Source organism: Dasypus novemcinctus, chromosome 5 (assembly GCF_030445035.2).
Source record: "Dasypus novemcinctus isolate mDasNov1 chromosome 5, mDasNov1.1.hap2, whole genome shotgun sequence".
Lineage (NCBI taxonomy): Eukaryota > Metazoa > Chordata > Mammalia > Cingulata > Dasypodidae > Dasypus > Dasypus novemcinctus.
In genome coordinates this window covers 12,573,547-12,692,194 of record NC_080677.1, presented here as the reverse complement: position 1 = coordinate 12,692,194, position 118,648 = coordinate 12,573,547, and the positions used below count along the sequence as shown (strand labels likewise).

Sequence of the window (118,648 nt, the reverse complement as noted above, 5' to 3'; positions counted from 1 at the left end):
GTGAGTCAGGAGGTAATTCCAGAGATTACACTTATGCACACCTCAGCAGGAACTCATTGACAGCCACAGTAAATACTGCCTCAAATAGCAGGGCTCCTATGGGCTCTGGAGACATACAGACACTATAGGCATGGCAGACAGCTTAGGAGTTTGGTGCTCTGCCAATGGGTCCTACTTGGGAACTTGTGCTCCCCAGTGTGACAGTTGGACTCAAATGTAGTTTCCCTACACATGGCTCTATTGCCTCTTCTATTTGAACCTATAGTCAGTACTAGAGTTGATAGGTATATGTCCTAGAGACTTAAATCTTTGGGCTTTCCCTGTGCCACCTGGGGCCTGAATCTCAACAGAGATACAACATCTACTCTCCAGTTCATTGGTCTCACTCAGAACAACTAACAATATGATGACAGATAATGACCAACCCAAGGAACAAAGAGAGTCTGCAACTGCAAGCAAGATAGTCCTATCCATCTGCCCCATGGGAACTGAGCCCCCTCTAAGTTAGAGGGAGTGGGCATCACCATACCAGAATGCTCAGGATTGGTGAGTGAACAATGACCTACGGTAGAATTACAGTTAGTTTACTACTTATTGTGATTCTAGCAATGGAAAAACTTTTATTAATGTGAAGGTGGTGGTCACTGGAGGTCCTGAGGGGAGGGAGAAGGAAAAACAGGTGTAATATGGGGACATTTCTGGGACTTGAGAATTGTCCTGAATGACATTGCAATGATAGACACAGACCATTATATATCTTGTCATAATTTACAAAATTGTGTGGGAGAGCATAAACTACAATGTAAACTATAATCCATGCTTAGTGGCAATGATCCAAACTGTTAATCAATTGTAACAAATGTACAAAATTAATGAAGGCTGTTGTTAATGTGGGAAAATGTGGGAGTAGGGAGCAGGGCATATGGGAATCCTCTATATTTTTTTGTAACATTTATATAATCTAAGTATCTTTTTAAAAAATTAAATATATATATAAAAAAGATAGTAGAGTGGGGCATATTTTTAAAGTTAACATTTTGTGTGATCTATGTATCTTTTAAAAATAAATAAAATATGTATTTTAAAAAAGAGACAGTAATCTTGCCCTCTCTTTATAGGGTAGCTCTTAGATACATGAAAAAGTTTTACTTCACATCTTTCGGTATTTAGGTGTTAGGTGTGCATATATTTACAAGTTTGTATTTTCTTGATGTATTAATTCTCTTGTTATTATGAAATGTCCCCCTTTGTCTCTAGTAATTTGTCATAAAAGTCTCCATTTTTAAATTTTATATATAGCTACTCCAATTATCTACAGGTTACTGTTTGAATGTTACATCTTTTTCCATCATTTTATTTCCAACCTATTTGTATCTATGAACTAAGGTAGGTGTCATGTAGACAGTACATAGTTGGATCTTACAATTTCATCCAGTTTGTCAATCTTTAACTTTGGAGTGTTTAGGCAATTCACATTTAATGTACTTATTGGCATGCCTAGATTTATATATCCCACATTGCTGGTTATTTTCTCTCTCTCATTTGTTCTGCTGTTCTTGACTGTTATATGTGTAAGCTATTTTTTGGTGTAACATTTAAATTAATTTCTTTACTTCTAACTTAATTTAGTTATTCTTTAGGTGTTCTAATGGAAAGTATGGAAAAAATCCTATGACACTCTACTTCAGATCAATGTTAACAATTCTAGAAACGTAAAAACTTTGCTTCAATGTCCATTTCTTCTCCCTTTTCTTTATGCTATTGTCATATATATCATCTTTATATACTATAAATGTACCATGTAATGTTATAATTACTAATGTATACACTTTCATATATTTTAAAGAAGACAAGAATCAAGAAAAAGTATACCTATAGAGTCTTTTATATTAACCCATCTATAGCAGTTTGATATGGTTATGAATTCCAAAAATAGATATGGATTATGTTTGTAATCTGGTCTGTACCTGGGCATGCTTAAATTATGATTAGGTTTTTGATTGAGCCAGGTCATTAGGACATGGTGGGTGGGGACTCACAGATAAAGGCATGGCAAAGGACAGAGACGAGGGTTTTTGATGTTGGAGTTTGATGCTGAAGTCTTAAGCTGGAGTCCTGGGAAGTAAGCTCACAGAGGAAAGAGAAGCAAGCCTCAGGAAGAGAGGAACCCTGAGCCCAGGAAGAAGCAAGCCCTGGGAAGAGAGGAACCCTGAACCCAAAGAGAAGCAAAACCCTGGAAGGGAGGAACCCAGGAAGCCTGAACCCTCGCAGACTTCAGCAGTCATCTTGCTCCAACATGTGAAAATAGACTTTGGAGAGGGAAGTAACTCATGCTTTGTAGCCTGGTATCTGTAACCTCCTACCCCAAATAAATACCCTTTATGAACACCAACCAATTTCTGGTATTTTGCATCAACATCCCTTTGGCCAACTAACACACCATCTAATTATCATTTCTGTTTTTCTTCATTTCTCCCTGCATGGAATAAGTTCTTTTCAGTCGAAGTACTTGTTTTCCATTTTCTTGTAAGGCCTGAAACTTGTTTGTTCCCAAAGCAGTTAAGTTCTTATTCTCAGTCCTTGTTCCAGTGGGTGTGAAACTATTTGTAAATAGGACCATTGGAAAGTATTTTCAGTTAAGGTGTTGACTCATTTAAGAAGAGATTTTCTAAGTTCCTATTTGGATCAACACAAATGAATTGAGGTGGGCCTTAATCCTTATTCTGTGTCCTTTTTAAGCAGAATTAATTTGGCCAAAGTCTGCAGGACAAAGTCACAGGCAGAGATCTAGAACATTATTATGTGATGAAGGACTGCCATCCCAGAATAACTGACTCCTTTTGTGGACATCATGATTTTGGACTGCTAGTCTTTGGAAGTGTGAGGCAATAATTCTTGTTATTTAATCTAGCCACTGTGTGATATTTTTCACAGGAGCCTGGCAAATCAAAATATTGTATTTTTTAACAACACATTTTCTTAGTCTTTGTTTATCTTGGATTATCTTTATTTCACTTTCATTTTCTAAAAGTTTATTTCAAATTTAAAAAAATAAAATAGAAAAATGTAGATCATCAAGTTATGGAAACATTACTCCTAAAACGTTCTTTCCAGGCACTTTTATAACTCATGAATTCCAACTACTAACTCATTTGTTCCTCTCATCTTGAGAAAGATAAACAGATGAGCACAGATTAAAAGACACAGCCAAGGTCTCCTTATTAATGAAAAACATGAAGAGTAACAATGTTTAATCACATTCATATCTCAGAACCAAATTCTGGTTTTTTTTACCTTTAGCATCAATATGGAACCAACTTTGCTTTTGCTACATAAACCGTACAATACTGCTGTTAATTCATAAATTACATTAGTTATATTTTTCCCTTGTATGACCAAAATCACTTTCATTTTTGGTGGATATAGAATTCTTGGTTGACAGGGTTTTTCTTACAATGCTTTGAACATTTCATTCCACTGCTTTGTGCTTATTGATATTCTCTGTATGTCCTCTGTATGTGATGAGTAGTTTCCCTGGTTTCTCTCAAGATTTTGTCCTTGTATTTGATAATCAAAGTTTATGATGTCTGGATCTCTTTGTATTCATTCTACTTTGGTTTTCTGAGTTTCCTGGATATGTATGTTGGGAAACGTTTGGCCTTTTTTAGTCGAATATTGTTCTTCCCTTTTTCTTCCTCTCCCATGAGTTCTATTACATGCATGTTTGTATATTTAATGTTTTCTCACAGGTTCCTGAGTTTCTATTGATTTTTTAAATTTTGAGAAATTGTGAGCTTACAAAACTACCATGCATAACATGCAGATTTCCTATAAATCAACTAACTACCAACACCTTGCATTATTGTGGAATATTTGTTACAAATTATGAAATAACATCCTCAAATATTACTGCTAATGATGGCCCATAGCTTATATTTACTTCATTCCCCATAAATCACCCTACTAATAATACCATGTATTAGTATTATACCTTATAGTTCATGAGAGAATACTCTCATATTTGTACTTTTAACTACAGCCCATCATCTACCACATAGTTCACTGTCTTATATAGTCCTATGCCCTGTATACTCCATGCAAAGTGTACATTCTGGCTCTCAGTTTCATCACAGAGTTGTGCTCTCATTGCCTCAGTCAATTTTAGAATGTTTTCCTTAATCTTGTAGAAAAATGCCATATTCCCCTATTATTGACCTGTAGCATTGGTATAGTACCTTCTTCGCCATTGATGAAAGATTATGATATTGCTGTTAACTATATTCATGTCACATTAATTATATTTCCCATGTATCACTGTATTCTTAACACATGTCATAGTGATGTACATTTGTTCTAGTTCATGGAAGAACATTCTTATATTTGTACTATTAACCACAATCCTCATCCACAACTGAGTTCACTATGTTTACAGTGCCTAGATTATTCTCTTTCAATTGACATTCATATCCACAGACTATACCTTTCAGCCACAATCATATTTATGAATCAGCAATGTTAGTTATACTCACTATAATGTGTTACAATCAACTCTATCCATTTCCACATGTTTACAATCAACCTTCCCAGTCCCCATCTCAGTCCTTATCCTGGCTCCTGGTAACCTATACTCTAGATTTTAACATCATGTGTTTACTAAGGATATTTAGTTCATATTAGTGAGACTGTACAATAGTTGTTCTTTGGTGTCCAACTTACTTCACTGAAATAATTGTCCTCAACCTTCTTGCATGTTGTCATATTGTATGTATATATCGTATTTTCTTTATCTAGTCACCAGTTGATGGATACTTGGGCTTTTTCCATATTTTAGTAATTGTGAATAATGCTGCTATGAACATTGGTGTGCAAATGTCAGTTTGCATAGTCGTTTTCAGGTCTTCTGGATATATTCCTAGTAATGGGATTGTTGGATCACACAGCAGTTCTATATTCACCTTCTTGAGGTACTGTCAAACTGTCTTACATGAAGGCTGTACCATTCTACTTTCCCAACAGTGAGGAGTGTTCCCATTTCTCCACATCCTACCCAGCACTTACAGTTTTCTTTCCTTTTCTTTTTTAAAAAAGAAACCTTAGATTACATAAATGTTACATAAAAATATAGGAGATTGCCATATCCCCCTCCCTCCCCTCCCACACATTCCCACATTAACAACATCCTTCATTAATGTGGTACATTTGTTACAATTGATGAACACATATTGAAGCATTCCCACTAATTGTGGATTATAGTTTACATTATAGTTTGCACTCTCTCCCATACAGTGTTCTAAGTTATGACAAAATATATACTGGCCTGTATCCATCATGCAGAAAATTCCAGTGTTTAAAAAATACCCCTATATTACACCTATTTTTCCCTCTCCTCTCAGAACCTCCAGTGGCCACTGCCTCCACATCAATGATAAAAGTCTTTCCATTGCTAGAATAACAAGTCTATAGGAGATTAATAGCAAGTCTACTTTAGTCCATTGTTCATTCCCCAATCTTGAGGATTTGGAGATAGTGATGCCCACTCTGCCTCTAATTTAGTGGGAGCTTAGATCCCATGGGGCAGATGGATGGAACTATGTTGCTAGCAGTTGCAACCTCTCTTCCTTGGGATGGGCTTGTCCATCATCATCACCTTGTTAGTTGTCCTGGGTGAGTCCAATGAACTGAAGAGTAGGTGTTGCAACTCTGCTGAGATTCAGGACCCAAATGGCATATGGATAGACAAAAGATTGAAGTCTCTTGAACATACACTTATCATGTATAGTACTAATTATAGGTTCAAATAGAAGGGGCAAAGGAGCTAAGTGGAAACCACAAATTAGTCCAACTTTGTCATGCTGGGGAGCATAAATTCCAAAGTAAGGTCCACTGGCAGAATGCCAAATTCCTGAGCTATCTGCCTTGCCTATAGAGTCTGGATGTCTCTAGAGCCTTCAGAAGCCCTGCTATTAGAGGCAATATTTATTGTGGCAGTAGTGAGATCCTGCTGAGACATGCATGAGCATAACCTCCGGAATGACCTCCCAACATACTTGAAATCTCAGCCATAAAAATTCATTTCTATTTACCATCTTCCCCTTATGTTCAAGGTCTTTTTCCAGGTGCATTTCTTGTTGGTGCTTGGTAATAATCCTTCATTGCCAGGGAGGCTCATCCCTGGGTGTCATGGACCATGGCAGGGAGAATATAGTGCATTTATATGCTAAGTTCAGCTTAGAGAGAGGCCACATTTGAGCAACAAGAGACCCTCAGGAGGTAACTCTTAGGAAACATATAATACTAGACTAAGTTTCTATTTCAAAAGGAAAGATTCATAAGTACAATCAACAATATCAAGGGCCCAGTGCAATGGTCCATCCTCCTTCACTAGGAACTGCCCCTTTACTCATAGATTCTTGCTGTCCCATTAGAGAATATAGCAGAATTCCCCAGGATGGGAATCTGATATTTTTTTGGTTCTTGTGTGTATCTCCACCCACCGTGATAATGGCCCATGAACACCTGAACTCATTCTTATGCCTTAGAGGCATGCCCCAGATGAACACCCTCTCATGCAACCCTCCATCACTGACACCCCACTCTAATGATCCTCCCTGCCACATTTGTGACCCTTCTGTGATCCAAAATCTCTCCAAAGAGTGAGCCAAGAAAATAAACAAATATAGGAAAATGAAATAATGATAGTTTTAAAAATAACATAATACAAAAAAATTTCAAAATCATAAAAAATATTTTGGCATTATGTCTTTCATCTTTCTAAGATCTGTTGTCTTGTATGTACAGTGGCATCTTCTTCCATATAGTCCCCCAGTGTTGTTTTTTTTTTTTCATTTTATCTTCCAAGAAGTTTTAGGGTACAGAAAAGTCGCATAGAAAATACAGGGGATTCTCATATACCTCACGCCCTCCCTCCTTCCACCTATCCCCTTTTAATATCCTTTTACATGTGGATGGCACACTTGTTAACAATTGATTAACAAATATTGAAGCATTGCTACTAACTGTGGTCAGTGGTTTACAGTATGATTTACATTTTGGACCATGCATTTTATAAATTTTGATGAAATTTAAAGTGGTCTGTATCCATTATTGCAAGATCATGCAGAACAATTCTAAAGCCCTAAAAATGCCCTATGTTCCATCTATTCCATTCTTTCCTCCCCCACCCCTCGGGACCTACAGTAACCAGGAAGTTTCACTTTTTGAAGAATAAGATTCATAGTTACTTGTAATAATATCGAGGGCTTGATGTATTGGTCTGTTTTCTTTTATTAGGCACAGCCCATGTTCTTGAGAAACTCTTACTCCTCTATTTGAAAACATAGCACAACTCCCCAGGATGGGAGTTTAATACTTTCTTCATTATTATGTGCATCTCCACCCACTGATATAATACACCATGACAAGATGAAAACTTTCATATTCCATAGAAGCATGCCCCAGGTGCACCCTATGTATGACCCCTCCGACATTCAATACCCTACACCAATAATTCTCCCCAGCCATATTTTCCAAAAGAACATTCCAAACATTGTAGTTTTAACCACAGACCTGCAAATCCCCAGAGTTCACCTGTTCCTTCCCATGGCCTCCCCCCAGTTCCATGGATAGTCCAAATCAAGCCACCAACCTAAACTCTCACAGACCAGCACTGCTGAACCCCATATCATCACTGCACCACTGTCACGCCCATCCACTGCACAACCACATCCTTCCACCTTATTATAGATTTTGCCCAGATGGGCATTTACTCACAACCCTCTATTCCCTTTCTGTCTCCTGTAAACCTAACTTCCAGACTCTAGCTCTGTGAGTCTGCTCAATTTGCTTAATTTATATCAGCGAGGTCATGTAATATTTATTCATCAGTTCCTGTATTGCTTCAGTCAACATAAAGTCTTCAAGATTTATCCACATTATCCTGTGTGTTAATACTGCATTCCTTTTTATAGCTAAGTAATATTACATTGTATGCATATACCACAGATTATCCATACATCTGTTGATGGACACTTGGGTTGCTTCCAACTTTTGGCAATACTGAATAATACTGATATGAGCATTGGTGGACATACATCTGTTCATGTCCCTGCTTTCAATTCTTCTGGGTATATACCCAGGAGAGGGATCGCTGGATCATGTGGTAGTTCTACAGTTAGCTTCCTGAGGGACCACCATGTCCTCCACAATAGCTCCATCATTCTAAATTCCCACCAACAATGGATGAGTGTTCCCTTTCCTTCACATCTCTCTGACATTTGTAGTTCTCTGTCTAATGGGTGTTAAGATGCTTTTCTAGGATGCTAATTCAGGTCTCCAGGGAGATCTTCCCTCCTTTCAAAATCTACTGAATTGCATTTAGTTAGAAAATTCTAATTTTAGCTCCAAAAGGCTTTTTGTGCTACATTTAAACTTCCTTAAATGCTCTAGTGCTTATTACTATTCAAAATACATTGTGTCACTTACAACAACTCTGTTTTCTGCCTTATCTTCTTCTATCTGGACCAAAACTCCTTAGGGGGGCTGTTAGTTTCCTTTACTGGCTCACTGGATCTTGCAGACTGTCTCAGAGGTATTAGAAGACCAAGCACTGTCATCCTGTGATTTAGATCCAAAAAGCAGAGGCTTTCTATTTAATGAGGTGCCTGTATAATGCTTCCCTTTCCAACTTCAGAAGTCATCCCACTTGTTCAATGTCTCTTGGCCTTCCCAGGGTCAGGGAGATCAGGGTGACCCAGAAATAATTAGTTCAACCTTCCCCCAAGGGACTTCCTGAGACCACAAAGGTCCTCTTTCACCCAGATCCCCATTAAAGTCCTGTGGTTCAGGAGAAGAGCAGAGAGACTAGGATGGGAAAGGAAAATTATTTTCACTGGGAGTGGCTCCTCAGAGTCCACCATGAACTCTGAGACGTAACATGACTTTGAATGAAAGTTCAAGCAGTGGGCAGCTTAAGGAAACCCCAGAGCTTTCTGGTGATAGAAGTCATTCTCCTTCTTGGTTAGTGGTATTTTAGTAACCCAAGAGAAAATTGGAATCAATGAAAACTGAAAGAAAAGGGGATTGAGAATGTACAGACACATAAAACAAATGCTTGGAAACCAAAAATGCCTTTTAAAGTAAGCTTCAGAATGTGACAATCTGGCTCAATTGCACTGAGCTAGTCGAGCAGAGTAATGTTTACTGTAGCTAACTGCTATACCAGATAAATACACAAATCTCAGTGTCTCAAAGTCATAGTTATCTACTTCACACTTAGATAAAATCCAAATGGAGGTGGGGCATGGTCCACATAGTCATTCAGGTTCCAAGGCTGACAGCATCTGCCATCTCTAGCATTTGAAGCTCAAAGTCATTCTTGGAGTCAATGGCCAGTCATCATATGTGAGAAAAGATCAAGGATCTTGTGTGGGAGGTTTTCATGGGACAGTCCTGGAGATGATCCTCTTTAATCCCAGTTCCACTCTATTGGCCAGAATTCAGTCTCATGGCTTTAACTATCTAGAATATAGTCTGGTTCTTTGTCCAGCAAGAATAAGAATCAAGTTTCATGAGTATCTGGCACATTGTCCTAGAAAGCTATGCCCATGCAGTCATTTTGAATATGACCCACCAAGATTCCTGATCCCAAATGTATTTACTCCTTCGACAGTTAAAATTAATGTCTAATTACTCACATTTGGGTTATTAACAGAAAACATGTTTTACAAGTTTCTGCATGGTTTTCAACTTCACAGGAAGTCTTCCATTCTCAAGAAATATCATTATGAAATTTTTAAACATAAAATATTTTCAGCAATTAGGGAATTATTTATGAGGTATAATAAATGTTTAATATCATACAACGGGCCTCCAGATGTACTGAATCACAACAAAAAGAAGGAAAATAAGTCAATGAAGCAGTAATCAGAAAACACAGATTCTCCAATAAAATGAAGGCTCCTCCTAGTCTTAATGTGTCAGACGGGGATATAAGGCTTATGTCATGGCCAGTAGATCAGCAGCCTTGCAATCTTCTGACCCAAGATGGATGAAAGACAAAATTTCAGGGCCCTTTTATGGTAGATAACCCAGTGTGACCACAACTAAAGACTGCATTCCATTGAGGTACCCATCAAATCACCTTTTTCAATGCAATCTGATGGGTTATTCACATCCACATCTCTTAAATCTAGGATATGCGTTTAGACTTTATATTTATGCTATGCATGAAATTCGCTGGCTTTTCCTCACCTCTACAACTACTATCTTCATTCAAGTAACCATAATCTCATCTCTCTCCTGGACCATGAACTGGCCTGCTAACCAGTGCCAGGCATTCATTCTGGCCCTTCCACTCCATTGTCACTCCTGATTATATCTCTGCTCTTAGAGAGCAAATAAACCAAATGTGACCTACATGTGCCTGAATGGCTCCTTCTGACACCTAAGTCTCACCCCCCTATGCACTTCACCTCACTGGCCTTAACCTGTCCCTTACATACCCCATATGCTGGTACCCTTGCTTGGAACATTCCTTTCTCACTCTGCCTTCTTACCTTTCTCTGAACCTCATTTTCCAGAAAATCCTTCAAGCACCCTTTAATAGGGCATGCTCCCACCATATGCTCTCATTTCTAAGTGCATATCTCCTCTACAGCATACATCAATCATATTTCAATCATTACTAGATTAATGTCTGCCACTCTATAAAGAGCAGGCCCCATGAAAGCAATGTATCCCCACTGCCAAGCAGGTTCCTGGAATGAAATGTGTAATTAGTAAATATTCACTGAATAAATAAAATGGAAATGTAAATACACAGGAATAGTTCTTTATATTTTACAAAGTGCCTCTGTACACACACTGCCATTTAATGTTCCCAGCCTCACTTTGAAGTCAGTATTAGCTCCACCATTTTACAGATAAAAAAACAACAGCAAAAAATTACAAGCCATACTAAGAAACAGGAAGACACAGCCCAGTCTAAAGAACTAAAAAGCAAGAGGACACTCAGAATGTGGAACAACTAATCAATGATTTTAAAGCATATTCCTTAACTATATTGGTAAAAACACCCAGGACCAGGAAACAAGGTTCTGATCAAAACCTAACAAAACAACAGACCTCACTCTCAATTTGAGTCAAAATGGAAGGGACCTTATTCTGTGGTTCTGATCACTCCAGCATCAGTTAAAGTTAAAGAAGCTGCCAGCTGGCTGCACTCATCCTGAGTGATGCTAGCTGCCCAAGGAAGTGCCAGCTCACCAAGAGAACCTGATGGGTCATACAAGTGCCAGTCATTGGATGGCCTGAAATACCTCTTCAAGAAACAAAGCTAAATAGTGTCTGTCAAAGCCAGCTATTCCCTCTAACTCTAACCCAAATGCCTATTGCTAGGGGGAGGGCAAGCCAGGCACCCCATAAGAAACTTCGTCTGTTTTCATTTCCAGTAGTTTCTCCCTATACAATAACTAGAAGGGAAATGCCTCTTCTTATCCTCCTCTTAGCTGTTTTAAGCATAACCACCACCATGGAAACCTGGGATTGGCAATTTACACCAAACCCTGTTATCCATTACAATCACTCCCTAGAGCTAACTAACAGCATAGAGAACCAGCCATGCCTTAGAAGCTCTAAAACAGCAAACAGACTCTCTTGTTGCTGTGGTCCTGAAAATTGCAGCACAGGGAGGAAATGTCTTTTCCTTAAGGAAGAATGCCATCTCTATGTAAATCACTCTGAAATAGTCCTAAACAGCATGCACAACCTCCAACTTTGGGAAAATGCTGACTTTAGAGGCACCTGGCCTTTACTACTTGTGTGGCCTAGTATCCTTTTAGTGCAACAATATGTCCTCAAAATTCTAACTTAGTTTATTTCTTCAACATCTTGTTAGCCATATGGGGATTTCATCCAGCTTCACCGAGGATGCCAGATTCATCTTCCTCTAACCATGATAGAATAGCAAGAGGGTTTTACACCTTGTCAGGTAGGGCCTACTGCCCCTATCCAGCAGGAAGTAATTACAGAAGAATGACCATGAACCTTCAGCACCCCTTTAAGAATAAAGGTGTAAACCCTCTGAGGGGGGAAATGAAGAGGCTAGTAAATTAGGGAATCTATAGACAGATCTGGAACCTGGCAGGAAACCCTTATGGCCACAAGCATCCCACAAGATGGCTGCTGGAAGAAGCTGTAAGAACCTCCATTTGGAAAGAGATTTCCTCCAGAATAAAAGAGAAGTTCTGGATAGTGTCCAGGGGCCTTGTCATTGGGCCAATCTGGGGGATTGAAGGGTCAGGTAATCAATCAAAACAGCAAACAACTGGGATTCTTCCTCCTACATTATCAAAGGGGCAAAATAATTAATGGTTTTAAAAGCAAGCACAAAACCCAAACCAGCCCTATTCTTGCTTTTTTTTTCTCCCTGCCTGGATCAGCATGCAAGTAAACCTGGGGGTTTGTAATCTGTAATGAGGAATTATAGTCTATACATCAGCCCTCTTTATCTCTTTTCAGCCCCTTCCTATCTGGGAACCATAATCTGTTTTCTTCTCCCGTTTCTCTTCTCTCCATTCCTTTATAAGTTACTGGCCTAACTTAAAAAAAAAAAAAAGGCTGCTGAGAAAGTAAAAAAGGCAGCCTGCTCAATGGGAGAAAATACTTGAAAACCACATATCCAGTAAGGGTTTGATATCCATGTTATATAAAGGGATCATACAACTCAATGATAAAAGATAAGCAACCCAATTAAGAAATGGGCAAAAGACTTGCATAGCCATTTCTCTTAAGAGGAAATACAAATAGTTAAAAAACATATGATAAAAAAGTTCAACATAACTAGCTATTAGGGAAATGCAGATTAAAACTACAAGATAGCATTTCACACCTTATAGAATGGCCACTATTTAAAAAAAAAGAAAAAAACATTGTAGTTCACACTCTCCCCCAGTCCATCCAATGGGTTATGGCAGGATATATAATGTCCTGCATCTGTCCCTGCAATTTCATTCAGGACAACTCCAAGTCTGAAAATGCCCCATATCACACCTCTTCCTCTGTCTCCCTGCCCTCAGCAACTCCTGTGGCCACTGCCTCCATATCAATGATACAATTTCTTCCATTGCTAGAGTCACAACAGTTCTATAGTAGAATACCAGAAAGTCCACTCCAATCCATATTATATTCCTCCAACCTATGGACCCTGGGACGTGGTGATGTTCACTTCACCTCTAAATTGAGAGGGGACTAAGATCTCCCATGGATCTGATACTTCTGTTTGCAGTTGTAGATACTCTTGGTTCTCTGGTGTCCATGTGATATGGCAGTGCTCCAGGTGTATTCACCAAATGCAGTGAATGTGCCTTACTTTTTTTTTTTTAAAGATTTATTTATTTATTTCTCTCCCCTTCCCCCACCCTGGTTGTCTGTTCTCTGTGTCTATTTGCTGCACCTTCTTTGTCCGCTTCTGTTGTTGTCAGCGGCACAGGAATCTGTGTGTCTTTTGTTGCATTATCTTGTTGTGTCAGCTCTCTATGTGTGCAGCACCATTCCTGGGCAGGCCGCATTTTCTTTTGCGCTGGGTGGCTCTCCTTATGGGGCACATTCCTTGTGCGTGGGCTCCCCTACACAGGGGATACCCCTGTGTGGCATGGCACTCCTTGCGCACATCAGCACTGCACGTGGGCCAGCTCTACACGGGTCAAGGAGGCCCGGGGTTTGAACCGCTGGCCTCCCATGTGGTAGATGGACGCCCTAACCACTGGGCCAAGTCCACCACCCGAATGTGCCTTACTGATGAAAGGGGAGATTGATGTGTGAGTAGTGGGGTGGGGTGGGGAGTGGGGTATAAGGGAACCTCTTCAGTTTTTTAAACTAATGTTTTGTGTGATATATTTATCTTTTTAAAAAGAGACAATAATAATTTAACAAAAACCAGGAAACTATAAGTGCTGGAGAGGATGTGGAGAAACAGAAACACACCTTCACTGTTGCAGTGAATGTAGAATGATGCAGCCTCTGTGGAAGACAGTTTGGCACTACCCAAAGAAGCTGAATATAGAACTGCCATATGGTCCAGCAATCCTGTTACTAGGAATATATTCAGAAGAACTGGAAGCAAGGACAGGAACTGACATTTGCACACTGATGGTCATAGCAGTTGTTTCACGATTGTTAAAATATGGAACCAGTCCAAGTGTCCATCAACCAATGAAAGGATAAACACAACGTGGTATATACATACAATGGAATACTGTTCAACTGTAAGAAGAAATGAAATTGGGATGCATATAATAACATGGATGTACCTTGAAGACATTATGTAGAGTGAAATAATTAAGACACAGAAGGACAAATATTGATATCACTAATATGAACCAAATATGATGAGTAAACTCACAGAGATAAACTCTAGAGTATAGGATACTAGGAGATAGAATATAGGTTGAGAATGGGACCTAATGCTTGACATACGTAGAATTTTTAATAAGGTTAATTGTAAAAGTTTAGAAATGAATACAGTTGATGGTAACACATTATAGTGAGTATAACTAACACTGCTGGTTTAGAAATGTGATTGTGGCTGAAAGGTAGTCTGTGGACATAAATGTCAATTGAAAGGAAGCTACAGAATTATTGAGGGAATGTGTAACAGTGATTTTTGGTGGTAGGTGAAGATTGCTCTTAATAGTATGAATATAAGAATGTTCCTCTTGTACAAAGTGTTAAGAATATGCTAGCACATGGGAAAATTATAACTAATGTAACTTATGGTTGATAGTTAACAGTAATATTTTAACATTTTTGCAGCAAAGGCAAACAAGGTATTTCATCAATTTTATGGGATTGTTTCTTTTGGAGTAATGAAAACATTGTAAAATTGACTGAGGTGATGACAGCACAACTCTGTGATGAAAATAAGAGCTACCAACTGCAGCCTTTGAATGGATTGTTCATAGCATGGGACTATAACACAGGGAATCCAATGGTGGAAGAAGGACTTTGTGTAACAGAACAAGTATGAGAACATTTTCTCACTAACTATACCAAATCTATATCACTAATACAGGGAATTAATAATGGTGGGTTGGAAGAAAAAGAAACCAAATGTAAGATATGGGCTATAGTTACTAGTAATATTTTGACAGTGTGCTTTCACAGTTTGTAACAAATGTTTCACAACAATGCAGGGTGTTGGTGGAGGGGTGATGTTTGGAACTCCTGTATGAAGATATGCATGTTTGTTTTGTTACTTCACAACTTTTACTATACACTAATTGTTTATGTATGAGCATGTATGTATGTCACTAAAAGTTTATAAAGTCAAGTCCAAGACAGGATGGCTTCATTGTTGAAAAATATGAAATTTTAAAGAAAAGTTTGTACCAATTCTTCTAGAAATATTCCAAAAATAGAAGATAATTTTTCCTAAGTCTATGAGTCCAGCATTGTGCTCTTAAGAAAGCCAAGCAAAAGAATAAAAATTATAGACAATTACTCCTCATGAATATACATGTCAAAATTCTCAACAAAATACAAGCATACCAAATCCAGCAGAATTTTAAAGGGAGTATTCATCATAACCAATTGGGATGTAACTTAAAAATGCAAGGTATGTGTCAACATATACAAATAAATGACTGTAAACCTGCACATTAATAAACTGAGCAAAATAAAATAATCTAATTTGATGTAGAAAAAAGCATTTGATAAAAACACATCTCAAGAGAGAAACAGTCAACAAACTCGGAATGAAAGGAAAATTCTTCAGTCTGATTAAGAGGATTTCTTAAAAATCCACAGGTAGCATCATAAACAATGAGGAGAGCCTGAAAGATTGTCTTCTAAGAATAGGAATCAGAAAGGGATGCTCATTGTCACTTCTGGTAATCATGATTGCACTGGATATTCTTATCAGAGAAATTGGGTTATAAAAAGAAATAAAAGACATGTATCCAAAGGAATGTATAGATTCAATGCAATACCAACCAAATTTCAACATCCTTCTTCGCAGAAATGAAAAGCCAATCACCAAATTTTTGTGGCAAGAGTAGGGGACCCAAACAGCTAAAGTCATCTTAGAAGAGTGAATTTGGAGGACTCATACTTCTGATCTTTTAAAACCATAGTAATCAAAACTACCTGACAGAGCAGATGTTGTTCAAGTGGTTAAGCACCTGCTTCCCACATGGGAGGTCCCAGTTTTAGTCCCTGGTGCCTTCTAAAAAACAAAAACAAATAAGCAAAACAAATGGAAAAAACCAACTCAGGGGAGCTCATGTGGCTCAGTGGTTGAGTGCTGGTTTCCCACATATGAGGTCCCAGGTTCAATTGCCAGCACTGGTACCTAAAAAAAAAAGAAGAAGAAGAAAATGAAAGAAAAGAAAATAAGAGCATGGTACTGGCATAAGAACAGACATATAGACCAATGTAATCAAACTGAGAACTCCAAAACCAACCCTCACATTTATGGTCAACTGATTTTGACAAGGGAGCAAATAACCACTCAATTCGGAAGGAATCATGCTGGGAAATCTGGATCTCTATATGCAATAAAAGGAAAGGAGAACTCCTACATCACATGTTATACAAAAATTAACTGAAAGTGAATTAAAGACCTAAATATAAGAGCCAGAACCATCAAACTCCTAGAAGAAAACACTGGGAAGCATCTTCAGAATCTTGTGTTAGGCAGACTTTAAACCCAAAGTACAAGCAATAAAGGAAAAAATAAACGGGACTTCATCAAAATTAACACCTTTTGAGCGTCAAGGGATTTTTAAAAATATCAGTTTTATTGAAACATATTCATAAAGCGTATAATCCATCCAAAGTGTACAATCTACATTATCTATTATAATTAGAGTTGTGCGTTCATCACTTCAATCAATATTAGAGCATTTTCATTACTCCAATAATAATAAACAAAAAATAAAAAACTCTACCCCTTAATAATTACCTCAGTCTCTACCTTCCCCTGCTGTACATAACAGCATTTATGAACAGATGAATGGATAAATAAAATGATATATATCTATACACAAATATATATATATAATGGATTTTTTTTCCTGATACATACAACTATATGGATGATCTTTGAAGACATCATATTGAATAAAATAGCCAAACACAAAAGGACAAACATTGTATATGATCTCATTGATTTGAAACCATTAGAATAAGAAATGGTTAACTCTGTGAGTCAGAATATAAAACACAGGTTACCAAGGGACAGGATGGGGAAAAGGAATGGGAAGTTCAAGTTTAAATTGTACAGGGTTCCTATTTGGAATGATGGAAATATTTTAGTAATGGAATGTATATCTGAATGTACACTGAAATGTATATCTGAATGTGATTACAGGAGGAGTGTTAGATTATACATCTGATAGAATAAAACATTAATCCATGGAAGGACACTATACAAACAATGAAACCTAAGTTAAGCCATGGATTATCATTAATAGTACAATTATAAAAATATGCTATCATCAATTGTAAAAATAATTCCACACTACTGCAAAGCATTAATAATAGAGTGGTATATTGAATCTTGTATTTTATGCATGATTGTTTTGTAAATGCACAACTTCTCTAATAAAGAAGACAAAGGTATGCAAATTGGAAAGGAAGAAGTAAAAGGATCTCTATTCTGAGATTACATGACCTAAACAATCCACACACATACATATGCACATACTCTCATGAACACACACACCCCTTAACTATTAGAGCTAACAAATGAATGCAGTAAATTTGCAGGGTACAAGATTAACATGCATAAATCAGTTGTATTTCTCCATATCAATTATGAAGGAGCCAAAAAGAAAAAAATTTTAAATTTACAGCAACATAAAAAAGAATAAACTTCCTAGGAATAAGTTTATCCAAGTTATGCAAAACTTTTATACTGGGGAAGGAAGAAGCAAGATGGTCGCTGAGTAAACTTGCCTTGCAGTCTCTCTTGGGAAGAGACGGCTGGGCGCGGCTGGAGTTTCTCCGAGGCGGGGCTTTTTCGGGATTTTTGCAGGGCAGGAAGTGTCTGGACATCAATTTGGTGGAGAGGTAATGGAGAGGATTGGTCTATAAGATATAATTTGGGTTCTATTGCCTGGAGGTGAGACCCACACACGGGTTCCTCCCTCTTGGGGGTGGGTGGAGCCGCGGTGCCGCACAGCGGCTCAGCTTTTTGGTGGCTCTGCAGTGCTGGGGAGTTTGCGAGTCCTGGGCGGGCTGTTGGCAGGTTGATGTGACGGGTCACCTTTGCGGATTGATTTGGGGAGATAGACGGTGTTTTGTTGAGAAGCGGGGGAAATTTTTGATTGCGGACACAAATAATAGCGTTTCCACCTGAAGCCCCACCCTCACAAGCCCGGCTGCCGATCTGCAATTGAATTAGGCTATAGGCAATAAAGGGATGTAATTGGGAAGTTGTTTCAGGGTGCGGCGAGGGAGGGGGACACGTCTGGAAGCCGATTAGGGAATATTTTGCAAAGCTTGGGAATTCCGGTTTTGGAATCTGTTTTTGGGTCACTGGCCCGAGCTTCGGATCTGTGCCAGTAAAGTGGCTGCGGTGTAAAGGCGCCCTCAAGTGGCAGTGTTGTGGAAGCACAGGGCGGGAGCTGTCCAAAAGCTGAAGTGACGATATACCCACATTAATGAGCCCTACTAAGTAAGTGAATTGCAGGGTTCAGACATAAAATAGAGTTTGCAGATCTGACTTCCCCCATAGGGCTAGCACCCAGCTGTGGGGATCCCTGAGGGCTGTGTTACACTGCAGGGCTCCTAGGCTTCCTGTTGACCAGATTGGAGGTTGCCAGGTCTGAATCCCCTAAACTCTGGTGGCCCACACCCCAGAGAATCACACCTCTTGAGTCTTTAATATCTCAGACTTTCCACCCCTGAATCCATCACGCCCTGAGGTCCATCTGAGGTCCTTGAATGCCCTAGCCTTCAACGTTGGCATTTTTTCTTTATCGTTTCATTTTGTTTTGTTTTTATTTTCATTTTGTCTTATTTTTTACTTTTTTTAATGTCCTGATTGCTAACTTCGCATTATCCCCTAGTCTTTTCTCACAGCGTATCCCCCAAAGTCTTTTTTTAATTCAGTTATTTCGGGTTTTTTTTGTGGTTGTTGTTGTGTAGTTGGTGTTTTAATTGTGGTTCCCGTATATCTGTTTTTTTTTCTTTCCCCTACCTGTTCCCCACCCTTTGCCCACCCCCTTTTCCTTTCTTCCTTTCTTCTCTTCCCCCCCTTTTCTTTTATTTTTTAATTTTTTTTCTTTTTCTGTTTTCTCTCTCGTGTCCCTCATCTTCACTTATTTTATTTTAACTCAATTACACAATAGGTGCAACAGGAAACACCTCACATTTGCTGGGGTTTTCTCATCTTCCACTGCCTCATTTCTGTGTGAACTGATTTAGGCTACCTACACTATCCTCTTTCCCCTACATCTTGATATCCGCCATCATCTACTGTCTCTCCTATATTCCACCTCCCAACTCCCTTTCTTTGATCCACGAAGTGTCTAAGTCTTAATTTCTAATACCTTTGTTTTGTTTTCTGTCTGTTATCCACTCTTGAAACTATTACCTTTCTTTTCTTTTTCCCTCTCTCATGAAAACAATAGCTTTTTAGCTCATACCATATTCCTCCCATATTCAATCATCTACCTCATAATAGGTACTCTACCTACTGCTATAACTCTACACAATTTACATGAATCTAACCTCCATCCTCCCAGATCTCATATTCTTGCTTTGTTAACATATATCACCAATACTACTTTACACTTTTCCCTTGCTTACACAATTGCCTTTCCCCGGCACTAATACTTTCCTTTAAAGTGAACTTAACCAACAACAAGAAATTAGAATAAGAAGAACAAAGTGACAAAGAGAAGATATAACACTTACGCAAAAACAACAGCTAATTAATCTCCAAGAGTAGACAAAGAAGCTAAGGAACTGATTAAATCCATCAAGATTAAATAATGACCAGAAAGCAACAAAAATCTACAAACCAAACCAGTAATCAGGAAAACATGGCTGAATCCAATCAACAAACCAAAAATCAGGAAGGGGAGCAGAACTTTGCACAAGCAATGAAAGATCTCAAAACATTTATCACCAACAAATTTGATGAAGTAATGAAAGAGGTTAACAACATGAAGATATCACTTGGAGGGGGAAATTGCAGACATACGCAAAAAGATAACAGATATGATGGGAATGAACACCACAGTTCAAGAAATCAAAAATACACTTGTAGCAAATATCAGCAGACTAGAAGAGGCAGAGCAGAGAATTACTGATGTGGAAGACAGTATATCGGAAATCAAACAGATAGTAGAAGGGGTCGATAAAAAGATAGACAAAATCCAGCTAGGACTTAGGGACCTAAATGACAATGCAAAACGCTCAAACATACGTATTATAGGCATTCCAGAAGGAGAAGAGAAGGGAAAGGGGTCAGAAGGAGTGTTGCAGGAAATAATGGCTGAAAACTTCCCAAATCTACTGAAAGAGACAGACGTACATATCCAAGAAGCACAGCGCACTCCACTGGTCATAAACCCCAACAGGCCCACCCCAAGACATATACTTGTCAAATTATCCAAAGCTCAAGACAAAGAGAAAATCCTAAAAGCAGCAAGAGAAAAGAAAAACATCACATACAAGGGAAGCTCCATTAGATTAAGTGCTGATTTCTCATCTGAAACCATGGAGGCAAGAAGGCAGTGGTATGATATAGTCAAGGTACTAAAGGAAAAAAATTTCCAACCAAGAATACTCTATCCAGCTAAACTAGCATTCAAACATGATGGAGAGTTCAAAATATTCGCAGACAAACAGAAACCGAAAGAGTATACCAACAAGAAACCTCCCCTTCAAGAAATTCTAAAGGGAGTTCTGCAGGAAGAAAGGAAAAAACAGGACAGGCAAAGTTGGAGGAGAGTATAAGAGCAACAACAACAACAACAACAAAAAGACAAAAAGAGAAGGGAAAAAAATACAAACAAAATATGACAAACACAAATCCAATCAAAATATGGCTAACACAAATAATTCCTTGAAAGTAATAACACTGAATGTCAACGGATTAAACTCACCTATCAAAAGATTCAGACTGGGACATTGGATAAGGAAATATGACCCATCCGTATGCTGTCTACAAGAGACACATCTTAGACCCAGAGATGCATGGATATTGAAAGTGAATGGCTGGAAAACAATCATACAAGCAGTAGTAGCTATATTAATATCAGACAAAATAGACTTTAAATGTGAAACAATTGTGAGAGACAAAGAAGGATACTACATTTTAGTGAAAGGGAAAATCTGTCAAGAAGATCGGACAATCATAAATATTTATGCTCCTAACAAGGGTGCCTCTAAATACGTGAGGCAAACGCTGGAAAAACTAAGTGAAACAATAGATGCATCTACAATTATAGTGGGGGATTTTAATACACCATATCAACTCTGGACAGAACATCTCAAAAGAGAATCACTAAAGAAACAAAACATTTGAACAGTATATTAGAGGAACTGGATCTAATAGACATATATAGATCATTACACCCAAACACAGCAGGATATACATTTTTCTCAAACGCACATGGATCATTCTCCAAGATAGATCATATGCGAGGCCACAAAGAAAGGCTGAATGAATTCAGAAAGATTGAAATCATACAAAACAATATCTCTGACCACAGTGGAGTCAAGCTGGAAATTTGCAAGGGACAGAAGCCCAGGTTTCACACCACAATTTGGAAATTAAACAGCACACTCTTAGAAAAACAGTGGGTCAAAGAGGAAATCTCAAAAGAAATCAATGACTACCTTGAATCAAATGATAATGATAACACAACATACCAAAATTTACGGGATGCAGCAAAAGCAGTACTGAGAGGGAAATTTATAGCCATAAATTCATATATCAAAAAAGAAAGAGCAAAAATTGAAGAACTAACTGCACTTTTGAAGGAATTAGAAAAACAACAACAAAGTAACGCAACAGGAAGAAGAAGGAAGGAATTAACAAAGATAAGAGCAGAACTAAATGAAATAGAAAATAAGAAAGCACTTGAAAAGATAAACAACACCAAGAGCTGGTTTTTTGAGGAGAACAACAAAATTGACAAACCTTTAGCGAGACTAACAAAGAAAAAAAGAGAGAAGAAGCAAATACACAAATAAGAATGAGAAAGGCAATATCACCACTGACCCCACAGAAATAAAGACTATCATAAGAGGATACTTTGAAAAACTATATTCCAACAAAAATGACAATTTAGGGGAAATGGACAAATTCCTAGAAACACATAAGCAGCCCATATTGACAAAACAAGAAATTGATGATCTTAACAAACCAATCACAAGCAGAGAGATAGAATCAGTTATTAAAAACCTCCCAACTAAGAAGAGCCCAGGGCCAGATGGCTTCACAGGTGAATTTTACAAAACATTCTGAAAAGAACTAACACCAATCCTGCTGAAACTATTCCAAAAAATCAAAACAGAAAGAACATTGCTGAACTCCTTCTATGATGCCAACATTACCCTAGTACCAAAGGCAAACAAAGACACCACAAGAAAGGAAAATTACAGACCAATTTCTCTAATGAACCTAGTGCGGTCACCCCTCGGGCTGAAGTGTGGTTTGCTGGCCTGGCGGGGGAGCAGCCGCGGCAGGCCAAGCCGCTGCCCCCATAATAGGGTGGCTGGTCGGACTCACCGCCACCCCTGAAGGGAGCTCGGCATGGGTGCAGAGTGCCCTCGGGTCTCCCCTTCTCGGCAGCCATGCTTCCGCGGCTGCCCCTCCTCCCAGATGGCGCCACACGATGCCTGTGGGGCGGCACCCTTCTTCTTCTTTCTCCCTGTGCAGGCGCAGGGCGGAAAATTCCAGTCTGCCCTTTTCCCCTCCCCTGACAGCAGCAACAGCCAGGCGTGGGCCAAAAAATCCAGTCTGCCCTTTTCCCTCCCCCCGACAGCAGCAACAGCCGGGCGTGGGCGGGAAACTCAAGTCTGCCCTCCACCCCAGCAACAGCAGCCACCAATCACTAAACCCTGCCACTTCCCCCAGCAACAGCAACAGCCAATCCCTAATCACCACCCCTCCCTCGTCCAGTACCTCCCACTGACCTTTCGCCGGCAACCAATCAGAACAGGGCGTGGCTTTGAACAATCAGCCTTCCCCAGCCCCTATAAAACTGTTGCCTCTCCCTCAATAAAGTTGGACTTGCGTGTTTACCTTGTCTCCGCGGTAGTTCTTCTGCCGTGCGCCCTCCAGTCCTGAGAGCCCCCAACAAGGGCCTGGCCTCCCTTGTCCCCAGTTCGTCGCCTGCTTCTCCGGGCGACCCCTTCGTCGCTGGCTTTGCCGGGCGACCCCATCAGCCGAACCGTGCAACCCCTGTGAGACTGACCCCTCGTCTGCTGCTGGACCGACCCCTCGTCCCAAGTGGGACCGACACCTCGTCCCAAGCGGGACCGACCCCTCGTCCAAAGCTGGACTGACCCCTCGTCCGCAGCCAGACCCCACCTCTACTGACCGAGCAAGCCGCTGCAGTTGGCGCCCAACGTGGGGCCGAGCAACCCCACCACAGAGACGCTCCGAAGGTAAGGGCCCCTGGACCCTTCCCCCGCCCCAGCGTGGGGCCACTCCACCCGCCAGCAACTGGCGCCCAACGTGGGGCATGGCAACCCCACCACAGCCTCACTCCATAACCTGGCGGCTCCCCCCCCTCTCTTCTCACCGTGGGGCTTCTCTCGTGCAACATTGCTGCTACCTGAGCCTTGGCTACCTCATATGATCCACGGCGGTCTGGGAGAATCGCTGGATAGCTTTCTCCTTCCATGTCGGGGGCTTATACCGACCCGCTATGATTAAGAGGAGCCTTGGATTTCTCGGGAGCACGCGCTTGCACGTCTGAAGTAACCCTACCACAGCCCTATGCCCTCCTCTCTTCTCACCCCTATCTTTTCGCTCTGCATTGCTGCTCCTGAACCTTGGTGACCTCATATGATCCACGGCAGTCTGGGAGAATCGCTGGATGGCTTTCTCCTTCCATGTCAGGGGTTTATACCGACCCGCTATGATTAAGAGGCGCCAATAAAACTCTCAGGAGCGCGTGCCTGAGCACCTCCACCCCTGCCTTCACCTCTGCCTCCTCCCCTCTGTGCTTGCTCCCCTTTGCCTTGCTCCACTGCTCGTTGTTCCACCCTCCCCTCATCGGGGCCTTCTCTTGGCCCACGACCACCGTCAGAGTCCCATCGGCTCCGACCCCTCATCTCACCGCGCACCTCGGCTCCCATCGCCACGCTCTCAAGGTAAGGGCCCCTTTTCTTATCGGTTCCAAAAGGCCATTAGCAATGGGTAACATCCTATCTGCTAAGCAAGCCCCGCAAGTTTGGGCCCTCGCCGGTCTCCTAGACACTCACCGGTGTAAGATCTCTTTGAAACAGCTTCAAGTATATTGGGACCTTCTTCTCCCCTTTAATCCATGGCTTACCACGTGTCAGCTCTGGGACCCGGATACCTACATTCGCCTTATAGATAGGGTCACTTCTGCTGTGGAGCAGGAAGGTAAAAGATTCCCTCCTGGCTTATTACCGGCGCTTTTTACCCTCCGCTCCTGCCTTCAAGGCGCCCCTACCATCGATTCCTTCCGGCCGCACCACTGCCACTGCTGTGATTGTCAGGACGGCGACTTTAACAGGGACCCTGATTGGAATTCTGATACCGACTCCGATTTCGACTCTGAGTCGCTTGTTGAGCGCCTTAATAACGCGCTCGAAAATTGTCCCCCTAAACAGTGTAATCTAGCAGTGCCGAGCGCCGGTGAAGATGGTGAACTTCCGCCTTCTTCCTCACTCGAAAAGGGGAAGCATTCCCAAGATGGCGGACTTCCGCCTTCTTCCTCGCTTGAAAAGGGGAGGTCCCTTTACCCCTTCCTCCCCCCGGTGACTTCCTGCCTGAGTGGGCCAGAAGCTCCCTCCCCGTCATTTTACCCCTCCGCGCAGGGCGGCCCGTGGCCATCTTGTAGCCCACGGCCATTTTGTGGCCTGCCGCCATTTTGTAGTACCGCTGGGGACGGCCCGCAGCCATTTTGTAGCACCGCATGGGCAATGGCTCCTCTCGCGCCCTCCGCGCCAGCGGCCCCCCCCGGCTCCGCCTCCCCCGGGCGGCCCCCTCCATCCAATCCGTGGCAAGCTGCCGCATGCGCGGCCCCCTCTAGCCTATTTTTGGACCCGTATTCCTCCCCCGCCGGGGCACCTCCGCCTACCTCCCTGCCACCTCCTACCACCTGCTTTCCCCTTCCGCCCTACCTCCTCCCTCACTAATATTAAGCAGGGGCCAGAATAACCCTTTTCAAATTTTGTAGGCAAATCGTGCTGTTTTGTTTTGTTTCCATTCTAGTTCTGATTGGGCTTGCTCAACCAAGATAATAAAATTAGTACCAAGTTTTTATCAAGGTCTAAAGGAAGTTTCCAGTTTTGAATCAATAGTTTTCTCCAGAACTTCAAGTCTCAGTTTAATCTTACAGTAATAATCCAAAAATGTGTGTTAATAGTCTGTCTAAACTACAAAATGAAAACTTAACTACATTTATGCTGCTCAAGTTATTTTAACTGATTGCTGATAACTAATAAAAATGTTTCCAAGCACAAGCTTTCATATTACAGGCAACATGAAGTCCAGAAGAAATCTTGAAGGGTATAATCTATGATATGCTATATAAAAAAGGATTTAAAAGCAGCTATACCAAGAAAGTAAGAATTATGAGTCAACTGTAAATAAATTATATATTTCTGTTAATGTGTTGTAATTGTTCTGTGTTTGTCTGTCTGTCTGTTCAATGTCAACATATATTGTGATACCTCCGGATGGTAAATATAAATTACTAGAAATCTTTAAAAGAGCTCTATTCAAATGGCCAAAAATTAAATAAGTGCTTATATTAATACTTAAGTTTATTATATTAATACATAAGTTTAAATGTTAATAAGATATCTACAATTAAAAAAATTGTAAGTCTTAATTAACAAAATTAACTGTACGTCTTCATAAAAAGTTGTTCTTGCCTAGATTAAAATGAATAACTTATTTTTCTTCACAGGATAATATAAAGAATGTAAAACTTATATGAATATTAAAAAGGTTAAAAGTTTGTAAAAATGCTAACTGAAATGTAATAAGTTTTGCAAAAAGACGTATTTTGTCCTAAAGTAGGATGGCTAATTTTTCATAAACTCTTGAAACTTAATTTGCATGCGGCAAGTGTAAAAGGTATTGTGATAACTTTACGTAAGGGAATGTGTTCTGTAAAGATAAAATTTATCTTCAATAGTCTATATGGTTATAAATAATAATAAAAGGTTTAATAAAGCATTGTTTACATTAAGGTATTAAATGGCTAATTTCAAAAGGTCATTCTTAAATATATATATATAAAACTGAATTGATGATAATAATAATAAAAGGTAATTTTATAACAGGAAAGATTAACAGCAACCAAGCTCCCCTGCCAACTTGCTTTTAGGAAACGGTTTCTAATATTGCATGCTACTAAGTATTTAAAGAAAAGTTATTCTTAAGGAAACAGAAGATGATTTTGTCTTTGCAGCCATTGTCTATTTAGCAACACCCCTCGCTATCGGCCTAGCCACTGTTGCGCGGGACGATTGGAACCTTAAACAAAGACTCCTCCTCACTGTCATCTTCCTATCTATCGTTACTATATTTACGGCCCTCATTCTCCTTCGTTTATAAAGCAGTCTCCTACAAACCACAAAGCTTCTGTCTTAAACATACCATTCTCAGCCCTATCCTCTAAATGATCTTCTCACTTCCCCCACAGCCTTTAATACTTTATTTCTTCCTCATAACCTTTGCTTTCTTGATAATATTTTCCGCCATCTGTCTAGCCGCTACCGCCCCAGAAGATTGGAACCTCGGCCAACGAATTCTACTCTCCATCGCCTTTCTGTTTATTATCCTCTTTTATGCTTTACTCCTTATCTTCCTCCCATAATGACTTCACCAAGCCTCCTCTTGTCCAAAACCGTCACCCTTCTTTTCCTCACACTCCCCATTGCACTCACCAACCCCAGCCATCAGCCTTTTAATTGGACAGTAAGCCTCTGGCAGGAAAAAGTAATCCTCTCCTACAATGTCTTCGCTGCCAAGGAGAGATCAACTACCTGCAACGTGCTGTCATCCTGGACTTTTAACAGCACATGGACCTTATAGCCACCAAGATCAACGAGAATTGGACATTGGCCACCCTTGTTTGCAACGGCAAGATACCGCCCCCCAAATTGTACATTTATATCCCCGTCATACTCACCTCCCTCTTCAGCCCCGCTTCCCTCATTGCTTACTGCCTCTTGGGCCTCGGCTACTTGTTGCTGCTGCCATCCTGGCCCTTATTTGAAAAGAAGGGGGAAATGCGGTCACCCCTCGGGCTGAAGTGTGGTTTGCTGGCCTGGCGGGGGAGCAGCCGCGGCAGGCCAAGCCGCTGCCCCCATAATAGGGTGGCTGGTCGGACTCACCGCCACCCCTGAAGGGAGCTCGGCATGGGTGCAGAGTGCCCTCGGGTCTCCCCTTCTCGGCAGCCATGCTTCCGTGGCCGCCCCTCCTCCCAGATGGCGCCACATGATGCCTGTGGGGCGGCACCCTTCTTCTTCTTTCTCCCTGTGCAGGCGCAGGGCGGAAAATTCCAGTCTGCCCTTTTCCCCTCCCCTGACAGCAGCAACAGCCAGGCGTGGGCCAAAAAATCCAGTCTGCCCTTTTCCCTCCCCCCGACAGCAGCAACAGCCGGGCGTGGGCGGGAAACTCAAGTCTGCCCTCCACCCCAGCAACAGCAGCCACCAATCACTAAACCCTGCCACTTCCCCCAGCAACAGCAACAGCCAATCCCTAATCACCACCCCTCCCCCATCCAGTACCTCCCACTGACCTTTCGCCGGCAACCAATCAGAACAGGGCGTGGCTTTGAACAATCAGCCTTCCCCAGCCCCTATAAAACTGTTGCCTCTCCCTCAATAAAGTTGGACTTGCGTGTTTACCTTGTCTCCGCGGTAGTTCTTCTGCCGTGCGCCCTCCAGTCCTGAGAGCCCCCGACAAGGGCCTGGCCTCCCTTGTCCCCAGTTTGTTGCCTGCTTCTCCGGGCGACCCCTTCGTCGCCGGCTTTGCCGGGCGACCCCGTCAGCCGAACCGCGCAACCCCTGTGAGACCGACCCCTCGTCTGCTGCCGGACCGACCCCTCGTCCCAAGTGGGACTGACCCCTCGTCCCAAGCGGGACCGACCCCTCATCCAAAGCTGGACCGACCCCTTGTCCGCAGCCAGACCCCACCTCTACCGACCGAGCAAGCCGCCGCACCTAGACGCAAAAATACTTAACAAAATACTTGCTAATCATATTCAACAACACATTAAATGAATTATACACCACGACCAAGTGGGATTCATCCCAGGTATGCAAGGATGGTTCAACATAAGAAAATCAATCAACGTAATACACCATATAAACAGATTGAAGGAAAAAAAATCACAATTATATCTATAGATGCAGAAAAAGCATTTGACAAAATACAGCACCCTTTCTTGATAAAAACACTCCAAAAGATTGGAATACAAGGGAATTTTTTGAACATGATAAAGAGTATATATGAAAAACCTAAAGCCAACATTGTTTACAATGGAGAAATCCTAGAATCCTTCCCTCTAAACTCAGGAACAAGACAAGGATGCCCATTGTCTCCACTCCTATTTAACATTGTCTTAGAAGTACTTGCTTGAGCACTGAGACAAGAACCAGATATAAAAGGCATTCAAATTGGAAAGGAAGAAGTCAAAATTTCATTATTTGCAGATGACATGATCCTATACATAGAAAACCCTGAGAGATCTACAACAAAGCTTCTAGAACTCATAAATGAGTTCAGTAAAGTCACAGGTTATAAGATCAATGCGCAAAAATCAGTAGCATTTCTGTACACCAATAATGAGCAAGATCAGGAGGAAATCAAGAAACAAATACCATTCACAATAGTAAATAAAAAAATCAAATACTTAGGAATACATTTAACTAAAGAGGTAAAGAACTTATACACCAAGAACTATACAAGACTGTTCAAGGAAATAAAAAAAGACCTAAATAAATGGAAGAATATTCCTTGTTCATGGATAGGAAGACTGAATATTATTAAGATGTCTATCCTACCAAAACTGATCTACACATTCAATGCAATCCCAATAAAAATCAACACAGCCTTCTTTAAGGAACTAGAAAAACTAACTATGAAATTTATTTGGAAAGGAAAGAGACCCCGAATAGCCAAAGACATACTGAAAAAGAAAAACGAAATTGGAGGAATCACACTACCTGACTTCAAAACATACTACAAAGCTACGGTGGTGAAAACAGCATGGTATTGGCATAAGGAGAGACACACAGACCAATGGAATTGAATTGAAAGCTCTGATAGAGAACCTCACATATATAGTCACATAATATTCGATAAAGCCACCAAACCTTCTCAACTGGGAGAGAGTGGCCTATTCAATAAATGGTGTCTGGAGAACTGGATAGCCATATGTAGAAGAATGAAAGAGGATTACCATCTCACACCTTATACAAAGATCAACTCAAGATGGATCAAAGGCCTAAATATAAGAGCCAAGACCATAAAAACCTTAGAAAGCAGTGTAGGGAAACATCTACAGGACCTTGTAATAGGAAATGGATTCATGAATACCACACCAAAAGCACAAGCAGCAAAAGAACTAATAGATAAATGGGACTTCCTCAAAATTAAAGCCTTCTGCACCTCAAAGGAGTTTGTCAAGAAAGTAAAAAGGGAGCCCACACAGTGGGAGAAAATATTTGGCAACAATATATCTGATAAGAAACTTATAACTTGCATATATAAAAAACTCTTATATCTTGAAAATAAAAAGATAAACAACCCATTTAAAAAATGGGAAAAAGATTTAAACAGACACTTCTCCAAAGAAGAAATACAAATGGCTAAAAAGCACATGAAAAAATGCTCCAAATCTCTAGCTATCAGGGAAATGCAAATCAAAACCACAATGAGATACCATCTTACACCCATAAGATTGGCAGCTATGAAAAAAACAGAAGAATACAAATGCTGGAGAGGATGCGAAGAAAGGGGAACACTCATCCACTGCTGGTGGGAATGCAGAAGGATCCAACCATTCTGGAGGACAGTATGGCGGTTTCTCAAAAAACTAGCCATAGATTTGCCATATGACCCAGCAATACCACTGCTGGGTATATACCCAGCAGAACTGAAAACAAGGACACAAACCGATATATGTACACCAATGTTCATAGCAGCATTGTTCACTATCGCCAAAAGTTGGAATCAACCCAAATGCCCATCAACATATGAGTGGATCAATAAAATGTGGTATATACACACAATGGAATACTACTCAGCTGTAAGAACAAATACTACAAACACACGTGATAACATGGATGAATCTTGAGAACCTTATGTTGAGTGAAGCAACCCAGGCATTGAAGGACAAATACTACATGACCTCAATGATATGAAATAAGCAAGCTGCCTCAGAGAACAAGAAACTGAACGATAGGCTTACAGGAAATCGGGGGGTGGAAGAAGGATGTGAGCCGATGTCTGCAGGGGTGGAATTTATGATGAGCTGGTGGTAAGTATGAACACAAAGAAGAGATAAAATGGGGGCAAGAGGTTGCCTTTGGGAGGGGCTTTGCGGGTTTGAGGGTGGCTGGGGATGGGCGGATGGGTAATATTGCCCAAAAGTGGGGGGAGGGAGGGGTAGCATACAAACATAGGAGAGTGTCAGGTGTTGGTGGAGAGTAAAATGCCGAGAAAATCGTATCAAAATATAATTAAGAGGGTTACCTGTTTAGAATGCTCGGAGGGGATGGTCCGATGCAGGACGGGCTCCTGGGGAATGTCTGAATGCTCATTTTGCCAGAGTGGGTGGCACCATTGGGTAGAGACCCAAGTAGTGATAGTGGGGGTGGACCCACATCCTGGGGAGGACTAATGCCATCAAATAGAGGGAACTGTATCTCTCAAGAGAAAGAGTGGCTCCCAGGGCATTGGGGCAGTTGAGCAAGTTAGGTCCTGAACACTATTCCAACTATCTCTGGACGTGGCTCCTCGGGAAACGGAGGTTGGCTGTCACTGTGGGCACCAAGGTGGATGGGAAAATGGATGTTAAATGTGTGAAACCAAGGTAAATGGGGGATAAGAGAGGAGTTTCGCGAGAGTACACAAGGATGGATATAAAACATGTAATATTACACCATAACATATAGGAGACGATAGACTGATAATGTAAACCATAATGTAAAACATAGGATAACTAAAAAAATTAGAAAACTGTGTATCCTAAAGTATGCACCACAATGTAAGCACAGATGTCACCTTGTTTGAAAGCTATTGTCTTAGACTCTGTACATCACTTTAAGTAAATATGATGTGAATAGGGTGTAAGAGTATCGCTGTGGAAGGGAAAAGGTTTTGTGGTGGATGTGTGGGAGTGCTGTGTATTATATATATGAATTGCTGTGGTCTAGGGCTCTTGTTAAGAGAAGTTCAATAATTAGGGGGAAAAAAAAAGAAAAAGATAGGATGTAGAATTTTTTCCAAGTCAACACATAATTTATATCTAACCTTTAAACCCATCGCTATATGCCATTTTGCTCGTAAGGGATCCTGACATTATATTGGGCTTCAATTTTCAGGAAGTTCTGGGTCACAGAGTGGTTCAACAATGGCAATGGAGGAATACTGGTATAGGATACTATTGACAGGTGATATATGGCTGACAGGGAGCTATACAGGACATATGTCCAGGGTGCATGGTAATGTTTGCATATACTCATAGTGGCAACAATTAAAAACTACAGCTGGGGGGGTACTGGGTTCCTGGCTGGTGGTGCTCTGTCATGGTCCCTACGGGAGCAGTGACAGTCTCCCAGGTGCAGCGGCAAGGACCGGGAAGGAATGAGGGTCCAACAGTGAGCCCCTGACGCTAATGACTACGCTTGTGAGCTGATATGCCTGAAATAAGAACAAGGCCTAGAGCAGCATTGTGCCTGGGAATTTCCTCCTGACAGCCTTCATGTTACTCAAATGTGGCCAGTCTCGAAGCCAAACTCAGCATGTAAATGCAATGCCTTCCCCCCAGCGTGGGACATGACACCTGGGGATGAGCCTCCCTGGCACCAAGGGATCACTATCAACTACCAACTGATGATGCAACTGGAAAATGACCTTGAATGGAAGGTTCAATGCGGATCAGCAGAATATCCCTGTCTACATAAAATAACATGATTTTAAAATGCTGTTTGACCTAATGTAAGGGGGAAATGGAAAGGAGAAATGAGTTTATATGACTACGAGTCTCTAAAAGAGTCTGGAGGCTATCAGAAGGATTGCCCTTATGCACAACTGAGCAGAGTCTAAGAGACAGATAAGGTAGATACAACCACCAGGTATTGGTTCCTTTGAGGGCTAAAGAGACCCATGGGTGCTATGGTCATGGCAGATGGGGTTAACTGCCATGTCAGATGGCCCTTCTTTGGAGCTGGTGTTTATGCGTGATGAATCTGGACTCAGATGGGATCTCTCTTCATAAGACTTTCATGCTACTGTGCTGGAGTTGTAGTTGGTGTTGGGGTTTAAGATATATTTAGGGGATCTGAATCTCTGGACTGACAATGTGATAGCCAGGCCCTGAGCCTCAACAGACTCCAGCACCTACAATCTGATTTATTGGACTCACCTCACTCAGCTAAGATGGAGTTGAAGAAGGACAACCACCACACCATGGAGCCCAGAGTGCCTACAACTGAAAGCGGGAGGATTGCATCCAGTATCCATGTGGAATCTGAGCCTCCTCTTGACATAGAGGTGCAATGGACACAACCAATCCAATGTCCACATAGAAAAGGTGGTATTGGAGTGGGAAAAGTGGACATGGTGGCTAATGGGTATGGGGAATGGCAGGAAGAGACGAGATGTGGAGGCGTTTTGGGGCTTGGAGCTGCCATGGATGGTGCTTCAGGGGCAATCACCGGACATTGTAAATCCTCACAGGGCCCACTGGATAGAATGGGGGAGAGTATGGGCCATGATGTGGACCATTGACCATGAGGTGCAGAGGTGCCCAGAGATGTACTTACCAAATGCAATGGATGTGTCATGATGATGGGAATGAGTGTTGCTGGGGGGGGAGTGGTGGGGTGGGGGTGATGGGGTTGAATGGGTCCTCATATATATTTTTTTAATGTAATATTTTTACAAAATAAATTTTTAAAAAAAGTAAAAAAAAAACCAAAAAACAAAAAACTTTTATACTGATACCTATACAAAGCCCTGAAAGAAATTAAAGAGGACTTAAATGAATGGAAAAATGGAAATACATTTAATGGACTGGCATATTTAAGATGGTTAATGTGGCAATATTCCCCCCAATGATTGAGAGATACATTGTAATACCTATCAAAATCCCAGAGGCCATTTTTTTTTGTTTTTTCTTTCTTATTTAGTGCCATTTTTAAAAAAGAAATATAAAAACTGACTCTTAAAATCATATGGTATTAGGAGACCCTGAATAGTTAAAATGAAATTGTAAAAAAAAGAACAAAATTAGAGGAAAACCAATTTTCTATTTCAAAGCATACTACAAAACTACAGTAATAAAAATAGTGTGATAATGACATGAATGTAAGCATACAGACAAATGAAATAAAATTTATACTCCAGAAATAAACACAGGCACTTATGTCCCATTTATTTTCAACACGGCATCAAGATCTTTCACTCAGGAAAGAATGGTGACTTGACCACTAAACTGACAGGAAAACTGGAAACGGACATGCAAAGCATGAAGTTTGATCTTTAATCTTATAGTATTTACAAACAAGTTATTTAGAGAACTAAATGTGGTGGCAAACTATAACACTCTTACAAGAAAATATAGAGGTAAATCTTCATGACCCTGGATTTGGCAATTGAAGCTTAGATATGACATTAAAATCACTAGAAACAAAAGAAAAAAGAGATAAAATTCATAAAATTTAAAACATTTTATTCATCAAAGACCTTCCTAAGAAAATGGAAATGCAACCGACAGAATGGAGAAAATATCCCAAACCATATATCCGAGAAGAACCCAATATTCAGTCTACCTAAAAAAAACTCTTACAAATTAATAAAAATTGAAATAATCTAATTAAAAATTGACAAAGGATTGGTATATAAAGTTCTTCAAGGAATATATGCAAATGACCAAAAAGGACATGAAAAGATGCTCAACATCTTCAGTCAATATGGATATGCAAAGTAAAAAGCACAGTGAAAAACCACTTCACACCCACTAGGATGGTAATTTTTTAAGACCTAAAATGACTACTGGTAAAGATGTAGAGAAATGGTAACACTCATACACTCCTGGCTGGAATGTACAATGGTGCAACCACTGTGGAAAATATTAAGCAGTACTTCTATAAGTTTTACACAGAATTAGCAGATGATCCAGTATAATTAGGTGTGCTGATCTGTATTGTAGATATTTCCTTTATTATTTTTTTCATTTATAAATGATTTTTTGCCCCTAAATATTAATGCCCTTCTATACCTTTTCTCAAATGATGTTTTAGTATATTGTATATCTTTTAAATTCTTAAAGTAGGTGCTTACATCATTTAATTTATAGTTATTACTATACTTATTTCCCATGATATAAGCCCATATATTTATTCTGGGAATATTTAACTTTCTGACTATGGCAATTTTATATAATGTATTTGACTATTATTTTATAATGCAATTTAAAAATTTGTGCCAAGGGTTTTTAGAGTTTCTCACCTTAATTTTCAGGTTATAGATTATATTTCTATGTTGACAATTTTTTCTGGTTTTATTTCCTTTTAAATAGAGAATGTTGGCTATCATTTCAAATTTTTGAGGTTTACTTCTATCCTATTTTATGTATAATTCGTATGCGAGCTCCATGGGTTCTTTAATTCAGGATGAGCTATTTGTGTATATACATTTGGTGAATAGTTGTAAAACTCATTCTACTTTTGAGAAACAACTGGGAACTTTTATTGTTAAAACAAGTAAGCAATATAAACATAAAAGGTATTAAATAAGTTAAGTTGGACCAAATTGGAGTCCCTCATGCAAATTCCCATGTCAGCAAACCAAAGCTGATCTAAGTTCCTGTGTCTTGTAAGTGTGCCTCCCCCCAGAACCTAAAACCAAAGAGCAACCAATCATAACTTGCCAGCTCCTTTCTACTTCTGTAGATTAGTTCCTCTAAATCAAGGCCAATTCAAGTAAGGAAAACTTTCCTTACCAATCAATAAGATTATTTTCTTTACGACTACCTTGTTCTGTCTACATAAGCCTTGCTTTGGGTGGGATGTTGCCTAATTCATGAGTCAATAAAGATGTGAGATCCAAATAATTAATTTCCTGGGGATTCTCTGTTTCAGTTTTGGTGATGAAGGTCACTGCCAAGGACTCTGGAGATAAGACAGGAAAAAAAGCATCTGTTGAGCCCTTTGAGTTCTTTGTCCTCCCTACCATCTCCAAGATTCATGGGTGAGTCCCTCTCAGATCTGACCTCCATGCAGTTTGTTTTTGAGCTCTCTGATCTCACTAGTTCACAGTCCAATGGTTACTGGATAAATTGTATTGATGAGAAAACACAAATTTTGAGCCCAAATCCCTACCCTTATGAAGTCCACAGTTTCATTTTTGCTACTGCTGGTTTATCTGCTCCACACAGAAGGTAAGAAGGGAAATTATAAAGCTAGGATCCTCACACTCTTAAAATTTTGATTCTCCACCCCCTAGCACTCTGGGGTGTTCAAAAACTATGGGACGGAAGTTGTGCCTGTCTTAAAAAATAGCAAAATCTCACCAAAGACAACCTAGAATTTCAGTGTTCATTATCAGAAACATTCCAAAAAGAAAAAATTATTATTCTCAGAAATATGCTCCAGAAAGGGAGCTCCCAAACCAGATGAATGCAATGCCTATTTTAATTTGTATTCAGAGTATATTAAGAAATTGCAATTTTTTAATTTTTAATTTCATTTAAAAAAATTTTAAAAGGTACTTAGATTACATAAATGTTACATAAAAAATGTACAAGTTCAGTGCCTTGTCAGTGGGCCCTATTTTGGAATTTGTTCCCTGAGTATGATGGAGTTGGACTCAGATGTGACCTTTCTACACGTGTATCTTCTGTCACTTTTACTGAACCTGAGGTTGCCTCTGGGGTTAGTATATACTCAGGAGACTGGAATCTCTGGACTGGCCATGTGCCAGCTGGGACCTGCACCTCAGCAGAGTTGCAACTTCTACTCTCTGGTTCTCTGATCTTACCCAGGTCAGCTAACAGGGAGGTGAAGATGGCCAACTACCACCCCAGGGAACCGAGAGTGCCAACAACTACAAGCAGGAGAATTGCATCCACCAACCATGTGGGATTAAGCCCCCTTTCGATATAGAGGTGGAGTGGATATCACCATTCCAGAGTAAACAGGATGGAGGAATAAAATATGAATTAGAGTGGACTTACTGGTATTCTACTATAGAACTATTGACTAGTAATGGAAGAAATTGTAGCATGGATGTGGAGAAAGTGGCCACAGTAGTTGCTGAGAGCAGGGAGAGGGAAGAAGAGAGGTGATGTGTGGGCAACTTGGAGTTGTCCTAAATGATATTACAGGGACAGATGCTGGACATTATATATCCTGCCATAACCCACTGAATGGACTGGGGAAGAGTGTAAAGTGCAATGTAAACTATTATCCATGTGGTGCAGCAGTGCTCCAAAATGTATTCACCAAATGTAATGAATGCGCCACAATGATGAAAGAGGTTGTTGATGTGGGAGGAGTGAAGTGGGGTGGGGTGTGGGGTATATGGGAACCTCTTATATTTTTTAATGTAACATTTTTTTGTGATCTATGTATCTTCAAAAAGATAAAATTTTTTAAAATGTAGGGGATTCCTATATGCCCCACTCCCTACCCCTACCACAATTTCCCACAGGAACAACATTCTTCATTAGTGTGGTATATTTGTTACAATTAATGAACACACATTGGAGCACTGCCACTCAGTGTGGGTTATAGTTTACATTATAGTTTACCCTATCTCCCACACAATTTTGTAAGTTATGACTAGATATATATGGCCTGTATCTGTCATCGTGCTGTCATTTACGACAATTTCAATGACCTCCAAATTCCCCCATATTGCATCTATTTTTCCTTCTTCCTCCCCTCAGATCCTCCAGAGGCCACTGCCTCCTTATCAATGATAAAAGTTCTTCCATCACTAGAATAACAATAAATCTCTCATACAATAAGTATAAGTCTACTCTAGTCTATTGTTCATTCCCCAAATCTGAGGATTCAGGGATGGTGATGTCTACACTGCCTCTAATTGAGAGGGGGCTTAGATTCCATGGGGCAAATGGATGAGATATCTTGCTTGCACTTGTAGACTCCTTTCCTTGGGATGGTCACTGTGCATCATCATTTCCTTGTTGTCCTGCGTGAGTCCAGTGGACTGAAGAGTAGTTGTTGCAATTCTTTTGAGATCCAGGGCCTGACTGGCACATGGAAAGCCCAAAGATTTAAGTCTCTTAGACATAAGCCTATCAACTCTAGTACTACATATAGGTTCAAACAGAAAGGCAAAGAGCCATGCATGGTGTAGGGAAACCACAACTTGAGTCCAACTCTGTCACACTGGGGAGCATAAATTCCAAAGTAGGGCCCACTGGCAGGGTGCCCAACTCCTGAGCTGTCAGCCCTGCCTATAGTGTCCGGATGTCTCCAGAGCCCTCAGCAGTCCCACTACTTAAGGTAATATTTACTGTGGCAGTCAACAGGATCCTGAATAAGCATAACCTCTGGGATGACCTCCTGACTCACTTTGAAGTCTCTTAGCCATATAAACTCATTTGTCTTTCCCCTTTCCCCCTTTTGGTCAAAATGTTTTTCTAGTTGCATTGCTAGTTGGTGCTTGGTACTACTCCCTTAGTGTCAGGGAGGCTCATCCCCAGGAGACACATCTCATGCCAGGGGGAAGGTAATACATTTATGTGCTGAGTTTGGCTTAGTGAGAGGCCACATTTGAGCAATAAGGAGGCTCTTAGGAGGTAATTCTAGGCAATCTATAATACTAGGCTATTTCAATTTCAAAAGAAAAGGCTCATAATTAGTCATCAATATCAAGGGCCCATCAATGGTCCATCCTCCTTCACTAATCACTGCCCCTGTATGTGGGGATTCTTGCTGTCCCATTAGAGAATGTGGCATAATTCCCCAGGATAGGAATTCAATATTCAACAGATGAATGCATAAACAGTGTTATGTTCATATAATAAAATATGCAGCTATTAGAAGAAATGACGTAATAAAGCATATGAAAACATGGATGAACCTGAAAAACATTACGTTGAATGAAGCAAGCAAGACATAAAAGGACAAACACTATATGACTGCATTACTATGAACCAAATATATTGTGTAACATATTGTATGATTTAAAAAAAATTATAGGTATCAAACACTTAAGAAATGTATGTTTTTATTCAACTGTTTCTTTTTTAGCTTTTAAAATAATTTCAATTATTAAATGTACAAAATAAAAAATAATCACAAAAAATAGAGAAAATTGAGCAGTGTCTCAGGAATTTGAGACATAGCATGAAGTGAACAAACATACACCTTATGGGTGTCCCAGAAGAAGAGAAGGGAAAGGGCAGAAAGAATATTAGAGGAAATAATGGCTGAAAATTTCCCAACTCTTATGAAAGATATAATTATACATGTCCAAGAATCACAATGTACTCCAAACAGGAAACATTCAAATAGACCTACTCTGAAACACATCCTAATCAGAAAAGCAACAAGTGATTCATAACAAACCAGGAATCCTCAATAAGACTGACAGCTGATTTCTCATCAGAAACCATGGAGGCAAGAAGGCACTGGTAGGATTTATTTAATGTATGGAAAGGGAAAAACCCCAGCCCCAAATTCTTTATCTGGTAAAACTGTCCATCAGAAAGGAGAAAGAGTTTAAACTATTCACAGATAAACAGAAACTGAGAGAGTGTCAACACAAGGCCTACCTTACAAGAATAACTAAACATAGTTTTACAGGTTGAAATGAAAAGAGAGGAGTGACTGAGCAGTGTGAAGAAATGAAATTTCAGAGAATATGTATATAGATATACAGAAAAAGATATACAGAATATGTATATAGATATACAGATGTATATTCTTCCAAAATGTAGCACCAGTCCTCACATAGCCTTTTTCTTACTGGTACTTATGATGCATAACAGATGGGATGTGCTGTGCTGAACTGTGGGTTAGCTTGGCATATTAGCACGTAGAACCTGAGGGCTCTATTGTCCTCTCCATCTGGGCCCCATGGATGTCGGGGGCCCAGTCACACCTGTATGTCTTATCTAGGAGAGGGGTGTTTGGTCCATTGCTTACTGCCATCTCCTTCAGATCCCTGGTTGGAGACAATTGACAATCTCTCTGCCAGTGGCCACAATGGAAGAGTTCCTGCTGAATAGTTTGACTTCATAAGATATTCCTTTGGTTTTTTTTTTTTTTTTTTTTTTTTGAGGGGAAATGTAATAGTTTAATTTCCACCCTGACTATAGGTCACAGTCCTGCATTACTTCCTGAATAACTTGGGATAGAAGAAAATTATATCTAAAAGTGTTCCTGAATTGGAGACAATTTACAAACTACCCTGTATGTTAACATCTGCTTGAAAATTAAAGGGAAAGAGAGAAAACTTGTCATTCTGAATTTCTAACAATTAATCTAAATCACTTCATGAACAATTACAGCAAAACTCACCCCAACTATTAAGGGATGATCTTAGAGACACTGAACGCTAATTTTCAGGGCAAGTAAAGTTACACTTAAAAAGTTTTTTCCTAACCTAATTATCCATATCTAAATCTCTAATTTTTAAGTTTATATTACAAAAAAAATGAATTGCTTCACTGCACTTTCATAAAATAAAACACATCACTAATGTAATTTTAAAAGAAAAAAAAGAGAGGCACCTTGGAAGGAACTAAACGTATAAGCTTATGTGTGGATTTTCTTGGTTGTTTCACTTTTCAAAAGATGACCTCACTGGAAAGCATGATGTACAGCATTCCATTTCCCATCAGCTTGACACAACTCCCAGAAGGCCAGAGTCAGATGCTGAGAGCAGCAAAGCAAGGAGACATGCCACCTCGCACCTGCTTTGTGTCTGTTGTCCCCATGACGACTACTGCTCTCTAGGGATTTCTGACTGTGGCTCTCCTCCTACACTTTCTTCTTCTCCAGTCGCTGCTGCTTGTTTGTGGCCTTTGGAAGTTGGGTTTTAGTTGCTTTGTTTTCTTCAACAGGGCTGTTTTCAGTCCTGCTTTCATTTAAGCCTCAATTTCCAAAGATTCTGGTACCACTGCCACCCTCTTCCACTAAAGGACCACACTGCTTCAGCACTCGGCCACTGGACTCGAGGTTTTCCTTGACAATTATTCCAGGCTCAATATTGTAATTTTTCGCTTTCAGATTCTGGACTATTAAAATTGGATCATCCAGTCACATTACAAACTTTCTGGACAGCCTCTTTTACTTCATCTCTCAGGTCATCTACAAAATCCACTCCCTTTGTCTTGATTTCTTTCACTAATTCCTCTTGATGAAGCACCTGAAAACGAGTCTGGTGATGTGCAAGTGCTTGTGAGTTGTCACTGATCTTCAGAACACTGACATAATGTTCTCCATACCCATAGGCGATGTGTAACTCCCTCACATTGCTTTTATCTGTATACAAAACTGCCACAAAGGGGCATTGAGTAGATGGATCAGCACCTTCCACGGGTGATTTCTCACAAGGCTACAACTGCATTGTTGCCTGCAGAAGTGCCAGGCTTTGCCAAACTGGCCACATTTCTCAAAAGGAATGTCATCTTCTACAAAAGGTTCAAAATCTTCCCTCTGCTTTATCATATAATCCACCATTTCTTGTTGGTGCTTGGGATGATCTAATCAAAGGCCAATATTAGTCAAAGGCCAATCTAATGTCAGAAGTCATTTTTTTGAAAGGGTTACCTGACCTTGATTAAGCAGGCCTAATATTTGTTATCTAATAGATATGTGAAATACTAGAGTTGTAGACATCGGTAATTAGGCATCAATGACTTAAAAAAAAAAAGATTTATCCATCCCCCCATCCCTGACCTGCTGTTTTTGCTGTCTGTGTCCACTTGCTGTGTGATCTTCTGCATCTCTTTCTCATTTTTAGTCTTCTCTTCTCATCTTTCTCCTCTAGGATTCAGAGGGATGCGATCCAGGGGACCTCTGATGTTGAGAGAGTTCCCTGTCAATTGTGTCACCTCAATTCCTGGTCTCTGCTGTGCCTCATTTTATTTTATTTTATTTTTATTTATTTATTTCTCTCCCCTCCCGCCCCTCCTGCCCCGGTTGTCTGTTCTCTGTGTCTATGTGCTGTGTCTTCTTTGTCCGCTTCTGTTGTTGTCAGCGACACGAGAATCTGTGTTTCTTTTTCTTGCATCATCTTGTTGTGTCAGCTCTCCGTGTGTGTGGCACCATTCTTGGGCAAGCTGCACTTTCTTTCACGCTGGGCGGCTCTTCTTATGGGGCGCACTCCTTGTGCGTGGGGCTCCCCTACGTGGAGGACACCCCTGCGTGGCAGGGCACTCCTTGCGCCCATCAGCACTGTGCATGGGCCAGCTCCACACGGGTCAAGGAGGCCCAGGGTTTGAACCACAGACCTCCCATGTGGTAGATGGACGACCTAACCACTGGACCAAGTCCGCTTCCCTGCTGCGCCTCATTTTGACTCTCCCCTTCGTCTCGCTTTGTTGCATCATCTTGCTGCGTGACTTACTTGCATGGACACTGATTCACTGCTCGAGTATTTGGCTCGCCACACAGGCGCTCACATAGGCACTTGGCTCACCATGAAGGCACTTGTACAGGCACTCAGCTCACCACATGGGGACTGGCTCTTCTCTTCTTTTTCACCAGGAGGTCCCAGGGATCAAACCTGGGTCCTCTCATATGGTAGGCAGAGGCCTTATCACTTAAGTTACATCTGCTTCCCATATCAGTAATTTTTGATAGTTGGATTACAGCAATGGTCTCTGCAGCCATTAAGGAAGTCTCAAAAGGGTTGCAAATACAAATATTATAGGTAAGCATGTGGCATGTCATAAATGCTTGGCTGGGATGGGGGTAAGAATGATTAACCTGTACATAACTGTGAAGGCCTAGGGGGGCCAAAATACATTTGTGACTTGGTAGCGGAAGAGCAAAGTAGTAGGAATTAGCACGCTTGTTTGTTGAACAGGAGACAGGTTGTCTCATATCTGCCTTCCCCGATTTTGAGGAGTTTAGGGTTTGTATGGATTCAAACAGGGGAAGGTTGAGAGGTTACCACGACAACAGCAAGCATACTCAAGAGCGAGCCTAGGTTTCAAACAGCCATAAACAAATGTGAGCCAGGTCTAGCCAGTCTCCTTAACTTCAGGTTTTAGTTTTGGCTATTCCAGAATACAATGGGAAATAAGAAGAAAGAAACACCTATATAACGATTCAGTAATCATAACCACTTCTTACGTCTTAAGCCTCCATGACAGATAGAAAATCCATATTCATGAGCAGAATCCTCGTAAACAGGAAGACAAGACAGGCCGCCTTGAAACAAGAAAAGAACGAGGGAAGGCTTGTCAAATTTCATTTGTGTTGTAGCCTTCCCAAAGGGCTGGGATTTAGAGGAAAAGGAGCTTGGGCAGCAGCGGAACGAGCGAGCGACTAAAGGCCTCGGCAGGCTGTGACGTCATCAGCACGGCGCCGGAAGACGGCAGCTGAGAAAACCCTGAGAGATGAGCGAATAAAGGACGACGTCTGCTTGCTGAGAATGCTGGAGTAGTCCAGCCTGGAGGAGGACTTCAAAGCTGAACTGAGGAGAGAAAGGTCAGGTAGGAAGCTCCCGTCGGCAGCGGCCGCCCTCCCCCTCCCCGGGGTCCGAGGCCGCGCAGCCCGGGGCCCTCGCAGCGCAGACTTCAGGGAACCACCAAGTGAGCTCGATCCCTGCTCGTACAGGCCAGGACCCGAGTCCGCGGGTTCCACGGCGGAACAAGCCACGGAGGAGCCCCGGGAACCAGGCTGGGGTGGGGCGGGAGAGACCGCGCAGGAAGGCTGCGGCCGAGCGGCGCCCTCCCTCGGTGCAGTTACTGTCGTGGCGGCTTTCTGAGCGCGGAGTGGGCTTTCCCCGAGGGACTCAGCTTCCAGGATCGGTCCCGCCTGGCCTCCTGGGCAGGATAACCTAGCAGGGAAGAAACCTGAGGCAGACAGCCTCCCGGAGAAAAGAGCAGGGAGGGGAGTTAAACCAATCCAGTTGTAAGCCTGGAGCATCCTAGAAGTGAAAAGTGGAAGGAAAATGGGGCACTGAGTGAGGGAGAGAATTTAAAAGAATCGGAGCCGCTGGGAGAAAATTCTGCACAAAAACAAACAGCACATCTAGATGCCCAGAGAAGGAAGAGAGGAAAGGAACCTGGCAGTTATGGCCGGTTGTTCAGGAGTTTCAGGTTCTGGGTGATGAGCACTTACAAGGGGCAGGAACTTAGTTAAGCTTCAGTTTGCTGATGCAGGGCTAAATATGAGGGACTCCCCTGGTCTATTTAGTGTATTTAACAAATAAATTTTGTGATATGGCTCTCAGCCATTGAAAGTTTTGAACAAGTTTAAGGTGTTGGGCGCCATTTTCAATTACTGCCTAAGGTTTTGGGGTAATATTTGCAGGTTGTTTTCATGATGGGTCATAAGTGGTTATGATGGTGTCATTTTTTCCTTGATCATCATTTTTACATCATTCCAGAGATAAATAAAAAACTTGCTGGTTCGCAAGAGGCTGGGGACACATTTTCAAATATCTTGAGAGAAAACAGTGCACCAGGGAATCTGTAATGAGTACTGTGAGTGATAACATGCCAAAATGCTTTGGCTCCCCTGATTTAAACCACCTGAAATCAAAGTGATCAATTCAGGCCCTGAGGAAGGCATTAGCTGCTGAAGCCATGTGGCTTGTTTAATTATTTCATGCAATTTTGTCTCAGTTTCCCTAGTATTGCTTACCAGAGTACAATAGATGGTGTTGGCAATGTCCCAAATGCCCCTTTGTTCACCTAATGAGCAACCTAGTTCAGCAATACTAAACAATTTTGGCTAATGAATCTAATGCTTGTTGCTGTGCAGCGATAGCTTTAGCGGTATGTTCAGTAATTTCCTCTATTGTGATAGACAGATTTCTAGTCATGTTTTCATTTATATTAACATCAAGCCAAGGTAGCAACAATGTGCCAAAGAGAGAAATTCAAAACCATGAAATCCTCAGTAAAATCCATTTTATCCTGAGTATGTAGATGAGGGATGTAGCCCAGATTATAAACTCCTAAGGGGCCAGTGAGGAGACCAAATGCACATTGCCCACACATTTCCAGCTATGAAGGCAACTTAGTGCCCAGGCACATACCTTATGAAAACATCCACAGATAAAATATAGCCTGGCAGAACAATGTAACTCCAGCCAATGGGATGTTGTTTATAGAATACTATCATTTGTCTTTAGTCACCAAGGGTCTGTGGTGTGAGAGTACAAAAAAGGAGGTGGCCAAAATTTATTTGTGCTGTGAATCTATTGCAAAGCCAATGTCTTAAATCTAAAAGTGGATATGCCTTGTCAGGGTAACTTGTAGTTTGCGGAGGTGTCTGTACTATCAGGGTAAGGTCTCCATGCTCTTCTACGATATCTGCATTATGCTCTAGAGCAGTTCTGTCTATAGTGAGGTTACAGCTACAAGACATTTTAAAGTGAGGTAAAGAGGATCTTTGGTCTGACATTCACGGTTGATAAAAACCAATGTGCAGTTTGATCCAGAGACTGAAGCCTTTGGGACAAGAAAGATACTTGGAATGGGTAGAACAACGGGGTCCCCTGCATTATGCAGCGATGGGGTTTATGAAACCAAATCTACCATTTTGTGAGGTTACCTCCCTTTGAAATGTCCTAGGGGAACCAGACCATAGCATTGCCTTTCCAGGTAGTGCACAGAGAAAGCGTAAGAAGGTATAGAGGATTGTATGTATATAAGTACTAGTAAGGTAAAGTCTATATGAGGACCTAATCTACATTATGGAAGGAGTCGTTTTCCCTATGGTATTGTCTACCTCACTTCCTGGCTAGTTCGATTTTTAAGTCTCTAGAATTAGAACTAGTCCAGGACTTTGCTGGGCCCTTTTTTTGTTGAGAGATGTTAGGCCATGGTTCAATATCCTGTGATTTAGTTGCAGAATCAGAATGCTTGGTAAGGTGTCTTTTTTTTTTTTTTTTTTTTTGCCATAGTGAATTTTTTCTTTATTTTTAAGGATGCTTTAGATTACAAAAATTTTACATTGAAAATATAGGGGATTCCCATGTACCCCACCCCCTGTTCTCTCCCACACTTCCACCACTAACAACATCTTTTATTAATGTGTTATATTTGTTATAATTCATTAATACATATTGAAGCATTGCCACTAAGCATGTTCTTAGTTTAGCTTATGGTTTATATTTTGTACCACACAATTTTAGAGATTTTTTTTTCCTTTATTTTTAAAGACATTTTAGATTACGTAAATGCTACATCAGAAATATAGGGGTTTCCTATATACCTTAGCCCTCCATCCTCCACAATTTCCCCCAATAACAACTTTCATTAGGGTGGTACATTTGTTACAATTGATGAACACATATTGAAGCATTGGTAGTAACCATGGTGTATAGCGTTGTCGTTTATACTTTACACTGCACAATTTTATTGGATTTGTCAACATGTGCAATGGCCTGTGTCCATATCATACAGAACAATTCCAGTGTCCCCAAAATGTCATGTTATACCTTTTCTTCCCTCTCACTCCCCTTAGAACCTCTGGTGACCACTGCCTTTATATCAATGTTACAAGTTCCCTTACATTACTAGAATAATAATGTCTACTTTAGTCCATAGTTGCATTCGCCCCTTATTTTTGGTCATTCCTCTGTCTTGAGGATTTGGGGATGGTGATGTCCATTCTGCTTCTGATTGAGAGGTAGCTTATATGCCATGGAGCTGATGAATGGAACTGTCTTGCTTACAGTTGTAGATACTCTTTGATTTTTTGGCTTGGCTTTGTTCATCATCATCCTATTAATTGTCCTGGGTTAGTCTAATGAACTGGAGAGTAGTTGTGGGCTGCAACTTTGCTGAGATTCAGGGCTCAACCAGCATATGAACAGCCAGAAGACTTAAGTCTCTGGGACATATATTTAATGGGTGTAGTGCTAATTATAAGTTCAAATAAAAGAAGCAGAAGAACTAAGTGTAGGAAAATTAAAAATGAGTTTTAAGTTTTGTACACCGGGGAGGTAGGTTATAAGATATTCCAAGTTCAAGACCCCCAGTGGGATGCCAGTTTCCTGTGGTTGTCTGCCTTTCTAAAGTGTCTAGATGTCTCTGGAGCCATCAGGTGCCCCCCTGCTTGAGAACTCTTTATGGTGGCAGTCAGTGAGATCCGTCTGAGTTGCGCATATGTGTTACCTCTGGAATGACCTCTCAACTCACTTTGAAATCTCTTAGCTGTAAAAACTCATTTGTGTTTAATATTTCCCCCTTTTGATCAAGGTCTTTGTCCAAAAACATTACTACTTGGCGCTTGGTAATAATTGCTAGGATCCTTTTTTTTTTTTTTCAGTATATGTATATATTAAAAGTTACTTAGATTACATAAAATATTACATATTACACACACACAAATCAGGAATTCCCATATAGCCCACTCCCCACACCTCCCACCCTTCCCCACATTAACAACTTCTTTCATTAGTGTGATACATTCATTTCAAATGATGAACACCTTTGGAGCGTTGCCCCTAAGCATGGATTATAGTTTACATTGTAGTTTGCACTCTCTTCCACTCAATTCTGTAGGTTATGACAGGATATATAATAGCCTGTATCTGTCATTGCAGTGTCATTCAGGACAATTCCAAGTCCTGAAAATAGCCCCATATTACACTTCTTTTTCCCTCTTCCTGCCTTTTGCACCTCCAGTGACCACTGTTTCCACATCAATGATATAATTTCTTCCACTGGTATAATCACAGTAAGTCTATAGTAGAATACTAGTAAGTCTATCTACTCTAGTCCATATTTAATTCCCCAATTCTAAGGATTCTAGGATGGTGATGCCCACCACCACCTCTAATTGAGAGGGGGCCTTGATCCCATATGGCTGATGGATGGGATTCTCTTGCTTGCAGTTGTAAACTCTCGGTTCATTGGTATGGTAGTTGTCCATCCTCACCTCCTTGTAAGTTGTCCTGGATGAATCCAGGGAACTGGAAAGTAGGCGTTGCAACTCCCCTGAGGCTCAGGGCCCAGCGGGCACAAGGACAGCCCAAAGATTAAGACTCTTAGATATATAGGGTAGGATCCTTTTTAATGAGGTTCTAGGGCTGTCTTTCATTTCCAGTACACCCATTCTCCTGGTTCCACATTCTAATTAATGGAGTGTCTGTCAGGTGGGCCAGGAAAGTTGTCCTATACTGATAGACATAATCTTCAGTATAGTGTATGAAGTATTTGGAAATTGGGTCATGTCATGTTGTGACCATTAGTAATCAGCTGCCAGTTTTATTCTCGGAACATAGGTATGGCACTAACAATTTCATATGGCAAATGTGTTTCCCCAAGGGAGTGTTATGAATTATCTGGGTAAAAAATGTTGGGCCAGGGAAGGCCAGTATTTTCAGTTAATTTGTATTTTAACTCTATATACTAAACTGGTTTGGTAGTTGTTGAGTTCTCATGAAAATCTATGAGGGCATTTTTTTTTTTTTTTAATTCAGGCTCACTTATTTTGGTGTGTACCTCTCTCTTAATGATGGCAGCCATAGATAAAGTAAAATGGCAGAAAGGAGATTCCTGGTCCATTTTTAATTGGAGTACCAGAAGATGTGAGGAACTCTCTTTGTTTCTATAGCAGGCTGACATCATGGATTGTACCAAAAGCATATCTTTCTGTTGATATAGATGTTAACAGTCTCCTTTAGATAGTAAGCAGGCTCAGTTAAGAACATAGAGGTCGTCCTGTTGGGCAAAAGAAAATTGTGGAAGGCTGCTTCATTCAATCAGTTCATAGTGAGTGGTAACCTCATAACCAGATTGTAATTTACCATTGGAATTTCTATCATAAAAACCATTAATACATAGAATGACTTCTGGGTTGATTCAAGAAGTATGTATGCAGTCATTAATTGTGAAGTTACCAATTTACAGTCATGGGGTTCCTCCTCATTGGTTGAAGCAGAGTAGCAGCATGAAGAATATTGCGGCACATTGGGTGAAAATAGAAGAATCTTATAAGTTTTCTATTTTGTGGCGGTGAAATGTTGGGTCTGCTCACAGTTAAGTGGGCTGAGGCTTTAACACATTTGGCAGCTTTCAGCTTTTACACAATTTGATTAAGTACAGGCAACTGCATTAAGTTGTAGGTTAAAAGAGACAATAGGTTTGGAATTTCTGCTGTTCTTAATTTACCATTCCTAAGTCTTGTTTCTATAATCAGTGTTCCAATTGTTTCCTGTTATCATGAGGTCGGATTCTGATTAAACCTATGTGAATAATTACATTGTCATAAAAATATAATATTCAGTAAGAGTTCCTAAATTCTGGAGGGATCAAGAAGGGGAAAAAAGATGTATGTTTTATGAATAATAGAAAGCTTAAGGGAAAAGAGAAAGGGATTCCTTTTATCTAGAAAAGGAATATTTTGATTTGCATTTCCCTAATAGCTAGCAATTTGGAGCATAGTTTCAGATGCTTTCCATTTGTATTTCTTCTTTGGAGAAGTGTCTTTTCAAATCTCTTACCTTTTTTAAAATGGGCTGTTTGTCCTTTTATTTTTGAGATACGGGATTTCTTTATATATGCAGGATATTAGTCTCCTTTCAGATAGATGGCTACTGAATATTTTCTCCCATTGGGTAGGCTGTCTTTTCACTTTCTTGACAAACTCCTTTGAGGTGCAAAAGGCTTTAATTTTGAGGAGGTCCCATTTATCTATTTGTTCTTTTGCTGCTCGTGCTTTGGGTGTGAAGTTCATGAAGCCATTTCCTATTACAAGGTCCTGTGGATGTTTCCGTACATTGTTTTCCAAGGTCTTTATAGTCTTTGCTCTTATATTTAGATCTTTGATCCATCTTGAGTTAATTTTTGTATAAGGAGTGAGATGGTAATCCTCTTCCATTCTTTTGCATATGGATATCCAGTTCTCCAAGCACCATTTGTTGAAGAGGCCATTCTCTCCCAGTTGAGTGGGCCAACTCTTAGAGTTTTCTGGCTGCACTTCCTACATATTTGCCAGCAAGCTCTGAAACTGTAAATTATGGATCTTCTCAGAACTCAGTTCCAGCCATTCTTTTTTTTCTGCCTTTCTACCTAGGCATTATCTTCCATTCCTTTGCCCTCATATGTCATCTTTATGTTTATAGCACTAGTTTCTAGTCCAGATTTCACACCCAAGTTCAGATGTTCTCAGTTTTCTCATCAGTAACTTAGGTGGACTCATCACCTTTCGAATATCATGCTTTTCTTTAATAATCCAAACATGTTTGAATGAACTTGCCTATCACTTTGGAGGAATTTTTCATGCAAAATATTGGCATTTCCAAGAGAGATTGGTACCTCCAATATGAAATATATCTGGATAAGGTAAACAAAATGACCTTGAATGTTTTCCTTTAAATTCTCTCTTAAATAGCTCAGAGTCTGTAGGACCAGACCCCAGTTTATATGCTAGTATGACTCTTTACCCCTTGAACAGGTCTAGCTCAGCGTTGACCTCCTACATAAACACATTTGTGAAAAAAGAGATTATCACATGTGTCAAGTATATTGTAGGGTAACTAGGCTGAAAACACATAGGAGTATAAAATAAAACCATTAAAATGGAGTAACTGATTACCTAAAATATTTGCTCTGAAGTAATAAAGACTGCAAGTTTTATAATCGTTACCATAAGCAGTGCTTATCATGCTTTGGTGCCACAAAGTAGAAACATGTCTCTCGGTAGAAGGTGATTTATCATGAGTGCACAAGCAAGGAACTGGGGGAATCTTCCCTCAAACAGTTGAAAGTGAGAATGACAGCTAAGGTTTGTATAGGCAAAAAAGAAAAGGGGGTAGTTGAGAAGAAAAACAGGTTTAAAAAAAAGAGAGTGAAGTAAGTGATGCTTCCCCGAGTCTTGTGAGCAAAGTATGTTCAGTTCTCAGTCCTACATCATCTCAAGCACGTTAAACTTGACCTGGGTTTCAGCAGCTATTAAACCACAGTTTAGATAGTGCATATGCAAGGTCTTAATGACTCCTTTCTCAGCCGAGGATTTCAAGCTTTTTCTTCCCTCTGAGGAAAGCTACAGATTTCCTGGGTCGTAAGGTGCTCCTGATACCGTTCTGTCTGGTTTTGCTTTGAGATGTTATCTTACTCCTGTAAGCAAAACTGAGGTCTAGTTAATATCCTTCAGGAAACTTAGTACAAAGACTACAATTTTAAAATTAGACTAACTGAAAACCAGTTCAATTAGAGCATTGGTATTTTCAGAGCTGCTTAAGTGAAGAAATTTTTAGTAAATACATTTTCCAGCTCTCATAATTTCAGAAGAATGAATTAAAAATGAAAAAAAGATGAAATATTTGTTGGAAAACATGTCAGTACCTAAAATTATAAAGCATTGTTTGATTTTTCTAAAATAATTTATTCATCTATATTTCAATATGTACGAAGTCTTTTATAATTTAAATTTTAAGCATTATTTAAAGACCATTTATTAATAGGATAATCAATAATGAAACTAGATCATTTAATCTGGGACCTCTAATATTTTGAATCTTAGAGGGTTTTACAGTTCTTAGAACGTCAGCTAGATCTGACTTGAAGAAGCCTGTAGTTTTCCTTGATTGGTAGTAAAATAAACACACTCTAGAACAATGAAAATATTTTTCCTTGAATACGGTTTTTCAGGCCAAATGTTTCTACTTATATAGAGTCACACTGATGCCTACAGCCTGAGAGAGTATTGGTAGATTACAAGTTCTCCTGGAAATAATGATTAGTATGAATCTCCTTGCCATAGATGATCTTGAGTACTACTCAGCACATTCCAAAATCCATAAAATTGGGAGGCCTCTTGGAAAAGACAGGAAGGTTGATTTTGAGACTCTTAGAAGAAATTGAATGACAATCTGTTTCCTTAATTGCATCTCCATGATTTACCTAACTCAAGGTAAATGATTGTGTTAAAGATTGCATGCCTGGCTTAGACTTACTTTTTTTTTTCAATATTTTAAGATTTTATTTTTTACCCATTCAAGAAAATAAGAACTAAAGGTCTCAGTGAAACATTAAGGTCTGAATAAATTTTAAAAACAAAGTAATTAGGTCAAATGGCTTCCGGCAAGATGGTGGCTGAGTGAGCTTGCCTTGCCGTCTCTCCTGGGAAGAGGCAGCTGGGCACCGCTGGAGGTTCTCCGGGACCAGGCTTTTTCAGGATTTTTTCAGGGCAGGAAGTGTCTGGACATCGATTTGGTGGGAAGGTAACGGAAAGGACTGGTCTATAAGATATAAATTGGGACTTTTCAGGAGGGGGAGGCAAGATGGTGGCTGAGTGAACTTCCCGGTTACTAGCTCCTGGGGGGAATCGGCTGGGAGGCGTCGGAGACTCTTTGGGACCAGCTGTTTCGGGATTTTTCCTGGTCCGGAGGTGTCTGGACATCGATTTGGAGGGAAGGTAACAGAGAGGATCCATCTGTGAAATATACACGGAGATCCCAGCTACGTGTGGAGGACTCCCTCCTTGGGTAGGTGGAGCCGAGGCAGCTAGCACCGCGCGGAGCCCCGGCGGGCGGCGGCCAGGGTAGCCGAGTCCGGCCGAGCCCGGCTGAGCCGCGGCGGGCGGGGGGGCGGAGCCCGGCTGAGCTCAGCTGAGCCCAGCCGCGCCGCGCCGCGAGCGGGAGAGCTGAGCCGCGCTGCGCCGCGGCGGGCGGGAAAGCCGAGCCCGGCCGAGCCCAGCCGAGCCCAGCCAAGCCGCGGCGGGCGGGGGACCAGAACCCAGCTGAGCCCAGCCGAGCCTGGTGGCGGGGTTTCTGTTCTTTGGTTTTTTTAATTTTTTTTATTTTTTGTTGTTGTTGTTGTTCTTGTTGTTCTTTTTTTTTTTTTTCAATCCTCTCTTTCTTGTCCCCAATATTCTTCTTATGCTATTTTACCCTAACAATACAATAGGTCCTACAGGAAATACCTCACATTTGCTGGGTTTCCTCACCCTCCACTGCCTCATTTCTCTGTGAATAGATTTAGCCTATCTACACTATCCCCTTTCCCCTACAACTTGATATCCTCCACCATCTGCTATCTCTCCTATATTCCATCTCCCTTTCTTTGATCCACAAAGTGTCTAACTCTTAATTTCTAATACCTTTGTTTAGTTTTCCATCTGGTATTCGTCCCTGAAACAATTACCTTTCTTTTCTCTTTCCCTCTCTCACGAAAACAATAGCCTCTTAGTACGTACCACATTCCTCCCATATTCAGTCGTCTACCTCATTATAGGTACTTTCCTACTACTATAACTCTACACAATTTACATGATCTAACCTCCATCCTCCCAGAACTCATATTGTTGCTTTGTAAACATATATCACCAATACTACTTCACACTTTTTCCTTCCTTACACAATTGACTTTCCCCAGCACTAATACTTTCCTTTAAAGTGAGCTTAACTAGCAATAAGAAATTGGAATAAGAAGAACAAAGTGACAAAGAGAAGATATAACACTTACGCAAAAACAACAGCTAATTAATCTCCAAGACTAGACAAAGAAGCTAAGGAACTGATTAAACCCGTCAAGAAAAAATGTTGACAAGACAGCAACAAAAATCTACAAACCAAACCAGTAATCAGGAAAACATGGCTGAATCCAATCAACAAACTGAAAATCAGGAAGGGGGGCAGGACTTCGCACAAGCAATGAAAGATCTCAGAACATTTATCACCGACAAATTTGATGAAGTAATGAAAGAGGTTAACAGCGTGAAGACAACACTCGGAGGGGAAATTGCAGACATGCGCAAAAAAATAACAGATATGATGGAAATGAACACCACAATTCAAGAAATCAAAAATACACTTGCAGCAAATATCAGCAGACTAGAAGAGGCAGAGCAGAGAATTAGTGATGTGGAAGACAGTGCATTGGAAATCAAACAGATAGTAGAAGTGGTCAATAAAAAGGTAGAAAAAATCCAGATAGGACTTAGGGACCTGAATGATAACGCAAAACGCTCAAACATACGTATTATAGGCATTCCAGAAGGAGAAGAGAAGGGAAAGGGGTCAGAAGGAGTGTTGCAGGAAATAATGAATGAAAACTTCCCAAATCTACTGAAAGAGACAGATGTACATATCCAAGAAGCACAGCGCACTCCACTGGTCATAAACCCCAACAGGCCCACCCCAAGACATATACTTGTCAAATTATCCAATGCTCAAGACAAAGAAAAAATCCTAAAAGCAGCAAGAGAAAAGAAAACCATCACATACAAGGGAAACTCCATAAGATTAAGTGCTGATTTCTCATCTGAAACGATGGAGGCAAGAAGGCAGTGGTATGATATAGTCAAGGTACTAAAGGAAAAAAATCTCCAACCAAGAATACTCTATCCAGCTAAACTAGCATTCAAAAATGATGGAGAGTTCAAAATATTCACAGATAAACAGAAACTGAAAGAGTATATCAACAAGAAACCTCCCCTTCAAGAAATTCTTAAGGGAATTCTGCAGGAAGAAAGGAAAAAACAGGACAGTCAGAGATGGAGGAGAGTGTAAAAGCAACAAGAAAGACAAAAATAGAAGGGGAAAATAAAATAATACAAACAAAATATAACAAACACAAATCCAACCAAAATATGGCTACCATAAATAACTCTCTAAACGTAATAACACTGAATGTCAATGGATTAAACTCACCTATCAAAAGATTCAGACTGGGACACTGGATAAGGAAATACGACCCATCTATATGCTGCCTACAAGAGACACATCTTAGACCCAGAGACTCATGGAGGTTGAAAGCGAATGGCTGGAAAACAATCATACAAGCAGACAACAACCAAAAAAGGCAGGAGTAGCTATATTAATATCAGACAAAATAGACTTTAAATGTGAAACAATTGTGAGAGACAAAGAAGGATACTATATTTTAGTGAAAGGGACAATTTGTCAAGAAGATCGAACAATCATAAATATTTATGCTTCTAACGAGGGCGCCTCTAAATATGTGAGGCAAACACTGGAAAAACTAAGTGAAAGAATAGATGCATCTACAATTATAGTGGGGGATTTTAATACACCACTATCAATTCTGGACAGAACATCTCAAAAGAGAATCACTAAAGAAACAAAACATTTGAACAGTATATTAGAAGAGCTGGATCTAATAGACATATATAGATCATTACACCCAAACAGCAGGATATACATTTTTCTCAAACGCACATGGAACATTCTCCAAGATTGACCATATGCTAGGCCACAAAGAAAGGCTTAATGAATTCAGAAAGATCGAAATCATACAAAACAATATCTCTGACCACAGTGGAGTCAAGCTGGAAATTTGCAAGGGACAGAGACCCAGACTTCACACGACAATTTGGAAATTAAACAGCACACTCTTAGAAAAACAGTGGGTCAAAGAGGAAATCTCAAAAGAAATCAATGACTACCTTGAAACAAATGATAATGATAACACAACATACCAAAATTTATGGGATGCAGCAAAAGCGGTACTGAGAGGGAAATTTATAGCCATAAATTCATATATCAAAAAAGAAGAAAGAGCAGAAATTGAAGAATTAACTGCACATTTGAAGGAATTAGAAAAACAACAACAAAGTAACCCAACAGGAAGAAGAAGGAAGGAAATAACAAAGATAAGAGCAGAACTAAATGAAATAGAAAATAAGAAAGCACTTGAAAAAATAAACAAGACCAAGAGATGGTTTTTTGAGAAGATCAACAAAATTGACAAACCTTTAGTGAGACTAACAAAGAAAAAAAGAGAAAAGATGCAAATACACAAAATAAGAAATGAGAAAGGTGAAATCACCACTGACCCCACAGAAATAAAGACTATCATAAGAGGATACTTTGAAAAACTATATTCCAACAAAAATGACAATTTAGAGGAAATGGACAAATTCCTAGAAATACATAAGCAGCACATACTGACGAAAGAAGAAATTGATGATCTTAACAAACCAATCACAAGCAAAGAGATAGAATCAGTCATTAAAAATCTCCCAACTAAGAAGAGCCCAGGGCCAGACGGCTTCACAGGTGAATTCTACAAAACATTCCGGAAAGAACTAACACCAATCCTGTTGAAACTATTCCAAAAAATCGAAACAGAAGGAACACTGCCTAATTCCTTCTATGATGCCAACATTACCCTAGTACCAAAGCCAAACAAAGACACCACAAGAAAGGAAAATTACAGACCAATTTCTCTAATGAACCTAGACGCAAAAATACTTAACAAAATACTTGCTAATCGTATTCAACAACACATTAAACGAATTATACACCATGACCAAGTGGGATTTATTCCAGGTATGCAAGGATGGTTCAACATAAGAAAATCAATCAATGTAATGCACCATATAAACAGATTGAGAGAAAAAAACCACATGATTATATCTATAGATGCAGAAAAGGCATTTGACAAAATACAGCACCCCTTCCTGATAAAAACACTCCAAAAGATCGGAATACAAGGAAACTTTTTGAACATGATAAAGAGTATATATGAAAAACCTAAAGCCAACATTGTTTACAATGGCGAAATCCTGAAATCCTTCCCTCTAAAATCAGGAACAAGACAAGGATGCCCATTGTCTCCGCTCCTATTTAACATTGTCTTGGAAGTACTGGCTCGAGCACTGAGACAAGAACCAGATATAAAAGGCATTCAAATTGGAAGGGAAGAAGTCAAAATTTCATTATTTGCAGATGACATGATCCTATATATAGAAAACCCTGAGAGATCTACAACAAAGCTCCTAGAACTCATAAATGAGTTTAGCAAAGTCGCAGGTTATAAGATCAATGCGCAAAAATCAGTAGCATTTCTATACACCAATAATGAGCAAGATCAGGAGGAAATCAAGAAACAAATACCATTCACAATAGTAAATTAAAAAATCAAACACTTAGGAATAAATTTAACTAAAGAGGTAAAAAACTTATACATCGAGAACTATACAAGATTGTTCAAGGAAATCAAAGAAGACCTAAATAAATGGAAGAATATTCCCTGTTCATGGATAGGAAGACTGAATATTATTAAGATGTCTATCCTACCAAAACTGATCTACACATTCAATGCAATCCCAATAAAAATCAACACAGCCTTCTTTAAGGAACTAGAAAAACTAACTATGAAATTTATTTGGAATAAAAAGAGGCCCCGAATAGCCAAAGACATATTGAAAAAGAAAAACGAAATAGGAGGAATCACACTTCCTGACTTCAAAACATACTACAAAGCTACAGTAGTGAAAACAGCATGGTACTGGCATAAGGAGAGACACACAGACCAATGGAATCGAATTGAAAGTTCAGATATAGAACCTCATGTATATAGCCATATAATAGTCGATAAAGCCACCAAACCCTCTCAACTGGGAGAGAATGGCCTATTCAACAAATGGTGCCTGGAGAACTGGATAGCTATATGTAGAAGAATGAAAGAGGATTACCATCTCACACCTTATACAAAGATCAACTCAAGATGGATCAAAGACCTAAATATAAGAGCCAAGACCATAAAGACCTTAGAAAGCAGTGTAGGGAAACATCTACAGGACCTTGTAATAGGAAATGGCTTCATGAATATCACACCAAAAGCACGAGCAGCAAAAGAACAAATAGATAAATGGGACTACCTCAAAATTAAAGCCTTCTGCACCTCAAAGGAGTTTGTCAAGAAAGTAAAAAGGGAACCCACACAATGGGAGAAAATATTTGGCAACCATATATCTGATAAGAGACTTATAACTTGCATATATAAAGAACTCATATATCTCGAAAACAAAAAGATAAACAACCCATTTAAAAAATGGGAAAAAGATTTAAACAGACACTTCTCCAAAGAAGAAATACAAATGGCTAAAAAGCACATGAAAAAATGCTCAAAATCCCTAGCTATCAGGGAAATGCAAATCAAAACTACAATGAGATACCATCTTACTCCCATAAGATTGGCAGCCATGAAAAAAACAGTAGAATACAAATGCTGGAGAGGATGTGAAGAAAGGGGAACACTCATCCATTGCTGGTGGGAATGCAGAAGGATCCAACCATTCTGGAGGACAGTTTGGTAGTTTCTCAAAAATTATCCATAGATTTGCCATATGACCCAGCAATACCACTGCTGGGTATATACCCATCAGATCTGAAAACAAGGACACAAACCGATATATGTACACCAATGTTCATAGCAGCATTGTTCACCATCGCCAAAAGTTGGAATCAATCCAAAAGTCCATCAACAGATGAGTGGATCAATAAAATGTGGTATATACACACAATGGAATACTACTCAGCTGTAAGAACCAATACACTACAATCGCACATGATAACATGGATGAACCTTGAGAATCTTATGTTGAGTGAAGCAACCTAGGCATTGAAGGACAAATACTATATGACCTCAATGATATGAAATAAGTTAACTTCCTCAGAGAGCTAGAGTCTGGAAAAGTGGCTTACTGGAAATCGGGGGGTGGAGGAAGGATGTGAGTTAATGTCTGTAGGGGTGGAATCTGTGATGAGCTGGGGGTAAGTATGAGCACAAAGAAGGGACAAAATGGGGGCAAGGGGTTACCTTCGGGTGGGGTTTTCTGGGTTTGAGGGGGGCTGGGGATGGGAAGAGGGGTAATATGGTCCAAGAAATAGGTGGGAGGGAGGGGCAACATACAAACATGGGAGAGTGCCAGAAGTTCATTGAGAACTAAATGTTGAGTAAAACGTATCAAAGTATAAGTAGGAGGGTTTCCTGGTTAGGACGCTCAGGGGGTATGGTCTGATGCGGGAGGACTCCGGAGGGAATAGCTGAAGGCTTATTTTGCTAAGGTGGGTTCTACCATTGGGTGGGGTGGACCCATATCCTGGGGAAGACTAATGCCGTCGAATAGAGAGAACTGTATCTCTCGTGAGAAAGGACGGCTCCCAGGGCATTAGATTGGCAGGCGTTGTGGGCCCTAAGGGGAGGGGAAAATGGACGTGCAATGGATGGAACAAAGGTAAATAAGGGGGCAAAAGAGGAGTTATGTGAGAGTACACGAGGATGAATATAAAACAGCTAATATTACACCAAAAACATATAGGGGACGACAGACTAATAATGAAAACCATAAGACAAAACATAGGATAACTAAAAAATTTAGAAAACTGTACAACCTAAAGTATGGACCACATAGTAAGCACAAATGTTACTTTGTTTGAAAACTATAGTTTCGGAATCTGTACATCAGTTTCAGGAAATATGATATGAATAAGTTAAAAGATTATTGCTGTGGAAGGGAAAAGGTTTTATGGTGGATCTGGGGAAATACTGTATATTGTATATATGAATTTTGGTGATCTAAGACTCTTCTGAAGCTGACATTATGTTGGGATTCACTTTACGGGAAGTTTTGGATCACAGAGTGGTTCAACAATGGCAGCGGAGGAATACTGATATGGGATGTTATTGACAGGATATATATGGTTGACAGGGAGTTATACAGGGCATATGCCCAGGGTATATGGTAATGTCTATATATACTCATAGTGGAAACAATTAAAAACAACAGCTGGGGGGGTACTGGGCTCCTGGCCGGGGGGTCACTGTCGTGGGCCCTGGGAGAGCAGCGGCAATCCTCCAGGTGCAGTGGCAAGAACCAGGAAGGAAGGAGGGCCCAACAGTGGGCTCTTGATACTAATGGCTACACTTTTGAGCCTATGCACCTGCAATAAGAACAAGGCCTAGAGTAGCATTGTGCCTGGGGGTTTCCTCCTGACAGCCGTCATGTTACTCAAATGTGGCCACTCTCACAGCCAAACTCAGCGTGTAGATGTGATGCATTCCCCCCAGCGTGGGACACGACACCCGGGGATGAGCCTCCCTGGCACCGAGGGATCACTACCACATACCAGCTGAAGAAGCAACTAGAAAATGACCTTGAATTAAAGATTCAATGCAGAACAGCAGAATATACCTATCTACATATAATAACATGACTTCGGGAAGCGGTTTGACCTAATGTAAGGGGGAAATGGAAAGGAGAAATGAGATTATAAGGCTGTGAGTCTCTAAAAAAGAGTCTGGAGGTTGTCAGAAGGAATACCCCTATGTACAACTGAACAGAGTCTAAGAGACAGATAAGGTAGATACAACCCCAGGTATTGGTTCTTTTGAGGGATAAAGAGACCCACGGGTTCTATGGTCATGGCAGAAGGGGTTCACTGCCATGACAGATGGCCCTTCTTTGGAGCTGGTGTTTCTGCGTGATGGAAATGGACTCAGAGGGGATCTCTTTTCACAAGACTTGCATGCTACTTTATTGGAATTGTAGTTGGTGCTGGGTTTAAGATATATGTAGGGGATTTGAATCTCTGGACTGATAATATGACACCCAGGCCCAGAGCCTTAACAGACTTCAGCTCCTACACTTTGACTTATTGGACTTACTCCACTCAGCTAACATGGAGTTGAAGAAGGTCAACCACCACAACATGGAGCCTAGAGTGTCTACAACTAGAAGCTGGAAGAGTGCATCCAGTACCCATGTGGAATCTAAGCCCTCACTTGACATAGATGTGCAATGGACACAACCAATCCAATGTCCACAGAGAAAATGTGGAATGGGTGTGGGAACGGTAGCCATGGGGGCTGCTGGGTGTGGGGAACGGGAGGAAGAGATGAGATGTGGAGGCGTTTTCGGGACGTGGAGTTGTCCTGGATAGTGCTTCACGGACAATTACGGGACACTGTAGATCCCCCCAGGGCCCACTGGATGGAACGTGAGAGAGTCTGGGCTATGATGTGGACCATTGACTATGGGGTGCAGTGATGCTCAGAGATGAACTTACCAGGTGCAATGGATGTATCACGATGATGGGAGAGAGTGTTGCTGTGGGGGGAGTGGGGGGTGGGGGCGGTGGGTTTGAATGGGACCTCATATATTTTTTTTAATGTAATTAAAAAATAATAATAATAATAAATATTAAAAAACAAAACAAAACAAAGTAATTAAAAACAAAAAATAATACATTTTACAAGTGTAAATGAGTTGACCTAGGAAAATGCTTCCATTTAATGTAAGTAATAAAATCTAATGAATACAAGGCCCACAATAAATCAACTATATCTATATTGCATAGAGGATGAGCAAAAATATATCATGCAAATACAAACAAAAATAGTGGACACTACACTGATCTCAAGCTTAGTCAATTCAAACTAAAAATTAGTTAATTATATATGGAGAGTGATTTTACATATAATGCAAATAAAAACATTTTTATAAACATTTATATGTAAAATTGTCATTAACATATGCACGTCAATCACTGAAGAATATAACAAAACTGAATTTTAGCCTAAGTTATTGTCATATTGGATGTAGTCCATGACAAAAAAAGTAGGTGGACATTTATCAAATACAGAGTGTTTGGATACCATAATCAAGGCAATTGAATTGTGTTTGTGTGTATATAAACCAAGAGTTGGTTACAGATACATATGTTATTTTGATAAAATTTTGAATCCTAAAATTAAAGTACTATAATTTTAAATGCCTATAAAACATCACAAACAGAGCAAAACGACCTAAGATGTAGTCTTTGACTCAGATTTAATTGATTTGGAAACTTATTACTTAAAATGAAAAAACAATATCAATCTCATGAAAACCAGGTGAGAAACAAACAAAAAATGAAAAAAGTGTGCAATGTCCTGCCATGCAAAAAAAAAAAAAAAAAAGAAATCTGAGCTACTCACACTGTGTCATGGAAAAAGAAACACACTTTACCTCTGACCTTGCAAACTATAGCTCTTCAAAAAGTTGTATCAGTTTTCACTTCCATTATCAATATATTAGAGAACCTGTGTCTTGCACCTTTTGTTTCCAGCTATCACTATTGCTGTGACACTTTCCTTGATTTCTTTTTTTTTTCTTTTTTTTATTTTATTTTATTGACTTTGTAATAATATTACATTAAAAATATATATATATGAGGTCCCATTGAACCCTACCACCCCCACCCCACCTCTCCCCCCCCCAGCAACACTCCCTCCCATCATCATGACACAGCCATTGCATTTGGCAAGTACATCTCTGGGCACCCCCGCACCCCATGGTCATCGGCTCACACCATGGCCCACACTCTCCCCCATTCCATCCAGTGGGCCCTGTGAGGATTTACAATGTCCGGTGATTGCCCCTGAAGCACCATCCAGGGCAGCTCCATGTCCCAAAACGCCTCCACCTCTCATCTCTTCCTGCCTTTCCCCATACCCATCAGCCATCATGTCCACTTTTCTCAATCCAATGCCACCTTTTCTATGTGGACATTGGATTGGTTGTGTCCATTGCACCTCTGTCAAGAGGAGGCTCAGATTCCACCTGGATGCTGGATGCAATCCTCCCACTTTCAGTTGTAATCACTCTAGGCTCCATGGTGTGGTGGTTGTCCTTCTTCAACTCCATCTTAGCTGAGTGTGGTGAGCCCAATAAGTCAGATTGTAGGTGCTGGAGTCTGTTGAGGCTCAGGACCTGGCTATCACATTGTCAGTCCAGAGATTCAAATCCCCTAAATATATCTTAAACCCTGACACTAACTGCACTTCCAGCACATTAGCATGAAAGTCTTATGAAGAGAGATCCCATCTGAGTCCAGATTCGTCACACATAAACACCAGTTCCAAAGAGGGGCCATCTGACCTGGTTTTCCTTGATTTCTTACTCTTTTCTGTATACATTTGACTGTAACTTAACTTTTATGTATTGCATTCTAACAGTTTGTGATGGCGAACTATTTTAGATTTTTAAAAAGATACTTCGATTACAAATTTTTACATAAAAATATAGGGAATTCCTATATGCCCTGCTCCCTCCACCTCCCACATTTTCCCACTTAGCAACATCCTTCATTAGTGTGGTACATTCATTACAATTGATGAAAACATTTTGGAGTATTGCCACTAAGCGTGGATTATAGTTTACATTGTAGCTGTGATGGTTAGGTTAATGTTTCAACTTAGCCAGGTAATTGTATCCAGTTATTTTGTCAAGCAAGCACTGGGCTAACTGTAATACAAGGGCATTTATGGACTTTAGTTCCATTGACTTTACTGCAGTGGTAAGTCATAGATAGCTGATTACAATTACATCAGGGGATGGCCGTCAGCAATGAGTGATGCTTTATCCAATCAGTTGAATGCCTTAAAAGGGGAAGTGATTCCGGCATTGACTGAGAATTTACCAGCTGGTCTTTGGATGGGCAATGTCTCCCAGAACTCGTCAAGAACATTCACTGGATTTTCATCAGAGCCCTGGTTGCAGCCTGTCTGCAGAACCTGGACTTGTGCATCCCCATGGTCACATGAGAGACTTTTATAAAATCACATACCAGTAACAGATATCTCTTGTTGATTCTGTTTCCCTAGAGAACCCTGACTAGTACAGTAGCTTACACTCTCTCCTGCACAATTTTGTAGGTTATGGCAAGATATGTAATGGCCTATATCTGTTATTGTAATGTCATTCAGGACAATTCCCAAGTCATGAAAATGCCCCCATATTTCACCTGTTTTTTTCCCCTCTCCCTGCCCTCAGAACCTCCAGTGGCCACTGCTTCCACATCAATGATATAATTTCTTCCATGGCTAGAATCACAATAAGTCTATAGTAGAATACCAGTAAGCCTGCTTTAGTCCATAGTTCATTCCCCAATCCTGAGGATTCTTGAATGGTGATGCCCACTCTACCTCTAATTGAGAGGAAGCTTCAATCCTATGGGACAGATGGAGGGCCTCTCTTGCTTGCAGTTGTAGACTCTCTGTTCTTTGAGATGGTCATTGTCCCATCATCTCCTAGTTATTTGTCCTGGGTGAGTCCAATGAGCTAGAGAGTAGGTGTTGCAACTCTTGAAATTCAGGGCCCAGCCCATCCTGTGTTAAAGCGAGCATGCCTGGCTTAGATTTATCTTGACTGTCACCTGGGTTAATTAAAGTGTGTCTTTTGGATTATAGGTTGATGAAGTTATCAGCTGCATATAAAGAGGGTTCACCATGAAAATGGTACTTTTTTGAGAGAAGGTCTGAACTCCAGAAGGTGGTGAAAGCATCCTCCTTAAGACTTTGATTCCTTGCAATTTCAGTCTCTTTGGTTTCTGGTGAATAAGGAAGAGAATTTTAACCAGGCAGAAGAGTCCTCATTTAATTTGTAAATGAGTTTTTTTTTTTTTTATTTTAAACCAGAAGGTATTGTTTAATCTTACTGCAGGCAGTTGGGCCCAGGCCATCTGAGGTCAGGTTAAATGATTGGAAATACAGTTTCTCTGGATTTGTAACTCTTTAGTAATTTTCAAAGGGAAACTTACCTAATATAACCAGGGAATAATTTTGTGCAATTAGACCATTGGGAGAGACAGATGAATGAACAAATGAAGAAATGTATAATGCAAAATTGTATGAGTGACCTGAAAGAATTGTAGAGTTGTAATACAGTTTACAGGAATAGGAAGATTATCTTGGACTGGGGTTAAGTGATTGGATCTTTGAGAAAATGACAAAAGAGACACTTAAGAAACATGAGTATGCTGTGGGAAACTGAGGAGATTGTGGGGGAAATGAAGGATGATTATAGTGGTGAGTGCTAAAATATTAGGTGTCTTAAAAGCTTGACCCAGTGGTTAGTGTATCCGTCTACCACATGGGAGGTTCGCCGTTCAAACCCAGGGTCTCCTTGACCCGTGTGGAGCTGGCCCATGTGCAGTGCTGACGCGCGCAAGGAGTGCCCTGCCATGCAGGGGTGTCCCCCGCGTAGGGGAGTCCCACACGCAAGGTGTGTGCCCCGTAAGGAGAGCCGCCCAGCGCAAAAGAAAGTGCAGCCTGCCCAGGAATGGTGCCGCACACACAGAGAGATCCACAACAAAAACAAGATGCACAACAGGATGACGCAACAAAAAGGAAACACAGATTCCTGTGCCACTGACAACAGCAGAAGCGGACAAAGAAGAACACACAGCAAATAGACACAGAGAACAGACAACTGGGGTGGGGGGGGTGGGGAGAAGGAGAGAGAAATAAATAAAATTTAAAAATCTTTAAAAAAAAAAAAGCATTATGTGCTTCTGAGTGTTAGATGTCTGAGTGAGACAATTGGGATGCAGAGACCAGTGACTGCAGGCAAGGATTTACTGAGAAAATCCAACAGGAACGGGACTGAAGATAGAAACTTCAGCCTGCCCCTGGCAGAGACAGTCATGAATTTATACAGTACATCTATAGGCGGGAACATGCTTAGTGGGAGTGGGTTGGGGCTTGGGTAAGACCTGAGGGCCTATAGGGATGGCTATGGGGTGGTGGTCTAGGAGCAGTGAATTCTAGGGGTGCCAGAGGGGTTGGTGGGGCTATGTGGTTTCTTTATCAATTCTTGTGAGGAAATGTACTGGATCTGGACAGATAGGCTCAGGATGGGGGGCTGTTCTATGTCACAGGATGTGACTCCTTCTGAGGAAATGGCTGGCGGCACTTCCACAATGGGGCAGGTTAATAATAAACTTGCAACTTCTGCAGGGATGGGGCCTAGTCCTGTCATTCCTGGGTTTTGATTATAATAATAAAAAATAAAGTAGGTTTAAGAGTGGACAGTCAGGCTTACACGTGAAGGGTGGAGGAAAGGGTGTTGACTCATTCTGGCTGCTTCCTCCTGTCGGGGGGAGAAGGGGGTTTCCTTCTGCAGCTCACCTGGTGGGGTTTTGCATTTTGAGGTGGTTATTGACTGTTGTTCTCCTAACGGGAAGGTCCTATTTACATATTCTTGGGTGGTTGTTTGAACAACTAGGTGGATGAATCTGGTGAGGAGCTGTAGGAGACAAGGGACACACATGAGAAGGAGAAAAATAATTATTAGTGGGGTTATTAGGGGTATTGCTTTTAAAGGTGAAGAAAAATAGGAGAGGAAAGAGGACAGCCAGGATTGGCTTCCGTAATTTTCTTCTCTTGCTCTCTGAATAATTTCAATGTTTTCCTTTAGGACTTTTAGGTTTTCTTTTACTTGTCCAGTCTTATTTATGTGGAAGCAGCAGGTTTCATTAATAATAATGTATGTGCCTCCAGCTACAGCAATAAGAAGGTCAAGGGCTCTTCTATTTTGAATGACCACTGAGACTAGGCTATTGATTTCCATTTCTTGATTATTGATAAAAACTGTCCTTTATTGGGAGATACCCAATAACCTTTTTCTCCAAGGAAATTGAGTAAGGTAATATTACCAAGGAATAGAAATGGATAAGGAGAGACAGCAGAGTTGAAGATGACTCATATACTGGCAGAGTACTGGAGGGGAGGTTTAGAGTAGAGAGGTCTTGATGTAGTGCTTCCCCAAATGAATGTGGACTATCTCTTTAGCCATGAGAAACAACAGTCCAAGTTAGTTGTGTAGGGTTTAGGGGGTCCTCTGGGCCTGTCCATGTAAAAGCAAAGATGTTTTGAGAGTCTTCCTTTAGGGAGATTGTGAAAAAGGCATCTTTGAGGTCTATTACTATGTAATGTGTGGGTTGGGGAGGGCTATGTGATAAAAGACTACAGGGTTGGGGACTAAGGGGACTATAGGCTGGGTTGTCTGGCTGATAGCTCTTAGATCTTGTATTAGATGCCATTAGGTTTCTTAACAGCTAGGATAGGTGCATTGAATGGAGAGTTGGTGGGGCATAACGGCGCTGCAGCACAAACTTCAGTAGTGATGGGTTTAAGTCTCCTCTTGGCACTGAAGGAGAGAGGTTATTGGGGAATGTTGATGATAGAAGAGCTGTCTTTTAGGGTGATTCTCACAGAGGGGAGGTGTGAGGCTATTGAGAGTCAGTGTTCCAACTTGGGGGTTTACTTCCTGTTGTAAGATAGGAGGGATGTTGGTAGGAAGGGAAGTAGAAGCCAAGCCCCGGGCTTGGAACAAAAGGAGAAGGAAGCTAGCTTGAGGGGAGGGTAGTGAAAAGTAGGTAGAGAACTACAGTTTGGATGGAATGTTTAGTCCTAAGCATGGGGAGCAGCGTGATGGTATAGCTAGGCATTGGTGTGAGAATGTGTGATTTTCTATAGTGCAAGGAAGGGGGTATGTAATCAAGGAAGAGGAAGGAATACTGTCAACCCCTACAACAGAGATTGAGAAAGATGTTAAAGGTCCTGAATGTTCTGAAAGGACTGAATATGTGGCCCCTGTGTCAAGGCTTACCTCCAACCTTGATGATAACCTTTGGTTCCAACTTACTGATGGAGATTCAGGGTTTCTCTGAACCCAGGACCTGTCAGTCTTCTGCTGTTATTCTGAGTAGGTCAGAAAGGGAAGATGATGTAGATTCTAGGTCAGCAAGGCATGTTGGAGGGATTTTCCCGGAAACCGGGTTTTGGGACAATCCGACTTCCAATGGCCTCTGTGTTAGCACACTGGACAAAACCCGGCGGGGGTCTTGGACTAGGCATGTGAGTGCCCAGTGTCCTTCCTTCCCACATTTAAAGCAGGGTCCTGGTGGCGATCACAGGGAAGAAGAGGGATGGGGTTTTCAAGAATTGACTCTGAGGGCAGCAGCAAAGAGAGAGGCTTTAGCTTGATCTCATTTGTGTTTTTCTAATTTGACTTCCTCCTCTCTATTGTTAAAGACCTTGAAGGCTGCTTTAATTAGGCTTTTCTGAGGGGTTTGAGGACTCTCCTCTAATTTCTGCAGTTTTTTTCTGGTATCTGGGTATGCCTGAGTGATAAAGTGGGTATGTAAGTATTGTCCGGATTCAGAATCCAGGTCTAAATTATATTCAAGGAGTGATTCTGTTAATCTGTTCATAAAGGCAGCAGGGTTTCATCTGGTTTTTGGGAAATTTCTTTGATCTTTTCATAATTTACTGCTTTGAGGGCTACCTTTTTCATGTCTTCTGTTATGCAGGTTAGAAAGTTTGCTGTGCCATCTAAATCTCCAGAGCCTGCGTGATATTCCCGTGGAGGGGAGGCTGCAGGAACTGGGTCAGTGCCAGGGGCGTGATGGTGAGGGTCCTGTGTGTGTAGGGAAACTCCAAAGGCAGTGGCTGCAGCCCACATGTGGCTTTTTCCTCGGGGTGGTAAAAGAAGTTATTATGACATAGATATCCTGATATGTGAGATCACAGGAGCAAGTGAGGTGTTGGAATTCTTTGATGTATGTAGCAGTGTTTTCTGAGAAGAAGCCTAATCGCTCTTCTATCTGACTAAGATCTGAGAATGAGAAAGGAACCTGTACAGGGATGATTCCTCAGCTCCTGCCGCTTCCCTAAGGCGATGTAAGGGGACGGAGGGGGCCCGAGGTTGGTTCAGCTTGTGGGGTGGAGGGAGGCATTCCGCGGGAAGAGTATGAGGGGGAGAAAAGGAGGTAGGAGCCGAGGTAGGGGATGGAGGCGGAGAGTCTGAGTCGGGTGAAGTCAGAGACTTGGAAGGGGATGCTAAGGGATGATACCAAGGAGGGAGCGTGTGTTCAGATGGATCATAATTTTTTCATAATTGAGAGGAATAAATGGTGTGCACATTGATTATGATGAGAGAGAGGTTTCTGGTAAAGATTTCAATTTTAATCAATAATATGGTATAACAGTTACTATTTATGAATTGTAAAAAAGATATTTGATTATGTTTGTAAACTGGTCTGTTCCTCTGGACACGATACCCTTTATATTAAATTCAGAGATTTCACTTTTACTTGATTAAATTATGATTAGGGTTTTTGATTCAGCCACATCAGTAGGGCATTGAGTCCCTGCTCCTTTGGTGGGCAATCACTCACACAGAAAACGACAGGGCAGAGGAGAAAGCTTAGTTTTGATGCTGGAGCCCTGGGGAGAGAGCCCTGCCATTTGCCTGATATTTTACAGCTGGCCTTGTGGAGAGCAGAGCAGCTGAGCCCAGAAAGAGATGAGCTCTGGAAAGTGAGACGAGCCTTATGCCAGCCTTCAGCTGAGATCAGAAGCTGTGCCCATCGTGCCTTAAGAGGGAGAAGGAAGGCTGAACCCTTGCAAACATTACCCACCATCTTATGTCAACATGTTGCAACAGACATTTTTGAGAATGTACCTTTTATGGTACCTTGAGATGGACTCTTCAAGGCCTTGTGAGTGTAAGCCTTTACCCCAAATAAATATCTTTTATAAAAGCCAACAGGGTTTTGGTACTTTGCATCAGCACCCCTGTGGCTGACTAATACAGAATTTGGTACTGAGGAGTGGGGAAATGATTTTGCAATTACCAAAATGCTGGAATGATTTTATAAATGGGTAGGGATATTTTTCATAGGAATTGTGAGATGCTTGATGGGAAAGGCCTGGATTTCTTTAAAGAGACTGTTGATAGGAATGTGGAGGCTAAAGAGACTTTTTATGAGGCCTTAGAAGGAAATGATGAAACTATTACTGGAAACTGGAGGAAAGGTAAACCGTGTTTTAAAGTTGCAGAGAACTTAGGAAGATTAACTCATGATGTTTTATGGAAGGCAGAATTTGAGAATAGTGAGTTTGGGCATTTAGCTGAAGAACTTTCCAAAGTAAACTCAGAGAATGTGACTTGGATACTCCTTGCAGCTTATACTAAAATGCTGGACAAGAGTTATAAACTGAAAACTAAATTGTTTGGCAAAATGAAACCAGAAAATTATTCTGAAAATTCCAAGCCTCAGAAAGTCAAGTCCCCAGATGATAGTGTACCATTTGATGAATTAAGTAAACATGGGACTTGTAAGTCAGGATTGAAAGTGCAGTTATCTAGGAAGGACTTGTGGAAAGTCTTACTGTCTGAATGTTTAGACCCTTGCTTCCTGCATGTTAACCCAACAAGGTTTTTGCGAGAGCTGTATCAACAAAACCACTGTCAGGCTGGTCTAAATGGGACTTGGAGAAGGAGATATGGAAGGGAAAACAGCTTAAAGAGGAAAACCATGAAACTGAGATCTGGAATTAAGACATCTCCTTGGGCAAAGAAAGGAACTCTACCATGTGTAGAGAGAGGGTGAGTTTGCCCAGGTAGATGAAGAGAGTGGATGTTCCAGCCTCATGTTCAGGTAGAGTTTTGCTGCCCCGAGCTACATAGAGGGTGGAGCGGATCCCACAAGGGTTGGGGAGAGTAAGGTCAACACCCCATAGGTCTGAGAGGGGTGGGCTTGTTTCCCATAGACGAGGGAAGGCCACATCACTAAGTCATTGCTCTGAGACAGTTGGGCCTGTATGCCAGAGACTCCGGAAAATGTTGACTGTCCCCTTACTGTACTAAGGGGGCTGAGGCCTGTACCCCAGAAATTGGGGAAGGAGTGGCCATCACCCCAGTGTTCTTGGAGGGTAAGGTCTGGAGCTGGGTCATTTCTTATGGTACCATGAGTTGGACTCTTTAGGGCTTTGATGCAAAGGGCTGCCGATGCAAAGTACCAGAACTCTGTTGGCTTTTATGAAGGGCACTTGTTTGAGGTTAAAGCTTACAGTCCCAAAGCCATGGAAAGTCTAACTCAAGATACCGTAATTGATACTTTCTTACCAAAGTTAGCTGCCTTGTGTTGAAGCAGAATAGCAGGCAATCTCTGTGAGGTTTCAGCCTTTCCCTCTGGGCTTCCTTTCTCAGGCTCAACTCCTTCACTTCTCCCTGATTTCAGCTGCAGGCTGGCATAGGGCCTGACTCTCAAGACTTCCTGTATCAGTTCAGCTCTATTCCCCAAATCAGCTGTACGCTATCATCTTTTCCTGGGGCTTCAGCTGTTTGAGCCTTGTCCTTTCTGTCACATGTCAGAAACAAATATGACAGAGCTCTTTCTTTGCTGTGTGTCCCTGTGGGTGTCCATTTGTATCAGACCCTTGAAGGAGGCAGGGGCTCAGTCTTATCAAAGACCTCTCAACTGAATTTAACACAATCAAAGGGTATCACACCCAGAGGAATATAATAGAATAGTCTACAAAGATAATATTTCATTTTTGGGGATTTATAAATAATCGCAAACTGCCGCAAATGGTTTCTGAAGAAACAGGAGAGGTGAGACTTCAGTTGGAGACCTTCAACCTAATCCTGGTACCATGACCCTTCAATGAGAGAGAAGGAATAGCTAATGGGTGTGAATGTAGAAATATTGTTGCAATTATGGTGCTAAACTCAGGTGATTTGTCAAATTACATCATTCCTCTGATTATTATGAAGTAATCCTCTCTGCTGAAAGTAAGATGAAATAGGAGAATATGTGAGATTCAAAATTATGGGACTTGAAGTGTTCATGGAATGTAGAAGAATGATCCAGTTTCAAGACGTAGTAGGTTTACTGGATATTTTGGATGCACTAGGAGTCATGACTCTGCATTTAGACCTTTAGCAATGGCTTAGTGATGTGCTGTGTCAGATTCAGTAATGAACAAGACAGGTAATTAGAGTCACCTCCTATGGGAGAGATGTGGTAAATACTCAAGATGTTTATGACAGATTTGGTAAATACAGGGACAGCAGAAATGTATCCCTTAAGGTAAAGGTGTGGCATGTAACCCTTAAGAATTTGAGATTGTGATGCAGGAAGAAATATGCAAACTCATCTGTGCATTTTCCTAGCCCTGTAATTTTCTCATATTACTAAAGCCTTCTAACCTCTATTGATTTCATTTGTTAAATGAGAAAATTAACCTTTATTAGCAGAGTTAGCGTGAGGATGAAATTTAAAAAATATGTACTATTCCGAGCACATTTAATAAAAACTACTTTCTCCAGTTCAGATTCAAGTGGGTAAGTTAATCCTACCTATTTGTTGACACATTATCATTATTTTTCCTTGAATTTCATGTAATTATTAATGATGTTTTAAATGAGAATTTACGGTATTCAACTCCTTCCACATATATAAATAATGCAATGGAGGGATATTGCAGGTTATGATGATTAATATAAGACAAGGTTTCAGCTATAACTTCACTAAAATATCATACTTGCCAAATAGATTTTCTCCCAGATCCCTTCACTCTGTATCCTTTAAGCCTCCTAATCATGTGAGGATTGTGGTACATGACAATGAAGTTGTGACTCATATACGGTTCTTTTTTCTTTTTCTTTTCCTTCTTTATTTTTTTTTTAATGTTACATTAAAAAATATGAGGTCCCCATATACCCCCCACCCCCCTCATTCCACTCCTCCCACATCAACAACCTCTTTCATCTTTGTGTCACAGTCATTGTATTTGGTGAATACATTTTGGAGCACTGCTTCACCACATGGATAGTGGTTTACATTGTAGTTTACACTCTCCCCCAGTCCACCCAGTGGGCCATGGCAGGACATATAATGTCCAACATCTGTCCCTGCAGTACCACCCAGGACAACTCCAAGTCCTGATAATACCCCACATCACATCTCTTCTTCCCACTCCCTACCATCAGCAGCTACCATGGCCATTTTCTCCACATCAATGCTACCGTTTCTTACATTACTAATCATAATAGTTCCATAGTAGAATACCAGTAAGTACACTCTAATCTATCCTGTGGACCCTGGGATGGTTATGTCCACTCCCCCTCTATATCGAGAGAGGACTTAGATTCCACATGGATGATGGATGCAATTCTCCTGCTTGCAGCTGTAGGCACTCTTGGCTCCCCAGTGTGATGGTTGCCCTCCATATACCGTTTTTATGTTTTGTTTTGTTTTGTTTTGTTTTTGAGGTACCTGGGAAAGGAATTGAATCCAGGACCTCATACGTGGAAAGCCAGCACTCAACCACTGAGCCACATCAGCTCCCCTGAGTTGATTTTTTCATGTTTACCTTTTCTTCGTTTTCATTTTTAGGAGGCACCAGGAAATGCATCTGGGCCCTCCTATGTGGGAAATAGTCATTCAACCGCTTGAACCACATCAGTACCCCATATACTTTTGATAGTTAATCATGCAAGGGATTTCAGTGACCAAATTTGCTTGATGGGAATAATTGATTCCTCTCAATTAATCAAGACCTTCATTTGATCAACCCCATTATAAAATATAGTCTTAAGTTTCTTGGTTAAGATCCAGATACCTTGGGGTGTGAGCTAGAATTCACAGTTGAGGCAGTTCTGTCGATAGACATCATATGTGAAAGAATCAAGATGATTTAAGACAAGTGTACCCAGAAATTCAGTTGCAGGGTAGAGCATTGAGTGAGAATACAGAGGATAGGGATGGATATTGGGGAAGTAACGCTAGTGCACAATGAATAAGTATATCCAAGAAATTCCAGACTGCCTTCATGGGTCAGGGATTCCTATGTTGGAATCAGGGAGGGAAAACAGTATGAGCTAATTAATACATACAATTCAATGAATTTCATATTGTTATCCATACAATGGCAGTATTCACATATTTATTAGCCAGAGAAGCCAAGGTTTCCTAACTTTTGACCATGGGAAAAGAGAGTCCTCTCCCTATTTCCGTTGGAGCACACCTCATGTTCTTGTTGATTGTGCTGCTGTAATTCCCAGGTGTGTGATTTGGGATGCATGACATTGTGGTGAGAAATTATAGCTAAGATTTGAACGTGAAGGTTTCTTTCTCCATTCTCAGCTTTGTTCATCTACTGCTTTTCTGGTTTTGAGTGAAAATCGGGAGGAAGAGAGTTGTCATCTGACTGAGAATGCAGCCACAGGTGAGTAGGGAATTCTTTAACTGAAATTACACATCTATTGCCTGCAAATAATCAAGTTCCTCCTATTGGCATGGAAATTCTAAGTGCATTCAGGAAATATTCATGGATGTGAGCTTCAGTTAAGTTTATCCAGGTCTCAATAGTTATGGTAAGTTAGCAACTCATCAATAAGTAATCTCTTGCCAAAATCACAACAGTTTGTCCCAGCCTCCATTAAGACTGTATATTCTCTGAAGAGATGAGAGAGGTTTTCTTTATCTTACCCAACCCATGGCCTCATTGAAGAAATTATGCACTCTTGGATTATGTTAGTGCCTGAAATTGTCTTAAGTATGTGGTAAACATAGGTGATAGGTTTGAATAGGAGAGGAGTTTACAGTTAATAGGAAGGCTGAGGTTTTAGTAAGTGCTTACAGTCAATCCAGTGTTACACATCCTGATGTGTAGGAATGTGCATTGTTGAGAATAGAATAAAAGATGGTTAGGCAGTAAAAGAAAATGAGGACTCACTTATTTTCCCCAATTTTAAATTTCTTAAACTTTTAATAGAATATATTCTCTTATTTTGAAAAATTAAAAAAAAAAATTCTCCCTCCATGGGTGTTCCCAATTACCCAGTTTCAATTTTTGTAAATCATATTTATTCAAATTTATAAATGAATATAATGTATAAGATGTACTGTATTGTATAAGATGTAAGATGTGCATTCAGGAGGAGTATAATAGGTAGAATAAAATTTATGATCTTGTGAAAATGTGTGTATAATTAGAGAGACCAGAAGTAATGAAGGGTCTTTTTTTTACTCTTGAATACACGAGTGAGATGAAGATATGAGAAACAATGATAAGTGGTGTCTGTAGGTCTCCCCAAAATTTAAAATGGGATCTCTCCCACTAATGAGTGGTCAAGCTAGGGCCATCTTTCAGTGCAATAGTCTCAGGAATCCTTGGCCTTTGATCCTGAACCATCTCTCCTTATACATTATAACAAACACCTGAGATATGTAGAGGTGAGAGAGAGAGCACTCACTAATCCTGAGTTTTGTAGGAAACTTGTTCAGTTCTGCAGAACTCTGCCATTTTTATGAATAATAGACCTGTAGATTCAATTTGCTTAGAAAGTACTTTACACATTACCTCACTGGATCAGTCAAAATGCTAATGTATAACATGTTGTTTCATGATTTTATAAATGAGAAGAAATGAGGTCATCTATCTAGGGGAATCATCTAACCATAGTCCTTGTTGAAAAATAACTTATGGATTGCTTGCTTTATGATAAGCCTGTAAATTTACTTGAAATTGGTGAAAAAGTGTATTTTAGTTAGGAATGTTTGTGTGCAAGTTTTATAGTAAACATTGTGAAGTAACAATGAAAAGTTTCTTGGGAAATTTCCTGGTATATATCATATTACATGTCATGTAATATTCCTTTACAATGGACTTTTATGTATTCAGAGTTTGTATTTGTGAAGCATCACACTCAGGACATGGGTATGGACAGCCCTGTATGAACCCAAATTTCTGTGATGTTTTAGGAGTTAGTAACTTTCAAGGATGTAGCTGTAGACTTCACCCAGGAGGAGTGGGCCCTGCTAGACACATCCCAGAGACAGTTGTTCAGAGAAGTGTTGCTGGAGAATATCAATAATCTGGTCTCAGTGGGTGAGTCTCTCAATATTAATCTTATCAATAGATATCAATCATCTATCTAATCTGACTACTATCTACCTGTATATCATGTGTCATCTATTTATTCAACTATCTAAATCAGATTCTCCATATTGTTGTATAATCTTTTTATACTTATATTTTTATATTTTAAAACATTTATATTATATGTTATTAATATTTTATAACTTACAACTGCCTAAATGAAATTTTTCTTTTTAAACAAATCAATTTTATTGATACATTTTAGAGCATACAATTCATCCCAAGTGTACAATCGATGGTATTTGTTAGAAGATATTTGCTTCTTTACCTTTTACTTACATCTACATTTTGAACCCAATAGAATGTAATCTTCTTGAGCACAGACTTCAGGTCTTTCTTAAAACTCGTATCTCCAACACTCATAGCAGTTCTGGGAATGCAATAAATAATTTTTGAGTGGACAACTAAGTGACTAAACTTTTTGAAATAATAATTATCCTCTCAGGAGTATGTGGAGGCTTCAGACCACAATAGTAAAAATATCAGATATATCTCTTTCAACATAGAATTGGGTTCTTATGCTAGAGTTTATATTTATTGGATTACTTTTTAGAATAATTATCAACTGTGGGAAGATAGAATTACTCCTTATTTAGAATATGTGTCATTTTCTCTTTGATCTTGAGCATGAGCAGCAATAACCAGACATCCCACTGTATTGGGGCACAAGTTCAATATTCACCCCTTTGCTGGTGAAAGATTGTTAATGTTCTGTGTGTTGAAGGTACTTTTCCTTCACTGACCTTCAATGCTTACCTTTTCTTCTTTGGTAGTCTGCCATGGTATGATGATAGTATATTGTTATTCAATAATTAATTCAAAATCCAGCTATCTTTTTTTTTCTATAAACAGGCTATCAGGTCTGCAAATCAGATGTGCTTTCCCAGTTGGCACAAGGAGAGGAATTGTGGAGAGAAGGAATAGAGTTTCTCCAAATCCAGAGTCCAGGTGAGCTCTTGGAACCTGTCCTTCAGTAGAAGAGGGGCATGGTCAGTTAGTAATAAGTCTTTGGAATATGAACTTCTGCTTTCTTTAAGTGAGTTATATTTTCTGAAATGTAGGGAAAATATTGGGAAAGTTTTCTACAAATGTCATTATTCTATTTAATTCTATGTAATTCTCAAGCTTTTTTCAAATATCTTTGATTTTGGGAAAGCAATATTCATTTGCTATTGGACTTAAACTTTCAGAAAATGAACCTTGTCCTGGTCCTATGCTTGGAGAGTTTTCCCTCTACCTCTATGACTTCTCAAATTCTTTTCATATTTCTCATATTTCAATTTCGAAAAACTTTTCTGATTGTAATGTCCTATAATGTTATCTTCTGCTTGGAGTATTCATTGATTTTTATTTCCCAGGTAAGTGTCAATGTGTGAAACATATTAACAAGGCTGTTTAGGACTTTGCAATGTTTTCATTCCCCTAATACTATTTTAACAATTTATTGTGTTTTGTTTTCAGTTTTGACAGGCAGGGAAATTGCCTTTAATAATCAGCTGATGATATTCATACAACCTATCTTCAGGACAGACACATCGTATATCCTGTCATTGGTAAGTCTCATGGGTGTGACCCTAGCCATCCAAATAGATACCTGGGTATGGAAAAAATTAGGAATTCATACAGTCATCTAACTCTAATGTTGGGATTAAATACTAATCCAGCAAAAATCTTTAATAGTTTGAATGTAGGCAAAAATTAACCTGAACACAAAACTCTAAACTGTGTTTCAAGAAGAGATAGTTGCATAAACACTCTTCATATACATGACTTTGAAATATCATGAAGTTTAAAATAGATGAGACAGTGCTGCAATTGGGATGCAACAGTAGAGAAAATTTCTGTGCATGAAGAATAGTGTGTATATATATATATAAGTAACCTTAGGTGTTAATTGGAGACTATTATGGAAGGATTAATTTAGAATTCATATGTAGGTAAATGAAGAAATTCATGTATATGAACAAATGTTTTACAGTTTCTCATCTAATTTCCCCACAGCAGGAATCTCACCCTCAAAAGAATTCCTTTAAATGTAATTATTTGCAAGAAGAGTCCACTCAAAGATCCTCAGTGACTGAAGATACATTAACTCACATGACAGAGCAACCATATCTCAACAAACAACTTGCAAATGGCCCCAGTAACCTCTCATCTTTTAATGTACATAAACAAATTCACACTAGAAGTAAACCATATGAATGCCATCAAAGTGCTAAAGCTTTTATTAAAAGTTCTGTCCTTGGACAGTATAATGGAACTCACACTGAAGAGAAACTCTATGGATGCCATCTGTGTGGGAAAGTATTCAATCAATATTGTGATTTTACTCGACATGAGAGAAGTCACACTCGAGAAAGATCCCATCAGTGTCATCTATGTGGGAAAGCCTTCAGTCAATATGCTGATCTTACCAAACATGAGAGAACTCACACTGGAGAAAAGCCCTATGTATGTCAGCAATGTGGAAAAGCCTTCATTCAGTCTTCTAATCTTAGAAAACATGAGAGAATCCACACTGAAGAGAGACCCCATCAATGTCATATATGTGGGAAAGCCTTCAGTGAATATGGTACTCTTAGAAACCATGAAAGAATTCATACTGGAGAGAAACCCTATGAATGTCGTCTATGTGGGAAAGCCTTTAATCGGTGTTCTAATCTTAGACAACATGAGAGAACTCACACTGGAGAGAAACCCCATCTATGTCATCTGTGTGGGAAAGCTTTCAGTCAGTATGCTGATCTTACCAAACATGAGAGAACTCACACTGGAGAAAAGCCCTATGTATGTCAGCAATGTGGAAAAGCCTTCATTCAGTGTTCTAATCTTAGACAACATGAGAGAACTCACATTTAAGAGAAACGTCATCAATTTCACATATCTGGGAAAACCTTCAGTGAATATGGTAGTCTTAGAAACCATGAGAGAATTCACACTGGAGGAAAATCCTATGAATGTCATGTATGTGGAAAAGCCTTCAACTGGTGGTCTAATCTTAGACATCATGAGACAACTCATGCTGAGATAAACCCCATCAGTGTCATCTTTCTGGGAAAACCTTCAGTCAATATTCTGCTCTTAGAAAATGTGAGATCTCCTCCATTGACTAGAAACTCTAGCATATCATCATTGTGGAAAAGCCTCCATTCAGTGTTCTAATCTTAGAAAATATGAGAGAACTCACACTGGAAAGAAACTATAAGAATATCTATACAGGAAAATCCTAATATTTCTAAATATAGACAGTATGAGAGTATTCAAAGTGAAGAGAAACACTGAGTGTCATCTATGTGGGAAAGCCACAGTCAATGTTCTGGCATTTAATGAAATGAGAGAACTCACAATTTAAGTATTTATATGGAAGAGTCTTCAGCCATAGATTTAACCTTTAAGCTCATCTAAGAAGTGATTTACTGTAGAAACACTAGTTTCATAATCAGTGTGCAGCTCCTTTATCACCTATACTGCCTAATTAATCCTAAATTCATTCTGGAGAGAATTTATGTAAAGTTCATCTATGTAGCAAGATAGTACATAGTCTGATGATATACCACAAGAATACTCACAATATAAATGTAATGGAAGTGAAGAATCCTCATTCACCACTCTGATAAGCAAACCAGAGAAATCCCATTTGAGGGAAATTCTGTTTGTATTCAGTGTGGCAGTGCCTTAGTTCATAATTTATCCCTTAAGTAAAATGAGGAAACTACAGGATTGAAATACTAGATCTGTAATCATTGTTCACTATCATTTATCCAAGCACAAGCCTTGGTGTGCAAAACTTTAGGAATAATAATGGAAATATGAAATAAGAGGGGTAAGTCTTTACTAGGAGGATGAAACCCCTTTGGGAAGTTCCAGAAAATTCATGCTGGAAAATGTATTCAATAAAAAATCAAGTGGAATCATTTATTTTGAGACTGGGAAGTTTGTGGGGATCATTGATTGTGACTCTGTAAAGGATAGTGTTTGAAGAGTTAGAGAAAATGATTGTGTATCTGAGCGCTGCATTGTGACGGTTCATGGTATAAATGCTAACGTTTGGGAGAGAATATTTGAAGTCTTTAGGGTAATTAATGATTCTGTAGTTGCTTCAAAGGGTCAACCACAGTCAGTGATGGACTGGGACCAGTTATTAAGTATCTGAAGGGTAAGATTAAATATGTGTGTTTGTTTCTGATCTTAGAGGAAACAATACTTCATCTCAGTGACTAGAATCTTCTTTGTTTTTAAATTTTATTTTATGTTTTTTAAAAATATACTTTTTCTCAAATACTTTTTCCAAAGTATATATACATGTCCTACACTCATCCTTTCTCTATTATTAATGCCTTAGTTTGGAACATTTGTTATATTTGTACAATTTGTTACAATTGGATTGTTACCAGTCCAAGTCTATCATTTACGTTATACTTTAGACTTTTTGCTGTACAGTTCCATAGGTCCTAAAAGATGTATAATGTCATGTGTCTGCCATGTTAGTATCATAAAGAGGAATTTCATAGCCCCAAATATGCCCTGTGATCCATGGATTCATCCCTACCTCTCCCTTCTGGATCCCTGGTAACCACTATCTTTTTATCAGTGTTACACATTTTCCCATTAACACACAATTACTACAATAACAATCTATTTTGGCCCATGGTTACACACACCTGCTTATGTATTTTTTTCATTCCTCAATTTTGAGGGATTTGGGATGATGTCTGTTCTTACTACTTCAGGCTGAGAGGCTAAAGATATAGGGCAGGCTGAGATAATATAGGACAAGTGGAAGGAATTGTTTTGGTTACAGTTGTAGATACTCCTTGTATTTTTGTGACAGTAATGGTTCATTAGTTTTTTTGGTTGTCCAGGGCAAGCTCAAAGAACCAGAGAGTGGGAGTTGGCTGCTACTCTGCTGGGATTCAGGGCTCAACTGGATATGAACAATCCAAAGATTTAATTCTCAGATATAGTTAATGGGTATTTTTAGAATTACAAGGTCAAATAAAAGTCATGGAAGAATCATGAAGAGGGAAATTATAAATTGATATAACTATGTTATACTTGGGAGATAGATTATGTATTCTCAAATAGGACCCACTGAAGGGGTGTTGATATCATGAGGTTGTGTGCCTTTCCTCTGGTGTCCAGACATCCTTAGAGCCCTTGGGAGAACTCAGATGAGGCTTTGTTTACTGTGGCAGTTAGTGAAATGTTTGACATCTGCATAAGCATAACCTTGGGAATGACCTCCTGATTCGCTTTGAAATCACTTAGCCATAAAAAAAAAAAAAAAAGATTTTCTTATGTTGAACCATCCTTGCATACCTGAGATAAAACACTTGATATTGGTATAATTCATTTGATTTTCTGTTGTTCAATTCTATTTGCAAGTATTTTGATGAGGGTTTTTGCATCTATATTCATTAAAAGAGTTTGGTCTGTAATTTTCTTCTCGTATCTTTATGTGATTTTGTATTAGGGTAATGTTAGCATCATAGAATGAGTTGGGTAATGTTTCTTCCTCTTCAAATTTTGGAAAAGTTTGAGTAGGATTTGTTTTAGTTCTTTTGAGAATTATTTGTAGAATTCACCTGAAGCCTTCAAGTGCTGGGCTTCTCTTGATTGGGAGGTTTTGGTGACTGATTCAATCTCATTGCTTGTGATTGATCAGTTGAGCACTTTTTTTTTTCATCAGTATAGGTTGTTCATGTATTTCTAGAAGTTCATCCAAGTTGTCCTACTTTTTGGCATACAGATTTTAATCATATCCTCTTGTGATACTATAATAGTTATTTCTGTGGGGTTAGGGTTGATGTCCCCTCTCTTGTTCCTGATTTTATTTTTTGGATCTTCTCTTTTTCTTTTTGTTAGTTTAGCTAACAGTTTGTCAACTTTATTAATCTTCTCTAAAAACCACTTGTCATTTCATTATTTCTCTCTCTTGTTTTTTAATTCTCTATTTAACTTAATTCTGGTCTGATTTGTTTGTTTTTTCTGTGTGTTTTGGGATTCATTTACTGTTCTTTTTCTAGTTCCTCCAGATGTGCAGGTAAGTCTTTGAGTTTATCTTTTCTTTTTAATGTAGGCGATTATGGTCATAAATTTCACTCACAATACTGCCTTCAGTATATTCCTTTAGTTTTGATATGTTGTGTTCTCATTTTCATTAACTTCTAGATATTTCCTGATTTCTCATGTAGTTTCCTCCTTGATCCACTGATTGTTTACTAGTATGTTATTTAACTCTGTATTTATGAATTTTCTTGTTTTCCAACCCTTACTAATTTCCAGCTTCATTCCATTGTCTTCTGAGATAGTGTTTTATATGAAATTTCAATCTTTCTAAATTCATTGAAACTTGGTTTAGATGACATATGGTTTATATTGGAGAATGATCCATGAGCACTTGAAAAGAACATATATCTTGCTGTCTGGAGGTTCAATATTTTGTATGCATCCATTAGTCTAGTTCCTCTAACATATTATTTAAGATTGGTTTTTCTGTACTGATCCTTTGTTGAGATATTCTGTCTCTTGCTAAGAGTGGTGTATTGAAGTTCCCTGCTATGATCATAGAGGCATCTATTTCTCCCCTTTGTGTTACTCTTTGCCTCATGTATTTTGGGGCACCCTGATTAGGAGCATAAATATTTATGGTTGTTTTTTCATCTTGGTAAATCGCCACTTTTATTAATATACAATTCCTTCTTTGTGTCTTGCAACAGATTTTTCATTTAAAGTCTATATTGTCCAATATTAATGTTGCTACCCCAGCCCTTTTATTATGTATGTTCATTTTAATTTTTAAAAAAGATATTCAGATTACATAAATGTTATATAAAAATATAGGGAATTCCCATATGTCCTGCTCCCTACACTTCCCACATTTTCCCACATTAACAACATCCTTCATTAATGTGGTACATTCATTACAAATGAAATCATTTTGGAGCATTGCCAATAAGCATGGATTATAATATACATTGTAGTTTACACTCCCACACAATTTTGTAGGTTAAGGCAAGATATGTAATGGCATGTACTTGTTCTAATATCATTCAGAACAATTTCCAAGTCCTGAGAATGCCCCAATATTTCACTTGTTTTTCCCTTTCCCTGCCCTCAGAATCTCCAGTGGCCACTGCCTGTACTTCAGTGATTACTGTTTGTGTAGAAAATCATTTTCTAACCTTTCACTTGCAACCTATTTGTGTCTTGGATCTAAGGTGAGTCTCTTGTAGATTGCATATAGATGTCTTTTTTTTTTTTAACCCATTTTTCCTATCTTTTCTTCTCAATTTGGGGAGTTTAATCCATTATCAATGTTATTACTGTAAATGCAGTACTTATTTTAGCTATTCTTTATGCTTATATATGTACATTTTATTTTTGTTTCTCTTTTTACCCTTTTAGTTACTTTACTGATATCCTGCCTTTCTATACTCTCCAAACCTGTCTCTCTTGTCTTTCATTTCAACCTGCAGAACTCTCTTTAGTATTTCCTGAAGGGCAGGATTCTTGTTGACAAATTCTCTTAATTTCTGTTTATCTGTGAATATTTTTATGTCCCTCATTTTTAAAGGATAGTTTTGCTGGATATAGAGTTCTTGACTGGTAGTTTTTGTCTCTTAGCACTATATATCTTACCACTGCCTTCTTACCTCCATGATTTCAAGTGAGAAATCAGGTAATCTTATCAAGCAACACTTACATGTGCTGGATCTCATTTTTCTTGCTGCTTTCAGGATTCTCTTTTCATCTTTGGCATTTGACTATCTGATAAGTTTGTATGTTAGAGTAGGTCTGCTAGGATTTATTCTGTTTGGAGTTCATTTTGCTTCCTGGACCTGTACATCCATGTCCCTCATAAGAATTGGGAAATATTCATCCTCAAACACTCCTTCTACCCCATTTTTTCCCCTTCTCTTTTCCCTTTGGGATATCCATAATGTATATGTTTGTGCTTTTTATGAGTCCCTGCTGTTTTTTTCCTTTTTCTTGTCTGTCTTTTCTATCTTGTGATTTTGGATATGGTATCTTACACTTCAGTAATTCATTCCTCTGCCTGTGCAAATCTGCTATTGTGTTATTCTTCAGTATTTTTAATTTCTTCCATTATGCTTTTCATTACCATAAGATTTTTTTATGTGTATTTATAGTTTTATAGTGTATGTTCTTCTAGTGTCTTTTAATATCCTTTATATCTTCCCTCATCTCATTGAATTGATTTAGGTTATTGGGGCATCTGTTGATTAGTTGTTCCTCATTCTGGGTTTCCTTCTGCTTTTTAGACTTCATTTGTCTGGGCCATAGACATCTGTTTATCTTGATGAGTTTATTCTCTCTCTTTTGCCTAGGGTTTCATATTTGTTTGACTTTGCATTAATGGTGTTCTTTGACACTTGGTTCCTTTTATTCTGAATCATTAGTGTTATAAACAAAAAATAAAATCGGGGGAAAGAACTATATATAAATACAAAGAAAGAAACATGCGTAAAAGATAAAAAATATATATATATAAATAAAACTTGGAAAAAAGGAAAGAAAAACAGGAAAAGAAAGATGAAAGGGAAGAGGAGAAGAAAAAAGAATGAAATAAAAGGAGTGCCTCCCTCTCAGGTTATAGTCTTCCAGCTAGGCTCCTCCCTATTGGCTGTCTTTGCCCATCAATCAGCCCATGTCCTCTCTTTCTGCCGGTGTCCAGATAAACAGGGAGGGTAGGAGAGAACAAAAAAAGGGGAAAAACCAACTGGGCCTCCCTCTTAGGTCACCTGAGAAAGGCTAGTCTCCTCTTTGGCCTGCCAGCCAGTTACTCCATGTCCTCCCTCTTCTCAGGTATCAGAATGGCAGAAGGGAGAATAAAAACAACTGGATCTCCCTCTCAGACCACCAGCAACCAGTTTCCTTCTTGATGGCTCCCCCTTCTCACAATCGTTATCACCCCACAGCTCACCTCGCCACAGCTATCTGGGTAAGAAAAGGGAGAAGAGAAAAAAAAATGGGGTTTTCTCAGGTCACTGGTGATGGGCTTGGTTTTTTCTCATTGGCTGCCTGTGCCCACCAACAGTCACCCCACAGCCTGTCTCACCACAGGTATCCAGGTGAGGAAAGGGAGAAGGAAAAATAAAACAGACTTCTCCCTCAAACTTCTGTTGTCTGGCTAGGTTCTCCCTCACTGGCCACATCACCCACTGCTGGCCACTCTAGTGCCAGCCCAGGCACCCCTAAACTGCCCTGATTACCCCACTTGCCTGGGGTCTGGCTGGGCACCTGGTCATTGGACTGTCATGCACCTGGCCTCCCATGCCTGCCAGTCATTCAGCCCATGGCTGGGCACTCCCAAACTGGCCTAAACACCCCACAGGTTGCTGCCCTCCTGGTGCCCATTTGGGCACCCCAACACTGCACTGATCACCCCACAGCCATCTGCTCACCCAGTGTCTGTGCACCCAGTCCCTGGCCAGCTTCCCCTGCAGCTTCCCTCTCCTTCCATGCCTGGCTGGGCACTTTGATCTATCCTTATCCATAGTAAACCAGTCCCCCAGTGCCCAGGTGGGCATCCTTCTCCAGCCACCTTCTCTAATCACCCCCATGGCCCTGTGGCTTCCCCTATGCCCCACAAACCTGCCTGCCATTCTGCAAGTTCTGGAGGTAGAGGAAAACCTGCTATTCCCTACCCCACCATCTTGTATCTCTACCCTGCCATCCTGGATATCCTAAAGTATTTATCAGTGGGTGAGAATGTCTCATATTTAGCAGTTCACTGAATGAAGCAGAGGCCCAGACAGTTCCCATTGCCCCTCACTAATGGCCCAGTGCAAGAATCAAGTCTTTTTTAAAAAAAATAAGCCTGTAATAGACTCCAAAATCTATGAGACCCATTGGAATGCCATTCTGAAGGACCAGTTGTGGAAATCCAGTCCTGGACATTAATATTGGAAAAACTTTGATCCAGAGTATGCATATATGGACACCTTTCAAGTAATTTCATACATAATTTTAAATGCTGAATGTTTTCTTACTAAGATTGGGCTACTAGAAGTATATCTGTTCTCATCACCAGATATTTTATGTAATATTTTTATTTTATTAAAGATTTATTTTATTCTCCCCCGTCCCCCCATTGTTCATGCTTACTTCTGCATTCTGTGTCCATTTGTTGTGTGCTTATCTTTTTAGGAGGCACTGGGAATTGAATCCAGGATCTCCCATGTGGGAGGGAGGTACTCAATAGTTTGAGCCACATCCACTCCCCTTTATGTAATATGGAAAGAATATTTTAACCTAGAAAGACTTGGAAAAGTATGTCTTCTCTCATTCTTTCCATTATATACAGATATAATGGTGGACTTAGTGTAATAAGTCAAGAGTAGAAAGAAAAAGCTGAAAACTTAGAAAAGAAAGAAAATGGCATTCATTTGCAGATGACATGATGGATACATAGAAAACTCTTAAATTTACAAAAAATTACAGTTAATTAGTAAATTTAATGAGTTCACCATGTGCAAAGTAAAAAAATCAGTTGTCTTTATACTAGAAATTATCAAAAATAAACTGAAATATAAGAAACACAATACAAAATATAAACTATAAGGATTTTAATAGATGTGTAAACCTCATCTGAAAATTATGAAATACTACTTAGAGAATTTAAAGACTATTTATATGAGGAGATATAAACACATACAGGAGTTCAAAGATTCAGTGCTGCTAAGGCATCAGTTCTACCACACTTAATCTACAGATTTAATGAAATTCCAATCTACATCTGTCTTAAGAAGAACTGGATAACAAGGGAATCTCAATAAGATGAAGTGTTGATTTCTTTTCAGAAACAGTGGGGGCAAGAAGGCAGTGGGATGCCATATTTAAAGTGCTAAAGAGAATATGTCAATCAGGAATTATTTTTTATTAAAAAACTTTTTACATAAAATTCAACCAAGAATTCTATATCTGAAAAGCTGTCTTTCAAAAATGAGGAAGACATTTCCAGATAATCCAAAGCTGATGGAATTTGTCATCAATAGACTGGCCCCAGAAGAGATGCTAAAGAGTTATGCAGGTTGAAAGGAAAGGATACTAGATGTGTCAGCCAAATGGATGCTAATGCAAAGTGCCAGAAATCTGTTGGCTTTTATAAAGTGTATTTATTTAGGATGGAAGCTCCCAATCACAAGGCTATGAAGGGTAAGTTACTTCCCTCACACAGTCTTGTTACATGTTGGAGCAAGATGGCTGCTGGTCTCTGCGGAGGTTCAGTCTTCCTCTTAAGGCTCCGTGGTCCCAGCTTCCTCTAATTGCTGCTGTAGGCAGGCATAAGGCTAGTAGTTTCTCTTCCCAGGGCCTGTCTCTTTCTGGGCTCAGCTGCTCGGCTCTCTCCACAAGGCCAGCTATAAATTATTAGGCGAACAGCTTGGCTTTCTCCCTGTGGCTCCATCATCAAAAACTAAACTCTGTTCTCCATATATTTCCCTGTCTTTGATTGAGCATCTGTTTATATAGAAGGGTGGGAGTAGGGACTTAAACCAAGTCGCCCTAATGTTGTGGTCAAATAAAAGCCCTAATGTTGGTTTAATAAAGTAAAAGTGAAACCTGAATCTAATACACCCAGAAGAACAGACTAGTTTACAAACACAATCCAGTATCTATTTTTGGAATTCGTAAACAATGCCAAACTGCCACACTAATAAATTAAAGCCACATGAAGAAATAAGGATCACCAGTAAGGGCAATAATATGGACAAATACAAGTGCCAGTACTATTGTGTGTGTGTGTGTGTACTAGATTTATTTATTTTTACTTAATTGCTCTCCTGCCAGATGGTTCTCTCTGTTTGCTGGTTGTTTGCTCCCCTTCTCCAGGAGGCAGTGGGAACTGAACCTGGGATCTCCCACATAGGAGGCAAGTGTGCAGTGGTCTAAGCCACAAATGCTCCCCACGGGCTGTGGTGTCTGCTGGCTTGTGGCATCTGTTTGTTTTGGCATCTGTTCCTTTCAGGAACTGTGGTGTCTAGCTTGTTGTAGCAGTCACAGCATCTGCTTGTCTTTTTTAGGAGACATCAGGACCTGAACCTGGGACCTCCCATGTGGTACACAGGTGCCCAACTGGTTGAGTCACATCTACTTCCCCTCTATTGTATATTTGGTTTTAATTCCACTTTTTATTATAGTCTAAAAAGCAAATACATAAAATGTAGTGAGAATTCAGTGGTTTGGACTCAATGTATAAACATGCAGTTGTGACAAGAACTACATAAAAGTGGGGGAAGAGGAGTTTAGGAACATAATTTGTGTATATCATTGAAGTTAATTTTGCATTTAAGCAAACAAGATTGTTACAGATTTACAATGTTAAATTTAAGCCCCATAACAAGTAAAATATCTGAATATGCAATCTCATAGCAACAAAAAGTAGGATAGAAGTTGCCCAGGGTTGGGAGCAAAGGTGAATGGGATGTCGATGCAAAAATGGGTATAGGATTTCTGTTTGGGAAGATGGGAAAGTCTTAGGAATGGTAGGTTGTGAGGGTACTGCAACATAGCAAATGTGAATAATACCACTGGGTGGTATGCTTGGGAGTAATTGACAGGGAAAGTTTATGTTGTGTATATATATTCCAACACAAAAAAGAGCTACTAAAGAGACAATGACAAATGCAATATATGATCCTGAACAGGTTTTAACAAGGGAGAAAAGGCTTACGGGTACATTATTGGGAATGACTGTAAGCTTTATTTCAATGTTATATTTCTTGAACTTGACAACTACACTTAAGGTGCCTACCTAAGTGAATGTCTTTGTTCTTAGGAAATGTAGATGGCAGTATTAAGGGTCAAGGAGCACAATATATCCAACCTACACTGAAGTGTTCAGAAAATGGTTTGACAAATATACGTACTGCTAGATGAAATGATAGATTGATGGATAGATAGAATAATAAGGCAAATGTGGCAAAATTATTAAATTGGTGGATAGGCATATTTGGTGATGTAGGCATATGTTGGTGTTCTTTGTCTGGGGATTGTATTATTTTTGTAATTGTTCTGTAAGTTTGAAAGTTTTTCAAATTTAAAAGTTTAAAATAAAAAAAGAACTGTGGTTAGTCTCAGATATTACCCCATTTGAACAGATTTATACTTTATATAAATATACAGATAGTAAACTAACACAGGGCACCTGCATGAGGGAAAGTGTTCCTTATTGATATTCACACCAAATTAACAGTCAGAGAACATTTCAGCAACCATCTCCTACAGGTGATTCCATAAGCACTGATAGGAAAATTTTTGTTCTTTATTAATCAAAATAAGATGAAGAAATCCACACTTGTATGAAAAAATGTTTCCTCATACATGTTAAAAATAGGGTGACATGACATGTAACAGTTTTTGTGTGAATAAGGAAAAAAGCACATTCAAAAAAATTATTGTCTATAGTTAGCATTGCATTATTCGATCTTATCAAGCCAAATTCCTGTTAGTCCTAACATGCACAAATGTAAATTTCTAAAACATAATTGGATCATTATTTCTCTTTTTAAAACAAATTTTTATTATTACTATTTTTAAAGATACTTAGATTATATAAATGTTACATAAAAAACATAGGTGATTCCCATATGTCTCACTTCCTACCCCTTCCACATTTTCCCACATTAATAACATCTTTCATTAGTATGGTACATTCATTGCACTTGATGAACACATTTTGGAGCATTGCCCCTAACATGGGTTATGGTTTACATTGTAGTTTACACTCTCTGCTGCACAATTTTCTAGGTCATGGCAAGATGTATAAATGGCCCGTATCTGTCATTGCAATGTTGTTCAGAGCAATTCCCAAGTCCCCAAAATGCCCCCATATTACACCTGCTTTTCCTTCTCCCTCCCCTCAGAACCTCCAGGGACCACTGACTCTACATTAATGATATAAGTTCTTCCACTGCTAGAATCATAATAAGTCTATAGTAGAACACCAGTAAGTTCCATTTTAGTCCACAGTTCATTCCCCAATCCTCAGGATTCTGGGATGGTGATGCCCACTCCACCTTCAACTGAGAGAGGGCTTCGATCCCATAGGGCAGATGGATGGGACTCTCTTGCTTGCAGTTGCAGATTCTCTGTTCCTTGGGAGGGTCATTGTCTAATGTAGTGATATATTTTCTTTGTGCATGTCTACTGATAAGGAGAGAGAGTCATTGTGGGTGAACCTACACATATTAACCAGTATCAGCAATTGCTCTTCTTTGTCTTGACTCTCTGATTCAGTTGCTGTTAATTGGGGACACACCTCAATCTGGTCTCCACAGAAAGAAACTCATATTGGTGCTAATTCCAAAATTAGGTTTGCAAAGTTCCTTGGAACAAAGCAATTTAGTTTTGTGATGGAATTTGTAAATATATATCTATATGAACAAAATATAAAGGGTTTCAGACTGAACATCATAGGTTTTTCAGGCATTATATGATTTCCTGTCCACTTTATTAGTAATTTAGTATTTACCTTATATATTTTATTTTAAATAGGGATATATCATTCATATTGAGTCTCATTCTCTGTTCCAAGAAGATTGAGCAGTTTTGCAATATTTCTTGGGACTGCAATATGAATAGACTTTTGAGATAACTCATACTTAAAGACCATTTCTATATTTAAAAGTTTTTTTTAAACATATGTAGAGGGAAGAGGCACTTATCCCCATCTGCAGGTTAGGACTTCTACTTCATGAGGGATAGCAAGGAATGTCAACCCACTCCATATAGGTGTCACCATCAAATGACTTAATATAGCACTAGGGAACAATATTTACTAACAAAAAAAAAGAGAAAACAAGGCCCATTTCACTAGTGAAAATTGGTCCTCATGATCAGGACTCATTCTGCAGGTGAAGCAGGGGTAAAGCCTACAGGCACCTCTCTTTGCTGTAGAAGAGGGATCCCACTTCCTCCCCACCCAGAACAGATATAGCAGTGGTGGTGGGTAAATAGCCTTGAAAAGAATATACTTAGCCAAGCAGTCTCCAGTGAGGGTTTGCATATGCTTGAGGCAAAGGGGAAGGAGTGTACCATCAGGCTACCATCTTCTAGGGGATACGTTTTATCTCCAAGCACTCCTGAGAATGCAGTTAGCCCACAATGATCATCCCATCCTAGGAACCAGACTAACACATCTACTCCATACTTCCCTGTGGGCCATGGGCAGAGGTGCCAGGCCATGCTCAAACTGTCCCCTTCCACAGCCACCTCCCAACTTTCCCTGGGAACCCAAGAGACAGAAGCAACCTGACTAAAAATCTTATTATGCCCTCTGTCCATTTTGGACAGTGAGTTTCATGGCTGGGGTATGGTAAAGAACTTTGATAGATATCACTTCTGGGAACAATTTTTCTAAAATTGTAGACAACATTTGAGCAGGGTTATTAATCTTTACTCCCAGAAGCATGATCAGGCCTGCTTGGAGGAGGGATTGCATCCAGCAACCCCACCCAATGCCTACCAAAGAGCTGAATAGATCAAAGGGTTGTATATCCTCAATCTTAAGGACTTCAATAGCACTTTTTATGTCCTTTCTGTTACTCACAACAGGCCCCCATATCTTTATGTGAAAACAGTTTTTTCCCTCATATCATGGTGCACGTACCCCAGTTTGTACCATCAGAATGTCCAGCACTCTGCAGTTTTGGAGGGCATGGGATGATGCACTGTCTACCTCATGTTGTAGCATTCCCAATGAATCAATTGTAGAATTAAATCCACTTTGAATAATACTGAAATTTTCCACTCTGGATCTCTGCAGACTTGGCATGTGGCAGAGAAGCCAAGGATTGCCTGTAGTCAGGCTTCAGGAGGAAAGCATCACCTTGATGATACCTTGATTTGGACATAATTCTGGACACTTAACTGTAAGTGAAAAAATTCCCATCATTTAAGCCAAAACATTTAATGGTATTTGCTGAAACTCTCTGAGAAACCTAAACCCCTTTTTAATGAACCAAGCCACATGCTATCCCCCCTGGATTTTGTCCATATATATCTTTTAACTTCCGTCTTTCCCTTGTCAAAAAATACCTCATTTAAACAGTTCATTTTTAGCAATACCAAGAATGGTTCTGCATTGACAGAAAATGGATCCAACATTGGGCTCACAAACAACCTGGACTGGACAGGGTTCCCTGAATGGGAGACTCAGATTCGCCAGGGGAGTAATTTAACACCCTTTAGACACCATGGCTTTTGGTGGTGGTGTGGGAGTGTACAGCCTGGGGCCAAGTAATAGTTTCCATATACTTCCTTGGAACCACCTCACACATCTCCATCCGCAGCCTTCACAGCAGTTCATCCTCATTACTAGCGAGGTTCCTCTCGTCTCACTTATCCCCATGCAGCCAGAGGGAGGCAAGCACCTCCGTGATCCTGTCATCTCCTAGGGTGCCAACACCACTCTGGAATTACTGAACTGAAGAAACTTTATGCCTCCACAATATAATAGGGTGCATTTTTTGGCGATCCTGTTCACTACACTAAATTTTGGGGGGAAGAGACCCCTATTTCCACCTATTACACTACCTATTGGGTAGGAGTCCTACCCAATCGATGTCAACCCACTCCATACAGATGTTGTGTTTGCCAACAAGACATGACTTACACAGGCCCTGGATGGGACATTGTTTACTCAAATAGGGAGGAGACAAAGTAAGATCAGCTTCCCTAATGGGCTTCAGTCTCCCATGACCAGCAGGTCCCCTCTGCAATCCCAGGGAGACACATGCATCACTGCCTCTTGTGTGCTTTAGGGAAGGGATCTCCCTGCTGGGAAGAGATAGAGTTGGGGAGGGCGGGGTGCGGGGGAGCATGTGCCATAGAATGTACATACAAAGCCAAGGAGTCGCCAGTGAATGTTTATGTATGCTCTGAGCAAAAGGGGAAGGAATGAATCAGCAGGTTACCATCTGCAAGGGGTTGTGTTTTATCTCCAGGGATCCTCAAAATAGAACTGGCCCATATTTATCATCCCATTCTAGAAGCCAGGTTAACACAGCTTGTCCTAAGTACAGGGTTTATTTAGGGGTCATAGGGAAAGGTGGCGACTGTGCTGAGGCACTCTCTTCACAGTGAAAAATAACACAGCAAGAAGACAAGCAAGCAGAGTAAAGCCACTTGCTTCAGGTAATAATTCTTTTAAAAAGTCAAATTGTGAAGCACCTAAACTGCCTGAGGAGTTTAATTATTTTGTTGCAAATTTCTAGCTCTGGGCCCCCTGAGCTGCTGGCAGCATAGTCTCTATATCTGTCTCTATTTAAAATAATAGTTGAATCCTTTAGAAAATGCAGTAGCTCCTAAAGAAAATATTTTTTAGAAGTTTCTCACAAATCAAGAATTTCAAGCATCCCTAGAAATCCACAGAGGAATGGATTTTCTGGGTGAATCTCTTGAGATGGCAATTTTCTGGATGTTAAGTTGACTCGGTCTTTTCAAGGCTAAGCCATACAATCTTGATATATTTTTCTTCAAGTGAAATTTTATCTTTACATATATGATATGCAATTTTTAGTTTACCATTCTACAATTGGCAAACTCTACTATTCGGTAAATATAGTAAAATGTGTAAGTGTTTAGGGAAGAAAAGTACATGTGAGGTATTTTTTCTGCATTTTATTAGTGGCAAGCGGCCATTGAAATCTTTCTTTTTAAATATGCTTCATCCTTTTTCACAAACAACCCTACTTAACATGGACCTTCTCTGTTTAAAGGCTCCTCAAGAAAATGCCGATTGTTTCTAAGTCCTGTAATTACAGTTTTCAGCATATAAATTGTATTATAGCTTTATATCAATATTTCTCCTATTACCTGTATGGTGTGTCATAGTCACCTCAGAATAAGGGAAAGAGTAAACATCAGTAAGATGTTTCCTACAGCAGAACTGATTGATTACAGATTGGAAGCAAGAATGTTTCTGCAGCCCTTCCAATTTCAGTGTGATTTGGGAGCCCATACTAGGTTTGGGAGAAAAGAATAAAAATATATCTTAGGGTTACACTAATACCTCCTGTACATATTGTTCTGAGTGTGACAGAGTACCAGGGAAGACTTTATCTGAGAGAAATGGGAACGCAGAGCAAGAGGACGGAAGCCCAAATACCAAGGCCTTAGAGGACAAATGAGTACTTTGAAGGAACTAGGCCGTTAGAGTAAACCCTCAGATAAGAGAGGGGGTTGTATTCGTTTCCAGCTATGGTCTCACATCCCACAAAACGGGTCAACTTAAATAATGCAAATTTATTGACTCTCGGTTTACAGGCTGGTAGAAGTCCAAAATTTAGACATCAATAAGGCAATGCTTTCTCCCCAAAGACCATAGCATTCTGGGGCAATACTTGGGTCCTTGACTTTTCTGCCAAATGGCAAAGCACATAGCAGTGAACGCTATCTTATCTGAGGGTTTCTGGGTTCCAATGACTTCCATCTAGCTTCCCCTGCATGTAGCTTTCTCTTCATAAAGCTTCCAAGAAGAGGATTATGACCCAACCTCATTCAGTGGGGCCACAATTTTAAAATAACATCTTCAAAAGATCCTGAGCTTCACATACATGGGAATGGATTAAGATTAAGAGCACATTTGTTTCCTGTGGTGCAGAATTCAACCCACGACAAGGGTGCACACCCCTGGGTTTTTATATTCACCTCAAATCTTAAACTAAAAGCTGAGATGACCACACTGGGTGGGTGCCTAGTCAAATGAGATTATGCAGCAGAGGAACTGTGTGGGGTGAGTCTTGGGCTAGTATTGACAGGGATCAAGGGACTAAGGGGGCATATTTCAATATGAGATTGGGAGGTGCCAGGATAGAACCTGGCATTTGTAAAGTTCAAGACAAATAGCCCTGACTTTCTCTGGAATATAGAGGTGATTGAAAACCAGCAACAGAAATAGAGATGAATTTCAAAGGTTTGTCACTTGGCCATCCAACACTCATCAGTATTGAGCAACTAGACCATGTCCCTGTGGTTTACATCCTTTCCATATACAAATCATCCCCAGTTTAACTGTGTTGTAATGATTGTTTTTTTTCAATAAGCCCTTCTTCAGAACATGGCATATATATTCCCTAAAGCAAAAATGTGTTGTTGTTGTTTTCACGGTGATTACATTTGTAGGATTTATCTGTCTTTTCTGTTGAGTGAAATTATACTTTCTATTTTGTGGCCCAGGTCATCACAACCAGCTGTGGAGCATTTCTCCATGGAAGACCTGGCCCTCATGCAAGTAAAGTGGTTGACATTCTTCCTTAATTTTTAAGAATCAGAGGTTGATATATATACAGTACTCCTTGTGCAAATAAGCCGCCTTCCTTACTAAATTAAAAATATCAAATTCAAATTAAGGTATCATTGGGCATTATTTACTTTTCTGTGTACTTTACATGTATTAAATGATTTAACTTCTAGTTACTTTATTTATTCATTTCTATTATTTTTCCCGAATTGAGGAACAGAGCAGTTAACTTGTACCAAGGACATTCAGCTAATAGATGGCTGAGCTGCAATTTTGCCACGTAGTGCTCCAGAGTTCAAGCTATTAAACACAATGCTACACTGAGTAGATCATACACAACACACCTCTGGGTAGGTGGAGATATGTGGTCCTTAACTCTGTCCACCTGAGCTTCATTTGAACGTAGCTTCCACACATATTTTAGATTCAGAAATTTTGTCATGCTGAAATATGCCACTGACGTTTGAAAGACATTTATACATAAAGGCAATAAAAACAGTGTACAGTACTAAATTATTTGGTACTACTTGAAAAAAAAGGCAGTAGTATAGTACAAGAAATCTAAGAAACCCAATTCAAAAAATTAGAGTTCACCTTCAGGGATTCAGGCCAATTTGATTGCACATTGGAGCCCAGAGGCAAACATAGGAAAGCCATGGTTCAATATTCAGGGTTCCTCTTGATTGGGAGCACAATTTCTTAATGTCATAAGCCAGGAGAGTTTGTCTAGATGTCCTGACTCCACAAAGTCCAGAGATTTCCTTCTCTTCATATCTATGTTCCACCTGAGAAATATTTGCCATCTAATATTTCCCAGTAAATAAGGTCCTTGTATTTGTCAGGTGCTAACCATTTTATAAATATTATCCCATTAATATTTACAACCTTGAGAAGCTGGTGTTATCATCTCATTTTACTGATGACTAACAAAACCCAGGGTAGTTAATCAACTTGTTCTGATTCTAAGAGGGTGGGAGGTCATAGGATAATTTAGGGAAGAGAACCATAGGAAATATTTTACATGGCTAGAAATATCTTAGTATAGGATGGAACTAATTGGTTATTTATGGACATATGATGTTTTCTAAATCTCAGATCCAATTACCCAAGTTATGTTTATTACATGTATTATTTACTACATCAAATGAGTTGTTTTCCATTTCTGACCAAGATGGAGTAAAGGAACTGGATTTATAATGCTAGAAACAACTAATTTAGACGAAATATACAAAAACATTTTCAGATATTGAACATCAGATTGTGTTATAGTGGTCCCTGAAATGGAAGAAATGTTCAGCCCTATAGTCACCTAGCTTACAGCCTGGAGAAAGTTTTCAGGCTACAGAGCAGGATTGGTAAACCCAAGAAATACCCAAATGGTCTTCCTGGGATGGACTGGGAGTCTGAGGAGGACTGGGAGCCACAGTTCTCAGGACTAAGACCAGAGAAAGAAAGGAGAGTGCACAGAGAAAGCTGAAAAGAAGTGAAGCAAGACCTCTGAGTCTTCATCTCAGTACTTGTCAGCAGGACTAGTGAGGAAACTGAGGAAAGAACTCTCAAAAGGAGCAGAGGGAACATTCAGAATTTCAGACATAGAAAAACTGGAACAATTCATCACCAGCAGATCTGCGTTACAGAGATATTGAGATCACTCACGCAGAAGAAAATGGTTATATAGATGGACATTTAGATCTGTAAAAAGGAAAGAAGAACATCATAAATGGTAAATATATGAGTAAATATAAGACAATTACCCCAATTATTAACCACTTTAAAAGAAAATTGGGTCATACCACCAAGATAGTGGAGTGAGATCCTCCAGTGCTCTCCCACATACTCGGAAGCTTTAGGTGACAAGCAAAAATTGGCAGAACCCCATTTTTCTCTGAGCTCTGGAAAACAAATGGTTGAGGTAGCATGGCAAGTGCCAAGTCAATAAAGCAGGCAACTTTAAAATGGTAGGAAACTTTCTGAGTTTTTGTTGGATCCTTTCCATACCCTCCTTTGCTTAGTGTGGAGCCAGTCTGTACCACCAGTGCAGTTCTCTGGTCCTGGTTATAGAGGAGGAAGAGTAACACCCATGCATATACTGGGGTGCATGTATGTCCTCACCAGTCTCTGCTGGCAGCCTGAAATTCTGCATTAGGTCACCTCTCTGTGGGTTGCTGTTTCAGAGCTTGCTCTGGATTTAGAAGCAGCCTGCAGGGAAATTAACTGTTATAAGAAAACAATCAAACTTTAAATGACTGGAGCAAAGAATGACTGGGTTTTAAACATTTACAGTAACAGTCATAACTGAGTGGAAATACTATTTCCTGGGTGAGAAGAGACATTGGATCCACGTAAGCAGGAGAATTCATTAGGCCATGTGTGCTTGCCCAGGACCAGTCACATAGTAAGATAAAACAGATGGTCTTACAACCTCACTTCAGACTGTTCTTTAGGATAACGGCTAGGCTGGCTAAACTCTGAAGTAGAGCACACACACAGCCAAATCTGCAAGTACTGGGAAAGGTGTTTTCCTTTTTCTTGTTTAATTAGCTCCAGATATTCAAAGAAAATCTCTGATAACACTGCTTGGATTCAAACTTAAGGACAGACAAGTCAGTGACCAAATTCCAGAGTTAACACATTGAAATATTAAAATCTCCAGTGTGTAATAAAATATTACAAGACATATAAAAAACAGGAATTGATGGCTCACTCAAATAAACAAAGCATCAAAAAACATCAAAGAAGAAGACTAGGAAACGGACTTTGGCCCAGTGGTTAGGGCGTCCGTCTACCATATGGGAGGTCCGCGGTTCAAACCCCGGGCCTCCTTGACCCGTGTGGAGCTGGCCATGCGCAGCGCTCATGCGCGCAAGGAGTGCCGTGCCACGCAAGGGTGTCCCCCGCGTGAGAGCCCCACGTGCAAGGAGTGCGCCCGTGAGGAAAGCCGCCCAGCGTGAAAAGAAAGAGCAGCCTGCCCAGGAATGGCGCCGCTCACACTTCCCGTGCCGCTGACGACAACAGAAGCGGACAAAGAAACAAGACGCAGCAAATAGACACCAAGAACAGACAACCAGGGGAGGGGGGAAATTAAATAAATAAATAAATCTTTAAAAAAAAAAAAAGAAGACTAGATTTGGGCATACCAGACAAAGACTTTAGGAAACTTAATTAAATATGCTAAAAGTGCTAAAGGACAACATGGCTGAAGAAATAAATGAAATCAGGAAAATGATATATGAACAAAATGAGGTTTTTTTCTTTATTAGAGAAGTTGTGGGTTTACAGAACAATTATGCATAAAATACAGAATTCCCATATACCTCCCTATTAGCAACATCTTGCATTAGTGTGAACATGTTACAATTGGTGACAGCAAATTTTTATAACTCTTGTTAACTATGGTCATGTTTAAATTATGGTTCACTGTGTAGTGTAGTTCCATTGATTTAAAATATTTTTTATTCTGTTACCATATATACAATCTAAATTCCCCCTTTTAATTACATTCAGATATTTATTTCAGTGTTGCTAATTACATTCACAATATTGTGCTACCATCACTACCATCCATTACCAAAACATTTCTGTCATTCCAAATAGGCACCTTGTACATTTTAAGCCTTAACTTCTCATTCTGTAGCCCTACCCCATTCCCTGGTAACCTGTATTCTAGATTCTGACTATAAATTTTCTTATTCTAATTATTTTAAAAAGTGAGATAGTATAGTATTTGTCCTTTGTGTCTGGCTTATTTTACTCAACAGGGTATCTTTAAGGTTCACCCATGCTGCTGCATGTATCAGGACGTCATTCCTTTTTAATATTCCATTTTATGTACATACCGCATTTTATTTCCCCATTCCTCCACTGATGTACACTTGGGTTGCTTCCATCTTTTGGCAAGTTTTGAATAATGCTACTATGAACATCAGTGTGCAAATATCTGTTTGTGTCCATGTGTTCAATTTTTTGTGTTTGTACCTAGTTGTGGAAAGCTGGATCATGTAAGTAATTCTATACTCAGCTGCCTGAGGAACTGCCAAACTGTCTTCCACAGCAGATGCACCATATTACATTGCCACCAGCAATGAATGAGTGTTCCTATTTCTTTGCATTCTCTCCAACACTTGTAATTTTCTATTTTTCTAAATGACAGCCATTCTATTATGTGGAATAGTATCTCATGGTTTGGATTTGCCTTCCTCATGCCCTTTTGTATTCCTTCCTTCCTCTCCCACAGTGGCTGATCTGCTTTCTGTCATATGTTTATAGTTTTATGATATATTAGATGCCTATAATTTAAAAAAAATTTTATAGATGGTGTCACACAGGATGAATTCTGTTTTTTGTAAGTATTTTTTTGGAGTGCATGAAATTTTCACTCAGCATTATTATTGTGAGATTCATCCAAGCCCCTGTTTCCATCAATAGTTCATTTCTTTTTATTACTGGATTATATTCTGTTGTATGAGTATAATATAATTTGTTTATCCAGTCACCTATTGGTGAATATTTGGATATTGCCAGTTTTGGGCTATTATAAAAACAGCTGCAATAAATATTTGTATAAAAAGGTTTTGTTTTGTTTTGGTATAGATGTATATTTCATTTTTCTTGGACATATACCTGGGAGTAGAATGACTGAGTCATATGGTAGGGCTATATATAATATTTAAAAGAAACTCCCAAACTGAGACTGGTATCACCTACATACTTAACATGATAGGGAGATTTTAAGAAAAGAAAATCATAGGTTAATCTCACTCTTGGACATAGATGCAAATATCCTTGGTTTTGAGCTTTTATACCAAGAATTCAAAGTTAATTTACCATAAATCTAGGCTATCATCTCATTCATCACTTTAAGAGTGAAAAAAATGTGATAACCTTAATAGAGACAGAAAAAGCATTTGGTAATTCTCAACATTTAGTCATGATGAAAATTCTAAGCCATTTAGAAATAGAAGATAATTTCTTTAACCTGATAAATGACATTTTTAAAAATTATGGTTAATGTTAAACAAATGGGAAATATTATTTATTTATGAAGCACTGAAATCTTCCTATCTGTGATTGGTAATAAATAAGGAATACCAGCTTTCACCATTCTAGTCAACATTACAGACTATTGCATGCCTTATTCCTTAGTTTTTGCAGTCACTTGAAAGAAGGTAATAAAAGAGATAATGATTGGAAAGAAAGATACAAAATGGTCATTATTCTCCTATGAGATGATTGTGTATAAGTATGAATAAAGAGAAAATAAATAAATAAAAAAGTGTGAATTAGTAGATTATAATAGACTCATTTCAATCTATAGATTTTATGTCCTAATAGATTGCAATATATTGGATCTAAATAGTTACTCTTATAATACAGTTACATACAATGAGAAAAGGGAATTAAAGAACAAACACTGGGAAACGGACTTTGGCCCAGTGGTTAGGGCATCCGTCTACCACATGGGAGGTCCGCGGTTCAAACCCCGGGCCTCCTTGACCCGTGTGGAGCTGGCCATGCGCAGTGCTGATGCGCGCAAGGAGTGCCGTGCCACGCAAGGGTGTCCCCCGCGTGCGGGAGCCCCACGCGCAAGGAGTGCGCCCGTGAGGAAAGCCGCCCAGCGTGAAAAGAAAGAGCAGCCTGCCCAGGAATGGCGCCGCCCACACTTCCTGTGCCGCTGACGACAACAGAAGCGGACAAAGAAACAAGACGCAGCCAATAGACACCCAGAACAGACAACCAGGGGAGGGGGGGAAATTAAATAAATAAATAAATCTTTAAAAAAAAAAAAAAAAAAAGAACAAACACTACTATTTTTACACATGATGAATCCTTTTATTTTTGTTTACTTTATATAAATCCCAGAGTTTGATAGAGAAATAAACTTCATCTGCTAAGCAAATTTCATTTTCTTATTTTAATTAATTACTGACAAGCTTCACTCAGAGTCTGACAATCATGTAATGTAATCCAAAACCAAGGCAGAAAAAATGAATTATTTAGGCTTATGGATACAGTTATGATAGCTCATGGAACTCAAGGGATCACTGAATTAGGAAAAATCTTTGGGTTTGGAGGCTTTGTCTCAATACGGCAGAGGAATTTTAAAAATGCATGTGATTAAAAGAGACTTGGAAGTCATGTAGTCCAAACTTCTATCAAGGACAGGACACTTCACAAATTATAGAAGCTGTTTGCCTCTATTTCTATTGACTATCTCATAAACAGCCTGGTGTCTTTTTCTATAGAAGAAAAAGAAAGAAAAGTGCAAAAGAAATGGCTCTTGTTTTAGATCTTTCGAGCAGTCATGAGATGCTTGTGGGACTGGGAAATACACTGAACAGGAACATACACACACACATACATTACAAAATGTCAGATAATGGTAGGGTCAGGTTTTAAGAAGAAAGATTTAGGAGGTTGGTCAGAATGCCAGTGATTTCATTGCATCTCAGGTTGGAATTCCATTGTAGGGCACATAGATCACACAATAAACATTAGACTCAGGTTACAATTTTGCAAGAAATCTTCTTAGTCTGAGAAATGACAAGGCCCAAGAGAGACCATAGAGAAGGATCATGAGAACTTCTAGGAAGAAAAAGGCCAACTTTTACCCATTCGGAGGGCCATCCTTGAGTAAATTAATCTCCATTAACTAATTGGCAATCTCCAACCATTGTCTCAAAATGTGTGCCAATAATTTGCAAAAATAAAGGTTGGTCAGAGACAACCAACAAGATGGTGGCATAATAAGGAGCTCCTAGAGTCAGCTAATGCTACAGGGCAGTTATTAATCACACAGAGCTATCTGGATCATCTGTTTGGGGGCTCCAAGAGACCAGACCATTCTGCAACATCCTTGTTAGCTGTCTGGGTGAGTCCAGTGAACTGAGGTGTTACAACTCCACTGAGGCTCAGGGCCCAGCAGGCACTTGGACAGCCCAAACATTCAAGTCTCTTGGAAGTACAACTACCAAATCCAGCACCAACTATAGGTTTAAATAGAAGGAACAGAAGTGGCATGTGTAGAGAAGCCACAACTGAGTCCAACTCTGTCACACTTGGGAGCACATACTACAAAATAGAGCACTCTGGCAAGGCACCAAACTCCAGAGTTTCCTGCCCTAACCATAGCACCTTTATGTCTCCAGAGCCCTCAGGAGCCCCCACTATTTGGGGTAGTATCTATTTTGGTAGTCTATGAGATCCTGCTGAGATGTGTATAAGCGTTACCTCTGGAATGATCTCTTGAATCATTTTGAAGACTCTTAGCCATATAAATTCATTTGTCTTTACCTTTCCCACCTCTTATTCAAGGTCTCTTTCCAGTTACATCACTGGCTAATCCCTCAGTGCCAGGAAGACTCATCCCCGGGAGTCATTTCCCACACTGGGAGGAAGGAAATGCATATATATGCTGAGTTTGGCTTTAAAAGAGGCCACATCTGAGCAATATGGAGGCTCTCAGGAGGTAACTCTTAGGCACTCTACAGCACTAGGCTAAGTTGCAATTTAAAGAGCAAGGACTCAAAAGCATCATCAATATCAAGGGTCATCAATGGACCATCCTTCTCCACTAGTCTTTGCCCTGCACTTGGGGGATTGTTGCTATTCCGTTAGAGAATGTGGCAAGCTCCCAAGGAGGGGAATCTGATATTCTTTTGCTATCATGTGAATTTCCACCCACTGTGACAATGCCCCATGAGCATTTGAACATGTTTATATACCTTGCATGCATGCCCAGGTGAACTTCCTCCCATGTATCTCCCATCACTGACACCCCACAGCAATGATCCTTCCCTGCCACAGCTATAACTCTTCTATGGTCCAAAACTTCTTCAAAAATATAGCCAAGAGAAAACCAGCAAGATGGCAGTGGAGTAAGGGGTTCCTAGAGTCAGCTCCTGAACAGGGCAGTTAGTAAACACCTAGAGCTATCTGGAGCTAGCTAAAGCATCTGTTTGGGGGCTCCAGGAGACCAGAAGAGCATCCAGCCACAACCTTGAAGGAATGGAAGGAGGAGACTGCCCATGTGCAGAGAAGATTCATAAGTAGAGTGCTCCACACCATGGAGGCCAGGCCCATCCTCCACTGGAGGCACAGCCAACTCAGAAGCTGTTCTATGGCTGGAATTGAAAGCTCCATTTCCCAAAAACAGGGGAGGAAGAGATGGTTGGGCATGAACTTCAGCTATTGATGAGTAAATTTGGTGGACTAAAGTATAATCCTGAGAACAGCTAAAATTTGAGCATTTCCAAGCCAGAAAGAGGCCAGTAGCCAGCATCTTAACTGGCATGAGGGGAAGGAGGGTGTACTGAAAATCACAGTGCTGGTAGGACTGGCTTCTTTCCATCCAGATTAGATTGCAGGTCTAGCCTAAGCCACAGCCCCATCTCTGGGAGGGAGGAAACTGGGGGTACCTGCACCAGCTTCTCCAGGAAATTACCAGCCCAGCTGTGGAGGCTACTGATTGTCCTACTTTGGCAGTGCAAGCTGCCCCAGGAGCTATTCTATGGCTAGAATTGGAAGCTCCACTTCCTAAATACAGGGGAGGAGGAGATGGTTGGCCACTGATTTTGGCTACTGATTAGTAGACTCAGCTGGCTAAGGTATAACCCTAGGAAGAGCTAAGGTGTGAGTCTGTCCAAGTTGGAAAGAGGTTGGTAGCTGCCATTTTGACTTTGCCCCCAAACTGAGGGAAAGCCAGGACCAAAAAAAACAGTGATGGTAGGAATTGGTTTCTTTCACCCTGATCAGCCTACAGCCCTAGCCTAGGCTTTGGCCCCACTGCTGGCAGGGTGGTGGCTGGCAGGCCTTGCACCAGCTTATCCAAGTAACTGCAGGTATCTTTGGCTAGCACAGACTGAATAATCAGAAGTCTACTGGGGTAACTGCAGTCATCTTGGACCTGCCCTGCATAGATTACTGCCCACACCTGCAGCTCCATCCCTGCCCCAGGCAGGAGAGAAAGGAGCATGAAGCCTCATCAGTCTCTCTGGGCAACTACAGACTTGGATGCAACTGCATGACTTGGATTATTCCTCACAACTGTGACTCTGTCCTACCCCTGGCAAAAGAGAAAGTTGGGAGAAGATTGATCAGTACCTGGGGTAATGAGGGCATTTTGAGCCTCCACAGCTTATAGCACCAACTACATCCTTGGCTCCTACTGTACAACCAGCCAAGGGAGAAAGGCAGGAAGCTCTAAACTAAAGAGAAAAACTGCACCCAGAACAAACACTCCAGTAAGCCAGATGCCAATACACCAGCAAAGAATTACAATCCATACCAAGAAACAGGAATATATGGCCCAGTTAAAGGAACAAGATAAGCCTGCAGATGACATAAAGGAGTTAAGACAACTAATCATAGATGTTCAAATAAATCTCCTTAATAAATTCAAAGAGATGGCTAAAGAGATTAAGGATATTAAGAAGGCACTAGATGAGCACAAGAAGAATTTGAAAGCACACATAGAAAAATAACAGATCTTACGGGAATGAAAGGTACAATAAATGAAATTAAAAATACACTGGAATAATATAATAGCAGATTTGAGGAGGCAGAAGAAATGATTGGTGAGCTTGAAAAAAATGGGCAAAGAAAGCAAACACAAAAAAAAATACACGAAGAAAAGAATGGAAAACATTGAACAAGGTCTCAGGGCACTTAAAGACAGCAAAAGATGTGCAAATATATGTGTCATAGGTGTCCCAGAAGGAGAAGAGAAGGGAAAAGTGGCAGAAGGAAAATTTGAAGAAATAATGGTGGAAAATTTCTGAGCCCTATTAAAGGACATAGATTTCTATGTCCAAGAAGCACCGTATACTCCCATCCAAAAAAAAAAAAAAATCTGAATAGACCAACTCAGAGACACATACTAATCAGAAATTCAAATGCCAAAGACAAAGAGAGAATTCTGAGAACAGCTAGAGAAAAGCAATGCATAACATGTAAGGGATCCCCAATAGGATTAAGTGCTGATTTCTCACCAGAAACCATGGAGGCAAGAAGACAGTGATTTGATATACTTAAAATACTATAAGAGAAAAACTTCCAGCCAAGAATCTTATATCCAGCATGATTGTCTTTCAAAAATGAGGGTGAGATTATAATATTCATGGTAAACAGAAACTGAGAGAATTTCTAACCAGGAGACCAGATTTTTAGGAAATATGGAAGGGTGTGCTAGATCCTGAAAAGAAAAGACAGGAGAGAAAGGCCTGGAAGAGAGTTTAGAAATGAAGATTATATCAATAAAAGTAAATTAAAATGTCAAAAGAGTTGGAAAAATAAAATATGACAGATAAAATTCAAATAGTAATAAACTTAACCAATGATGTAAAGCACCTGTATTCAGAAAACTGCAACTCAATGTTAAAAGAAATTTTTTTAAAAAGGCCTAAATAACTGGGATAGCATTCCATGCTCATGGACTGGAAGACTAAATATCATAAAGACATCAGTTCTACTCAAGCTGATATACAGAATCAATGCAAACCCAATAAAAATTCCACTAGCATTTTTTAAAATTGAAAACACTATTATCAAATTTTTTTGAAAGATAAGGGGTCCTGAATTACCAGAAATATCTTAAAAAGGAAAAGTGAACTCTCATCTCCAAACTATACCTAGCTATAGTGATAAAAACAGCATGGTACTGGCATTAATTCAGACACATCAACCAATGGAATCAAATTTATGCTTCAGAAACAGACCCTCACATGTATGGTCAAGTGAGTTTTTACTAGCCAGTCAAACCCACACAGCTCAGGCAGAATAGTCCGTTCAACAAATGATGCTGAAAAAACTAGATATCCATAGCCAAAAGAAGGATGGAAGACCCCTATCACACACCTTATCCAAAAATTAATTCAAAATGAATCAAAAACCTAATATAGAAGCAAGAACCATAAAGCTCCTAGAAGAAATTGTAGGAAAATATCTTTAAGCCCTGGTGATAGATGGTGGATTCTTAAAGGAGATAAGAGGAGGACTGAGATGGACTACTGATGTTTAATGTATGTAGAAGTTTTAATTAGCTTTAATGTAAAAGTGTGGAAATGTATAAAGTGGATGGTAACAAACAGTTACAGCTAGTTTATAAATGGGAATGTGACAGAAAATGGTAGTGTAGAAATGTAAATGCCAAATGACAGAATGCTAGAGAATAATCTAGGAACTGAATAGCACAGTAAACCAAGAGGTGGGTGAGAATTGTGGTTGATGGTACAGATGAAAGAGTGTCCTTTGTGAGCTAGAGCAAATGTACATCACTACTGCATAGTGGTGGGAATGTGGAGAAGCATGGGAAAAATACAACCAGAGTGACCTATGGACTGTGGTTAGCAGTAGTAATGTAATATGCTTGCAACTATGCCAAAGATGTACTGTGTTGATAATGGTACAGTATGGAGAATGTGTGCCAAATATACACCATAGACATGGTAACAATCAGATGATATTTTTTATCTGTAACAAATGTTCCACCACAGTGTGGTGTGTTGATAGATGGATGTTGTTTGGGAATTTCACACATGTTTTATAACTTTAGAACTTCTGTCATAAAAAATATGTTTAAAAAAATAAGATGTTTTGGGGGAAAAATACACCAAATGTAAGATAAGGACTATAATTAGTAGTAATATTTTGACAATATTCTTTCATAATCTGTAACAAATGTCTCATGACAATGCAAGGTGTTGGTGGAGAGTTGATGTATGGGACCCCTGTATAATGTTATGCATGTTTGCTTTGTAAATCCACAACTTTTACTATACACTTAATTGTTTATGTATGTTCATATATAAATGATATAAAGATAACAATATTAGGGTAGGGTATTATAATAATAGTAGTAGTAGTAATATTTTGACAATGCTCTTTAATCATTAGTTTAAACTGTTTAACAAGAATGCAAGGTATTAGTGGTAGGGTGAATTATGAGAGTCCTATATGATGTTATCTATGTTTGTTTTGTACATTCACAACTCTTTCTATACACTTATTGTTTATGTATGTTCATGTGTGAGTGATACACTTCAATAAATTTTTTAAAAAATGAAATCAAGAATATCACCAAATCCAACTGATAGAAAAATGAAATAATAACGATATGTTTAAACATAAAAAGGAAAATCCATAATAATTCAGAAAAACTAAAACTAAAATTTAAAATTGGGATATTAAAAAATAATGAAAAATATAAATTTTTTCCTGATGTTTTGCCTTTCATCACTGTAATATCTGTTGTCTTGTATGTACAGTGACATTTTCTTCCATTTCTTCCCCATTGTCTTACTTATTTTCATTTTGTCTTCAAAGAAGTTTTAGTCACAGTAAAGTCACATACAGAACACGGGACTCCCCCTTTTCCCCTTTGCATATTAATAACCTTTTTATATGTGGATGGTACATTTGTTATAACTGATGTTCAAATATTGAAATATAGCAACTAACCCTGGTCAATGATTTACATTACAGTCTATACTCTAGACCATACACTTTTATAAATTTTGGATGAAATTTAACATGGCCTGTATCCATCATTGCAAGATCATGCAGACACTTTCACTGCCCCTAAATAGCCCCCTCCTGTCTTCTCTTTTCCTCCCTTTCCATTCCATCAGGGCCCACAGTGACCTCCAGGCTTCACTCCTTGAAGGACAAGATTCATAGTAGTTACTTGCAACAATGCTGAGGGCTTGACACACTAGTCTGTCCTCCCCTATTAGGAATCACCCATGCTCTTGAGAGACACCCACCCCTCTGAGAACATATTGGAACCCAGCCCCTCCCAGTCATTATGTGTGTCTCTACCCACTGATATAACACACTATGACAAAATGATCACTTACACATTCTCTAGAAGACTACCCCAGGTGCACCCTGTCCCGAATGCACCGCCGTCCAACACCCTAAACCCGTAACCCTTCCTTGTCATATCGCCAAAAGAGCTTTCCCAACATTGGATTTTCAGCCACAGACCCGCCAATCCTGTGTGTTCACTTGCTCCCTCCCCTGGTCCTACCCCCAGTTCCATGGACTGCCCAATCCATCTTCCCTATGCTACACCATTGTCAGGCTTTCACCTCCCAACCAAGTAGTATCATTACACCCCTGGCATATCCCTTCACTGCACAACTACTCACTTCCACCTTATCATAGATTTCACCTGTATGGACGTTGGCTCACAACCTTCTTCTCCCTTTCTATTTCCTGTAAACTTGTCTTCCAAACCCTTGCTTTCTGAGTCTGCTCAATTTGCTTAATTCATATCAGTGATGTCATGTAATATTTATCCTTCAATGCCTGGCCAGCTTCACTCAACATAAGGTCCTCAAGATTCATCCAAGTTATCCTGTGTGTTAGTACTGTATTCTTTATTACAGTTGAGTAATATCCCATTGTATGTATATACCACATATTATTTATCCATTCATCTGTTGATGGGTATTTGGGTTGATTTCAACTTTTAGCAATAGTGAATAATGTTGCAGTGAGCACTGTAGTGCATATATCTGTTCGTGTCCTTGCTTTCAGTTCTTCTGGGTATATACCCAGCAGTGGAATTGCTGGATCATATGGCAAATGAATAGTTAGTTTTTTGAGGAACCACCAATCTGTCCTCCACATGAGCTGGAGCATTCTACATTGCAACCAGCAGTGGATGATTGTTCCCATTCCTTCACATTCTCTCCAACACTTGCAGAAGTGGATGAGTGTTCCAATTCTTCCACATTCTCTCCAACACTTACAGTCCTTACACCCATTAGACTGGGTATCTATTTTAAAAAGATACTCTGATCACAAAAAATGTTACATTAAAAAATATAGGAGATTCCCATATGCCCCACTCCTCACACCCACCACATTTCCCACATCAACAGCTTCTTTCGTTAGTGTGGTACATTCATTACATTTGATGAATACATTTTGGAGAATGGTACACAGCATGGATTATAGTTTACATTGTAGTTTACACTCTCTCCCAGTCCATTCTTTGGGTTATGGCAGGATATATAATGTCCTGCATCTGTCCCTGCAATATCATTCAGGACAACTCCAAGTCTCGAAAATACCCTCATATCACATCTTTTCCCTCTCTCTGCTTTCGCAAGTCCAGTGGCCACTGTCTCCACATCAATGGTATAATTTCTTCCATTGCTGTAGTCACAATAATTCTACAGCAGAATGCCAGTAAGTTCACTCTAGTCCCTATTTTGTTCCTCTATCCTGAGGACCCTTGGGTAGCAATGCCCACTCCACCTCTCCATTGAGAGGGGGCTTTGATCCCACATAGCTGGTGGATGGGACTCTTGTGCCCACAACTGTAGAATCTCTTGTTTCCTTGGTGTGGTGGTTGTCCATCCTCATCTCCCTGTCAACTCACCTGGGGAAGTCCAACGAACTGGAAAGCAGGTGCTGCAACACCACTGAAGCTCAGAGCCCAGCTCACACATGGACAACCCAGAGATTCACATCTCCTGGGCATAAACTAACCCCAGCACCAACCAGAGTTTCAATAAAAGGGACAGAAGAGGCATGTGCAGAGAAGTCACATCTGAGTCCAGCTCCATCACACTCAGGAGCATAAATTCCAAAGTAGGGCTCACTGGCAAAGCATCAAAGTCAAGCCATCTACCATGACTGTAGGACCTGAGTGTGCCTGTAGCTCTCAGGAGCACCACTACCTGGGGTTGCATCTACTTTGACTGTCTATGAGATTCTGCTGAGATGTGCAAAAGTATGACCCCTCTGATGACCTCCCAACTCATTTTGAAGTCTTTTAGCAATGTAAATTCATTTGTCTGTATCATTTTCCCATTTTGTTCATCCTCTTTTTCCAATTGCATCACCTGCTGGTGGTTGGTAGTAATCCCTCAGTGCAAGGGAGGTTCAGCCTCAGGAGTCATGTCCCACACTGGGGGGAAGGTAATGCATATATATATATATATATTCTGAGTTTGGCTTAGAGATTGGCCATCTCATTGTAGTTTTGATTTACATTTCCTTAATAGCTAGTGATGGGCATCTTTTCACGTGCTTTTTAGCCAGTTATAATTCTTCTTAGCAGGTGTCAGTTCAAATCACTTGCTTATTTTTAAAATGGGTTGCTTGTTTTTTTTTTTTATTTTTGAGATATAGGATTTCTTTATATATGCTGGATATTAGACTCCTATCAGATTTATGGTTAGCAAATATTTTTTCCCATTGGGTTAGCTGTCTTTTCACTTTCTTGACAAACTCCTTTGAGGTACAAAAGTAATTTTGAGGAGGTCTTATTTATTGATTTTTTCTTTTGCTACTCACAATTTGGGTGTGAAGTTCATGAAAACATTTCCTATTACAAGGTCCTGTAAATGCTTCCCGACATTATCTTACAAGATCTTTATGGTTTTGGCTCTTATATTTCAATCTCCGATCCATGTTGAGTTGATTTTTCTATAAGATGTGAGATGATGTTCCTTTCTCATTCTTTTGGATATGGATATCCAGTTCTTCAAGCACCATTTGTGGAAGAGGCCATTCACTCCAAGTTGAGTGGCCTTGTTGAATATCAGATAACTGTATATATGAAGTTCTATATCAGAACTCTCAATTTGATTCCATTGGTCAATATGTCTTTCCTTATCCAATGAAGATTTGACCACTCTAGCTTTGTAGGATGTTTTAAAGTCAGGTAGTGAGATTCCTCTGATTTCATTTTTCTTTTTCAAGATGTCTTTGGCTATTTGGGACCTCTTTCCCTTCCAAACAAATTTCATAGTTTTTTCAGTTCATTAAAAAATGCTTTATGGATTTTGATTGGGATTGCATTAAATCTGTAGATCAGTTTGGATAGGATAAACATCTTAGTGATATTTAGTCTTCCTATCCATGAACAGGGAATATTCTTCCTATTATTTAATTCTTCTTTGAAGTCCTTTAATAGTGTTGTGTAGTTTTCTGTGTATAAGCCATTTCCACTTATAGTTAAATTTATTCTTACATATTTGATTCTTTTAGTTGCTATTGTAAATGGTATTTCTTTCTGATTTTCTACTCAGATTGCTCATTACTGGTGTACAGAATTCTAATTTTTTGCATTGATCTTATTACTTGAGACTTTACTGAACTCATAAGCTCCAAGAGTTTTGTTGTAGATTTCTCAGGGCTTTCTATGTATAGGATCATGTCACCTGCAAATAGTGAAATTTTGACATCTTCTTTTCAATTTGGATGCCTTTTATATCTTTTTCTTGCCTAAGTGCTTGAGCAAGTACTTCCAACGCAATGTTAAATAGGAGCAGTGATAGATCTTGGAGAAAAAGCTTTTAGGATTTCATCATCATATATGATGTTAGCTGGAGGTCTTTCATACATGTTCTTTATCATGTTGAGGAAGTTTCCTTCTATTCTTATCCATTACAGTATTTTTATCAGGAAAGGTTGCAGTGCTTTGTCAAATGCTTTTTCTGTACCTATTGAGATGATCATGTGATTTTCTTTTCTATCAGTTTATGTGGTGTATTACATAGATTGATTTTCTTATGATGGACCATCCTTGCATATCAGGGATGAAAGCCACTTGGCCATGTGGTGTAATTTGTTTGACGTGTTGTTAAATAGGATTAGCAAGCATTTTGTTGAGGATTTTAGCATCTTCGTTCATTAGAGAGATTGGTCTGTAATTTTCCTCTTTTGTGGTGTCTTTGGCTTGGTATTAACATCATAGAATTGATGATGTTATTGGCATCATAGAATGAGTTAGGCAGTGTTCTTTCTACTAATATTTTTTGGAGGTTAAGCAGGATTGGTGTTAGTTCTTTCTAGAATGTTTGGTAGAATTCACCTGTGAAGCCATCTGGTACTGGGCTCTTCTTAGGAGGTTTTTGATAACTAATTCTATCTCATTACTTGTGACTGTTCTGTTGAGTTCATCAATTTCTTCTTTTGTCAATGTAGGCTGCTTGCATGCTTCTAGGGATTTTTCCCATTTCCTCTAAATTATTCCTGGTATATAATTTTTCAAAGTATCCTCTTATGATATTATTTATTTCTGTGGGTCAGTACTGATATCCCCCTCATTCTTTTTTATTATGTGTATTTGCATCTTCTCTATATTTTTTTCTTTGTTATCTATTGAAGGGTTTTCCAATTTTATTGATCTTCCCGAAGAGACAGTTTTTGGTTTTGTTTATATTTTTCTAGTAGATTTAAAAATATCCTATTTCATTTAGTTCTGCTCTAATCTTTGTTATTTCCTTCTTTCTACTTCCTTTGGGGCTAGTTTGATGTTCTTTTTCTAATTCCTCCAGGTGTGCAGTTTCTTCTTTTATTTTAGCTCTTCTTTTTTGATATATGCATTTATGGCTATGAATTTCCATTTCAGTACAGCTTTTACTGCATCCCATAGGTTTGGACATATTGTGTAGTCATTTTCATTCATTTCAAAGTAGTTACTGATTTCTTTTGCAATTTCCTCCTTGACCCACTGTTTGTCTAGGGTTGTGTTGTTTAACTTCCATATCTTTGTGCCTAATCTGATTCTCTGCCCCTTATTGATTTCCAGTCTCTGCATTGTAGTCAGAGAAATCACTTTGTATAATTTCAATCTTTCTGAATTAATTGAGAGTAGTTCTGGTGCCCAACATGTGGTCTATCTTGGAGAATGGTCCATGTGCACTCAAGACAGTATATCCCATTGCATTTGGGTGTACTGTTCTGTATATGTCTGTTAGATCCAGATCCTCTAATGTATTATTCAAAGTCTTTGTTTCTTTATTGACTGTCTGTTGAAATGTTCTGTCTAATGGTGATAATGGTGTGCTAAAACTCACCACTATAATTATAGAGGCATCTATTTCTCCACTTCATTTTTCCAGTGTTTGCCTCATGTATTTTGAGGCATGCTGTTTAGATGCATAAATGTATATGATTGTTCTCTTTTCTTGAGAGACTACCCCTTTTACTAATATAGAGTATCTGTCTTTGTCTCTTAAAATAGTTTTGCATTTAAAGTCTATTTTGTCCGATATTAGTATAGCTACTCCTGCCCTTTTTTGGTTGTTGTTTGCTTGTAAAATTGTTTTCCAGGCACTTACTTTCAGCCTCCTTGAATCCCTGGGTCTAAGGTGAGTTTCTTGCAGACATCATGGAAGTGTGTCATATTTCCTTATCCATTCTGCCAATCTGTGTCTCTTGACTCATGAGTACAATCCATTAACATTCAGTGTTATTACAGTCAAGGAATTACTTACATTAGCCATATTTTCTTTGGGTTTATATGTATCATATGCTCTTCTTATTTCTTTTTGTTTTAATATCATTTTTTTCTTACACTCTCCTCCAACACTCTCTCCTGTTTTTTCTTTCAACCTGCAGCACTCCCTTTAGTATTTCTTGAAAGGTATGTTTCTTAATGGCACACTCTCTTAATTTCTATTTGTCTTTGAATATTTTGATTTCTCCATCATTTTTGAATGCCTGCTTTGCTAGATAGAGGATTCTTGAGTGGAAGTTCTTTATTTTAGCACATGAAGTATGTCACACCCCTGCCTTCTTGCTTCCATGTTTTCAGATGAAAGATCAGCACTTAATCTTATTGAGCATCTCTTGTATGTGATATTCTCTTTTCTCTTGCCGCTTTCGGTATTCTGTCTTTGTCTTGAGCATTGGACAATTTCACTAGTATATGTCTTGGGGTAGACCTGTTGGGATTTATACTGTTTGGGGTGTGCTCTGCTTCCTGGACATTTACATCTATCTCCCTCAATAGGTTTGGGAAGTTTTCAGCCATTATTTCCTACAAAATGCCTTCTGTCCCCTTTCCCTTCTCTTTTCCCTTTGGGATGCCTATTATGCATGTGTTTGAGCATTTTATGTTGTTGTTCAGATCTCTAAATCCCTACTAGAGTTTTTCCATCTTTTTATCTATCTGTTCTACTATCAGTTTGATTTCAGATGTACTGTCTTCCACATTGCTAATTCTTTCCTCTGCCTGTTCAAATCTGCTGTTATGTGCTTTCAGTGTATTTCTGATTTCTTACATTGTGCCATTAAGAAGCATCATACCCATTATCTTTTTATGTATGTTTACTATTTCTTCAGTATGTTCTCCCAGTGTCTTTTTTTTTAAGATTTATTTATTTATTTCTCTCCCTCCAACTGTTCTCTGTGTCTGTTTGCTGTATCTTCTTCATCTGCTTTTGTTGTTGTCAGCAGCACGGGAATCTGTGTTTTGTTTTGTTGCGTCATCTTGTTGTGTCAGCTCTCCGTGTGGGCGGTGCCATTCCTGGGCAGGCTGCACTTTCTTTTGCACTGGGCAGCTCTCCTTATGGGGTGCACTCCTTGCACATGGGGCTCCCCTATGCGGGGGACACCCCTGCGTGGCATGGCACTCCTTGCGCGTGCATCAGCGCTGTGCATGGGCCAGCTCCACACAGGTCAAGGAGGTCCAGGGTTTGAACCGAGGGCCTCCCATGTGGTAGATGGATGCCCTAACCACTGAGCCAAGTCCGTTTCCCTCCCAGTGTCTTTTTGATGTCCTTAATCTCTTCCTTCACTTTGTTAAGCTTGTACATGATATTTTTTTGGACAGCTCTGGTTAGTTTTACCATGTTCTGCATCTCCTCCTGGTTTTTATTTTGTTCATTGGACTGGGTCATGTCTTCCTGTTATTCATATGGTTTATAATTTTATTTGGGGGTTTAGGCATCTCTTTATCTTGATGGGCTTATGCAGGTGATTAGTTTCTCTCTCTACTCTATGGCTTTATTTAGCTACTGTTTTGTGTGTGTGTATGGTAAGTTTTCTCTTTGACACTTTGTTCCTCTTATTCTATTTCTTTGCTGTTGTCTATGCTCCCTTGAAAGAAAAAGATTAGGGCCAGAGAAAGGGAAAGAGGTAAGAAGAGAAAAAGGATAATAGTAAATAGTAAAAGATTGAAAAGGAACTGTATAAGACCTAGGAAAATGAATAATTAACTCATGTAAGAAGTGCAGAGTGGGGAGCTGATGTGGCTCCCTGGTTAAGCACTGGCTTCCCACATACAATGTCCCAGATTCAATCCCCAGCCCCAGTACCACACACACAAAAAGTGCTGAGTAATAAGAAAAAAATTGGGGTACAAACAATGAAATGAAAAACTGAATAGAGAAAATCTAGAATGAATTCAAAGGCAAGAATGATAAGAAGAGAAGGAAAGAGAAAAGAAAAGACAATAAGAAAAATGTTAAAAAAAGAAAAAACAGCATAGAGGAAATAGAAATAAAAACCAAAAAAAAATGAAGACAAAAAGAGAGGTGGAAAGTACAAACAAAAACAGAAAGCAGAAGATAGGAAGATGAAGGAAAAGAAATAGCATGGGTAGACAAAAGTGGTATACAAAAAAGGAGAGGAGCAAAGGAAGGCAAACACAGCAAACAAGACAACAGCACCTAATTTTTAAAAAATGGTGGCAGAAAGAAGGAAAAGAAAAGAACAAAAAGCAAATGCTCAAGCAAGCACTCAAACAAAACCTTAGGTGAAAACAGCCTTCCCTCTTAGGCCCCTAAGGAGCTTCTCAGGCTGCTGGTGTTCAATCAATTACTCAGCAGCCTGCCCTCTGCAGGTTTTTAATCAGGTTTTAGTGAGCAAACTAAGTTAAATTTAAAAGAACAAACCTTTTTAAAGAAAAATAAGAGACCCAAGAGAAGCTAATACAAAAATATTGTCTATGTGTTCCCTGTCCTAAAGTATCAGATGGTGTTTGATAACCTGGCAGATCCCTCCTCTAAGAAGAGCCAGGAATCAAGACAGGGACCTCATATAGTCAAAGCAGAGACATCTCCACTGAGCTAAATTTTCTCCTTGGGTCTGTTAGCTAAAGAGCTATCCAGTCACTTTCTCTAGGATGGGTTTGACTCTGCTGTTGGATGGATTCCTGCTGATTAGGAGTCTATCTGTCTCTGCCCCCTTTATATTGTTATTGCTTTCTCTCCCTGGGCAGCAGGACATGATAGCCTGTGTTTTCAGATCCCCCCCTCACTTCTCCTGGTCAGGTTGAGTTCCCTTCTGAAATTCAAATGTGATCCAAACTCACCACAGAGAAATTATTCTTAACTCTCTTCCAGACCTCCTCCACCTCCCAGGGGACCCTAAATAGCCCTTGGAAGGTTATTAAGTGCTTCCTACTGCCTGCCCCCCTTAGAAGAGTTGGAATTTTGATATTTTCAGCACCAGACCAGTCAATTGCCTGACTTCACCCTCTCCTAGTCCAAGTTCCTTTCTCCCAGGTCGACTAGGTAAATCGTGTTGCTTGAGCAGATTTATCTTTCCCCTCTTCCCTGGGACCATGTCCTGCCAGCTGGTATGCTCCCCAAATTTCAAAGGGGGTCCACATAACCAAATGCATAAAAAGGAAACCCTTCTCCACCCTTCACCAGAACCCGCTTACTCCCAGAGAACACTCCTACCTGCTCAGTGGCTGGTGAGAGTCATAGAATTCACAGTGCTTTTTGCCTTGAGGGTGGGGCTTAGCTGCCCACTGTTTCCAGCCACTGGGGTGAGAAACTCATAGTTTTCCCTTGGACTTTTTTCTCTTTGTCCTGTTTCCTCCAGTTCAGTGCCCTATTTCTTCCTGTCTGTGGATTCCCAAATCAGCTCACTCAGGGAGTATCTTGCCCCTTCTCAGCAATTTCTTGTGACAGAGGTGGTTAGTGCCCACTTAAACTGATATCATCTTGCATCATCTGTATTAGTTTTTCTTGAATCTCTTTAAAATATTTATACAAAGGTTAGGTTTTTAAAATTTTCCCTTATTTTACTCACTAAAAACCTGGTTCAAAACCTGCAGAGGGCAGGCTGCAGGTAATTGATAGATGAACACTGGCAGCCTGATAAGCTCCTCAGAGACCTAAAAGTGAAGGCTGTTTTCCTTGTTTATATTTGTTTTTTTTTTTGTTTGTTTGTTATTTTTATTTTCTTTCTCCTTTTTAAAAAATAGTTGCTTCTGTCTTTTTTTTTTTTTTTTTTTTTTTTGGTTATTATGTTTTCCCTTTCTTTGTTTCCCTTTTTCCCTCTTACTTATTTTTTCTACCAATCCTATTTCTTTTCTTTCCTTCATCTTTCTATCTTCTGCTTTCCTTTTTTGTTCTTGCATTCCACCTCTGTTTAGTCTTCAGTTCTTTTTTTCTTTCTCTGTCTCCTTTTCTCTATTTTCTTCCTTTTTTAAACAATTTTTCTCTTTTTTCTTCTCTCTTCTCATCATTCCAGCCTTTAAATTCATTCTATATATTTTTCTTTATTCTGTTTCTCAGTTCATTGTTTCTATGATACTTTTTATTCTTATTCCACTGTACTTCTTACTCATGTTAATTACTCATTTTCTTAGGTCTTGTATGGTTCCTCTTCTACATTTTACTATTATTATTACTATTATTCTTTCAGCCTTACCTCTTTCCTTTTCTTATATCCTAATTTGATAAGATTAAGTGTTGATTTCTCATCTGAAACCATGGAGGCAAGAAGGAGGTGGAATAACATACTTAAGATGCTAAAATAAAAATAAACTTCCAGCCAAGAATTCTCTATCCAGCAAAGCTGACATTCAAAACTGATGGAAAGGGAAATGGATTTGGCTCAACTGATAGAGCATCTGCCTACCATATGGGAGGTCCAGGGTTCCAACCCAGGGCCTCCTGGCCCATGTGGTGAGCTGGCCCATGAACAGTGCTGATGTGCACAAGGAGTGCCATGCCATGCAGGGGTGTCCCGTGCATAGGGGAACTCCACAAGCAAGGAGTCACCCCTCAAGGAGAGCCACCCCATGTGAAAAAAGTGCAGCCTGTCCAGGAGTGGCACCACCCACACAGAGAGCTGATGCAGCAAGATGACATGACAAAAAGGCAGATTCCTGGTGCCACTGACAAGAATACAAGCAGACACAGAAGAACACACAGTGAATAGACACAGAGATAAGACAATGGGAGGGAGAGGGGAAGAAATAAATAAAAATAAATCTTTAAAAAAATGCCAGAAAATTCAAAATAGTCAAAGATAAACAGGAATTAAGAGAGTTTGTAAAAAAGAAACGTGCCCTTTAAGAAATGCTAATGGGAGTTCTATAGGTTGGGAAGTAAAAAAAAAAAAAATAAGAGAAAGAGTTGGAGAAGAGTGTAAGAAAAAATAAAAAGAGAAAAACAGATGGCATATATAAAACTAAAGAAAATATGGTTAATGTAAATAACTCCTTGACACTAATAACATTGGGTGTTAATGGATTAAACTCTCCAGTCAAGAGACACAGATTGGCAGAATTGATACCAATAAGGAAATAAGACCCATCTATATGCTGTCTACAAGAAACTCACCTTAGATGTAAGGAGGTTGAATGTGAATGGTTGGAAAACAATTTTATATGTACAAAATAAACAAAAAGTGCAGGAGTAGCTATACTAAAATCAGACAAAACAGACTTTTAAATGCAAAACTGTTGTAAGAGACAAAGGACACTAAATATTAATAAAAGGGATAATCTACCAAGTAAAAAGAACAATCATAAACATTTATGCACCTAAACAAGGCACCTCGAAATACATGAGGCAAACACTGCAAAATATACGTGAAGAAATAGATGCATCAAGAAATATAGTGGAAGACTTTAATATACCATCATCACCATTAGACAGAACATCTCAACAGAGAATCAATAAAGAAACAAAAACTTTGAATAATACATTACAGGATCTGGACCTAACAGACATATTCAGAATATTACACCCAAATACAGTGGGATATACATTCTTCTCAAGGGCACATGGATCATTCTCCAGGATAGAACACAAGCTAGGCCACAGAATAACTCTCAATGAACTCAGAGAAACTGAAATTATACAAAGTAATTTCTCTGACCACAATGGAATGACCTTGCTGGAAATCAGCAAGGAGCTGAGAATCAGATTAGGCACAAAGATATGGAAGTTAACACAGTCTTAGACAAACAGTGGGTCAAGGAGGAAATTGCAAAAGAAATTAGTAACTACCTTGAAATGAATGTGTATCAAAACTTATGGGATGCAGCAAAAGCTGTATTGAGAGGGAAATTCATATCCATAAATGCCTACATTAAAAAAGAAGAAAGGGGCAGCGGACTTGACCCAGTGGTTAGGTTGTCCATCTACCACATGGGAGGTCTGCGGTTCAAACCCCAGGCTTCCTTGACTCATGTGGAGCTGGCCCATGCACAGTGCTGATGCATGCAAGGAGTGCTGTGCCACGCAGGGGTGTCCCCCGCATAGAGGAGCCCCACATCAAGGAGTGCACCCCATAAGGAGAGCCGCCCAGTGCGAAAGAAAGTGCAGCCTGCCCAAGAATGGCACCACACACATGGAGAGCTGACACAGCAAGATGACTTAATGAAAAGAAATACAGATTCCCATGTCGCTGATGACAACAGAAGCAGACAAAGAAGATGCAGCAAATAGACACAGAGAACAGACAACCAGGGTGGGAGAGGAAGGGGAGAGAAATCAATCAATCAATCAAT

General features: G+C 39.7%; 1 protein-coding gene and 1 pseudogene across 5 annotated transcripts; one reads left to right on the top strand and one right to left on the bottom strand.

Moving 5' to 3' along the window:
- Positions 1-40,416: 40,416 nt before the first annotated feature.
- Positions 40,417-42,859, bottom strand: LOC101447654 (OTU domain-containing protein 3 pseudogene; annotated as a pseudogene).
- LOC101447217 (zinc finger protein 596-like) lies at positions 42,598-98,713 on the top strand. 5 transcript variants are annotated; one of them, XR_009185739.2, is made up of 8 exons: positions 42,955-43,100; positions 73,082-73,163; positions 74,702-74,828; positions 75,732-75,827; positions 76,341-76,432; positions 76,881-77,969; positions 90,670-90,775; positions 94,083-98,713. XR_009185739.2 is itself a non-coding variant. In XM_071215064.1 (7 exons), the coding sequence occupies exons 2-6, from the start codon at positions 73,152-73,154 to the stop codon at positions 90,757-90,759; spliced, it is 417 nt and encodes a 138-aa protein (XP_071071165.1). In that variant the 5' UTR covers positions 42,955-43,100; positions 73,082-73,151; the 3' UTR covers positions 90,760-90,775; positions 94,083-98,713. The 5 variants fall into 5 exon arrangements, 4 of the variants coding, with proteins under 4 accessions (XP_023444059.1, XP_071071165.1, XP_071071164.1 ...); XM_071215064.1 differs by lacking the exon at positions 76,881-77,969; XM_071215065.1 differs by lacking the exon at positions 76,881-77,969 and having other exon boundaries at positions 42,958-43,095.
- The last annotated feature ends 19,935 nt before the right edge of the window (positions 98,714-118,648 follow it).

Coding starts and splice junctions, on each gene's coding strand:
- LOC101447217 (XM_023588291.3), top strand. Junction 74,829..75,731: donor CAATAATCTGGTCTCAGTGG/GTGAGTCTCTCA, acceptor TTCTATAAACAG/GCTATCAGGTCTGCAAATCA. Junction 76,433..76,880: donor CATCGTATATCCTGTCATTG/GTAAGTCTCATG, acceptor ATTTCCCCACAG/CAGGAATCTCACCCTCAAAA.